General features: G+C 44.0%; 4 protein-coding genes across 14 annotated transcripts; 3 read left to right on the plus strand and 1 right to left on the minus strand.

Annotated features, from left to right (window-relative positions):
• Nucleotides 1-2571: 2571 nt before the first annotated feature.
• On the minus strand, nucleotides 2572-42895 carry relch (RAB11 binding and LisH domain, coiled-coil and HEAT repeat containing). Of its 8 annotated transcripts, none has more exons than XM_036935096.1 (30): nucleotides 41677-42891; nucleotides 35057-35146; nucleotides 31774-31845; nucleotides 31581-31633; nucleotides 31313-31426; nucleotides 31023-31205; nucleotides 30445-30539; nucleotides 29930-30193; nucleotides 29701-29776; nucleotides 29068-29163; nucleotides 28844-28867; nucleotides 23099-23211; nucleotides 22425-22515; nucleotides 21947-22018; nucleotides 18625-18765; nucleotides 18338-18502; nucleotides 17864-18011; nucleotides 17575-17731; nucleotides 17374-17497; nucleotides 17227-17275; nucleotides 16876-16955; nucleotides 16295-16401; nucleotides 14710-14809; nucleotides 11639-11721; nucleotides 10377-10440; nucleotides 10069-10207; nucleotides 9027-9143; nucleotides 6595-6683; nucleotides 6333-6403; nucleotides 2572-3705 (listed from the first exon to the last, which is right to left on the minus strand). In XM_036935096.1, exons 1-30 carry the CDS (start codon nucleotides 42137-42139, stop codon nucleotides 3585-3587), a joined length of 3561 nt encoding a protein of 1186 aa, XP_036790991.1. In that variant the 5' UTR covers nucleotides 42140-42891; the 3' UTR covers nucleotides 2572-3584. The 8 variants fall into 8 exon arrangements, with proteins under 8 accessions (XP_036790991.1, XP_036790998.1, XP_036790992.1 ...); XM_036935097.1 differs by lacking the exon at nucleotides 11639-11721 and adding an exon at nucleotides 10709-10791 and having other exon boundaries at nucleotides 3379-3705; nucleotides 41677-42895; XM_036935099.1 differs by having other exon boundaries at nucleotides 3379-3705; nucleotides 30445-30536; nucleotides 41677-42893.
• On the plus strand, nucleotides 41163-59733 carry pign (phosphatidylinositol glycan anchor biosynthesis, class N). Its single transcript, XM_036935104.1, has 30 exons — nucleotides 41163-41427; nucleotides 42883-42932; nucleotides 43141-43402; nucleotides 43505-43626; nucleotides 44027-44125; nucleotides 44320-44426; nucleotides 44529-44653; nucleotides 44907-45037; nucleotides 45115-45234; nucleotides 45450-45490; nucleotides 45626-45685; nucleotides 45944-46036; nucleotides 46135-46190; nucleotides 46321-46399; nucleotides 46577-46759; nucleotides 48335-48474; nucleotides 48627-48726; nucleotides 48827-48919; nucleotides 49174-49265; nucleotides 49372-49477; nucleotides 49548-49656; nucleotides 49771-49873; nucleotides 49969-50071; nucleotides 50462-50548; nucleotides 50822-50877; nucleotides 51916-51991; nucleotides 53221-53294; nucleotides 53416-53458; nucleotides 53978-54030; nucleotides 57394-59733. The coding sequence occupies exons 3-30, from the start codon at nucleotides 43176-43178 to the stop codon at nucleotides 57515-57517; spliced, it is 2802 nt and encodes a 933-aa protein (XP_036790999.1). The 5' UTR covers nucleotides 41163-41427; nucleotides 42883-42932; nucleotides 43141-43175; the 3' UTR covers nucleotides 57518-59733.
• Nucleotides 59734-63957: 4224 nt separating this feature from the next.
• On the plus strand, nucleotides 63958-74529 carry LOC110535422 (probable G-protein coupled receptor 141). Of its 3 annotated transcripts, none has more exons than XM_036935108.1 (3): nucleotides 63958-64206; nucleotides 69371-69768; nucleotides 73716-74529. In XM_036935108.1, exons 2-3 carry the CDS (start codon nucleotides 69401-69403, stop codon nucleotides 74242-74244), a joined length of 897 nt encoding a protein of 298 aa, XP_036791003.1. In that variant the 5' UTR covers nucleotides 63958-64206; nucleotides 69371-69400; the 3' UTR covers nucleotides 74245-74529. The 3 variants fall into 3 exon arrangements, with proteins under 3 accessions (XP_036791003.1, XP_036791001.1, XP_036791002.1); XM_036935106.1 differs by having other exon boundaries at nucleotides 63963-64206; nucleotides 69366-69768; XM_036935107.1 differs by lacking the exon at nucleotides 63958-64206 and adding an exon at nucleotides 65069-65204 and having other exon boundaries at nucleotides 69366-69768.
• A 185-nt stretch (nucleotides 74530-74714) lies between these two features.
• hnf4g (hepatocyte nuclear factor 4, gamma) lies at nucleotides 74715-96426 on the plus strand. Of its 2 annotated transcripts, none has more exons than XM_036935105.1 (10): nucleotides 74715-74949; nucleotides 79398-79563; nucleotides 80210-80304; nucleotides 80865-80971; nucleotides 81072-81227; nucleotides 81530-81617; nucleotides 82065-82217; nucleotides 88637-88873; nucleotides 94880-94999; nucleotides 95270-96426. In XM_036935105.1, exons 2-10 carry the CDS (start codon nucleotides 79403-79405, stop codon nucleotides 95386-95388), a joined length of 1236 nt encoding a protein of 411 aa, XP_036791000.1. In that variant the 5' UTR covers nucleotides 74715-74949; nucleotides 79398-79402; the 3' UTR covers nucleotides 95389-96426. The 2 variants fall into 2 exon arrangements, with proteins under 2 accessions (XP_036791000.1, XP_021476083.2); XM_021620408.2 differs by lacking the exon at nucleotides 74715-74949 and adding an exon at nucleotides 78155-78404 and having other exon boundaries at nucleotides 95270-96423.
• The last annotated feature ends 47753 nt before the right edge of the window (nucleotides 96427-144179 follow it).

Raw genomic sequence — 144179 nt, forward strand, 5'->3', positions numbered from 1 at the left:
AGCAGAGTAGAGGCACCATGTTCCCGTGGTTGAAACTTGAAGACCATTTCTGCTGCTTGCTTTGGAAACAGACATGATTTTCTGAGTCACCACAGCACACACACACACTCGCCCGAAGTCAGTCGTATGACTAAGAAGTCCCAATTGAGGCCCTTTCCAAACACACACACAGTAGTAAGTTAAGTAAAAACACAGGACCCCAAGAAAGTCAACATTCACCAAAGTTGGGCTTAAAAACCTCTTCTGACACACTGCAAACATAGCTTAACTCTCATTCAAATCACCCACATACTCTCTCTCTTTCTCAAACACACCTACCCTTAAACACACCACCCTACACCAGGTGCGTATCCTAACCCAGATCCCGCCCTTTACCCTAAACTGGGTTCGTATCCAGACCCCAACTCTCTCTTCATTTCTACAATGGTAAAGTGACTTGGGGTTTTTGAAAAGCACAATTTAAGTAACACAATATGCAACAATTTCAAATTTCAAAGATTTTGCTGAGTTACAGTTCATTTCAGGTAATCAGTCAATTGAAATAAATGAATTGGGCTCTAATCTATGGATTTTACATGACTGGACAGGGGCGCAGCCATCGGTGGGCCCACCCATTTCAGGGGCCAGGTCCACCAACTGGGGAGACGGGCACTGCCAATCAGAATGAGTTTTTCCCCACAAAAGGGCTTTACTACACCCCACACATCTGACGATCCCGCAGGTGAAGAAGCCAGATGTGGCGGTCCTGGGCTGGTTACACGCGGTCTGCGGTTGTGAGGCCGGTTGGACATACTGCCAAATTCTCTAAAACGGTGGAGGCGGCTTATGGTAATTAACAAATTCTCTGGCAACAGCTCTGGTGGACATTCCGGCAGTCATCCTGGCAATTGCACACTCCCTCAAAACTTGTGGCATTGTGTTGTATGACTGCACATTTTAGAGCTGCCTTGTATTATCCCCAGCACAAGGTGCACCTGTGTAACGACTATGCTGTTTAATCAGCTTCTTGATATGCCACAACTGTCAGGTAGATGGAATATCTAGACAAAAGGATCAAATGCTCACTAACAGGGATGTTAACAAATTTGTGCACAAAATTTGAGAGAAATAAGCTTTTTGTGTGTATGGAACATTTCTGGGATCTTTTATTTCAGCTCTGAAACAAGGACCAACACTTTACATGTTGTGTTTATGTTTTTGTTCAGTGTATTATTATTATTATTATTATTATTATTATTATTATACGCTGAAAAATACCAACATGCTCCATGTTTCATTTCTACCCATGCAGTACAGTGTCCTAAAATATATACATTATTTGTCCACCTGGTGAGCAATCAGTAACAATGTTAAATATTAAAGTGAATATGCAAATTCTGTTCTTTGTGGAGGGGTGGGGACTGGGTGATATATTGACAGAACAGGGTGTAGCGTCACACATGACTCCCTACAGTACTCTGTATACTGGAGCTAGGACTTGTAATGGCTCTTCTGAAAGAGTCTACGGGCCAGCAACTCTGTCTGTCCCATCTATTGAACTTTGGAATCCTGGACAGACAAAGGGACATAACACTCTTTGAAGTTAGAGTAGTAGATGTGTGTGTGTGTGTGTGTGTGTGTGTGTGTGTGTGGGGGGGGGGGGGGGGGGGGGGGGGGGGGTGACAGATGAGGGGGGATTCTGTCTATTTACCAAGGGCTTAGTTTTACTACTCTGAACACCTGCTGAAACTTTTAGCTGTGTATTGTATGGCAATGGTGGATATTTTTACACACACACTCACAATAACCATCAGAGACAGGTGTACAGTGCATACTTAAAGTAATCAGACCACTTGACCTTTCCACAAGACTGTGTCGAGGCTCAGATCTGGGGAAGGGTACAAAAAAACATTTCTGCAGCATTGAAGGTCCCCAAGATCACAGTGGCCTCCATTTATAAATGGAAGAAGTTTGGAACCACCAATACTCTTCTTAGAGCTGGCCACCCAGCTGAACTGAGCAAATAGGGGAGAAAGGCCTTGGTCAGGGAGGTGACCAAGAACCCAATGGTCACTCTGACACAGCTCCAGAGTTCCTCTGTGGAGATGGGAGAACCTTCCAGAAGGAAGTTTCTGAATGTCCTTGAGTGGCCCAGCCAGAGCCCGGACTTGAACCCGATTGAACATCTCTGGAGAGACCTGAAAATAGCTGGCAGCGACGCTCCCCATCCAACCTGACAGAGCTTGGGAGGATCTGCAAAGAATGGGAGAAACACCCCAAATACAGGTGTGCCAAGCTTGTTAACGCCATACCCGAGAAGACTCAAGGCTGTAATTGCTGCCAAAGGTGCTTCAAAGTATTGAGTAAAGGGTCTGACTACTTATGTAAATGTGATATTTCTGTTTTTAATTGTTTATACATTTGTAAACATTTTGAAAAACCCGTTTTTGCTTTGTCATTATTGGGTATTGTGTGTAGATTGGAGGGGAAAAAAACAATTGAATCCATTTTAGAATAAGGCTGTAACATAACAAAATGTGGAAGAAGTCAAGGGGTCTGAATACTTTCCAAATGAACTGTATGAGTACACAATTGTTTATTTCGTCTTTTATTATTTCATGACACCAATTTCAAATGTACATAATAATATGGGTACAGTCCTTTTCATTTCAGTGTATCATACAGTTATTTACTTGTAGAGCATATCCCAAAGAGAAAATAACAAAACCCAAATCAGAACAGCCACTTTAGATAAGAACCAGCCGAGACACTGCAACACGCAGAGGCAGAACGAGACAGGGAAAGGAGGAAGGCATGGAGCGAGGGAATCAGTGTTCTTCATCTTCACATTTCCAACATAAACAAACTAAGCCAATGAATGGTAGTGATGATGATCATGTACATCATATATAATAAGACGACTCTGAATCAAAATACACACAATAAAGAGAAAAGAATGATAAAGTGATGTGCACATTTCTTTGGAGGAATAAAGTCTTAAGAGATAAATAAGTTATAAAATAGAGACTATCAAAACAACAATGAGAGAGAGAGACGTGACGAAATGAAGGCAGGCGATATTGACTTCAAGTAGGCATTTCCCCAGAGCCATGAACATACAGACACGTCAGTTAGTAAGCTAGTCCTCTCCATGTTGACACCAAAAGGTTCCGGAACAATCACATTCTGACATAGAACGCCACTAACATTCTAACTAGACTGGACTGCAACATTCATAAAGCTTTTGGTGCCGACATGGCGCAAGCTAAAATGCTAAATCAAACCCAATTAGGTGCATCTCAATAGTCTATAATGACTTCCTCTACTCATCTCGTCTTCTCTCCTTGAGACGAGGAAGTCACTTCAGAGTATTGATATACACACTGGCCCTGATCGAATAGTTCAAAGCGCACCCTTCCTTCCTCCCTTCCTAGGGCTCAGCCAGATAGCTCTCCCCTTTCGAGTCACAGAGGAGTGAAGGATGCATCTAGAAGGTATTCGAACAGACCCTGTCCTGGCCTATCACTGGTGGCTGGGCCAGCGCTCCCGGACACTGGAGGCTCATGGGATATGTAGTGCGCTGGGGCCCCAGGCGGAAGGATAGATCATTTCTTCCTCTGGAAGACGTTGGCCAGCATGGCGCCGGACGTGGTCAGCTGACCCATCTTACTCAGGAACTTGGTTTTAGCGTCTTCACCAACCAGACTAGCAGCAATGGACACAGAGCTACAGGAACAGAAACACAATGAACATGTTGGCCAGCATGTCTTCTCCTACTAGCACAGAGTTTGCTAATAACTACTTTGAGGGAAAATATGTGGTTGTCCCACCTAGCGATCCTAAGATGAATGCCCTATGTAAGTCATTCTGGATAAGAGCGTCTGCTAAATCACTAAAATGTCAACGTGTACATTTATTATAGACATTATAGACATTGCATCATCCTCACACAGAGAGCTAAAGTTTATTAGGTACACCCATCTAGTACTGGGTCGGAACCCCCTTTGCCTCCAGAACAGCCTGAATTCTTCAGAGCATGGATTCTATGTTCAGACATGCTGTGGCTTTAAAAGGTTGCTCAATTGGTATCAAGGGACCTGACGTGTGTCAGGAAAACATTCCCTACACCATCACACCACCGCCACCAGCCTGTACTGTTGACACCAGGCAGGATGAGGCCATGGACTCATGCTGCTTACGCCAAATCCTTACTCTGCCAACAGCATGGCGCAACCGGGATTCGTCGTACCGGGTATTGTTTTTCCACTCCTCAATTGTCCAGTGTTGGTGATCGTGTGCCCACTGGAATGGCTCCTTCTTGTTTGTAGCTGATAGTGAAACCTGGTGTGGTCGTCTGCTTCAATAGCCCATCTGTCACAAGGGCCCACAAGTTGTGCTTTCCCGAGATGCTGTTCTGCACACCACTTCTGTTTGTGGCCCGCCTGTTAGCTTGCAAGATTCTTGCCATTCTCCTTCAACCTCTCTCGTCAATAAGCTGTTTTCGCCCACAGGACAGCCTGGATGTTTCTTGTTTGTTGTACCATTCTCTGTAACCCCTAGACACTGTTGTGCGTGAAAAGCCCAGGAAGCCGGCCGTTTCTGAGATACTGGAACTCTCGCGCCTGGCACCGGCGATCACACCACACTCAAAGTCGCTTAGGTCACTTGTTTGGCCCATTCTAACGTTCAATTGAACAGTAACTGAATGTCTCGATGCCGGTCTGCTTGCTTTATAGAACAAGCCACGTGACCATTTTTGTGAACTATATGAATTATATTGGGCCTCCCGAGTGGCGCAGTGGTCTAAGGCACTGCATCGCAGTGCTAGCTGCGCCACTAGGGATTCTGGGTTCGAGTCCAGGCTCTGTCACAGCCAGCCACGAACGGGAGACCCATGGGGCGGCGCACAATTGGCCCAGCGGGGGTTTGGCCGACAGGGATGTCCTTGTCCCATCGCGCTCTAGCGACTCCTGTGGTGGGCCGGGTGCAGTGCACGCTGACACAGTCGCCAGGTGTACGGTGTTTCCTCCGACACATTGGTGCGGCTGGCTTCTGGGTGAAATGGGCATTGTGTCAAGAAGCAGAGCAGCTTGGATTGTTGGATTGTGTTTTGGAGGACGCACAGCTCTCAACGTTTGCCTCTCCCGAGTCAGTACGGGAGTTGCAGCAATGAGACAAGACTATAACTACCAATTGGATACCAAGAAATTGGGGAGAAAAATATATATATATTTTGATGATAATACTGTAGAATGGGATATATTATATAACCTATAGAATGGCCTGGACACAAAGAATCAATATACTATCAATATACTATCATTCATCCAGAATGTTTTCCCTATAATCTCTACAATCGTCTCTCCCTAAACATACAGTGATTGACAGTGTCAACTGTCAAATGCTCATTTGTTTGCTTTGTTCTGCTCTTGTTTCAGTCTCTCCCTCCATATATTTGGACAGGTAAATGGAAAAGCTGTTTCCTAAGCGTTAACAGTAACAGTCTCTTCTGACTGACAGTTAGGAGAGTTCCTCTTTTTCCCCCTCTGCCTAAATCTGGTTGAACAACAGCAGATAAAGAACTGTAGGGGAACAACTTTTCAACTAAATGTGGTCAATAGTCAAATTAACGTTATGGAAAATGCTGGAGTTGAGTGCCGTAGTGTAGTAACATGGTTGTTGATAGATACTTTCGAGTCTAAAACATACACAACTCTTGTCTCTAACACTGTGCATGATGATGCTGAGAGATTCTATAGTTAGAATTAAACATGATGATTAAACCAACAACCTCAAAACAAGACTCAATATGACATTGGGGTGTGTGACTGTGTTGCTAGGCTACAGCCTCAGAGTTCAAGAGTTCAGAGGGTACACGTGTGCGCACATACACACAGACACAGTTCTGTTTTTAATGAGGCAGAAACACATGTTCACAAGACAGCCACACTATGGGCAGTCTATAATAGTTTTAGTAGTTTTAATAGATTTCCACTACTCCCTAACCTCTCCCTCACACTATGGCTGAGTCCCAATGCTCTTTACAGGCTCTCTTCTCTCCTCCCCCTAACCTCCCTTCCTTACCACTGTCCTGAATCTAAAGGCTGCAGTTTCTCTACTGTTAATGCAGCTAGGCTTCCAGAGGGTCATATGACTGTGACCCAACAGTCAACAGCACTCATGGTGTGGGACGAAAACCAGCGGATAAAGATAAGGAGAGTTTGTAGAGTTTTGTGTGTGTGTGATTTTGAATGCTCCGACATAGAACACAGACATAGCACACATGACTGTGATTGTGTACTGATTTACTGGTGTGCTTTAGTAGTGATTTACTGGTGTGCGTTAGTACTCACCCCTCTGCCTGTCCGATCCCTCTGTTTTCTACCTTTATCTCCCCCTCCTTGATCATGGAGCTCAGGATCACCTGCAACAGGAAAGGAGACACACACAGTGGAAAATATACCAGTTAGACTGCTGTGCTGTGGAAAGTATGCCTGGTGAGTGTCCCTCCTGGAGACAACATCACGCTGTGTGGTAAGTGGTCTGGGAATCAGCTGGTCTTTAACTGGCATGGGAAACAGGTCATTTGAGGTCAGTGTGTGTGTGTGTGTGTACCTCGTGTTCAGGAGATAGCTGTTCCATGTCGGTCCTCAGACACCTCAAGCCAGGCAGGAAGTGATTCACCATCAGCTCCTCTGAGATGACTGGAGCAGGAGGTCAAGGACCGGACAACTGAACACAAAGTTAACCTACACTGAACAACCAAACACCAACACAGAGTTAAACACTACTGAACACTGGTCGACCAAACATAAACACAGTTAAACACTACTGAACACTGGTCAACTGAACCGTTGTGAATGAAGTAATATTATGACACTAATACAGTTTAAAAACAAGTAAGATTAGTGAGGTTATATGACTACATTACCCAGAGGGCCACAGTCATTCCACTGCCTCGTCGCACACTGATGGTGTCACAGTACCAGGCTCTGATAGTGGGGAGTTTAGCCACTGTGACCAAAGCTACACGAGACCCCCCCCGTATAGCCTGCGATATTCGCACATTACCAAACCTCAGCCGGCTGGTGTGAGTGAGTGTGTGAGGTGGCATGGAAGTCACTAGAGAGGTTAGGGAGGTATGTCGCTGTGCTGCGAAATACGCCCTTGAGGAGCCTCACTATTTTGGGAACACATTTAGGGAGGAACGTGCACACATGCATGCACATGCTGGGAATTCTGACCAAAGGCTTAGAGGCAGCTCTCCCTCTGTCATTTTCTCTTCTGGCTTCTCCGTCTCTCTGAGGCAGACTGTGGTCTGTAACTGTCCGTCTCTCTCATTTTCGCTCTCCCTCTCTGTGGGCTGTGGTCCGTCTCTCTCTGTCTCCCTCCGTCTCCCTCCCTCTCTCCGCCCACTCAACCCTGTAATCAGCATACGGCCCCAAAATGGAGAGTTAATTTTCCTTTCTCAACTCGCCAGCGCATAAATACACATACAGCTAATGTATTCAACTTATTCAGTGCACTATATATATACACACACCACACTGACTGAGGCAGGGTTGGTCGATTACAGCCCAGAACCACAAATAGTGAACTTTTAACCTAGTCTGACTCCAGTAACCTAGTCTGACTACAGTAACCTAGTCTTGACCGGGGTCTTGTTATTCTAAAGACGTATTCTGAGTCACAGCTATAAAAGTGAAATAAAACACCCTCCCCTGAGCCCCAGCCAAGCCAACACTCTGCTCCGGGTACAGTTCTTGAAATGTCTTAAGTGCATACTGCTAGGTGGACACATTTAAAAACCACTTAATGAACTATTGCCCTCTTTTAGCTTTTCCGTTTAAAGGCCTCGACTCGTTAATATGTAGCGGTTTGTCTCAACCATTAATAAAGGGTGAGGTAAGTTCTGTAAGTTAAGGACACAATAGCAGGGAACACACACAGCTGATCACCATGGAGCTGATTGTGGTGTACAGGGAACAACGGGTGGAGCACTCCCCTATTGTCATCGACAGGGCTGCAGTGGAGAGGGTCAAAAGCTTCCTCTGTCTTTATTATCACATCACAGAGAACCTGACATGGTCCAATCACACCACCACAGTGATGAAGAAGGCGCAGCACAGCCTCTTCAACCTCATGCACCTGAAGAAATTCGGCATGGGCCTTACACCATCGAGAGCATCTTGACCGGCGCATGACCGCCTTGTCGGGCAACTGCACCCCCTCTCAACTGCAAGGCTCTACATAGGGTGATGCGGATGGCCCAATACATGACTGTGGGTGAGCTCCCTGCCCTCTAGGTCTTCTACACCAGGCGGTGTCTGAGGAAGGCCCAAAAGATAGTCAAGGCCTCCAGTCACCCGGGCCACGGACTGTTCACTCTGTTACCATCTGGCAAGCTGTGTTGGAGTATTGGGTCTCGGAACCAGGCCATCAGACTGCTGAAAAGCTAAACCTAATTGTCTCCCTGCACCTTACAGACTATTTGCACCAGAGAAATTATATGCACGTTAGAGATTATTTTCACTGACTACCCCCACAGCCAACACTGACACAAACACACCCAGAACTCATACATGCAGACAAAGCTGCTGTTCTATCATATGATATTGATTCCACTAGCCACTTTAGAATTGTACATACAGGTCCATTATTACTATGTAATAATATACCTATACCTATTATTGATTCATGTACAGCATTGTTGAGGGAGCTAGCTGTTTATTACCTATGCATAGTCACTTTACCCCAACCTACATGTACAAAATAACTTGACTAACCTGTACCCCCACACATTGACTCGGTACTGGTACCCCCTGTATACAGCCTCGGTATTGTTATTTTACTGTTTTTACTTTAGTTTATTTGGTAAATATTTTCTGAACTCTTTCTTGACCTGCGTTGTTGGTTAAGGGCTTGTAAGTAAGTATTTCACAGTAAGGTCTACTACACCTGTTGTTATTTGTCACATTCTCCGAATACATTTGATTTGAATTCACACACACACACACACACACACACACACGTTGGGTGAAGGATACAGCAACAGGAGAGAGCGCTGTAGGCCTCAAACAGCTGAGTAGCGATGTCTATCCTCTTACTCTCTGTAGCCTGGACGTTGTTACCCAACGCTAGTTTGTGGAGGTGAGGCAGCACAACTGGAAGACAAAAAACAGACAATATCACTGTGTGTGTGTGTGTGTGGATTTGAGTCCATATGTGCATGTGAGTGTGTCTGCGCTCTTGTTTTAGTGTGCCTTTGCATTAGTGGGTAGGTGTGTGTGTGTGTGTGTCCATACTGACACTTGTCTGTGAAGTGTTGTTCAGCGTAGTGTGTATTAGCAATAGTACTGACACTTGTCTGTGAAGTGTGGTTCAGCGTAGTGTGTGTGTATTATCAGTAGTACTGACACTCGTCTGTGAAGTGTGGTTCAGCGTAGTGTGTGTGTATTATCAGTAGTACTGACACTCGTCTGTGAAGTGTGGTTCAGCGTAGTGTGTGTGTATTATCAGTAGTACTGACACTCGTCTGTGAAGTGTGGTTCAGCGTAGTGTGTGTGTATTATCAGTAGTACTGACACTCGTCTGTGAAGTGTGGTTCAGCGTAGTGTGTGTGTATTATCAATAGTACTGACACTCGTCTGTGAAGTGTGGTTCAGCGTAGTGTGTGTGTATTATCAGTAGTACTGACACTCGTCTGTGAAGTGTGGTTCAGCGTAGTGTGTGTGTATTATCAGTAGTACTGACACTCGTCTGTGAAGTGTGGTTCAGCGTAGTGTGTGTGTATTATCAATAGTACTGACACTCGTCTGTGAAGTGTGGTTCAGCGTAGTGTGTGTGTATTATCAGTAGTACTGACACTCGTCTGTGAAGTGTGGTTCAGCGTAGTGTGTGTGTATTATCAGTAGTACTGACACTCGTCTGTGAAGTGTGGTTCAGCGTAGTGTGTGTGTATTATCAGTAGTACTGACACTCGTCTGTGAAGTGTGGTTCAGCGTAGTGTGTGTGTATTATCAGTAGTACTGACACTCGTCTGTGAAGTGTGGTTCAGCGTAGTGTGTGTGTATTATCAGTAGTACTGACACTCGTCTCTGAAGCGTGGCTCAGCGTTGGGTCCGACCCGGCCAAAGGTCCTGATGATCTCCATGTGTAGAGAGTGTTGGTCCTGGTACTGTGGGTCCTCCAGGAACGACGCCAGCTGCATCTTCACACGCTCCAACAGCTGGGACACACACACACATTAATGTACACACACACGCATGCCAACATGGATACTCCCCCTAATACACATGGACACAATACAAAACACACCTGTGCTCAAAACATATAACCCAGACTTGCTTAATGCAGGAGTGTAGTTTGTGCATATATGAGAATCAGCATGTCCATACCTCTTTTTGGGTGACCGTCTCCATGATGGTACCAAAGGCAGGGATAGTAGAGATCCTAACTGAACTATAAGCCAGACAGGAGTTAGAACAGAGCCAGGTCTCTGCTTTATTCAAACTACAAAATGCAGCTCAGAAGATAATATAAAACAGACCAACACCAACCAATCATCAGTGTGGATCCTGTATGTTAATGCCAAGGTTAATGGTGATGTTAGATCATTCCAGTGTCCGTATGGATTTAAATAATATAATACACTAAATAGAACCAGGAGGATGCAGAGGAAGGAGGGATAGAGAGGAGGAGAGAAAACGTCTCGTCTTCGTTGACTCACAATTCAGGGCCACTGCACAGTGTAATAAGAGCCGGGGCCACCCGGCGGTCTATTAAAGCTTCTGACATGCCTCGCAGAATCAACTGGAAACGGTTAGGAGGGAGGGAGAGACGAAGAGGTTAGGAGGGAGGGGGGGTGGGGGGGCAATCGTCCAGGACCTGAAGGTTGGGTGGAGGGGGTCTGCTAAAAAGGGGGTGAGGAGGAGGATGGGGGGTAGTGCATTACAGCTGAGCATGCTGGGATGATCTCCACATGCAGCCAATCAGAGCGCGAGTTGTGGTAGTGTAGCAGACTGATGATGCGATGAACATGATTGGGTAGATCATGCCAGAAAGGACAAAATGACCTATATTGTCAGAACTGATGATCAAGTACATTACATATTTTGTCTTAATTGAGGACTAGGTTACAATTAAGGTTAGAGGTAAGGGTTTGGGCTAGTGTTTAGAAAGCATCATAGTGCTGTCCTTTCAAGCATGGTTATATAGTGACTACCGGGGTGTGGGTTAGTGTCGCACACTGATGATGCCTGGTGTTAGTGACAGTAAACACAGAACCGCACACGGTCGACCGCACCTCAACCTCTACAGGAAGAAAGCCCTAAGAAGACTTTTATCCAGAGTCAGAGAGACCTTGAACCATCTAGGAGCACAGACAGGGCAAAAACCCTAAAGATACACAGTTTAGAGAAAGCACCTACTTTGGAATTGATTTATGTTGCAAAGCCTCATTGTCCCTGAGTTTTGAGAAAATAAAATCCTAAGTCAAACCATTGACTCCTTTAACAATGGATGCATGTTTCCATGCCAACTACAGTCCTGAAAGATCTGGTGTTATTCAATATATATCCTCATCAAAGAGGTTAGGGTTCTTCCTGTGAGGTTGGAGGAGGGGTCGAGGTGGCCAGACAAGGCAGCAGGAGACACTTACATCTCAGGGTCGCTGGAGAGCGTGATGAGAGCAGGCACCACCCTCTGAGCCACCAGCGTCTCATTCACCCCCTTCACCAGCAGCTGTTTGGACAACACAGCCGTGATGTCACAGCCCAGGGGCGGGTGATGGACAGAGCCAGCAGTGTCATGGCAACACGCCGAGAGAGGGAGGAGAGGGAAAAAGGAAAACAAAAAGAAAGAAAGAAAGAAAGTGATATACAACAACAAGAAGTAGCAGCAGCGCCAAGGTAGGAACGTATGTCACGCCCAAGCCCGCACGTAAACACACAGGTAAACAAACAAAAAAGAAAAACAAACAATAAGTGAGAAGCCAAGCAAACAGAGCTGCTGAACAGAGTTGGTAGAAGTTCCCCCTAACCAGTGGTCCAGAGTCAGATTTTTGTTAATGCCCTAATAGTCATGGTTAGGACTGGGGGCAGAGGAATCAGATCCTTGATCTGTGGTAAGGGGCAACTTCTGCCGAGCCTGCAGAGAATGGAAGGGAGGGATATACAACTATGAGATGGTGATAGGGGGGTTAAGTGTCTATACCACTATGACAGTGAAGGGGGATGTATATACCACTATGACAGTGAAAGGGGATGTCTATACCACTATGACAGTGAAGGGGGATGTCCATACAACTATGACAGTGAAGGGGGATGTCCATACAACTATGACAGTGAAGGGGGATGTCCATACAACTATGACAGTGAAGGGGGATGTCTATACCACTATGACAGTGAAGGGGGATGTCTATACCACTATGACAGTGAAGGGGGATGTCTATACCACTATGACAGTGAAGGGGGATGTCTATACCACTATGACAGTGAAGGGGGATGTCTATACCACTATGACAGTGAAGGGGGATGTCTATACCACTATGACAGTGAAGGGGGATGTCTATACCATTATGACAGTGAAGGGGGATGTCTATACCACTATGACAGTGAAGGGGGATGTCTATACCACTATGACAGTGAAGGGGGATGTCTATACCACTATGACAGTGAAGGGGGATGTCCACACCACTATGACAGTAATAGGGGATGTCCACACCACTATGGCAGTGAAGGGGGGTGTCCACATCACTATGACAGTGAAGGGGGATGTCCATAACACTATGACAGTGAAGGGGGATGTCCATAACACTATGACAGTGAGGGGAGATGTCCATACAACTATGACAGTGAAGGGGGATGTCCATAACACTATGACAGTGAAGGGGGATGTCCATACAACTATGACAGTGAAGGGGGATGTCTATAACACTATGACAGTGAAGGGGGATGTCCATACCACTATGACAGTGAATGGGGATGTCCATAACACTATGACAGTGAAGGGGGATGTCCATAACACTATGACAGTGAAGGGGGATGTCCATACCACTATGACAGTGAAGGGGGATGTCCACACCACTATGACAGTGAAGGGGGATGTCTATACCACTATGACAGTGAAGGGGGGATGTCTATACCATTATGACAGTGAAGGGGGATGTCTATACCACTATGACAGTGAGGGGAGATGTCCATACCACTATGACAGTGAAGGGGGATGTCTATACCACTATGACAGTGAAGGGGGATGTCTATACCACTATGACAGTAAAGGGGGATGTCCATACAACTATGACAGTGAAGGGGGATGTCTATACCACTATGACAGTGAAGGGGGATGTCTATACCACTATGACAGTGAAGGGGGATGTCCATACAACTATGACAGTGAAGGGGGATGTCTATACCACTATGACAGTGAAGGGGGATGTCTATACCACTATGACAGTGAAGGGGGATGTCTATACCACTATGACAGTGAAGGGGGATGTCCACACCACTATGACAGTGAAGGAGGATGTCCACACCACTATGACAGTGAAGGGGGATGTCCACACCACTATGACAGTGAAGGGGGATGTCCATACCACTATGACAGTGAAGGGGGATGTCCACACCACTATGACAGTGAAGGGGGATGTCCATACCACTATGACAGTGAAGGGGGATGTCCATACAACTATGACAGTGAAGGGGGATGTCCACACCACTATGACAGTGAAGGGGGATGTCTATACAACTATGACAGTGAAGGAAGATGTCCATACAACTATGACAGTGAAGGGGGATGTCTATACCACTATGACAGTGAAGGGGGATGTCTATACCACTATGACAGTGAAGGGGGATGTCTATACCACTATGACAGTGAAGGGGGATGTCCACACCACTATGACAGTGAAGGGGGATGTCTATACCACTATGACAGTGAAGGGGGATGTCCACACCACTATGACAGTGAAGGAGGATGTCCACACCACTATGACAGTGAAGGGGGATGTCCACACCACTATGACAGTGAAGGGGGATGTCCACACCACTATGACAGTGAAGGGGGATGTCCACACCACTATGACAGTGAAGGGGGATGTCCACACCACTATGACAGTGAAGGGGGATGTCCACACCACTATGACAGTGAAGGGGGATGTCCACACCACTATGACAGTGAAGGGGGATGTCCACACCACTATGTCCACACCACTATAACAGTGAAGGGGGTAGTGCTACAACACCTCCTCCTCATCAAAAGTGTATTTTATGTAGGCCTGATTCCATTTCGATCCAATGTTTTTCCCTAGCTCCTACCTCTTTGGTGTTCACAATGAAGGGGTAGGGGCTCTGGGAAGGGGCTAGGGATTAAAATGGAATCAGGCCCTTGAGGGGGAAGGCAATAACAAGCAGAGGCTGCTGCAGGGGGGAAAGACATAGGGAGGCATTTCAAACCAGTATAGTTCTGTTTGCATAATACAACTCAAAAACATTTACAATCCAGTCAATGTTCCAACAATACTTATCTATTAAAACAGCAAGAAGACTACTTCTAGTCCATGACAAAACAGGTTTAAATAAAAACAGGTTTCAATAAAGCATTTTAGATACAGCATACATCAAACAAAATACAGTGTCATTCTTATATGGTCTAAACTATAAAGCATGTTATTACGTGGGCAAATGTGTGTGTGTGAAGGTGTGTGTGGCGCGTTGTGGCAGGGCGTCGTACCTCAAACATGCGTGCGGCGGTACAGCGAACTAGAGCGGAGGTATGGACCACTCCGTACCATAGCACTGTCAGTAACAACTCATGGTACACTGGGTTAGCCCTGAGAGAGAGGAGAGAGCGAAAGGGGGTTGTAGAGAGAGAGAGAGAGATGGGGTTGGAGAGAGAGAGAGAGAGAGAGCGAAAGGGGGTTGTAGAGAGAGAGAGAGAGATGGGGTTGTAGAGAGAGAGAGAGAGAGAGAGAGAGAGAGAGAGAGAGAGAGAGAGAGAGAGAGAGATGGGGTTGTAGAGAGAGAGAGAGAGAGAGAGAGCAGGAAAAAGGGGGTGGAGAGAGAGAGATGAAGGGAGAGAGAGAGAGATGGTGTTGTAGCGAGAGAGAGATGGTGTTGTAGCGAGAGAGAGATGGTGTTGTAGCGAGAGAGAGATGGTGTTGTAGAGAGGGAGAGGGAGAGATGGTGTTGTAGAGAGAGAGAGAGAGAGAGAGAGAGAGAGATGGTGTTGTAGAGAGAGAGAGAGATGGTGTTGTAGAGAGAGAGAGAGATGGTGTTGTAGAGAGAGAGAGAGATGGTGTTGTAGAGAGGGAGAGGGAGAGAAAGGGGGTAGAGAGAGAGGGAGAGATGGTGTTGTAGAGAGCGAGAGGGAGAGAAAGGGGGTAGAGAGAGAGAGGGAGAGATGGTGTTGTAGAGAGCGAGAGGGAGAGAAAGGGGGTAGAGAGAGAGAGGGAGAGATGGTGTTGTAGAGAGGGAGAGGGAGAGAAAGGGGGTAGAGAGAGAGAGGGAGAGATGGTGTTGTAGAGAGGGAGAGGGAGAGAAAGGGGTTAGAGAGAGAGAGGGAGAGATGGTGTTGTAGAGAGGGAGAGGGAGAGAAAGGGGGTAGAGAGAGAGAGGGAGAGATGGTGTTGTAGAGAGGGAGAGGAAGAGAAAGGGGGTAGAGAGAGAGGGAGAGATGGTGTTGTAGAGAGGGAGAGGGAGAGAAAGGGGGTAGAGAGAGAGAGGGAGAGATGGTGTTGTAGAGAGGGAGAGATGGTGTTGTAGAGAGGGAGAGATGGTGTTGTAGAGAGGGAGAGATGGTGTTGTAGAGAGGGAGAGATGGTGTTGTAGAGAGGGAGAGATGGTGTTGTAGAGAGAGAGAGATGGTGTTGTAGAGAGAGATAGATGGTGTTGTAGAGAGGGAGAGATGGTGTTGTAGAGAGGGAGAGATGGTGTTGTAGAGAGGGAGAGGGAGAGATGGTGTTGTAGAGAGGGAGAGGGAGAGATGGTGTTGTAGAGAGGGAGAGGGAGAGATGGTGTTGTAGAGAGGGAGAGGGAGAGATGGTGTTGTAGAGAGGGAGAGGGAGAGATGGTGTTGTAGAGAGGGAGAGGGAGAGATTGTGTTGTAGAGAGGGAGATATGGTGTTGTAGAGAGGGAGAGATGGTGTTGTAGAGAGAGAGATGGTGTTGTAGAGAGGGAGAGGGAGAGGTGGTGTTGTAGAGAGGGAGAGAAAGGGGGTAGAGAGAGAGAGGAGATCCAAGTAACTAAAAGTAAAAAGTTTATTACACGACTGTTGCCTATTCATTCTTACTAATGTGTGTGTGTGTGTGTGTGTTACCCCAGCTCTACAAAGGAGGCTTTGAGGCTGTCCAGGGGGGCATGTGAGAGAGACAGTGTCGTCATGACATCCTCTAGAAAACCAACAAGCAGCTTACGATCCTCATCCTGCAGGAAACACACATATTACACACACACACACACACACACACACACACACACATATTATTTAATATATTAATACATACATTATTAATACATACATGATATAAAATACATACATTATATAAAATACACGCATTATAGAATATATTAATACATACATTATTAATACATACATTATTAATACATACATTATTAATACATACATTATTAATACATACATTATTAATACATACATTATATAAAATACACGCATTATAGAATATATTAATACATACATTATATAAAATACACAGATTATATAATATATGAATACATACATTATTAATACATACATTATTAATACATACATTATTAATACATACATTATTAATACATACATGATATAATATATGAATACATACATTATTAATACATTATATGCTGATTATCAACAGTTATGAGAAAGATGGGTGGCTGGCCAACGACAGACATGTTTACCTGATTGTAGCATGTCAGTACTCCTGTAGCATAAATGGGGACAGTAGCCTTGGTCAGAATACCATTCCCAGTTAAAGCATCTAGGAGAAACAGAATACAAACACTTCAGAAATTAGAGATAGAAAATGAGAAATTGACATATGACCATGTAGCTGATTTCCAGTGCAGTGAGCTTATAAAACAGAGAACAGTTGACAGGAAACACAAGGCCTGACACCAACACTTCACACAATCCACAACAAACTAAAACACTTGGCAGAGATCTGAGCACACGCTTGTTTTAATATTCAGAGGATGAAAGAGACAGAGAAACACCAAATCCCACTGAGTGTGTGTGTGTCTTCCACTTACCCACATTCTCTTCAGAGAGCCGTAGGATCTCTTGGAACTGTGGTTTTACCTGAAAGAGAGAGGAGAGACTGCTATAGTCTGCACCAATGAAATGAATGAAACAGTGCAGATTCCTTCTGGCAAAAGGCCTACAGTAGATACTCTCACCTTAGTGTTAGTGAAGATCTTGCCAAATGTGCGACAGAGCCTCCAGAAGAAACGTGAGAACTCATGGACACACGTAGTGGAGGCTACGTTAATACGACCTACTATGTCTATCAGCTGGGGAAGACTGGAGAGAGAGGAGAGGGGGTCAGGGTTGTGTGTGTGGCTGTGTGTGTGTCAATGTGTACTGCATAGACCACTCACAGTTGGTTTACCACCCATAGCAGGCTGTCCCAGCCTGTGGTGCCCTCATGTTCTAGCTGGTAATCATACAGGATGAGAAGGGCGCTCAGCGTCTCCCGGCTGCCAACGATAGTCGCTATATCCTGCAGAGGAGACGCCGGACGAGGGAACCGCGTCACTGAGGGGTCAAACAGAGGTCAGAGGTTGGGGTTAAAGTTCAGGGAAGGAAAATACTAGAGATTATGGGTGAATAATGTAGTCAGAACATAGCAAGGTTACTGGTCACCAATTGAGTCAGTGTGTTTCCTACCCTCTATGGGGGGAATGTCTCCTTGTAGGTTAACTCTGTGTGTGAAGGGAGCGTTCTGGATCACCACAGAGAACAGAGGAGGGATGAGAGACTGTAGGGCAGACAGGAACATGTGGAGCTTGTGTTCATCAAGACCATGTTCTCCCTGCTGGAGAGAAGGAGAAAAAGGAGGGGACGGGGGTGAGAGAGGGAGGAGATGAAGGAGAGAGAGGGAGGAGATGAAGGAGAGAGAGGGAGGAGATGAAGGAGAGAGAGGGAGGTGATGAAGGAGAGAGAGGGAGGAGATGAAGGAGAGAGAGGGAGGTGATGAAGGAGAGAGAGGGAGGAGATGAAGGAGAGAGAGGGAGGTGAGACAGAGGGAAAGAGAGGGTAGTTAGAGAGTTCACTTCTTTATCTAGATTCTAGAATGTTAGCGTCAACATCAAAACCTTTCTTACATATACCAAATAAACAAAGTCCTGTGGGTCTACCTACTTTCAGTAGTTTCTCTATGCGGGCCAGTAGAGAGGGGATGAGAGTGGTCTGGAGGTTTCCCAGCTCTGTGGTCCAGGCAGCGAATGCTGGGATGAACACCTGGTGGATAGCACTGACCACCCTCTCGGATGGGTCACCAAGGGACAGCAACATCAGCTCGAAACCCTGACCGCAACATGAACACAACACGACCAGTCAGTATAACATAACCACATTCAACACAACCAAACACAAGAGCGGTCAGAAAGCCTTTTCAAACATGCATGCACACACACACACACACACACCTGGGAGTACTTGTCAGGGTCGTCAATGTATCCCATGATGATAGCGAGGCTTTTGACCACAGCCTCTCTGACCATGTCTGCCTTGTCTTCAGCCAGCATCTGCTGCAGCATGGACAACACCAGGGAACTACGGATCTCCTTCTGTTAACACACAGACATATAAACAGATTTGAACGAACGAAGGAGAGCGCACACACACACATGTGGCCAAGTCTCTTACAGGCAGATAAGATGTGATGGCAGGCGTGTGTACAGGTGTTTGTGTACATATGCAAAGGTGTGTGTATATGTGTGTGTGTGTGTATTATTGGTACGTGGGCCAGCTGTTTATTCACCCACACCCGCCCGCAATTGCTAATAACCCATCCGCAACTGTCTGACTATATGCGATAAAGTGTAAATCTGAGTCTCGCATAGGGCTGTGCATCAGCAACAGGTGCTGAGCATATTTGGGAACTCCTTCAAGACTGTTAGAAAAGCATTCCAGGTGAAGCTGGTGGAGAGAATGCCAAGCGTGTGCAAAGCTGTCATCAAGGCATATTTTGATTTGTTTAACACTTTTTTTGGTTACTACATGATTTCATATGTGTTATTTCGTAATGTTGATGTCTTCACTATTATTCTACAAGGTAGAAAATAGTACAAATAAAGAAAAATCCTTGAATGAATAGGTGTCCAAACTTTTGACTGATACTGCATGTAAAGACGAGATTAAATCAAGAATAGCATCTGATGAGTGACAATATTAGCCTATCACTTGTGAACGATGTATTATCACATGTGAATGAAGCCGGCTGGTGTGCAGTAAGGCAACAAACAGGGGATCCCTTTCTTTGCCACTTTTTAAAATCATAGTCCCCACACCTCATGTAACCTAGCCCATAGTCCTCTATGTTTTGATAAGGTTTGTATTACAACTAAAGTGGCCAAATAACTTCTTAAAATTAAACACATGAATCCGCTTTACAACCGGTGTAGAGCCTAACTGGCATACATAGGGGGTGCGTGAGTTTCAAGTTTGGGGAAGATTGTTTTCACCATAAAAATGCTCCTTTATAATAAATCATTAAAAACCTAATCACATGTGTTGTCACTTTTGAGAATGGTGTTTTCCCACTAATTGAGTGCATTTTGCAACATTCGCGCTTATAGCCTACTGCCATGTGCGCATTAGTGAGCTTATAGATGTGAAGAAATAGCCCAATAGTTTAAAAATGTCTTTCACGCAGAGAAGAACTTAGATATCTGAGAGAGCCATGTGAGTGAGAGTTGCTTCAGAACATGCAGCTGGGAGAAGGGAATTATAATTATAATATTCAGCCCAAGAACAGAACGGCCACTGGCCACAAAAGGCATGCATTTCTTTAGGGGGTGGAAATTCGAGGCATTATCAAGTGCTTGTTCAATTGTGAATGAGAGACTGATGAAGTCTACACAGCCTGTGCAAGAAGCAAAGCAGAGGTCATTCCTTTCAAGCAACTGTTTTCAAAAAATCGCATCATGCTGCCTAAGAATGTATTAAAAATCTAAACATATGGCCCAAGTTTGTATCGCAACTAAAGTTGCATAAATAACTCTAAATTAAGCACATAGGAGGACTTCTTTCTTTGTTAACAGCTCAACACAGAATAGTGAGCACTCCCTCAGAAATTGTTTGGAGAAAACCTCCTTTCTAGTTTATTCAGCTATGTTCAATTCTAATCTTCATACTATAAAATAATGCCACGGAATTCTAAGCAAATCTTGTCTGCTAAATGAACTAGTGTAGCCCACAGCCATATGGCATAGCCAAAATGTAGTATTTTCTTCATTTAAAAAAACAACAACCTTTATTTAACTAGGCAAGTCACTTAAGAACAAATTCTTATTTACAATGATGGCCTAATCCGGCCAAACCTATGGGACTCCCAATCACGTCCGGATGTGATACAGCCTGGATTCGAACCAGGTTACTGTAGTGACACCTGTTGCACTGAGATGCAGTGCCTTAGACCGCCGCGCCACTCGGGAGCCCCGAGTGAGATCAGGGCTTATAACATAAGGACAACGAAAATAATGCCACGGAATTCTAAGCAAATCTTGTCTGCCCACAGCCTTATGGGCTGTGGGCTACAATCGTAATCTTGTCTTTACATGCAGTATCAGTCAACAGTTTGGACACCTACTCATTCAAGGATTTTTCTTTATTTGTACTATTTTCTATGCCATTATGTTCTTCTGAAATAGACTACATTTTCTTCCTATCATGTTCCTGTCTAAAATAAATCATGGAGTTATTGTGATAGTGTAGGCTATATTAAATGGATTTATTAGACTGTTTAAAAGGTCTGCATCAGTGGCTTGTAGGCTGTGTGTGGAAGAGAGGAGATGCTAAATGTGTTTGTAAATTGGTCAATTACCGTGAGACCGGCAGTTATATACTTGACAATCACCGGCTGACAAAATGAATGACCGCCACAGCCCTATGCCTGCACACAACCCACTAATATAGAAATGGCTCTGTAGGCTACAGTCAATCAGAGGCGGTGGAACTAGATTTGGACAGGGGGTGCAGGATTTTTACATGCAGCTTCAATTCTATCATTACATGTTGCCCGGGAAGAGTAAGTAAACCCTTGGAAAAACAAATGACATCTGTTTCACCAGCTGTAAGGAAATAAAAAGCTGTGAAAACCACCCAACGTGTTACTGATAAGATCTCAGTTCGGTTTGGATGCATATTTTATGTGGTAGAAATACTATCAGCTTTTATGATGCTGATAAAGATAGCATCTCAACAGACAGCATCTAACTGCAAATTCACAATCTCTCAAGATGCTGAAAGAAAGAAATCATTTCCCCCACTCCCATTCTCGAGTCACAATGTAGCCTACATTTGGTGTATCATTTTACTGCAAGAAATGCTTAATTCCGCAGGAGTTCATATGAAGGCTCTGTGAGAGGTTATAGACCTACAGTCAGTGTCCAGATTTCTGTTTCCATTTAACCCTTCTGAACAGCAGGCTACAGTTCCCTTGACGTGCCATAGGCCTATTTGAAGTCCCCGACATGTGAATGTCGAATTTGTATAGCGCCTCAAAATCATCACACACACAACATGCAGTCCTCTTTTGCCACGTCACCAAATCTTTCCTAAACATGACTTTTCTGGCCCTCCCATCTCTTTATTTTCAACTCTCTTTATTCAAATCTCCCAGCCACCCACCCGCCCTTCATCCAAACAATATTTAAATGACACTAAACCCGCCAGCACCGTGGATATAACTGCGGGGACTGCGGGTTGAGTCAACTTATGCATCACTAGCGTGTGTGTGAGTCTTACAGGCAGGTAAGGTGCTAAGGCTCCACAGGCTTCTGCTACCAACAACCTCCTCTCTGGATACTTATGGTTGATCTGGAGAGAGAGAGATGGAAAGGAGAGAGAGAGAAGAGAGGGAAAGGAGAGAGAGAAGAGAGAGAGAAGGAAAGGAGAGAGAGAAGAGAGAGAGGGAAAGGAGAGAGAGAGGAGGATGGGGTGGGGGAGACAAAGAGACAACATGAGATTCTGGGACAGACATGACCCTGTAGATTAGAAAGTGTTGATCTTAAGCATTCCTCGTGGTTTGTCTTTATTGGAATGTTATTGGACCTGTGGCTCAATATATTGGTCATTACCATAGTAACAGATATTTGTTTATGTATCAACACTTTACACAAGTAAAAAAAGAAGGAGAAAAAAAGGAGGAATATTTTCAGGAAGAAAAAAGAGAGAAAGGACAGAGAGCGAGAGAGAAGGGGAGTAAGGAGAGAGGAGTAGCTACCTGTTCCCAGCATTGTGGTAAGAGTTCAGCCTCAACTCTGGTAGGACCAACATGTCTGGCAAACGCCACACAACCTGTTAGGATCATCTGCCTACAAACACAACCAGGAGTCAATATACACACGGTCAAATCCTCCTTGATCATCAGCCTATAAACACAACCAGGAGTCAATATACACACGGTCAAATCCTCCTTGATCATCAGCCTATAAACACAACCAGGAGTCAATACACACACGGTCAAATCCTCCTTGATCATCAGCCTATAAACACAACCAGGAGTCAATATACACACACTGTCAAGATCCTCCTTGATCATCAGCCTATAAACACAACCAGGAGTCAATACACACACGGTCAAATCCTCCTTGATCATCAGCCTATAAACACAACCAGGAGTCAATATACACACAGCCAAATCCTCCTTGATCATCTGCCTATTAACACAACAAGGAGTCAATATACACACGGTCAAATCCTCCTTGATCATCAGCCTATAAACACAACCAGGAGTCAATATACACACTGTCAAATCCTCCTTGATCATCAGCCTATAAACACAACCAGGAGTCAATATACACACTGTCAAATCCTCCTTGATCATCAGCCTATAAACACACAGAGAGAACAGCTAGGTATAAGAACACACACGCACGCTCGCACGAGCCCACACACCTCTGTTCGTCGTCAGGTCTCTTGATGAGGTTGAAGAGGATGTGGAGGAGCTGGTCTCTCTCTTTAGGCTCCGGGTGGAGACACGCTGTACATAGGATGAGAGGAATCAACTCCTAGAGAGAGATAGAAGGATGAGAGAGAGATATGAAAAGAGAGATATCAGCTTGGGTTTGTGGCTCTGAGTATTCACACAGCAAAGAAACGGTTTGCAGGCAGGGGTGTGTGTGATGTTTGCATGTGTGTGTGTGGGCAATGGGTAGGAGAGAGGGAGTTCAATGACGACAACACCACCAACAGAAACAGAAAGAGGGTCAAATGAAACAATGTGCTGTTATGTACATCTATGTATCATGATGACAATGTCTCGTGGTTTTCTAATCTGAATGACTGGTACCCCTGGTCTGAATCAAGTTCCTTTATGAACAGTAAAGTTCATATGAAGTTCATGCGAGAGTCAGCCTGGAGAGAGAGCAAACTAAAATGTAGTCCCAGGACGAGGTGGGGCAGACAGACAGCCCTTCATTCTGCCTCATGGACAAACTGTGGTTAGCTCAACATTCCTGCCTCAAACAACCAAATTAGAGAGAGGATACACTGTTAAAAAACACAGTTAAAAATATGGATTTTATTTTTAACCAGGAGGGTTTTCCAGGAAAGTTTCATATTTTCCTGCTGAATGTTGGCATACGAAACAAACCCAACGTTGAATGTTGGCAGAACAAGCAAGCCCAATCAAAGAGAGGCTTGGGAGGGGGGAGACCTGAAATGACTCTGGATGTCTGTAGATGGACACCTGTCATTCATTCAAATAAAATATATTACGTGCTTCACATACAACACAACCACCAGAGACATACAGTTGAAGTCGGAAGTTTTACATACACCTCAGCCAAATACATTTAAACGCAGTTATTCACAATTCCTGACATTTAATCCTAGTAAAAAGTCCCCTGTCTTAGGTTAGTTAGGATCACCACTTTATTTTAAGAATGTGAAATGTCAGAATAATAGTAGAGAGAATGATTTATTTCAGCTTTTATTTCATCACATTCCCAGTGGGTCAGAAGTTTACATACACTCAATTAGTATTTGGTAACATTGCCTTTAAATTGTTGAACTTGCGTCAAACATTTCAGATAGCCTTCCACAATAAGTTGGATGAGGTTTGGCCCATTCCTCCTGACAGAACTGGTGTAACTGAGTCAGGTTGGCAGGCCTCCTTGCTCGCACACATTTTTTCAGTTCTGCCCACAAATTTTCTATAGGATTGAGGTCAGGGCTTTGTGATGGCCACTCCAATACCTTGACTGTTGTCTTTAAGGCATTTTGCCACAACTTTGGAAGTTTGCTTGGGGTCATTGTCCATTTGGAAGGCCCATTTGCGACCAACCTTTAACTTCCTGACTTGAAATATTGCTTCAATATATCCACATAAATATCCTACATCATGATGCCAACTATGTTGTGAAGTGCACCAGTCCCTCCTGCAGCAAAGCACCCCCCCCCCAACATGATGCTGAGACCCCCATGCTTCACGGTTGGGATGGTGTTCTTCGGCTTGCAAGCCTCCTCCTTTTTCCTCCAAACATAACGATGGTCATTATGGTCAAACAGTTATATTTTTTGTTTCATCAGACCAGAGGACATTTCTCCAAAAAGTACGATCTTTGTCCCCATGTGCAGTTGCAAACCGTAGTCTGGCTTTTTAATGGCAGTTTTGGAGCAGTGGATTCATCCTTGCTGAGCGGACTTTCATGTCGATATAGGGCTCGTTTTACTGTGGATATACAGTGGGGCAAAAAAGTATTGTCAGCCACCAATTGTGCAAGTTTCCCACTTAAAAATATGAGAGAGGCCTGTAATTTTCATCATAGGCACACTTCAACTATGACAGACAAAATGAGAAAAAAAAATCAAGAAAATATAACTATTGTATGTCTTCCATTTCCTAATAATTGCTCCCACAGTTGATTTCTTCAAACCAAGCTGCTTACCCATTGCAGATTCAGTCTTCTCAGCCTGGTGCAGGTCTACAATTTTGTTTCTGGTGTCCTTTGACAGCTCTTTGGTCTTGGCCATAGTGGAGTTTGGAGTGTGACTGTTTGAGGTTGTGGACAGGTGTCTTTTATACTGATAACAAGTTCAAACAGGTGCCATTAATACAGGTAACGAGTGGAGGACAGAGGAGCCTCTTAAAGAAGAAGTTATAGGTCTGTGAGAGCCAGACATCTTGCTTGTTTGTAGGTGACCAAATACTTATTTTCCACCATAATTTGCAAATAAAGTAATAAAACAATCCTACAATGTGATTTTCTGGATTTGTTTTTCTCATTTTGTCTGTCACAGTTGAAGTGTACCTACGATGAAAATTACAGGCCTCTCTCATCTTTTTAAGTGGGAGAACGTGCACAATTGGTGGCTGACTAAATACTTTTTTGCCCCACTGTAGATACTTTTGTACCGGTTTCCGCCAGCATCTTCACAAGGTCCTTTGCTGTTCTGGGATTGATTTGCTGTTCTGGGAGTCCTGTGCTGTTCTGGAAATGATTTGCACTTTTCAGACTACAGTACGTTCATCTCTAGGAGACAGAACGCGTCTCCTTCCTGAGTGGTATGATGGCAGTGTGGTCCCATGGTATTTATACTTGTGTACTATTGTTTGTACAGATGAACGTGGTACCTTCAGTCATTTGGAAATTGCTTCCAAGGATGAACCAAACTTGTGGAGGTCAATAATTTTTTGGGCTGATTTCTTTTGATTTTCCCATGATGTCAAGCAAAGAGGCACTGGGTTTGAAGGTAGGCCTTGAAATACATCCACAGGAACACCTCCAATTGACTCAATTTATGTCAATTAACCTATCAGAAGCTTCTAAAGTAATGACATCATTTTCTGGAATTTTCCAAGCTCTTTAAAGGCACAGTTAACGTAGTGTATGTAAACTTCTGACCCACTGGAATTGTGATGCAGTGAATTATAAGTGAAATAATCAGTCTGTAAACAATTGTTGGAAAAATTACTTGTGTCATGCACAAAGTAGATGTTCTAACAGACTTGCCAAAACTATAGTTTGTTAACAAGAAATTTGCGGAGTGGTTGAAAAACTAGTTAATGCCTTCAACCTAAGTGTATTTAAACATCCGACTTCAACTGTATCTGGCACTGAGAACAACTATCCTGATTATCCTTTCACCAACTGTTAGAGAAAGTATTTTTAAAAGCTAAAGAACAGCTGCTCGGGCAGTGTTAAGTAAACAATTTCCACAAAATGTATGTTTCTTTTTGAAATGGCACAAGCATTAAAAGAAGGAATGGGACATTAAAAAGTAAAGGTCAACAAGCTGTTAGCATCAAAGTGTGTTATTGTGTTTCAGATATTTACTTCTGAGAAAAGAGAAAGTGTATACTTCTAAGACTTTTTCTTCAGGGAACCCTATCTGACCCCGTTCTATTCCAGAACCAAGTGACACTTCCACCTGTTCCAAGGAAAACATCTGGCCAACGCTGGGTCAACATGTGGGTATGTAGAGCAGCCAGGGAAATGCCATGGTACCACCATGTTTATACCAGAGATGGCCAACTAGGATCTATTGCAGAGTGACAACATGGCACCACCGTGTTTAGACCAGAGATGGCCAACGAGGATCTATTGCAGAGTGACAACATGGTACCACTGTGTTTAGACCAGAGATGGCCAACTAGGATCTATTGCAGGGGTGACAACATGGTACCACCGTGTTTAGACCAGAGATGGCCAACTAGGACCTATTGCAGAGTGACAACATGGTATCACTGTGTTTAGACCAGAGATGGCCAACTAGGACCTATTGCAGGATGATAACATGGCACCACTGTGTTTAGACCAGAGATGGCCAACTAGGATTATTGCAGTGTGACAACATGGCACCACTGTGTTTAGACCAGAGATGGCCAACTAGGATCTATAGCAGTGTGACACCATAGTAACATGTTTAGACCAGAGGTGGCCAACTAGGACCTACAGCAGAGTGACACCATAGTAATACGTTTAGGCTAGGAGTGGCCAACTAGGACCTACAGCAGAGTGACACCATAGTAACATGTTTAGACCAGAGGTGGCCAACTAGGACCTACAGCAGAGTGACACCATAGTAATACGTTTAGGCTAGGAGTGGCCAACTAGGACCTACAGCAGAGTGACACCATAGTAATACGTTTAGGCTAGGAGTGGCCAACTAGGACCTACAGCAGAGTGACACCATGGTAACATGATTAAGCCTGCACAGGCCAACTAGCAACTATGGCAGTGACACCATGGTAACATGTTGTAATTCAGGCTACAAGACTGTAAGCTTAATGACAATTACCACATGTCATTACACTATTTGGTACTTTGTAAAACATGTCTCTTTCCATTCATCAAATGTTTGGATGCCCGGAAACCATTTGGAGTGGACGAACGTACGCAGGTAGCCTACTACCTGAAGTGATGTGTTCGACAATAAGATCATGACTGGTTGTTCATGCCACATTAAAATGACCAGTAAAACATTTATACCGTTAAACAACATGTCTTTACTATTATGCCCATAAAATAGAGACCCCTGAATGTCACGGTATAATTGACTCATTAAACCTCAGAGAGAAAAAAGGGAAGTGGGATTGTTGACTCTCTTTATGGTCCTTGTTCTCAAGAAGCCCATACAGGTACTGGGCCGTATCTTAGAGTAGGCTTGGTCTGTCTGCCATAAGACCATAATGATTTATGATCATTGATAGTGAAGGCGACAGGTGGCAGGCATGTTTTTACCATTCACTTATTCAGTCAGTCATCAAAGTCAAACGTCTATTGTTCCTAGCTGCGTGTCCATAATGTGTAGAGTTAGGCACTTAAGGTGTGTCATTGAGCTGGCAGTAGGTGACCTACAAATAGTAGGAGCACAAAGGTGTGTGTTGATTCTGTCTGTCTAACAGACGCAGAACAAAGTCCATTCCCGCCCTCACTTTGTTTTCCCTAGTTTAGGGCAGGAATCCAAATTCTTCATAACTGTCAGTAGATCATTAAAACCACAGCTGTGATACGCAAATCACATACAGTGTGGGGAGCCCACCTGACCCTCCCTACCACTCCCTCACACAGACCACACACTGTCAAACACAATTCCAAACCTAGCTCACCACACTAGCTCTTTAAACATGCTGTAGACTAACGCATGGAAACAAACCAGCAGCATTTACCATTACGAGTGATGACTTACTTTGCAGCAACGCCAGATAGCTATCTATTAGTTTTTTTGTGAATCGGTTAGTCAGTTACACTGCATGTCTTTGTCACACAATGCACTTAAATTAGCTTAGAAATGTTATGTGAAATTATACAAAATGCACACAGTTGTTCAATCAGCTCTGGTTGGCCACCGTTTCAGCCAGTCAGAGATTAAAGAATCAATCAATGAGAAGACTGCGTGCTATTGGGAACCACTCAGAAAGGAGCAGGGTGAGAACACAGGGTGAGAGAGGTAAAACACAGTCCACTATACAGGCCACAACCACATATGCAATCTTAAGGACTAAAACAAACCATACCCCTAATCTAAGCGTTTTCATAAATGATCCAAATACTACCATGACTTTGTCCTGCTCGAGTACGAATAACTAGCCAATCAGATGAGAGACTGGGTGGTTATAGCCCGTGGCGTGGGCCTGTGTTACACTGTGTGTGAGGTCAGGTGAGGTCATGCAGATGTGGGGGGCATCCAACTCACCTGGCACAGGTGTGCAACCATTCTCTAGGAGCAGAGAGGCATGCACAGAGCGAGAGAGTGAGTGAGAGAGTGAAAGGACAAACAAAGGGAGGAGAGATGAGAGATGAGCATCGGTGAAAAAACTGTGGAGTCAGACGCTGAATACCAAACTGAAGACAGAAAGAAGACCGTGTTGATGGGAGGATGGGGAGAGGTGAGGAGGGGGGAGGAGAGGAGGGAGGTACCTCTCGTTTGGCCAGGAGGACATTGGGGACGATGTGAGGAAGACAGCGACCCAACATCAGCATCACACTCTCCTCATTGTCTGCTATCCTCGACACCTAGAGAGAGAAAGAGGGGGAGAAAGTGTGAGTGAGTGAGAGAGAAAGAGGGGGAGAAAGTGTGAGTGAGTGAGAGAGAAAGGGGGGGAGAAAGTGTGAGTGAGTGAGAGAGAAAGAGGGGGAGAAAGTGTGAGTGAGTGAGAGAGAAAGAGGGGGAGAAAGTGTGAGTGAGTGAGAGAGAAAGAGGGGGAGAAAGTGTGAGTGAGTGAGAGAGAAAGAGGGGGAGAAAGTGTGAGTGAGTGAGAGAGAAAGAGGGGGAGAAAGTGTGAGTGAGTGAGAGAGAAAGAGGGGGAGAAAGAGTGAGTGAGTGAGAGAGAAAGAGGGGGAGAAAGAGTGAGTGAGAGAGAGAGAAAGAGGGGGAGAAAGAGTGAGTGAGAAATATGAAGGCAGAAATTAGAAAAAAAATGCTGATGATATTTTGTTGATATGTCACTGCTCTGAGGATTGCGTATTAAAATGGTTTCAGTAGTAGTATACTATACTCTTAAGATAGCTGACACTATGGTCATGTGACCGTGATTAGGGGTGACCTCTGACCTCTGCACCCAGACGACTGTCAGCTGACATCTTACAGAAGGACAGCAGGGCCTGCTGGAATGCAGGGGACAACTTCCTGTGGACGAGAAAAGACAAAAAGATGAGAGAGTGAACAGGAATCAAGATGCTCATTCCAGTCAAGATGGATGGACAATCAGACTGTTTATTACGGACCACTGGCTCCATCTACAGGTCATTCTGAGTAACTAGACTTTATTTTCAGACTCACCTGTTGGGCTGGTCAAACACCACCGTCCCTCTGCTCTTTAGCTTGGCATGGGATTGTGAAGAGGTGTGTGTAGGGTTACTGATGGTCTGAGTGGGGGGGGTGCTCTCAGTGGGGGGTTTATCAGGTTCTGACGCGCCCCTGATATCCAGGTACTGACCGTTGTCCAGAGGGGGCTGGGGAGGGGTGGAGGAGGAGGGGGGGGTTGGCTGTGAGCCCTGGTCAGGAGGAGGGGGGGAGACTGTCCTTCTCAGGCTTTGGATCTCACTGGAGAAGAGAGGACAGAAACACATAATATCAAATAGCTGTAAAGTTGTGATGGATTGCAGCCAACTGAATAGGCCATGGGTGGACAGAGAGCTGACTGATGAAATGACAGTTCAAAGGGTAAAGGTCACATGGTGTGGCAGTAACATTTTCAATTAGCATCCACCTGTGACCACATAGTGTAGTGTAGAGCCATTACTCCATCCTCTCCCAACGCATGCACACAAGCACACGCGCACACACACACACACCTCTGTAGTTTCTTGATATGGTCGGCCAGACTCTGTTTCTCCTCGTTCAGTAGACTAATCTGATACTCCAACTCCTCAACTACCTCCGTCTGCTGCTGAAAAGAGGAGAGAGAGGAAAGAGACAGAGAGAAGCCACAGAGAGACATAGATAGAGAGAGAGGAGAGGAAAGAGAGAGGAGAGAGAGAAACCACAGAGAGAGAGAGAGAGAGGAGAGGAAAGAGAGGAGAAAGAGAGAAACCACAGAGAGACAGAGATAGAGGAGAGGAAAGAGAGGAGACAGAGAGAAGCCACAGAGAGACCACAGAGAGACAGAGACAGAGAGAGAGGAAAGAGAGAGGAGACAGAGAAGCCACAGAGAGACAGAGATCGAGAGAGAGGAGAGGAAAGAGAGAGGAGACAGAGAGAAGCCAAAGACACAGAGATAGAGGAAAGGATTTTAGTATACATTGCCAAAGGAGAAAAGGTGTCTAGACTAAATCAATAAGCTCTGTACCCAAAATCACACTGGTATGTAAACATTATGAGTGGCTGCAGGACACACATGATCACACCCAGAATTGTTCTCCCTCTCTCTCACCTGCTGTAAGAGATCAGATTTCTGGGTAATGTAGTTCCCAGTGAGCTCGCCTGACTCCACTCCCACGGCTACGTCCACGGTATTCCGCGGCGACGGAAGGGCGGAGCCACAGTTCCTGTAGATCTGTAATAGGTCGGGAGGCTTTGGAATGTTCAGGCCCACGTCGTCCCACAACTCAAAGTCCTGAACAACCGAAAAAGATGGGATCATGATTATGTTCACTATATAGCATTTTGTGCCGCACTAAATGCACCCAGTTCAGGCCAACAACTCAAAGAAACAAGCATTACCTGGTCATCATTTTCATCAGAGAATGTGATGGCCGACAGTTTGTATTCATTCTTTAATAAATATTCATTCACAAGGAAATTTAAGGCTCGCTTCTCTAGTGGGCGGATAGGTTCCTGAGGAAGAGGACAGAGGGAAATAAACCATGAATCAACTTGAAAAGGTGAAGTTTCTCAACAAACAGTGTTTTTTAAAGAAACATTGGGTATTTGCTGCAGTAGTACTCCAAAAGTGAACTGCATACAGTTACTAGCAGAGTGTCTGGCCTACCTGAGTCTCAGGATGTGAACTGTAGTTCTTGTTTCTCTCCTGAGTGTCGCTTTCTAGAAAGACAATAAAGCAACAGAACAGATGAACCCTTCCACCGTTCAGTAAAACAGGGGAGGAGCTAGAGAGAATCTCCTAAGAAAGAGAGAGATGATAGAGGGATGAAATGGAGGAGTAGAAGTGTTAAGTACGCCACCTGCTGCCTGAGTCAAGTTGGTGCGTAGAGCCTGAATGGTCTCCTTGGCTTTCCGTAGCTCAAACTCCAGCACTGGACAGGAAGTGACATCACAACACACAGGAAGGAAGTGCATCCAACCAAGGAGAGGGAACAAACAAACAAACAAAAATATGGCCATGAAAAATGAAACAAAAAGAAACAAAAAGGAGATTGATTTGAAAACAGGAGACATGCAAACTATGGGGTCTAATGAACGCATGCAGCAGAGGATCCTGGGATAGCGGACTAAGGAATAGTGTCTAAGGGTGCATCGAAAGAGTGTCAAGTGGCTACCTCTCCTCATCTCCTTTGCTTCTTCTGCACCGATCTGAAAACCCAGGATAGATAGAAGCAATGTGGAGGATACTTTATGTGAATCTGCTTCCAACTATCCAGTTGTTTAAGATCAGTACAGACAGGAGGGAGAGAGAGCTGAAACCACTAATGGGATGCAGCCTAAATAATATGCTAATAGCTGTCTGACCAGGGATTGTACAAATCAATAGATTAAAAAAAAGTGAGTTCCAGGCTATGTAAAATATTGGACTCTGCTCAAATTTGAAGTGGAGTTTTTTGATTTGTGGTTGGTCAAATGTTAATACGGTATACTATTAGGCCTAAGCATAGGATGGATACTATAGCCGCTACTTACATACAGGAGAAAAACTAACATATGGATTGTAATTACAATATGCTACATTGAGAGGGCTCTAAAACCTCCTGTAAGAAGTCTATCAAGGACTACAGTAGTGAGATTCAATCAAATAAGTTCATGAGCAGGGAAACACTCCACAGGTTGCTCTTCAGACATGTTGAAGAAAACCACACAGGAGGAAGAGAAGCAATGGCGAGCAGAGAGGACATATTGCATGGCTGTGCACTGAAGATCTGCCGCTTCAGTAGTCTGACTCAGCGCCTGTTCAATTCTGTCCTAGTTAACGAGGTCCAGACAATACTTCCCAATGCAGATCAAGAGTACACAGGACGCAACAAAAGACAAGAAAATGGAGAAAGAAACTGAAGAAACCCCCCCAAAAAAGGAGAAAAAAAAAACAGGAAAAAAAAGAAGCTGCAAGCTGCTAGTCTGGATGGAGGGTTGTCCCGTTATGGGCCGGGCTTGGATCAGAACAGCCTGAAAACCCAGAGTCAGACAGCTGGGGGCGACATGTTGGGACGACGGAGGAGAGGCAGGTTTCGGGAGGAGATGCCGAATTGGAGGGATGGAGGGAGGGCGGGATGGAGGGAGGGAGGGCGGGATGGAGGGAGGGCAGGATGGAGGGAGGGCAGGGTGGAAGAGTAGAGGGTCTGTGGTTGTGGAGAAGGGACCACAGGCTTGCTCTGCTGCATGGTTCCTGGAGAATTGTCCAGAACTTTCATCTTACAAAGCTAAAGGGTTGAAATTGACATTTGGCATTTTGGCATTGAGAAAAGAAAAGACAACAGGCCAATTAACAGTCATATAAAGAGACTAGGTTCTATGTGGTGCAGAGTGTCCAGCTTTCAGTATATCAGTTATAGTCATTTGCATCATATTCACAGTACTGGTCTCTAGTCATCACATCCTGTCTGGCTAAATGTGGAGAACAAACACTAGAATAGGCTATATCATAGGCCTACACCGTTACAGAGAGATCTGTGGAGTGTAGCCCCTGGATGGATACCTTGGTCCTCTACTCGTCGTCTTGGTCAGTTCATCCTCTCTGATCTTTAACGTACTTGTTGTCTTGGTCAGTTCATCGTATCTGATCTTTAACGTACTCGTCGTCTTGGTCAGTTCATCCTCTCTGATCTTTAATGTACTCGTCGTCTTGGTCAGTTCATCCTCTCTGATCTTTAACGTACTCGTCGTCTTGGTCAGTTCATCCCCTCTGATCTTTAACGTACTCGTCGTCTTGGTCAGTTCATCCTCTCTGATCTTTAACGTACTCATCGTCTTGGTCAGTTCATCCCCTCTGATTTTTAACGTACTCGTCGTCTTGGTCAGTTCATCCTCTCTGATCTTTAACGTACTCATCGTCTTGGTCAGTTCATCCCCTCTGATCTTTAACGTACTCGTCGTCTTGGTCAGTTCATCCTCTCTTATCTTTAACGTACTCATCGTCTTGGTCAGTTCATCCCCTCTGATCTTTAACGTACTCGTCGTCTTGGTCAGTTCATCCTCTCTTATCTTTAATGTATTCAGTCTATCCTCTCTGATCTTTAATGGATTCAGAGAAGATTAGCTGGTGGGTGTCGTGAGAAAAGCTTTTTAAAAAAGTGTGAATTTTCACAACATCCAGTGACACTGACAGGTCCTTTGAGGGAAAATAACACTGTCTCAATTACATCTGCTGCTTTATTTAAACCAGGATGGCTTAATAAGAGGAACTTGGAATGGTTAGGTAAATCTGGAATGGAACCATAGTGATGTCATCATCAGTGAATCAAACAGGGCTGTAGTTACACCATGACATCATACAGAAAAGGTCCTGTATACTCTGGTTGTCCGTCTCTCCATTCCCCTGCTCTACTCCGTCTGTTGTCTGTCTCTCCCTTCCCCTGCTCTTCTCTGTCTGTTGTCTGTCTCTCCCTTCCCCATCAGTTGTCTGTCTCTCCCTTCCCCTGCTCTTCTCCATCTGTTGTCTGTCTCTCCCTTCCCCTGCTCTTCTCCATCTGTTGTCTGTCTGTTGTCCGTCTCTCCCTTCCCCTGCTCTTCTCCGTCTGTTGTCCGTCTCTCCCTTCCCCTGCTCTTCTCCGTCTGTTGTCCGTCTCTCCCTTCCCCTGCTCTTCTCCGTCTGTTGTCCGTCTCTCCCTTCCCCTGCTCTTCTCCGTCTCTCCCTTCCCCTGCTCTTCTCCGTCTGTTGTCCGTCTCTCCCTTCCCCTGCTCTTCTCCGTCTGTTGTCAGTCTCTCCCTTCCCCTGCTCTTCTCCGTCTGTTGTCCGTCTCTCCCTTCCCCTGCTCTTCTGTCTGTTGTCTGTCTCTCCCTTCCCCTGCTCTTCTCCGTCTGTTGTCTGTCTCTCCCTTCCCCTGCTCTTCTTCGTCTGTTGTCTGTCTCTCCCTTCCCCTGCTCTTCTTCGTCTGTTGTCTGTCTCTCCCTTCCCCTGCTCTTCTCCGTCTGTTGTCTGTCTCTCCCTTCCCCTGCTCTTCTTCGTCTGTTGTCTGTCTCTCCCTTCCCCTGCTCTTCTCCGTCTGTTGTCTGTCTCTCCTTTTCTCCGATTCTCTTCTTCATGTCCGCCACTCAGTCTCTGTCCGGTCAGGACATGACAGGTACGCCTCGTCTTACCTGCCACCCTCTCGTCCGACTCCCGGTTCCCGTCGTCAGAGTAACGAGCGAAGTCTAGAGAGTCCAATGTGCTGATGCTGCCCGCTCGGTCTGATGGGAGAGACATGGAGAGCAATCAATCAATGAATCAATGTATATTTTATTTCACCTATATTTAACCAGGTAGGCCAGTTGAGAACAAGTTCTCAATTCCTACTGCGACCTGGCCAAGATAAAGCAAAGCAGTGCAACACAAACAACAGAGTTACACATGGAATAAACAAAACATACAATCAATAACACAGTAGAAAAATCTGTACACAGTGTGAGCAAATGAAGTAAGGAGGTAAGGCAATAAATAGGCCAATAGTGGCGAAGTAATTACAATTTAGCAATTTACACTGGAGTGATATATGTGCAGATGAGGATGCGCAAGTAGAAATACTGGTGTGCAAAAGAGCAGAAAAACAAAAATAAAATATGGGGATGAGGTAGGTAGTTGGTTGGATGGGCGATTTACAGATGGGCTGTGTACAGCTGCAGTGATCGGTAAGCTGTTCTGACAGCTGACGCTTAAAGTTAGTGAGGGAAATATAAGTCTCCAACTTCAGGGATTTTTACAATTCGTTCCAGTCATTGGCAGCAGAGAACTGGAAGGAAAGGTGGCCGAAGGAGGTGTTGGCTTTGGGGGTGACCAGTGAAATATACCTGCTGGAGCACGTGGGTGTTGCTGTGGTGACGAGTGAGCTGAGATAAGGCGGACCTTTACCTAGCAAAGACTTATAGATGACCTGGAGCCAGTAGGTTTGGCGACAAATATGTAGCGAGGGCCAGCCAACGAGAGCATACAGGTCGCAGTGGTGGGTAGTATATGGGGCTTTGGTGACAAAACGGATGGCACTGTGATAGACTGCATCCAATTTGTTGAGTAGAGTGTTGGAGGCTATTTTGTAAATGACATCGCCAAAGTCAAGGATCGGTAGGATAGTCCGTTTTACGAGGGTATGTTTGGCTGCGTGAGTGAAGGATGCTTTGTTGCCAAATAGGAAGCCAATTCTAGATTTCATTTTGGATTGGAGATGCTTAATGTGGGTCTGGAAGGAGAGTTTACAGTCTAACCAGACACCCAGGTATTTGTAGTTGTCCACATATTCTAAGTCAGAGCCATCCAGAGTAGTGATCCTGGACTGGTGGGCAGGTGCGGGCAGGGAACGGTTGAAGAGCATACATTTGGTTTTACTAGCGTTTAAGAGCAGTTGGAGGCCACAGAAGGAGAGTTGTATGGCATTGAAGCTCATCTGGAGGTTAGTTAACAGTGTCCAAAGAAGGGCCAGATGTATACAGAATGGTGTTGTCTGTGTAGAGGTGGATCAAAGAATCACCCGCAGCAAGAGCGACATCACTGATATATACAGAGAAAAGAGTCCGCCTGAGAATTGATCGGCCTGAGAATCAATGGTAAACAGCCTATTCATTAACAGAGCCTCCAGTGATTATTACAGTATTCACCTCATCACCTTGACTATGAAAAGCTTGGGGGAATCATAACAGAATATAAACCAAACACTATATGTGGAGACAGGAGAGAACATGGGGGTAGATTCAGCATCCAAACAGGTTAGTTTTCTATGCAATAGTCCATCCTGTTTTCAGAAACATACCTAAACAATACAAATGTAGATCTACAGTCGTGGACAAAAGTTTTGAGAATGACACAAATATAAATTTTCACAAGGTTTGCTGCTTCGGTGTCTTTAGATATTTTTGTCAGATGTTACTATGGAATACTGAAGTATAATTACAAGCATACGTGTCAAAGGCTTTTATTGACAATTACATGAAGTTGATGCAAAGAGTCAAACTATTGATGTTTTGTTCCCCGAGCCACTTAGTTACCACTTTTGCCTTATAGCAAGGTGCTCCATCATGCTAGAAAATGCATTGTTTGTCACCAAACTGTTCCTGGATGGTTGGGAGAAGTTGCTCTCGGAGGATGTGTTGGTTCCATTCTTTATTCATGGCTGTGTTCTTAGGCAAAATTGTGAGTGAACCCACTCCCTTGGCTGAGAAGCAACCCCACACATGAATGGTCTCAGGATGCTTTACTGTTGGCATGACACAGGACTGATGGTAGCGCTCACCTTGTCTTCTCCGGACAAGCTTTTTTCCGGAGGCCCCAAACAATCGGAAAGGGGATTCATCAGAGAAAATGACTTTACCCCAGTCCTCAGCAGTCCAATCCCTGTACCTTTTGCAGAATACCAGTCTGTGACTGATGTTTTTCCTGGAGAGAAGTGGCTTCTTTGCTGCCCTTCTTGACACCAGGCCATCCTCCTCGCTTGCTGGACTTTCTTGGGCGCCCTGAAGCCTTCTTCACAACAATTGATCCGCTCTCCTTGAAGTTCTTGATGATCCGATAAAATGGTTGATTTATGTGCAATCTTACTGGCAGCAATATCCTTGCCTGTGAAGCTCTTTTTGCGCAAAGCAATGATGAAGGCACATGTTTGCTTGCAAGTAACCATGGTTGACAGAGGAAGAACAATGATTCCAAGCACCACCCTCCTTTTGAAGCTTCCAGTCTGTTATTCTAACTCAATCAGCATGACAGGGTGATCTCCAGCCTTGTCCTCGTCAACACTCACACCTGTGTTAACGAGAGAATCACTGACATGATGTCAGCTGGTCCTTTTGTGGCAGAGCTGAAATGCAGTGGAAATGTTTTTGGGGGATTCAGTTCATTTGCATGGCAAAAAGGGACTTTGCAATTAAATTGCAATTCATCTGATCACTCTTCATAACATTCTGGAGTATATGCAAATTGCCATCATAAAAACTGAGGCAGCAGACTTTTGGCCACGACTGTAGAATGTGATAACTCTTGTTTCAGTGAGTGACAGGGTGAGCTATCCTTCTAGTAACCTCATATGCCTGTCCAACCATATAGCCTACAAAAGAGAGATGACCATTTATTTTGAGAGTAAGACTGAACTACCCTGCAGTGAGTAGGAGTGTATGGTAATGAAAAGCTGAGCTATTCTTCCCTAAGGCCTACCCCTCCTCCTCTCCTTACCAAACCAGAGGGGATATTCCAAGTCCAGGTGATTACACTGCACCGGTCCTCCATCCCTCCCTCTCTCTCTGCAGTTCACTCATATCAAAGGCAGAGTGTGTGTGTGTGTGTGTGTGTGTGTGTAGGCCTACTCAAGCTCCATGTATGGTTCCAGGCCTGGCTAGCCTAACAGCTGTCTGACTACAGGAGACTCCTCACCTCTATACCCACTGACAGGGATACAAATTGTATTTTGTAAATTGCGTGTATGCAGAGCTCCCTTGCAAAAGAGACCTTGGTCTCAATGGGACTCCCTGTTCAAATAAAGTCTCAAAACAGAAGCAATATAACAATAGATGTATTCTACAGCATGGATTATTAGGTACACAGACAGTGTAGGTCTACAGACTGAGATGTGGTGGTGCACGCACACACACGCACTACACACACACACACAAACAACGTAGATGTGAGCAGGAGCTCAGACAGTCAGGCCAGAACAGAAACAAGTTGAGCAGAGCCAAACATCCCACAGAGTGATTTGTCAGCATCTCAAAACCCTGCAGCAAATCTGTGTATGTGTGTTGTCTTCTTACTGCCTGTATGTTTAAGTGAGGGATTTCTTCTAATGGATTAAGGGTGTGTGTTCTTCTTGATCTTTGTGAGCAAGTGTGTGCTTGACTGCATGTACCCTGCTAGTGCCAAAGAGAGCAGGGTAGTAGGATATCCCTAAGCTAAGTCTTTCAAGGAAGAGAGTGGCTAGCTAAAAATGGAGCATTAATGCTAACACCTTAGTCTCTGATTGAGCTGAGAGTTGAGCAAGCAGACTGTAGCAACATGCTAATCAGCTAGCTACAGAGGAGAAAACAATGAGCTGGGTAGAGAGAAAGAGAGAGTGGGTGAGAGAAGCATTGTGTAAATGGGTGGTGGCATCCAGCTACTCTTGCTTGATGAATAGCCTAACCACCCCCTGAGTCTTCAGAACCTGAAGACTTGTATTAGCTCCTGGAATTAGGTCTAATGCTTAGGCTTCAGCTCAGTGGGCTATGGTGTTGAGTTGTGCAGCGAGAGGCCTGCTGCGGATGACCAGAGCAGCATGCTAGACTTTTAAATTAGCAGAAAGCTAGCCAGATCATAGTATTATGGGAGTGCTAACAGCAACAAGTGACCCTTATGATGCCTAGACCCGTATGAGACAGCGTCTTTACCCAGTGACCATGCAACACCCTTTCCAATAATTTCCCATATGCTCCCGTCATGGTGCATGACACCTGTCAGTTTTAAATTATGTGGCATCAAATTAAGCTTCTAATATACAATGTTAGAACATCAACTGCCTCTTCTTTAGTTTTACTGCTGGATCTTAAACCCTTCATTAACAAATCCATCAAATCAAAGTGATTGTATTTGTGTACAGTCCTGACCAAAACCTGTAAAGAGCAAGCAGAGGGGACAGTGGCAAGGAAACTGTCCCTGGGCTGTAGGCCTGTTGTCTCTAGTAGGGACAGGCCCTCAAGCTGTCCCCGTCTCTCTCGTCTATTTTCCTGTTTATCAGTGAAGTTAACATAATAGAGGACAGGCTGAGTTCCTCATCATCCTGTTCTTAAGATCAGATGTAGGATCAGCTTACCCCTCACCAAATACTAACATTAATACTGTGAGGTGAAACTCTAATGGGGGAAAATTCTATGGGAAACTTCCTCCTACTCGGTTCTAAAGTTTTTTTAAAAATCTTTATTTAACTAGGCAAGTCAGTTAAGAACAAATTCTTATTTTCAATGACAGCCTAGGAACAGTGGGTTAACTGCCTGTTCAGGGGCAGAACGACAGATTTGTACCTCGTCAGCTCAGGGGTTTGAACTTGCAACCTTCCGGTTACTAGTCCAACGCTCTAACCACTAGGCCGCCCCAGGTTGAGATAGATAATAGACGTGTGGTGTTTCCCCTAGGATTTTTTACAGCAGCGATGGCAGAGTTAGTGGGGGAGTATTCCTGTGGGGGAGGGGCGAAGCTACATCTACATGATAAAACATGTAAATGTTTGCCTCTCTGCTAAATGCATATAGGGCAACACTGGGTGTGGCTGCCTGGAGTACCATATGTCACTGCTGTTCTAAGGTCTTTTGCAAAAGCCCCCCGCCCATTCGTAAAGAGAAATGCCCCCTGGGATACCTTAGTCCTCAAGATCCACAACAACCGGCGAGGCACCAGACAGACAGGCAGAGGCAATTAGGCCTAGCCATGCGCTGAACAATGGCAGCTATAGATAGAGGCTATTAGGCTACATGAATGTAAATACTTCTACCATGACAAGCATCCTTCCTCCTTCCTCCCTCCCAAAACAGTCTCATCACTGACCTCACATGACTGGGCTGGTGGAGGCTTTGTAATGGAACCCCTGCTTTCACCTATCCAGTTGTGTTAGATCAGGTAGGAAGGAAGGTGGGAGGCACAGCACACAATGATGGAAATGTAGTTTACACAGCTCGGGCCACTGTTCTTATCATAGCTTTTATCAGTAGAAAAGGATGCAAAATTGCTAATTAGGTCATACCCCTTGATTGTACTTGCAACAGTAGAACACAGAATACACAGATCTGGGCTAGGCATACACATGCAGTCCTGTGTTTAGTGATGGAAATGCCCTAAGATTTGGGGCAGTTGAATGTGTGGTTTAATGTTGCAGTAGCAGTTGTGGTGGTGCACCAATTTGTCAGCAAACTGTTTGTGTTGTGTGTCTCACAGGACACACCTCTATCTACGCATAGGGCAGCGCACAATTGGCCCAGCGTCGTCTGGGTTTGGCTAGTATTGTAAATTAGAATTTGTTCTTAACTGACTTGCCTAGTTAAAAAGGTTAAATAAAAAATGAAAAACTTCTAGGAATAATTATTTACAACCTGTAGGCCAGGGGGATGTATTATGTACTGTAGCCAACTCTTCTACCATTGTCATGCTGAATGAACAGAGAGAGGAGTCATAATACCACGTGCCACTGTGTAATACCAATGTAATGATGGTTCTAACAATGATCAAGATGCCTAAATCCACCATCCAGGCCTACAGACAGCTACAGCCAGTTAGAGAGACAGGCCTAGTTAGTGTTGGAACAGCACCATGTATAGCCATCTTTAGCAGCAGCTTACATGATTTCACGATGCAAATATCTCAATTACTACACTATAAAGAAGGTGCCAGGCATCATTTGCACATGAATGTCTGATAGGCCTTTTCAGGTCGCCATGTTATATACATGGTCACTACTATTCTGGTTGCACCTGTTCCAAGCCAGCTGGCACCTAGGCTAGGGGAGAAACTCACCACACAGCAGGTAACAAAGGTAGGTGCGCTTATTCTCCTTGATTAGTGAATAATCATGATCACGGTGAAGTTTCCACTGTTCGCGAGTTAGAGAGAAAGACGGGTGTCGTTTATTCTGTATAACCAGGCCATAACGTTAGTGTACCAGCATTGTTTCTCCATTGAATAATATACTGTCAGGGAGCTAACTAGCGCACACAGCTAGTTATATTATAATGCATTGGGTTGTTAGCTAGTAAGGTTAGCTAATAGCTAGCTAGCTACTTACTTAGCGGTCCCCCTGGTCCCAGTCCTTGTTCTTTACAAGCGGGCGGAGTGCCGGTTTGCCTCTCGAAGTTGCCCGGGTTGGAGAAATAATCACGCAACCGCGGAAGCTCCCTCCCTGATTCCAACAGTTCGGTATGAAACTCAAGGGCCGTGAGGATGTAATGATCCCGTATTAACTGAGCAGCGATCACATCTACCGAGACCCGGGTCTCTGCCAAGGCAACTGTCATAGCCGCAGCTGCGACCGATACCGAGATGCCTTCCACACTGGGGCTGGTCCGGGTGCTGGACACTAAAAGGGCCGGGGGCTCGGCGTCCGCTTGCGGAGAGAATGGGTTGTTGGACGAGGGGCCTTGCGTTCCAACGTTAGGGCTCTTTTCGATGTGAACACCGTCCTCTGCTCTCTGGTCTGCCTCATCTTCAGAATCACTCAGATTAAACGGGTTGACGTTACCCGCCGCCATTTTCCTACTATAAAGATTTGAGTAGCAAGCTAGCTAGCTAGCTTAGAATTGGACCCGTCTTCCTGGACGGATGGCTAGCTAGAAGGCTAGCTGGCTGAACCCTTCCTTCCTCGATCGACATGAAAAGGGGTGAATTCAGGGTAGCGTTTGGTTGAATGTAATTTCAACACCCGCCTTCTCCATGTAATAGCGGGATTGGATTGGATACGGGAGTTTTTAGGGAGAAACTGGGCAGGCCAGGAGCTTTGACAGCTGACAGCATCGGTTTGACAGCTAGCTAACCTTGCCGGAAAGTGATACTTTCCTCACCGTCACTAAAATAAAGCATGGATGGATGGACGGACCATTGCTATATAGTTATAACCATGTTAATCCCTAATAGCGAATATGATCTATTTCATTTATGTAGCCGACTGTGAAATCAAATGCCAGTAGTAGAACTACAATACCCACGGACCATTGCTGTAGCTCAGTTGGAACGTCATATTTACAACAAGGAAGTGGCGCTGTAACGTCCTAGTGTGGACTGATTTATTTTATAAGCTGCTTAGAAAGACAGACAGCAGGTTTTTAAGCCCGTCGCGCCGGTAGATAAGCTTGACACACTGTACTAAAGGTTGTATAAGTGTGTTTCTTAATTTAGTTCACCTGAAATTAGGGTCTGTTGATGGGTGAAGTTGGGTCGCTAGACAGCAAAAAGTGTCAGGTATGTGTTTGAATGACTTAACTCTCATTCATTCAAGATTCAAAGTAACCAATCTGCCACCGGCTTGAAACAAGAAAGTGTTCAAAGGTAAGATTTTTTATTTTGTTTAGCAGGTCTGATGTTGTTGACATGTGGGACACATTTGTGTTCTAGTGAGTGAATGCGATAGCTAGAGTATGAATGGATGGCAGCACCTTACAGAAACATATGGCCACAACAGATTATCTGATGTCTATATCTAATAGCTATTTTCTGCTCTCTCTGTTCCTCTCCATCCATTCCTCCCTCCCTCCAGAACTTCTGGGGTCTCCCCAGCCCCCAGTCTTCATCATGAGGATGATAATGTTCTTCCTGGTTGGGCTTCTAGTCCATGTCATTTTCTTCATCTCCATATTTGACATCTACTTCACATCGCCCTTGGTCCACGGCATGGCCCCCCAGGTGTCCCCCCTGCCTCCCCCTGCCTCCCGCCTGCTGCTGGTGGTTGCAGATGGACTCAGGGCAGACAGTCTCTATAAGCCTGATGCCAATGGATCCACCAGGGCTCCTTACTTAAGGTAACTGAGCTCTCTCAGATTAACTGGCTGTATGGAAGTGTGTGTGGACTCAGTGTTGTGTGTACGTATGCATTTCTCACAGTGTGTGTGTGTGTTCTGAAGGAGTGTGATGGAAGAAACAGGGAGTTGGGGTGTGTCACACACTCGTGTTCCCACCGAGTCTCGACCTGGACACGTTGCTTTGATCGCTGGCTTCTACGAAGATGTCAGCGCTGTAGCTAAAGGTCAGTGTCTGTGTGTGCCGGCATGTGTGTGTCGTGCGTGTTACTAATGGAAGTGGGCAATTCTACAGTAACAGAGTGACACTGAGACCCAGATTTTTCACTTTAAAATGTATGTATCTGCACTGTTCTTCAAGTAAATATATATATTTTTTCTGTGGAAATTGTTACAAGTAATTGTTTAAATTCGTCCTTGTGAAGAGTTATGTTTTGTTTCACTTTCCAATTATTGTTTATTGTTTTACATACCTTTTTAAAGTAAAAAATCGGAGTCTGTTACTGTGTAATTTCCCTATTGTTATATGCTGCGTTCATAATATTTTCTGTGTGTGTGTGTGTGTGTGTGTGTGTGTGTGTGTGTGTGTGTGTGTGTGTGTGTGTGTGTGTGTGTGTGTGTGTGTAGGCTGGAAGGAGAATCCAGTGGAGTTTGACTCCGTGTTCAATGAGAGCAGACACACCTGGTGTTGGGGCAGCCCTGACATCCTGCCCATGTTTGCCAAAGGTTAACAAACACATGTACAATACACAACATTTCAAATACAGGAGAAACACAGATACACCACCATGCACGTGTGTGGCTTATTAGATCAGAAATAAACAAATCCTCTTTCTTTCTCTCTCTCGACCACCCTCTCACTTTCTTTTTATCATTCTTACCATCATTTCCATCTACACTTCTTCCCCCCTCTCCTGCAGGTGCCAGTGGGGACCATGTGTACACCTACACCTACCCAGCAGAGAGAGAGGACTTTGCCTCCACCGACGCCTCCAGACTGGACACCTGGGTCTTTGATGAAGTCAAGGTACTTATGGTGATGAGAACAGGGTGTGTGTGTGTTTGTCTCAGCATGGGGGTACAGACACTGTATCTTATTTGCCTCTATCCCCCACCTCCTCTCTCTCAGTCGTTCCTCCAGTCTGCCAGGGTGAACTCCAGTCTGATGTCCAGTCTACAGAAGGATCAGAATGTCTTCTTCCTCCACCTACTGGGCATTGACACCAATGGACACGCCCACAGACCCATGTCACAGTGAGATAGAAACCCTGTACAGACCAGAAATATCACGTTCTAGATATACAGGAATATATAGAATATACAGAAACCATGTACAAACAAGAGATACATTATTCTCTGGTACCTTTTAAACAAAGGACTGCAGATTTCTATTAGTGCATATAGTGGGGTCTACACAATGGATGGCAGGAAACAGACTCATTTAGACTACTAATGACCCTGTTTGATTTTGTCTCTTAAAAATCCCCTTTGTGTGCGTTGTGCGAAGGGAATATCTAGAGAACATACGTCTGGTTGACTCTGGGGTGAAAGAGCTGGTCTCCATGGTCGAGGACCTTTTTGACAACGATGGAAGAACAGCCTATGTGTTCACCTCTGACCACGGCATGACCAACTGGGGTAGGACTTCAGCTAGCTCAGAAAGGTGGTCACCATGGTAGTGAAGTAGTAGATAATGTATTGCTGTGTGTCTCCAGGCTCCCATGGTGCAGGCCACCCCTCTGAGACCCTGACCCCATTGTTGGTGTGGGGAGCTGGGGTTCACACTGCTCAGAGAGTCACTGAACCCCAGAAGTACTCCGATGGATACCTACAAGGTACTATAACTCCGTACTATTGGTCTGTGTGTGTTTGTCCTCCTACTCTCCTCTCTTCTTTCAACTTTTCTAGAGGGGGAAAAGGTAGGTCAGAGATTATATTATTCTGTTGTAACACTTTACTCCAACCCTCAGTTGTTCTACCGGTATATAACGGTCATAATGCTGACATAACACAATGTGTGATCTTGTGTCTGTTGGTGTTTCTCTGTCAGAATGGCAGCTGGAGGGCCTCCGCAGGGTTGATGTCAATCAGGTGAGACACCCACGTAGCCTCACCGCATCTGGCGCTGACTGATGATGTCACAACCACGTATTTCTTCTATGTGTTGAAGATAGTCCAAAAACAACAGTAATCTGTTCCCAGTCTAATGCCAGATGTGTGTTACAGGCAGACATAGCGCCACTGATGTCATCTCTTATTGGAGTGCCTATTCCTCTCAACTCTGTGGTGAGTAACACCTCATAACAGCATGTCAGTATCTTTAGAATACCATAATGAAGAGACATGTCAGTGGAAAAGCTGTTATACAGTAACCACAATCTGCACTGTGGTTATAGAGCTGCTCTGAGATGCAAAATAAAATATATGTGCAGACGATAAGGCATCATCTCATATTCTCTATATTGAGTGTGTGTGTGATATAGGGAATTGGGTATATAGTGCGTTTATTATGCTGATAAAGTGTGTGTAATGTGTGTTGTGTAGGGTGTGTTACCACTGCAGTACCTGAACAACAGTGACCAGTTTAAAGCTGAGAGTATGTACTCTAACGCCATCCAGATACTGGAGCAGTTCAAGGTGAAATATAACATGGAGGATAATAATGTTGTTAAGATGATGACGTTATACATGACATAACCAGGTGTATTTGTTCAAATATTCACCTCTGTTTCCAGGTGAAGATGGCTCAGAAAAAGGAAACAACTTTGTCCTTTCTCTTCACTCCATACCAGTTAGTATCAACCGTAGAGATAGAACTATTGACTGTAATGGTAATTCTCTAGTTCAACTCGTCTAAAGAGAGTGACATGACCAGTTGTGTGTAACCAGTGTGTCCTCCAATCTGTCTGTCTGTCCCTCAGGTTGCTGACAGAGTCACGCCAGGCAGAGTTTATCAACAAGGCCAGGGTTTTGATCCAGCTAGAGGAATATGAAGAAGCTGTAAGTACACTGGGTATCAAACCCCAGTTATCTGTACAACTGAAGACCGTGTGGCCCACTGAGCTAAAGGCTAAAGCCTATGTTTTTTCTTGGGTTACGTTGGTCATGATGACTGACAGATACTAGCTGCTAATATACTGAATGTTCTCTCTCCTCCCCCCACACCCTCTCTCTCAGATCTCTCTGTGCAGGTCTCTGATTGGCCATGCGTTGGAGGGTCTGTCCTACTACCACACCTATGACCGGTTCTTTCTGGGCTGTAGTGTTGTGCTGGGCTTCACAGGCTGGACCTCCTATGTGGTTCTTGTTATACTGAAGACACACGCCAGTCTCAGGAGACCACCCACACCCACTGACCAGGTGATCAAACACTCACACACACACACACACAGTACATGGACGCACACATGAAGGCAGGCACACACACCTCACCTCCTGTATAATTCTGCTGATACTGAAGAGATGTGTTCACAACCCTGTGTGTGTGTTGAAGGTGTCTGGTAAAACCCTGTGTGTGTGTTGAAGGTGTCTGGTAAAACCCTGTGTGTGTGTGTGTGTTGAAAGTGTCTGGTAAAACCCTGTGTGTGTGTGTTGAAGGTGTCTGGTAAAACCCTGTGTGTGTGTGTGTGTTGAAGGTGTCTGGTAAAACCCTGTGTGTGTGTGTGTGTTGAAGGTGTCTGGTAAAACCCTGTGTGTGTGTGTGTTGAAGGTGTCTGGTAAAACCCTGTGTGTGTGTTGAAGGTGTCTGGTAAAACCCTGTGTGTGTGTGTGTTGAAGGTGTCTGGTAAAACCCTGTGTGTGTGTGTTGAAGGTGTCTGGTAAAACCCTGTGTGTGTGTGTTGAAGGTGTCTGGTAAAACCCTGTGTGTGTGTGTTGAAGGTGTCTGGTAAAACCCTGTGTGTGTTGAAGGTGTCTGGTAAAACCCTGTGTGTGTGTGTGTTGAAGGTGTCTGGTAAAACCCTGTGTGTGTGTGTGTTGAAGGTGTCTGGTAAAACCCTGTGTGTGTGTGTGTTGAAGGTGTCTGGTAAAACCCTGTGTGTGTGTGTGTTGAATGTGTCTGGTAAAACCCTGTGTGTGTGTGTTGAAGGTGTCTGGTAAAACCCTGTGTGTGTATTGAAGGTGTCTGGTAAAACCCTGTGTGTGTGTTGAAGGTGTCTGGTAAAACCCTGTGTGTGTATTGAAGGTGTCTGGTAAAACCCTGTGTGTGTGTATTGAAGGTGTCTGGTAAAACCCTGTGTGTGTATTGAAGGTGTCTGGTAAAACCCTGTGTGTGTGTATTGAAGGTGTCTGGTAAAACCCTGTGTGTGTGTTGAAGGTTTCTGGTAAAACCCTGTGTGTGTGTTGAAGGTTTCTGGTAAAACCCTGTGTGTGTATTGAAGGTGTCTGGTAAAACCCTGTGTGTGTGTGTGTTGAAGGTGTCTGGTAAAACCCTGTGTGTGTGTGTTGAAGGTGTCTGGTAAAACCCTGTGTGTGTGTGTGTTGAAGGTGTCTGGTAAAACCCTGTGTGTGTGTGTGTTGAAGGTGTCTGGTAAAACCCTGTGTGTGTATTGAAGGTGTCTGGTAAAACCCTGTGTGTGTGTTGAAGGTGTCTGGTAAAACCCTGTGTGTGTGTGTGTGTGTGTGTGTGTGTGTGTGTGTGTGTGTGTGTGTGTGTGTTGAAGATGTCTGGTAAAACCCTGTGTGTGTGTGTGTTGAAGGTGTCTGGTAAAACCCTGTGTGTGTATTGAAGGTGTCTGGTAAAACCCTGTGTGTGTGTGTGTGTTGAAGATGTCTGGTAAAACCCTGTGTGTGTGTGTGTTGAAGGTGTCTGGTAAAACCCTGTGTGTGTGTGTGTTGAAGGTGTCTGGTAAAACCCTGTGTGTGTATTGAAGGTGTCTGGTAAAACCCTGTGTGTGTGTGTGTGTGTGTGTGTGTGTGTGTGTGTGTGTGTTGAAGGTGTCTGGTAAAACCCTGTGGTGGATGGGTGTGGGAGCTACGCTGCTGATTGGAATGTTCCTGATAATCCAGAGAAGTCCAGTAACCTACTACATCTACTGTCTACTGCCTGTCCCTGTCTGGTACTCTGTCCTCAAAGAGTGAGTACACACACACACACAGTTTGAAGTCATTTGATGAGTTGAATGGATAAAAGGGAGGTATTTTACTCATTCTATTCTATGCCACTACATTTTTCATGATCTCAAAGTGTTTATATTGATGATATCAACCATACGTGTGTGTGTTTCAGGTTTGGAACTCTAACAGATCTGGTTCGTTCGTACAGTTCACTACCACTGGGTAAATGCTTTGGCTACTTTGCCCTGGTCACATTTGGGATTGAACTTCTGGTAAGCAGCCATCATATGGTCACTATTTCACTAATGGCTCGATTCAATATAATCTGCATTTCTACTTGGAAAAAGTTGCTACTGTGTCTGTCTCCCCCAGGTGGTAAGTTTCTTCTATCGGGCCATGTTGACTGTAGGCCTGGCTGTTCTCTCTCTCTGGCCCCTCCTCTCTGGCCTCTACAGCAAGGCCAAGGTAAGACAATGAGTGGCTTGTAGTTCTTTACTAGTCTGGTCTCTAGCTCCTTCCCCTTTGAGGTGCACAAATCTGAAAGGACAGGATAGCAAGCAATATGGCAGGAGCACAAAGCACTTGTAAAATATGTTTAATTTATTTTTCTCTCTCACTCTAAATATCTTTCTCTGTCTTTCACTCTAAATATATCTCCCTTTGTCCTCTCTCTCTCTGTCCTCTCTCTCTCTCTTTGTCCTCTCTCTGCCTGTCTGTAGTTTAGGTCACTGAGCTGGGTCCTGTGTTGTTTGTTTCTGGCCACATTTCCCATGATGCCAGTTGTTGGGAGAGAAGCCAACATCCACATGGTGTAAGTATTCTAACCCCTCTACAACATTACAGCAATGCTTCTTAGCCCTCTTTAAAAAGAAAAATAGCATTATATATCTTTCTCTCTTTCTTTTCTCTCTCTGTAGTACCTGTGCAGGTGTACTCTCTCTGTTAATTTCCACCTTTTACCTCTGGTTGGCACGGAAACGGACTACACTACACCTGACTGACCGCTACCTCTTAATCTTCCAGGTAACAAATGTGTGTGTGCGTGGGTGCACGTGCCTGTGTGTGTTAATCAGTATTGTTTCTATGTGTATAGATGCTCCATGTAGCAGTGTGTGCCTATGTGCCCACCAGCACTCACTCCAGTCTGCAGCTGAAACAGGGACTGCCTCTCCTCAACCAGATGATCAGTTGGACTACACTGGGTGGGCACCAACTCTCTCTCTCTCTCTCTTTCTTTATGATAAAAGTCCTTGAAATATCTGTATGATCATCAAAACCAGGCTTATAAAGATAACTGGCATCTCTCTCTCTCCCAGGTTCCTCTCTGTTTGTTCCTTTGTTGAGTTCTACTCGTCTGTTCCATCGTCTGCTCAGTATCTTCCTCTCCCTCACAGCCACCTACCTACTACTGAGTACTGGGTAAGAGATAGTCAGGCAATGCTCAACAAGTGTAAGCTTACACTGCAGTGATTAGCTGGTATCGTACCTGTACTAATTGTGCGTGTGTGTGTCAGGTCTGAGGCTCTGTTCCCGCCAGTCTTGTCCTGGCTGATGTTTGTGTGGATCAACATAGAACAGGAAGCCATGCTCTCTCAAGGTATCTCTGGGAGACAGGAGGTATAAACCATTACGCTGTTACTGTTTTCTATTGATTAATGGTTCTACTTGCAATCTACTTTAGTTGAATGTTCCTAATGCATGTTGATCTGGATAAGAGTGACTGCTGAATGACTGGAGCCATGTAAATGTATACACTTTCTATGCACTGACTCTGTGTCAAGGACCAGTCTCATGTTAATCACCTCCGACTAATACAGCTACTTCCTGGTACACACGGGAACCACTGCTAGTCCCTCCACTTGGCACAATGCCATGGTTAATCCTCTGAGCATAGAAGACAACCTTATTGGTGTAGAATGTCTGGTATAGCATTATACGATGCAGTGTTACACTGTATCAAGTCATTGTGGCTTTATTATGAAATACATTTGTGTCATTGTTTTTCAGCTGTCCACGCTTGACTTCTCTGAAAACATTGACATCACCAAGATCAGACAACTAAAGCTGGATGACATCAGAAGATCCTACTTCTTCGTATCCTTTTCCTTGGTGACACTGCTAACTGTTAATGACCTATAGGCAGCGCTAGTTTAACCCTGGTGAGAGTTGTCCCTATCTGATGTAGTTGCTGCCTGAGCTGGCTAAAGAAGAAGAACAGTGTTATTTCGTCACATTGGTTTTTAAGCACAAACCCTAACATCACTCTTGACCTTATGCAAACTAATAGCATTTTGACCGTCTCTCTCTCTCTAAACTACTGGCTATTCTGTAAAACCACTGTCTGGTTCCTTGACATTAGGCTGTCAGGTTTTCTTCATAATTACAGCCTTCTTTGGTACTGGGAACATAGCATCCATTAACAGGTATTGTATGGTGGAGACCAATATGGGTTTATTCATGAGTGCATTAGGTTGGTTTTCACATTTACATTCTTTCACTATCTGACCTCTGAAACCCTTCTTGTCTTTCTCTGGGTTCTCTTTTTCTCGACTCTACTATGTCTCTTTGTTCTTGCTTCCTCTTTCTTCTTGCACCCCCTTCTCTCGCTCTCTCTACTCTCCTTCTCCCCCCCTCCCTCCTACTCTCTCTCTACTCTCCTTCTCCCCCCTCCCTCCTACTCTCTCTACTCTCCTTCTCCCCCCTCTCTCTCGCTCCCCCCCTCCCTCCTACTCTCCTTCTCCCCCCCTCCCTCCTACTCTCTCTCTACTCTCTCTCCCCTCCCTCCTACTCTCTCTCTACTCTCCTTCTCCCCCCTCCCTCCTACTCTCTCTACTCTCCTTCTCCCCCCTCTCTCTCGCACCCCCCTCCCTCCTACTCTCCTTCCCCCCCCCTCCCTCCCTCCTACTCTCTCTCTACTCTCCTTCTCCCCCCTCCCTCCTACTCTCTCTACTCTCCTTCTCCCCCCTCTCTCTCGCACCCCCCTCCCTCCTACTCTCCTTCTCCCCCCTCCCTCCTACTCTCTCTACTCTCCTTCTCCCCCCTCTCTCTCGCACCCCCCTCCCTCCTACTCTCCTTCTCCCCCCCTCCCTCCCTCCTACTCTCTCTCTACTCTCCTTCTCCCCTCCCTCCCTCCTACTCTCTCTACTCTCCTTCTCCCCCCCTCCCTCCTACTCTCTCTCTACTCTCTCTCCCCTCCCTCCTACTCTCTCTCCTTCTCCCCCCTCCCTCCTACTCTGTCTACTCTCCTTCTCCCCCCTCTCTCTCGCACCCCCCTCCCTCCTACTCTCCTTCTCCCCCCCTCCCTCCCTCCCTCCTACTCTCTCTCTACTCTCCTTCTCCCCTCCCTCCCTCCTACTCTCTCTACTCTCCTTCTCTCCCCCCTCCTACTCTCTCTCTACTCTCCTTCTCCCCCCCCCTCCTAATCTCTCTCTACTCCCCCCCCCCTCCTACTCTCTCTGTAGTTTTGATCCAGCCTCAGTGTACTGCTTCCTCACCGTCTTCAACCCCTTTATCATGGGAGGCCTGATGATGTGGAAGGTACCACACCCCACACACAAACACACCCACACTACAATGTCATACCATATGAAAGTACACTACCTTGTAGACTCCGGGATGCTGGCCTTCTAGGCAGAGTTGCAAAGAAAAAGCCATATCTCAGACTGGCCAATAAAAATAAAAGATTAAGATTGGCAAAAGAACATAGACATTGGACAGAGGAACTCTGCCTAGAAGGCCAGCATCCCGGAGTCACCTCTTCACTGTTGACGTTGAGACTGGTGTTTTGCAGGTACTATTTAATGAAGCTGCCAGTTGAGGACATGTGAGGCATCTGTTTCTCAAACTAGACACTCTAATGTACTTGTTCTCTTGCTCAGTTGTGCACCAGGGCCTCCCACTCCTCTTTCTATTCTGGTTAGAGCCAGTTTGCGCTGTTCTGTGAAGGGAGTAGTACACAGCGTTGTATGAGATCTTCAGTTTCTTGGCAATTTCTCGCATGGAATCACCTTAATTTCTCAGAACAAGAATAGACTGACGCGTTTCAGAAGAAAGTTATTTGTTTCTGGCCATTTTGAGCCTCAACTAGTCTAAAGAAGTCCAGTTTAATTGCTTCTTTAAATCAGCACAACCGTTTTCAGCTGTGCTAACATAATTACAAAAGGGTTTTCTAATGATCAATTAGCCTTTTAAAATTATAAACTTGGATTAGCTAACACAACATGCCATTGGAACACAGGAGTGATGGTTGCTGATAATGGGCCTCTGTACACCTATGTAGATATTCCATAACAAATCTGCTGTTTACAGCTACAATAGTCATTTACAACATTAACAATGTCCACACTGTATTTCTGATCAATGTGATGTTATTTTAATGGACAAAAAAAGTTTCTTTCAAAAACAAGGACCTTTCTAAGTGACCCCAAACTTTGGAACGGTAGTGTATGTTAAAAGGAAACAATACTCTGCTTATAATGGTGGCAACGAGATTGTGGTTAACCATGACTATTCTAACAACAGGTGTGGGTTACATTCGTTTAGGTCTACATATCGGTCTGCATACACAATATGCCTCTATGGATTGTAGTATTGTCTTGTAGTCTCTCACTCAACTCGCTGAGTGACATTGACAGAGCAAATATACATATCGTCTACAAAACGGATCACAACTTTGCAAATAATCCACAATGTGTTGTAACCTCCCCACACTTTTACAATGGAGTCCATTGCCTAAAAGAGTGAAGATGAGACTGTTGTTGTTACAGGTGATAATCCCATTCATCATCGTTATGTGTACGTTTGAAACCATCCAGGTCTCTACACAACTTTCCTCCAGAAGGTAACAGTTAGCTTGGTTCCATCATGTGAAAATCAAGTACACATACAGACATACAGTATTTTGAGAAATTAGCTCATGGGGTCATTTATTGAATTAATAATTTCTCTTCTTTTGTTTCCAGTCTGTTCCTCATTGTCCTGGTGATTTCTGACCTGATGGCTCTGGTAAGGAATGAGACCGCTATTAGCAATATGGAAGCATCTGGTAAGGAATGAGACAGCTATTAGCAATATGGAAGCCTCTGATAAGGAATGAGACCGCTATTAGAGCTATTAGCAATATGGAAGCCTCTGGTAAGGAATGAGACCGCTATTAGCAATATGGTAGCCTCTGGTAAGGAATGAGACCGCTATTAGCAATATGGAAGCCTCTGGTAAGGAATGAGACCGCTATTAGCAATATGGAAGCCTCTGGTAAGGAATGAGACCGCTATTAGCAATATGGAAGCCTCTGGTAAGGAATGAGACCGCTATTAGCAATATGGTAGCCTCTGGTAAGGAATGAGACAGCTATTAGCAATATGGTAGCCTCTGGTAAGGAATGAGACAGCTATTAGCAATATGGTAGCCTCTGGTAAGGAATGAGACAGCTATTAGCAATATGGTAAGCTGTGGAAATGTCACCATATTCTCCATCACTACCTCGTTCTCCTCTCTTCCTCTCTCCATCCCTCTTTCCTCCAGCATTTCTTCTTCCTAGTGCAGGACTATGGGAGCTGGCTGGACATTGGCACCAGGTAGGTAGGACCCAGCAGAGAGAGAGGTTTTGCATGTCTTATGGCTTAATTTATAAACTGGGTGGTTTGAGTCCCGAATGCAGATTGGATGAAAGCCGTGCTATATCAGACCATATACCATGGGTTTGACAAAACATTTATTCTTAGCTGTGGTATATTCACCAAATACAGTGCATTCGGAAACCCATTGAATTTTTCAAAATTTTGTTCCGTTACAGCCTTATTCTAAAATGTATTATTGTCCCCCCCCCCCCCCCCCCTCCCCTCAATCTACACACAATACACCATAATGACAAAGCAAAAACAGGTTTTTATATTTGTTTGCCAATTTATAAAAAATAAACAACTTTAATAAACAACTCACATTTACATAACTTTTCAGACCCTTTACTCAGTCCTTTGTTGAAGCACCTTTGGCAGCGATTACAGCCTCGAGTAATCTTCGGTATGACTCTACATCGGGTTCAAATCTGGGCTCTGGCTGGGCCACTCAAGGATATTCAGAGACTTGTCCCGAAGCCACTCCTGCATTGTCTTGGCTGTGTGCTTAGGGTCGTTGTCATGTTGGAAGGTGAACCTTCAGCCCAGTCCGAGGTCTTGAGCGCTCTAGAGCAGGTTTTCATCAAGGTTCTTTCTGTACTTTGCTCTGTTCATCTTTCCCTTGATCCAGTCTAGTCTCCCAGTCCCTGCCACTGAAAAACATCCCTACAGCATGACGCTGCCACCACAATGCTTCACCGTAGGGATGGTGCCAGGTTTCCTCCAGACGTGACACTTGGCATTCAGGCCAAAGAGGTCAATCTTGGTTTCATCAGACCAGAGAATCTTGTTTCTCATGGTCAGAGTCCTTTAGGTGCCTTTTGGCAAACTCAAAGCAGGCTGTCATGTGCCTTTTACTGAAGAGTAGCTTCCCTCTGGCCACTCTACCATAAAGGCCTGATTGGTGGAGTGCTGCAGAGATGGTTGTCCCATCTCCACAGAGGAACTCTGGAGCAACCATCGGGTTCTTGGTCACCTCCCCGACCAAGGCCCTTCTCCCACGTTTCCTCAGTTTGGCCGGACGGTCAGCTCTAGGAAGTCTTGGTGGTTCCAAACGTCTTGCATTTAAGAATGATGGAGGCCACTGTGTTGTTAGGGACCTTCAATGCTGCAGAAATGCGTTGGTACCCTGTGCCTCGACACAATACTGTCTCAGAGCTCTACGGACAATTCCTTTGTTCTCATGGCTTGGTTTTTGCTCTGAATGCACGGTCAACTGCGGGACCTTATATAGGCAGGTGTGTGCCTTTCCAAATCATGTCCAATCAATTGAATGTAGCACAGGTGGACTACAATCAAGTTGTAGAAACATCTCAAGGATGATCAATGGAAACAGGATGCATCTGAGCTCAATTGTCGAGTCTCATAGCAAAGGGTGTAAATACTTATGTAAATAAGGTATTTCTAAAAAACTGTTTTTGCTTTGTCATTATAGGGTATTGTGTGTAGATTGAGTTTTGTTTTTATTAATTCATTTTAGAAAGGCTGTAACAATGTGGAAAAAGTCAAGGGTTCTGAATACTTTCCAAATGCACTGTACCACACACCCTCGGGCCCATACTGTCAGGAGGCTGGTGGGTGGAGATATAGAAGTACAGGCTCAATGTAATGAATGGAAATGTGTTTTGATACCTCTCCATTTATTCCATTTCAGCCTTTACAACAAGCCTGTTCTCCTATATCTTTGCCCACCAGCATCCACACACACTTACTTACCATATATACACTGCTCAAAAAAATAAAGGGAACACTTAAACAGCACAATGTAACTCCAAGTCAATCACACTTCTGTGAAATCAAACTGTCCACTTAGGAAGTAACACTGATTGACAATAAATTTCACATGCTGTTGTGCAAATGGAATAGACAACAGGTGGAAATTATAGGCAATTAGCAAGACACCCCCAATAAAGGAGTGGTTCTGCAGGTGGTGACCACAGACCACTTCTCAGTTCCTATGCTTCCTGGCTGATGTTTTGGTCACTTTTGAATGCTGGTGGTGCTTTCACTCTAGTGGTAGCATGAGACGGAGTCTACAACCCACACAAGTGGCTCAGGTAGTGCAGCTCATCCAGGATGGCACATCAATGCGAGCTGTGGTAAGAAGGTTTACTGTGTCTGTCAGCGTAGTGTCCAGAGAATGGAGGCGCTACCAGGATACAGGCCAGTACATCAGGAGACGTGGAGGAGGCCGTAGGAGGGCAACAACCCAGCAGCAGGACCGCTACCTCCGCCTTTGTGCAAGGAGGAGCAGGAGGAACACTGCCAGAGCCCTGCAAAATGACCTCCAGCAGGCCACAAATGTGCATGTGTCTGCTCAAACGGTCAGAAACAGACTCCATGAGGGTGGTATGAGGGCCCGACGTCCACAGGTGGGGGTTGTGCTTACAGCCCAACACCGTGCAGGACGTTTGGCATTTGCCAGAGAACACCAAGATTAGCAAATTCGCCACTGGCGCCCTGTGCTCTTCACAGATGAAAGCAGGTTCAGACTGAGCACATGTGACAGTCTGGAGACGCCGTGGGGAACGTTCTGCTGCCTGCAACATCCTCCAGCATGACCGGTTTGGCGGTGGGTCAGTCATGGTGTGGGATGGCATTTCTTTGGGGGGCCGCACAGCCCTACATGTGCTCGCCAAAGGTAGCCTGACTGCCATTAGGTACCGAGATGAGATCCTCAGACCCCTTGTGAGACCATATGCTAGTGCGGTTGGCCCTGGGTTCCTCCTAATGCAAGACAATGCTAGACATCATGTGGCTGGAGTGTGTCAGCAGTTCCTGCAAGAGGAAGGTATTGATGCTATGGACTGGCCCGCCCGTTCCCCAGACCTGAATACAAATGAGCACATCTGGGACATCATGTCTCGCTCCATCCACCAACGCCACGTTGCACCACAGACTGTCCAGGAGTTGACGGATGCTTTAGTCCAGGTCTGGGAGGAGATCCCTCAGGAGACCATCCGCCACCTCATCAGGAGCATGCCCAGGCATTGTAGGGAGGTCATACAGGCACGTGGAGGCCACACACACTACTGAGCCTCATTTTGACTTGTTTTAAGGACATTACATCAAAGTTGGATCAGCCTGTAGTGTGGTTTTCCACTTTAATTTTGAGTGTGACTCTAAATCCAGACCTCCATGGGTTGATACATTTGATTTCCATTGATCATTTTTGTGTGATTTTGTTGTCAGCACATTCAACTATGTAAAGAAAAAAGTATTTAATAAGAATATTTCATTCATTCAGATCTGGGATGTGTTATTATGTTAGTGTTCCTTTTATTTTTTTGAGCAGTGTATATATCTATATCTCTCTGTTTCCAGTATCAGCCACTATGTGATTGTGATGTCCATGACCATCTTCCTGATGCTGCTCAGTCTCATGACCCACATCCTCACGTCCAGGAGAGTCTCTCTGTGGAGGACACGCAAGATGCACTTCCCCTGAACACTATCTCTCTCACTCTGTGTGTGAGTTTTTAATCATGCCTATTTATTAACATTCTCCATTAGATTTACCTGAAGTGCACAATTATGCAAAGCAAGATGCCGTAGGACTAACTTTTGATGTGCACTGGAATTGTTTTATTGTAGATGTCTACATTAAAACTGTGGCTTATCAAAGTCAAGGTAGCAAAAACATAACCACATGTAACTGATGGAGTTATTCCCGTAAAAGTTCAATTAAATGCAGTCTCAAATAGCCGCCTTCCCTTTTGAATAGCCGGGTAACGGCACACATTTCAGCAAATGAACGCTGTACGAGGTTACTATGAATTGCCATTAATTGTTTACAAGGTTTAATGTTTGATTTGTTAAATTTCACAAATTCAGTAAGGACTCAAAAAAAATATATATCAATCATCCATTTTTATCGACAGTAATAAGCTGGTAGCCATTGGCTGCGAAAAGCTGAGAACTGTTAGCTAACTGGCAACCACAAAAAGTCAACAACTTCGGGAGTACAGACCCCCAGAAATTGGCTGTTCGACCCCCTCTAGTGGCAAAAGTAAGAACTGCCGAAAATACACAGTCAAAGAAGAGAATAATTGTACGTATTCTGGCAAGGATCTATGGGGGAGGAAATATAGCCATACTAAGACAAAAGAAACGTGACGTATGTAAACGTGATGTAAATGATAACACATTTGTGCAGGAAATGAAGACATTGATTAAAATGCTGGAAGTGATTGCTAGAATTAAACCAATAACTATGCAAATGAGGAAAATCTGTGAAATAGACACCTGGCTCAAATAGAAGCCTGTCTCTAATAATCCTCTTTCTGTTTTCAGTGATTCAAGCCGATAAACTCCCAGGCTATTTTACTTTTTTATTTATTTATTTTTAAAACTTTTTTAACGGTACATAAACAGATCAGAATTCTGAAGTCTGACAAATGTTTGTTTTTTTGAGGGGCGACATTGTCATAGAGGACCCGGTGTGCATTCATGACTACTCCTTTTCAGCCAACTTACAAGCAAATACTTTACCATCTCATGGTAAGAGTGGCTGAGTTACTAAGCGAGAGTCAGGGTAGAGAGGCACTTCAGAGGGAGAATCTGTGAATCCAATAGCGATATAAGTAGGGGAAATCTAAAGTAGATAGATTTCAGAGGCAACACTCCATAGGCGACAGAGGTCACAGGTGTCGAGGGGAACAGTCAACATGCCGGCGATCAGAGGAAGGCTCCAGGCAGGTGGAAATGATAACATAACAGCACAGTCCAAACTCCGATGTCAGTCAGCTAGCGCGATAGCACTAAACCAAGGATACAAAAGCTACAAAACTCCAGTAGGCCAAAAAGTGGACAAAACAAATGACGAAAGACAGACGAGGTACTAAACAATTAGAGTAGGCAGGGATGATTTGAAGCAAGTCACATTCTGAATGTGCAGAATGCCCCACGTGTAATATGATAGCTGGTTTACATCACACTTCCTCGTGAATGTTGGATTGTAGCTCACCACCGCCAACACTCGGCCTCTTAATGACTGTGGCAATTGTGCATTGTGGGTAGTTTCGACAATATCCGATAATAAGTTAATACATATTTAAAACCCCAAAACAGAACTATTTTGGAAGTTCTAGTTAACCAGATCGTAACTACAACTAAGTTTGACTACACTGTGTTGTCACTTTGTTGAGTAAAAACTGCTGCTTTCTACCCTTTAAGTCTAGGTATAAGTCTATTTCAATGATCTGTATATGATATTGACAACACTATTTTCAACTACTGTTCACCAAAAACATTATGTATAATTTAAATGAAGCCATTAAGTAATGGAACAAGAGTAATAATAATAATATGCCATTTAGCAGACGGTTTTATCCAAAGCGACTCAGTCATGCAAGCATACATTTTACATATGGGTGGTCCCAGGTATCAAACCCACTACCCTGGTGTTAAACGCCATGCTCTACCAACTGAGCTACAAAGGACCATGCTCAAGAGTAGCCTAACTAACTTAATTGAATAGTTGATAAGGGATGTATTTGTGTGTTATTGAATTGTTTCCTACTTCGATGTGTGGTAAATAGTTTTATATTCTACAGGGTTATCTATCATATTAATATTGTATTACATAAAAACAATTCAACTGGTACTATATGATGTATTACCTGGTGGATATGGATGGTGTATTAAAATGTTAATTTACTGCCAGTGCGTTGTCCTGTAGTGTTTCTACTGTACATTCATCCAGAGGCAAGACCTATTTTAACACCATCATCAACAATAGACATCTTTCAGTTAACTTCTGTTTCCTCCAAGAATGGTTGTACATGATCTTATCTTCTTTGGCACTACTACACTCAACCGCCAGTTTATTAGGTACACCCATCTAGTACCGGATCCGACCCCCTTTGCCCCCAGAACAGCCTGAATTCTTTGGGGCATTCTACAAGGTGTCAGAAATGTTCCCACGAGGACGTTGGTCCATGATGACGCAATGGCATCAGGCAGTTGCTGCAGATTGTTACTCCACTCCTCAAATTTTAGGATCCCCAGTAGCCGACGCCAATGACGACAGCTAGTCTTACTGGGGTCCGACGTATAACGGAAAATACATTATGGACAAAAGACTTTACAATTTACATACTTTTAAAAACATTAACATGTATCATGTGCATCTATCAGTTCAACATACATGTCAGTACATACACACAACAAGTAGGTCACAGTGGGGAGAGGTGGTGTGCTTTATTTGTTTTTTGACACCAGGTTTGCTGTTCACTTGCGCTATATAAGATGGAAGGGAGTTCCATGCACTCATGGCTCTTTAATAGTGTACATTGCCTTGAATTTGTTCTGGGGACTGTGAAAAGACCCCTGGTGGCATGTCTGGTGGGGTAAGTGTATGTGTCAGTGCTGTGTGTAAGTTGACTACACAAACAATTAGGAATTTCCAATACATTAATGCTACTTATAAAACAAGAAGAGACACAGTCATTCTTTCCTCAACTCAAAGATTGGCATGCATAGTATTTATATTAGCCCTCTGATTACAATGAACAGGAAGACGTGCTGCTCTGTTCTGGACGAGCTGCAGCTTAACTAGGTCTTTGCAGCACTTGGCCATATGACTGGACAATCATCACGATAAGATAAAACTAGAGCCTACTGAGTTGAATTTGTCTTTCTGCCCATTTCATTTAAAGTACTCAAGTTTTTTTCCATCATTCTTTATATCACTGATCTTGGCTTCATAATACAGTTTATTTTCTTTTTTTGAGTTTAGTCACATAATTTCTCAATTTGCAGTATGTCAGCCAGACCTACAGTGCCTTCGGAAAGTATTCAAACCCCTTGACTTTTTCCACATTTTGTTACGTTACAGCCTTATTCTAAAATTGATTAAATAAATACAAAATCCTCCACAATCTACACACAATACCCAATAAGCAAAAACAGGTTTTTAGAAATGTTAGCAAATATATATAAAAATAAAACCATAAGTATTCAGACCCTTTGTTATGAGACTCGAAATTGATCTCAGGTGCATCCTGTCTCCATTGATCATCCTTTAGATGTTTCTACAACTTGATTGGAGTCCACCGGTGGTAAATTCAATTGATTTTGCATGATTTGCAAAGGCACACACCTGTCTATACAAGGTCACACAGCTGACAGTGCATGTCAGAGCAAAAACCAAGCCATGAGGTCAAAGGAATTGTCAAAGGAGTTCCCTAGACAGGATTGTGTCGAGGCACAGATCTGGGGAAGGGTACCAACACATTTCTGCAGCATTGAAGGTCCCCAAGAACACAGTGGCCTCCATCATTCTTAAATGGAAGAAGTTTGGAACTCTTCCTAGAGCTTGCCACCTGGCAAACTGAGCAATCAGGGGAGAAGGGTCTTGGTCAAGGAGGTGACCAAGAACCCGATGGTCACTCTGACAGAGCTCTAGAGTTCCTCTGTGGAGATGGGAGAACCTTCCAGAAGGACAACCATCTCTGCAGCACTCCACCAATTATGGTAGAGTGACCAGATTGAAGCCACTCCTCAGTCAAAGGCACATGACAGCCCGCTTGTAGTTTGCTAAAAGGCACCTAAAGGACTCTCAGACCTTAAGAAACAAGATTCTCTGGTCTGATAAAACCAAGATCGAACTCTTTGGCCTGAATGCCAAGCGTCATGTCTGGGGGAAACCTGCATCCATCCCTACAGTGAAGCATGGGGGTGGCAGCAGGGACTGGGAGACTAGTAATGATTGAAGAGAAGATGAACAGAGCAAAGTACAGAGAGATCCTTGATGAAAACCTGCTCCAAAGCGTTCAGGACCTCAGACTGGGGCGAAGGTTCACCTTCCAACAGGACCATGACCCTAAGCACACAACTAAGACAACACAGGAGTGCCTTCGGGACAAGTCTCTGAATGTCCTTGAGTGGCCCCGCCAGAGCCTGGACTTGAACCTGACCGAACATCTCTGAGACCTGAAAATAGCTGTGCAGCAATGCTCCCCATCCAACCTGACAGAGCTTGGGAGGATCTGCAGAGAAGAATGGGAGAAACTCTCCAAATACAGGTGTGCCAAGCTTGTAGCATCATACCCAAGAACACTTGAGGCTGTAATCGCTGCCATAGGTGCTTCAACAAAGTACTGCGTAAAGGGTCTGAATACTTATGTAAATGTTATATTTCAGTTGTTGTTTTTTTGCTTTGTCATTATGGAGTAATTGTGTAGATGAGGGAAAAAACGATTTAATTCATTTCAGAATAAAAGCTGTAACCTAACATACTTTCCAAAGGCCCTGTATTAGCCACTCCTTTTGCCCCTTCTCTTTCAGCCATACAGTTTTTCAATTCCTCATCAAGCCATGGAGCCTTAACAGTTCTAACAGTCCGTTTCTTAACAGGTGCATGTTTATCAATAATTGGAAGAAGCAATTTCATAAATTCATGAAGTGCAGCATCTGCATGCTCCTTATGAATCATATCAGACCAACAAATAGTTTTAACATCATCCACATAAGAGACACAGCAAAATCTTTTGTATGATCTTAAACACTATTTTAGGCCCAGCTTTTGGAATTTTGTCTTTCCTGGATATAGTCACTATATTGTGATCACTGCATCCAATGGGTAAGGATACAGCTTTAGAACAAATGTCTACAGTATTAATAAAAATGTGATCAATACATGTGGAGTATCTTGGTTGATTAATATCCCAAACCAGATTACAGGCACTGGTTACAGTGAGAAGCTTCCCCTTGAACCGATGAAAACCAGTAAATATTCAGGTCCCCAAGAAAGTAGACCTCTCTGTTTACATCACACACACTATCAAGCATTTCAAACATACTATCTAGATACGGACTGTTAGCACTTGGTGGCCTATAGCAAAACTATCTAGATACGGACTGTTAGCACTTGGTGGCCTATAGCAAAACCCCAAAATAAAAAGCTTTAGATGTGCCATGTGAACCTGCAACCACAACACTTCAATAACACTTGACATAAGAGTGTTGGCGACCGTGTGCCCACTGGAGACGCTTCTTCTTATTTTTAGCTGATAGGAGTGGAACCTGGTGTGGTCGTCTGCTGCAATTGCCCATCTAAGACAAGGATCAACAATTTGTGCGTTCCTAGAAGCCGTTCTGCACACCACTGTTGTACTGCGCCATTATTTGTCTGTTTGTGGCCCGCCTGTTAGCTTGCACGATTCTTGCCATTCTCCTTCAACCTCTTTTGTCAACGAGCTGTTTTCGCCCACAGGACAGCCGCTGACTGGATATTTCTTGTTTGTTGTACCATTCTCTGTAAACCCTCGACACTGTCGTTTGTGAAAAGCCCAGGAGGGTGGCCATTTCTGAGATACTTGATCTGGCACTTGGCACCGATGATCACATTACGCTCAGTCGCTTAGGTCACTAATTTCGCCCATTCTAACGTTCAATCAAACCGCAACTGAATGCCTCAATGCCTGCTTCATATAGCAAGCCATGTGACTCACTGTCTGTAGGACTGATCCAATTTTGTGTACGGGATAGTGTACCTAATAAGATGGCCGGTGAGTGTATATCAGCTCTTTCTGAGAACAATGATGGAGTGATGATTTTGTTTACTGGAAGAAAACTCTTGGCTAATTTGGCACGTCTGAGAATATCTCTCAATTTTCACCACATCCTGTTTCAGTTCTGTTGAACAGCCTTGTCTCTCACCAGATGGATTACACACTCACACTTCATACACATTCTATTTTATGAGGCTGAATAATGATGTATGGAGCTGCTCACAGCCTTTGTAAACCCTTTAAAAGGCCTATAGAAAGACTTTAATATAGAGTCCTCCCAGAGAAAGACAGGAAGTGTTCTCTCTGTCAGTGTGGGTGCATAGAGCCGGTCAGAGGAAGTTGACAGTTCTGTGGCTGAGCTGCCATATGTGTAATCCCTTCTCGTGAATGTGGTGTTGTGTGCTTCTGACTCTGCAGACAGTATGTAAAAAGGACCTGTCAAACGCACTGTGCTTTTTTACAAATAAAAGTGGGTGGTAAAGCAGCTCTGGTAAGGGTGGTGCATAGGTCACACTCTCTCTCACACGCATACTGTGTGCCCTGACACTCACAAAAACTTCCTGACACTCACACCACCCTGATTTCCTTCTCTGTGGAAAGTTTTTACCTGATCCATCAGAAGGTAGGTCTACAGAATGATTTGATGTTGCTATATATATTCTATTGTCATTTTTCAGAACTTAAGACTTCTGTAACGACACGAGACTTACGTGATAGATTTTAAGGTTGTGAGGAGGATTGTGTTGCACATTGATTGTTTCCTAATAGTTGAATTTTCATTCTTTTGTCACTCCCAGTAGATATGGACAGGTACAATCACTCACTGTATTACAATATGTGTCCACTGTGACTGACAGTATGTATATAATGCAGGGCTGTAGTACCCGAGACCACATTGAGTGTCTCAGTGTTGGATACATTTGTACTCAGTCTTGGACAGTGAGGACTGGTAATTTCTTCCCGAGACCAGCCAAAACCAGCAGAGTAAAAACTCAGAATTATCAGCTTCCTTTCAGTCAGTGCATAAAACTGCTTCGCCAGGCCAAATATATACACTCCTTTCTTGAAACATTAGTATCTTAACAGCCTTTATATCTATTATAGACATGTTTGCGCAGTGCTGAACCTATAGACCTTCAGTGTGTGACTGGTTAGTACAGTGGAGAACCTATTGGACCTTCAGTGTGTGACGGGTTAGTACAGTGGTGAACCTATAGACCTTCAGTGTGTGACAGGTTTGTGATTCTGAAAGGACAGCAACCATAATACCAGCGCACTCATGTAAGAGAGGTCACTTTTTGTAAAACACAAAGGGCCAGTGGTGTAGTGGAGGGTATACACAGGTATACCCACTTTTTTTTCAGCGGGCATTGCTTATACTCACTTCTTAATCCCTACTGTTGAGTATCAAAGTAGTGTAGTGGAGGTATATGACTTATCATGTATGTAGTACAATAGAGAAATCATGCACAAAGTAGCCAACACAATCGCAAAGCCCGTGAAATATATTCACATGCGCGCCTAGTTACAGCTGAATATCATCTGCAGGCAGCAAGAATGTGCAGCTCTCAACTGGTTTTGGCATGGAGCAGCTCACAGAATAACGACATCGGTAGCCCGGTGGGTAGGAAAGATGTTTCAACGTATGATATCTACCAGTAAATGTTCATGTTAACTAAGGCAACAATGGGTGTGTAAACCAGGTATTGAAAAGTTTAGTCCGAAGTGTTGGTTAGTAGGCTACTTGTGATGTGCAATTGTCATCATGCCTGTTTGTATCACGGGGCATGGGTGGACACACCCTGACAGGCCAACCCAACCAGATTGATGTGGTTTAAGCATTGTTGTGGACTTAGACCATCAAATTTGTGTTTTTTCCTATAACAAAGTGTCATTTTGAGAGTGAAAATCTGAAAAACGTATAGGAAAACTCACAAAGAAATATACAAAACATGGGATTTTTCCACACAGGGCACCTTTCCTTCGCTGGGTGGGCAGTTTGGGAACTTTTTGACAAAATTAGACTTTACCACCTTCTCCAGGCATCAATACATAGGGCCGATGGAAAGACAGCAGTCACACACAGCATGATGTTAAAGGATAAGCAGTGCATAAACTCAACATAATAAGCCAGTAGGTTTCAATCATAAAAAGACAAAAAAAACAACCATTGAGCATTTCCTAATCGAAATGTACAACTATCACTTCCCATTGCAAAAACATTTCACATTTAGTACAAAGTAACCAGTGACGTAAAGTTTAAAGTGGAACTGACAGCGGACATGAAACAGACAATCATAATATCAGTCAAAAATATTAAATTCCCAGTTTATCCTACAAAACCAACTTTATAAAAGGTTTTAAAAATAGGTTATATTTGAGTCAACATTCCATGACATACACTAAGGCATTGTTGGCAGAATAGATGGATGCAGTTCAATGCATGATTAATATAATTCACCAATACATTTCTTGGTAGTCCAACAAATATTGCTATCAGGTTGTTAATCACAGCTGGCCTGGTACATTGTTTGCTGCCTCCATTCGGGATGCACTGTTTCAGTTTCAATGATTCAATACTCTGGACAAAAACAGACGAATGTAACTAAGGATGGGAATGTCAATACAATCAAACTAGCAAGGGCAATGATCACAAGTCAGTCATAACGTAGCTAATAGGCTAGCACATCTATTTATGTAGCAAGCTAAAAACACAGAGCCTAACCTTAGCTAGATCTAGCTAGCTGCTAGGAGGATGTCATGTCATGTCATTGGAGGAATGGGTGATTGACTGATGTTTTCCCCTCATATAGTTTTTCAGTGGCTATACACAGCTTTAGATGCAGGTGTCATTTGGTTAGCTAGCAAGAACATGAACGATTGTTGTCCAGTTAGCATATCTCTTGCGTTCGCAAATTCACTCTGTCTATCTACTCCGATTTCAGAGCACTCTCGTCTGAGTGTGCCAGAGAACAGAATAACTGATGAATTTACGAATGTGCAACACCCGCTGAATATGACCGGTGTCAGTAAACGTAGGCAAAAAAATGTAATAGTTAGTCACGAACACTAGATAACATGCTCTGCTACGGCGAGTAAAATGGTCAGAGTGAGGTGTCCTCTCATTTGTGTCTGGAAGTAGCTAGCTAGCAAGCTAGACAACTTTAGCCAGTTAGCTTGGGTGCTTGGTTGGGACAAGAATGCATTGTCAGACAAGCTGCAGAAGGACGAGGAGGCTACAATTCCCCATCTTTTATCAGTGCAATTTTGACGGCCAACTAGCTGAAAAAGTTTGAGAGGGTTTATCTAATGTTCCTTTGTTAGATTTGAGCTCATCTTGCTCTGGTTAGCGTTAGTTGTTAATCTTGTTGTTGATGTGCATAACTGAGGGAGAGAGAGCACACCTTTTCATGGTTGTTTGATCAATAGAACTGTAATGTTCCCAAATGTCAAATAAAATCAAATGTTATTGGTCACATGGTTAGCAGATGTTAATGCGAGTGTAGCGAAATGCTTGTGCTTCTAGTTTCGACAATGCAGTAATAACCAACGAGTAATCTAACCTAACAGTTCCAAAACTACTACCTTATACACAGTGTAAAGGGATAAAGAATATGTACATAAAGATATATGAATGAGTGATGGTACAGAACGGCATAGGCAAGATGCAGTAGATGGTATCGAGTACAGTATATACATATGAGACGAATAATGTAGGGTATGTAAACAAAGTGGCATAGTTTAAAGTGGCTAGTGATACATGTATTACATAAAGATGCAGTAGATGATATAGAGTACAGTATATACATATGAGATGAGTAATGTAGGGTATGTAAACATTATATTAAGTAGCATTGTTTAAAGTGGCTAGTGATATATTTTTCCATCAATTTCCATCAATTTCATTTATTAAAGTCGCTGGAGTTGAGTCAGTGTGTTGGCAGCAGCCACTCAATGTTAGTGGTGTCTGTTTAACAGTCTGATGGCCTTGAGATAGAAGCTGTTTTTCAGTCTCTCTGTCCTTGCTCTGATGCACCTGTACTGACCTCGCCTTCTGGATGATAGCGGGGTGAACAGGCAGTGGCTCGGGTGGTTGATGTCCTTGATGATCTTTATGGCCTTCCTGTGACATCGGGTGGTGTAGGTGTCCTGGAGGGCAGGTAGTTTGCCCCCGGTGATGCGTTGTGCGGACCTAACTACCCTCTGGAGAGCCTTATGGTTGTGGGCGGAGCAGTTGCCGTACCAGGCGGTGATACAGCCCGACAGGATGCTCTCGATTGTGCATCTGTAGAAGTTTGTGAGTGCTTTTGGTGACAAGCCGCATTTCTTCAGCCTCCTGAGGTTGAAGAGGCGCTGCCGCGCCTTCTTCACGATGCTGTCTGTGTGGGTGGACCAATTCAGTTTGTCTGTGATGTGTACGCTGAGGAACTTAAAACTTACTACCCTCTCCACTGCTGTTTCATCGATGTGGATAGGGGGGTGTTCCCTCTGCTGTTTCCTGAAGTCCACAATCATCTCCTTAGTTTTGTTGACGTTGAGTGTGAGGTTATTTTCCTGACACCACACTCCGAGGGCCCTCACCTCCTCCCTGTAGGCCGTCTCATCGTTGTTGGTAATCAAGCCTACCACTGTTGTGTCGTCCGCAAACTTGATGATTGAGTTGGAGGCGTGCGTGGCCACGCAGTCGTGGGTGAACAGGGAGTACAGGAGAGGGCTCGGAACATACCCTTGTGGGGCCCCAGTGTTGAGGATCAGCGGGGTGGAGATGTTTTACCTACCCTCACCACCTGGGGGCGGCCCGTCTGGAAGTCCAGTACCCAGTTGCACAGGGCGGGGTCGAGACCCTCGAGCTTGATGACGAGTTTGGAGGGTACTAGGGTGTTAAATGCTGAGCTGTAGTCGATGAACAGCATTCTCACATAGGTATTCCTCTTGTCCAGATGGGTTAGGGCAGTGTGGTTGTGATTGCGTCGTCTGTGGACCTATTTGGGCGGTAAGCAAATTGGAGTGGGTCTAGGGTGTCAGGTAGGGTGGAGGTGATATGGTCCTTGACTAGTCTCTCAAAGCACTTCATGATGACGGAAGTGAGTGCTACGGGGCGGTAGTCGTTTAACTCAGTTACCTTCGCTTTCTTGGGAACAGGGACAATGGTGGCCCTCTTGAAGCATGTGGGAACAGCAGACTGGGATAAGGATTGATTGAATATGTCTGTAAACACACCAGTCAGCTGGTCTGCGCATGCTCTGAGGATGCGGCTGTAAAGTAACATATTTGCAGAAATCCATTCAGGTGTATTTTGCGGCTTTTGACTAATGCGTTCTAATGATCTAAAGTCACGCTGTTGTAACCAACTGTAAACACACAGTCCAGTTCAAAGTGAATGATGGTGGGCCTGTGTTGCAAATGGCTTGTTTGTATAAAGGTCTACTGTAGCTCTGATAATACTTATTTTTATTTTTATAATACTTATTTTTTCCACCATAATTTGCAAATAAATTCATAAAAAATCCTACAATGTGATTTTCTGGATTTTTTTTCTCATTTTGTCTGTCATAGTTGAAGTGTACCTATGATGAAAATTACAGGCCTCTCTCATCTTTTTAAGTGGGAGAACTTGCACAATTGGTGGCTGACTAAATACTTTTTTGCCCCACTGTATCTTGTCAATACCTACAATAATGATATTGTGTGGTTGGTTGTTTACCCTCCTAATTTGAATTGATAAGAGTGTCTGCTTTACTGCATTCTGTTCTCTCTCTCTCGCTTCTCCCCATCCCCCAGCGAAGTTGGCGTCTCTGGTTCCCTCTAACTCTACCATGTCCGACAAGCCGGAAACCATGTCCATCCTCAAACGTCTTACCCTGTTGTCCATCTATAGCCTGGTCCTGGTCATTGGGGTCATCGGGTTGGCCCTGATGATCCACATCCTCCAATCCAACATGCGATCAGTTATCACCATCGCTATGCTCAACCTCACCCTGGCCCACTTCCTGTTCCTACTCACCGTACCCTTCAGGATCTACTACTATGCTGCTGGTTACTGGATGTTGGGGGAGATGCTGTGTAAGGGGGTCAGTGCCATGATCCACGTGCACATGTACATGGCTTTTGTTTTCTACGTGGTCATCCTCGTCATACGACTGCTGGGGTTCCATAGCAAGAAGGATCGCTACGAGTTCTACAGGTAGTGAAGTTAACTACGTTCTTCAAATACTTAACTGTGTCCTACAGGTAGTTCATTTAACTGTGTTCTACAGGTAGTCAACCTCATTGTAAAGGTAGTTAACCGTGTTCTACAGGTAGTTAACCCTCTGTGTTCTACAGGTAGTTAACCCTCTGTGTTCTACAGGTAGTTAACCCTCTGTGTTCTACAGGTAGTTAACCCTCTGTGTTCTATAGGTAGTTAACCCTCTGTGTTCTACAGGTAGTTAACCCTCTGTGTTCTACAGGTAGTTAATTTAACTGTGTTCTACAGGTAGTTAACCCTCTGTGTTCTATAGGTAGTTAATTTAACTGTGTTCTACAGGTAGTTAATTTAACTGTGTTCTACAGGTAGTTAATTTAACTGTGTTCTACAGGTAGTTAACCATGTTCTACAGGTAGTCAACCTCGTTGTAAAGGTAGTTAACCGTGTTCTACAGGTAGTTAACCGTCTGTGTTCTACAGGTAGTTAACCCTCTGTGTTCTACAGGTAGTCAACCTCGTTGTAAAGGTAGTTAACCGTGTTCTACAGGTAGTTAACCGTCTGTGTTCTACAGGTAGTTAACCCTCTGTGTTCTACAGGTAGTTAACCCTCTGTGTTCTACAGGTAGTTAACCATGTTCTACAGGTAGTCAACCTCATTGTAAAGGTAGTTAACCGTGTTCTACAGGTAGTTAACCCTCTGTGTTCTACAGGTAGTTAATTTAACTGTGTTCTACAGGTAGTTAACCCTCTGTGTTCTACAGGTAGTCAACCTCATTGTAAAGGTAGTTAACCGTGTTCTACAGGTAGTTAACCCTCTGTGTTCTACAGGTAGTTAATTTAACTGTGTTCTACAGGTAGTTAACCCTCTGTGTTCTACAGGTAGTTAATTTAACTGTGTTCTACAGGTAGTTAACCATGTTCTACAGGTAGTCAACCTCATTGTAAAGGTAGTTAACCGTGTTCTACAGGTAGTTAACCCTCTGTGTTCTATAGGTAGTTAACTCTCCGTGTTCTACAGGTAGTTAACCCTCTGTGTTCTACAGGTAGTTAACCCTCTGTGTTCTACAGGTAGTTAACCCTCTGTGTTCTATAGGTAGTTAACTACCTGTAATTAACCGTGTTCTACAGGTAATTAACTTAACCGTGGTCTACAGGTAGTTAACCCTCTGTGTTCTACAGGTAGTTAACCCTCTGTGTTCTACAGGTAGTTAACCCTCTGTGTTCTATAGGTAGTTAACTACCTGTAATTAACCGTGTTCTACAGGTAATTAACTTAACCGTGGTCTACAGGTAGTTAACTTAACCGTGGTCTACAGGTAATTAACCGTGTTCTACAGGTAATTAACTTAACCGTGGTCTACAGGTAATTAACTTAACCGTGGTCTACAGGTAGTTAACTTAACCGTGTTCTACAGGTAGTTAACTTAACCGTGGTCTACAGGTAATTAACCGTGTTCTACAGGTAATTAACTTAACCGTGTTCTACAGGTAGTTAACTTAACCGTGGTCTACAGGTAATTAACCGTGTTCTACAGGTAATTAACCGTGTTCTACAGGTAGTTAACTTAACCGTGGTCTACAGGTAATTAACCGTGTTCTACAGGTAATTAACTTAACCGTGGTCTACAGGTAGTTAACTTAACCGTGGTCTACAGGTAATTAACCGTGTTCTACAGGTAATTAACCGTGTTCTACAGGTAGTTAACTTAACCGTGGTCTACAGGTAATTAACCGTGTTCTACAGGTAATTAACTTAACCGTGTTCTACAGGTAGTTAACTTAACCGTGGTCTACAGGTAGTTAACTTAACCGTGTTCTACAGGTAGTTAACTTAACCGTGGTCTACAGGTAATTAACCGTGTTCTACAGGTAATTAACTTAACCGTGGTCTACAGGTAGTTAACTTAACCGTGTTCTACAGGTAATTAACTTAACCGTGGTCTACAGGTAGTTAACTTAACCGTGTTCTACAGGTAGTTAACTTAACCGTGGTCTACAGGTAATTAACCGTGTTCTACAGGTAATTAACTTAACCGTGTTCTACAGGTAGTTAACTTAACCGTGGTCTACAGGTAATTAACCGTGTTCTACAGGTAATTAACTTAACCGTGGTCTACAGGTAGTTAACTTAACCGTGGTCTACAGGTAATTAACCGTGTTCTACAGGTAATTAACTTAACCGTGGTCTACAGGTAGTTAACTTAACCGTGGTCTACAGGTAATTAACCGTGTTCTACAGGTAATTAACTTAACCGTGTTCTACAGGTAATTAACTTAACCGTGGTCTACAGGTAATTAACCGTGTTCTACAGGTAATTAACTTAACCGTGTTCTACAGGTAGTTAACTTAACCGTGGTCTACAGGTAATTAACCGTGTTCTACAGGTAATTAACCGTGTTCTACAGGTAATTAACTTAACTGTGGTCTACAGGTAGTTAACTACGTTAAGTTAACTTAACCTTGGTCTACAGGTAGTTAACTTAACCGTGGTCTACAGGTAATTAACTTAACCGTGGTCTACAGGTAATTAACTTAACCGTGGTCTACAGGTAATTAACTTAACCGTGGTCTACAGGTAATTAACTTAACCGTGGTCTACAGGTAGTTAACTTAACCGTGGTCTACAGGTAATTAACTTAACCGTGGTCTAACTTAACCGTGGTCTACAGGTAATTAACTTAACCGTGGTCTACAGGTAGTGTTAGTGTTCAAATACTGGAGAGTTGAGACCAAATCACGGACGCTGGACAGAGTGGATTTCAGTTGTAACAAAAGACAGTTTTAATGAGTCAGAGATATCTTGTCCCGCAGTTTTACGTGCACGGACCTAGTTCACATAACTCGGCAAGGAGCCAGGTGAAAAAGAGAGCCTATACAACGGTTACATTCATTTTTATACATAGAATAAAGTAGGTGGAGTCTTGTCGTTTCGGTCTTCTTGACTGGTCGGAGGGTTGGAGGCGGGCCTTGCTCTAGCCAGAGCAGAAGCCCCATTGGTGCACAGCAGAGCCTTATCCTGAGCATCCGACCAATAGAGGGGGTCAGTCTTGTGGCTGGGTGTATGTGTTCTTACGACGGAATGTCTTTGTTTATATGAGCTATGTGTATGAATACTTATATAACAGTAGTTAACTTAACCGTGGTCTACAGGTAATTAACTTAACCGTGGTCTACAGGTAATTAACTTAACCGTGGTCTACAGGTAATTAACTTAACCGTGGTCTACAGGTAGTTAACAGCCTGTGGTCTACAGGTAGTTAACTTAACCGTGGTCTACAGGTAGTTAACTTAACCATGGTCTACAGGTAATTAACTTAACCGTGGTCTACAGGTAGTTAACTTAACCATGGTCTACAGGTAGTTAACAGCCTGTGGTCTACAGGTAGTTAACTTAACCATGGTCTACAGGTAGTTAACTTAACCATGGTCTACAGGTAATTAACTTAACCGTGGTCTACAGGTAGTTAACTTAACCGTGGTCTACAGGTAATTAACTTAACCGTGGTCTACAGGTAGTTAACAGCCTGTGGTCTACAGGTAGTTAACTTAACCGTGGTCTACAGGTAGTTAACTTAACCATGGTCTACAGGTAATTAACCGTGTTCTACAGGTAGTTAACAGTGTGTTCCACAGGCCATATAGCACAAATATTATATTGTATATTGGCCATATACCACAAACCCCTGAGATGCCTTATTGCTATTATAAACTGTTTACCAATGTAATTAGAGCAGTAAAAATAAATGTTTCGTCATACCCGTGGTATATGGTTGGATATACCACAGCTGTCAGCCAATCAGAATTCAGGGCTTGAACCACCCAGTTTATAATGGTAGTTAACTAGAGGTAGAGAGGTGTCTCTCAATGTGTGTCATGGCATGGGGGATGGGAAAGGCAAATATCTGTTTCTCACAAAATCACTAAGGGTCTCCTCTCTTCTCCAGGAAGTTGCATGCTTTTGGCGCCAGTGTGGCAGTGTGGACAGTGATGTTTATGGTCATCCCCCCCATCCTTTATTACAACTACGGCAAGGACGTCCACGATAACACCACCAACAACAAGACAAACACAATGTCCAACAATTATTCCCACTGTTTCCAGTTCGGCAACCACCTGAAAAAACACATTGTTGCCAAGGTGCTGAACTACATCATGAGCTCTGTGATCATCATTGTGGCCTGTGTGCTGACGGCACTGCAGTGTCATGTCATGGTCCTTCTGACCAGGAAGTATGGGCGAGACTGCATGTCTCACCAGGAGTTCTGGGCTCAGCTGAAGAGCCTGTGTTTTGCTTTGGTGCTGCTTGTGTGTTTTGTCCCCTATCACGTGTTCAGGATGTACTACCTGGGACACCTTGAGCTGGAGAACATTAACGAGGTATTCCTCAGTCTCACGGCCTTCAGCTGTTTCGACATGCTTACCTTCCTAGGGAGGGGACACTGCTATATGTGTAACAGAGCACGGACTGTGTGACCTCTTCTCACACAAACTCAGAGCCGAAACCTTGCTGTAAGAGCGTTTCCTTTTTAAACAGTACTTTAGCGCCATCTGCTGCTTATTCATATAGCTACGCAAGAGAGTACGTCTACTATAGACTTCACTATAATTTATTTATAATCTTATTGGAATTTAAAATAACTTGTGCCAATGATGTTTCTCTCTATATGCCGATTTCACTGTTTGCTAAAACTATTTGTAAGGGCGAGATCTGGCTACATATGGTCCAAATATTGTAATAAATAAATACATCGCTAAAATGTTACTGTTCTACTATTATTTTGTGAAACATTACCTCACTCTGTCCCCCGTCTCGACAGAATTGGCAATGCTGACACCACACACACACACACACACACACACACACACCAATATTCCTGTCCCTCTGAGTTTTATGGAGGCTAGTTACTGTTTAACGTCCCCACCCAACTTTCAGTTTGTTTAGTAAATCGATGTAATGAGAGCCTATGCCGGCGCCATCAAATGTGTCGCTCAATGAATTATAGGCCCATAGCTTTCCCTTCCAACCTTCCGCGTGTTGTTGCAACTCCTCGCCCACGACTCTCCCATTTCGTGCGGTGACACCGTGGGACAAGTGTCGCTTCAAAGCTGGTGGCTAGTTTACAGGTGGACTCACGTTCTGTTGAATTAATGTACATAGCTGACGGACAACACAAAAAGGTAAGCGGTCTCATTTGAAAATATAAAGAATGAACACATGATGTTTGTAGCCTACATCGTATACAGTGACATTATCACAGCGATGATAATTAACTTTGTTGAGTGTTCAAAAGTGAGACATCAGCTGCGTTCGTACCTTACCTTGTCGGTTCAGCTGTATTTGGGTCGTAGCGCTCCAACGGGAGACATTGACTTGTCACGTGGTCCTGTGTTTGTCTAGTGGGGTGTTACCCCACCTGCACAGGACAGGATAGGACAGGACAGGTAGGCTAGATTATGGGAGTTACAGAATGAGTGAGCTAGCTCTCAGGTAGCCTAGCCTATGTCCCACAGACATAAAACAGAACCTTTCCATGAATTGCCTACTAAAATAAATATAATTCATGTAGTTCATTCTGAGGAGAATAAACCATTCCCCAAATAGAACAACTGAAGAGGGTGGTAGTTGGGCTACGCCATAGCTTACTTTACTTGTGTGAATTGTAAAACTGTGTGAAGCGGGAACTTCCTGATACAGTTCCATAAAACATTTGTTTGCATATGGCTGTAGTCAACCTCGTTCTCAATGCATGTAGACCTACCTACCCATCAACTGTAGAGCTAGACCATGACTTCCTTATACTTGACCAATGTTTTTAAAGGATCATTTAATCAATTCAATGCCTTTGATATGAGATCATTGGCCCTCAGTGAGAAGATGAAAGGATGACACCAGCTTGAGATGGTGAAAGTGTAATATTCACGATATTCTGTTCAAAGTAATCTAAAAGTTGGAATGATGCAACCTTTGCTAATATCTAAATTGGATAATTAAGTAACAAGGCACGGGGGGGGGGGGGGGGGGGTGGTATATGGCCAATATACCACGGCTAAGGGCTGTTCTTATGCATGACGCAACACGGGGTGCCTGGATACAGCCCTTAGCTGTGGTATATTGTCCATATACCACACCCCTCATGCCTTATTGATATTATAAACTGGTTACCAATGTAATTGGAGCAGTATGGATAAATGTTTTGTCATACCCGTGGTATATGGTCTGATATACTACGGCTGTCAGCCAATCAGCATTCAGGACTTGAACCACCCAGTTTATAACGTAGAATAATCTCCCCTGGTTGGAAGAGAGAGACGGTATGTACACAATACAGGTGTTTTCTTGTGGTAAAACAGATAAGATATCTTTGTTGCACACAGGATGGTAAAGATCACATGATAACCAATTTCACGTTCTCTACTTAAACTAAAAGGTACTTTTTAATTGGTTTCATCAGACTCACTTCTAATGACAATCTCTAAAGGAAGACCAAGATAGCTCCATATTTTTTGCATTGTGTGTGGTTGTATACCTGTGTTTAAAAGGTTTGAAATGTCAAACAGACAGATAGGGTTTTGAGTGTTTCACACAGTGCTAGCCTGTTAGCTCTGGGCTTAATGGCCCTGCTGTAGTGTTTTAGTTGCTAACACACCAACCAGACACGTGACTACAGTGCGTGTGCTCTGGGAGAAACAGGCATTGATGTTAGGCAGCAGAGACAGAGACTGTAATATGGTTCGGCTGCTGTGTTTGAAAAGAAAGCTCTGTTTGTTGCTAATGTCATGAAGCAAACACAAGCAACACGTCTTCATCAGGTAGCCTTATGGGTGATGTTATCGACGTTTCTCTCTCTCTCTCTCTCTCTCTCTCTCTCTCTCTCTCTCTCTCTCATACACACACACACACACACACACACACACACACACACACACACACACACACACACACACACACACACACACACACATACACACACACAAAAAACTCATTTCTTTCTCTCTCTATCTCTCTCTCTCTGTATGTATGTATGTATGCACTTGGTAGTGGATTAATGAAATAGATGTAGGATCTTAATTTGAGCCAGTTTGCAACAGCAGAAAAATTATCCTGCAGCAACAGGACATTTGAATTAATGGACATTTCTTTGTAGGGGTTGATATTTTTTTTGTCAGGGCAAATCAATTCTGAAATGTCAAAGTGGAATTACTAACTTTTAGAAGCATTTTTTTTAAAAATGTGCTAGTTTGCATTTTCTGCTGTGCAGGAAAATTCTCAGTAATTAAATGTTGATCAAATTAAGATCCTACATTTGTATGTGCCATTAGGATACATTTACCACAGTTAGATTAACTGCTCTAGGTATACTGTATATCCCCACACCCTCCTTCCTACCATCATGATTATTGCCCTAATCATAAACGGAATGATGCAGGCCATTCAATTATGTTAGATTCATTATATTACCTCAATCAGATTGCATTCAATCTCTAACGGAGGTATTTAGTGCAGTGAAACTATGTGAATAGTGGGAGTAGAGGGTCAACTATGTCTTGTTTATGATCAGCAATACAAAAGGATAGAAGGAAGTGAATGGGAGTCAGTGGCTGGTATCAGTGGTGTTTTTCTCTGTGCTCTGCCTCCCTGTAGATTAGATGCTGTTGTATTGCTCTGCAATTGATTAGATTAGGCAGGCTATGGAGGCCACAGAATCCTGTCCACAAACACACACACCTAATGACATCGTCACCACCTTGTCAAACTTGCCAATATGTCTCACAAACAGAGAATATCTATCTCTCCCCTATCTCTCCAACTCTGTGATAAGTGAGGGAAATAAGGACAGATAAAAGAAAGAGATAAGTAATGTGCAACTAGGTGAGATGCCTTCGTCAAGGCCCACCCACTTTCGTTGTAGGTGACCAATCAAATGGCAGGTACCTTAGGTTACCTTCTGTACTCCGAAAGGTGGAAGAACTGTGTGACAGAAGAAGAAGAAGGTGAAGAAGAAGGTTAAGAAGAAGGTGAAGAAGAAGAAGGTGAAGAAGAAGAAGGTTAAGAAGGTGAAGAAGAAGAAGGTGAAGAAGAAGAAGGTTAAGAAGGTGAAGAAGAAGAAGGTGAAGAAGGTTAAGAAGAAGAAGGTTAAGAAGTAGAAGGTGAAGAAGGTTAAGAAGAAGAAGAAGAACTAGAAGGTGAAGAAGGTTAAGAAGAAGACGAAGGTGGTGAAGAAGAAGGTGAAGAAGAAGAAGGTGAAGAAGGTTAAGAAGAAGAAGAAGAACTAGAAGGTGAAGAAGAAGAAAGAAAGACAGAAAGTGATAGCGAAAGAAATTGGAACAAAAAAACATAGACAGAGAGAAAGACAGGCAGAGAAAAAGAGAGAGGGAGAAGAGCCAGTAAAAGGATAGAGAGAGTGAGAGAGAGACTGACAGAGGGAAAGAGAGAGAGGGAGAAGAGCCAGTAAAAGGATAGAGAGAGTGAGAGAGAGACTGACAGAGGGAAAGAGAGAGAGGGATGAAGTATCCGTCTGTGTCAGTGAGTAACTCTCTGTTGGACATGGATGTAGCCAACTACAGTGAGGGACTGGACCCAACGTACAGCACCCTGGGCTTCGATCATGCTGACGTCCTCTATGGTGGGGGAGGTGAGTGGACCCACACGCACACAAAAACACACACACAAACACACGCATAGTTTACATACGTGGACATGTAGTTTGTCATTCTACTTATACACTCACACTCATTACTGCACATAAAAAAACAGTTGAATATTGCATTTATCCATGAATGAATAATCCATGAGTTGTAAGAGGTCTGTTAGGATGTGAATCTCAGTGTGTCGTAAAGACAGGTTTATTGTGGGCCGACAGTTAGAGGACAGTAAGAGAACAAGTTGTCATCTCAACACGTTGATGGATGAAAGGAAAGTTGGTCAAACATGGACTTTCTTCTCTCTGGCATTGTCAAGATGTATTCCTCCTCCTTGGACGTGGTTGGCGTATGCAATCATCTTTCTGGTGTGTTTTTGTTGCTATATTTATAAGTCTTGATCTCATGGTTTTGGTCTTGACATCACATGGGGTTTGGGTCTGGGTCCCAATACGCTGGTTCTTGTTCTAAGTCTGGGTCTGTGGAGGTTGGAACTTGGTCTGGTTCTGAGTTTTGAAGGCTCTTCTCATCTCTGGAGCCATGTAGATATAGAAAAACTAGATCAACCCTAACTCTGCATTGTTTTGGAGTGAGGTTTAATATTATTGCTGTCCTTCACATGTATTCCAGATAAAAGCACCAAAGGCTTTCCTAATCAAGCCAATTCCCTATCTGTCACCATACAGATACCAGTCAGCCAGTACAGATCTGAATCCTTCTCTTCCTTTGTCAAGATGCCTTGATTTCACATGCACAAAGGAATGATTGATTCTCTATTTCAATTGAGGAGGTTTTCTGATGCCAGGAGGATGCGTGTGTGTGTTCATGTTTGTGTGTGTGTGTGTTTGTGTGTGTGTGTGTGTGTGTACATGCATGATGAGTAACCTTTTCTGAGGCCATAAAACTTGTATTAGCTCCCTGCACTAATACCTATAGACTTCAGCTCAGTGGTCTAACCCAGTCTTTGGATAATGTGTGTGTTCCAGACAGTATGCCAGCGGAGCCGGGCCTGTCCCAGGCAGATGTTGGGAACTCTAACTGTGCCATATGTGGAGACAAGGCTACAGGGAAACACTATGGAGCTTCCAGCTGTGATGGATGTAAAGGGTTCTTCAGGCGCTCCATACGCAAGAACCACATCTACTCCTGCAGGTAGGGGAGTGTGTGTTTGTGTTTCCAGCCTATAGCTGCAGCTACCAGAGCCTATGTCTACACTAACAGACACAATATTAACATTACACTCCTGCAGGTAGGGGAGTGTGTGTTTGTGTTTCCAGCCTATAGCTGCATCTACCAGAGCCTATGTCTACACTAACAGACACAATATTAAAATTACACTCCTGCAGGTAGGGGAGTGTGTGTTTGTGTTTCCAGCCTATAGCTGCAGCTACCAGAGCCTATGTCTACACTAACAGACACAATATTAACATTATACTCCTGCAGGTAGGGGAGTGTGTGTTTGTGTTTCCAGCCTATAGCTGCAGCTACCAGAGCCTATGTCTACACTAACAGACACAATATTAACATTACACTCCTGCAGGTACAGTACACTCTTAGAAAAAAGGTGCTATCTAGAACCAACAAGGGTTCTTCGGAACCCTTTTTGGTGCCAGGCAGAACCTTTTGGGGTTCCATGACTTTCCACAGAGGGTTCTACCTGGAACCCAAAAGGGTACTCCTATGGGGACAGCTGAAACCCCCTTTTTTTCTACGAGTGTAGTCATACTGCAACGAACAGAACTACAAGGTAGGCCCATAGAGTTAAGATATTGACAGTAACCTGTCTTTGCGTCTCCAGGTTTAACCGTCAGTGTGTGGTGGACAAGGACAAGAGGAACCAGTGTCGGTTCTGCAGGCTCCACAAGTGTTTCAGAGCTGGCATGAAGAAAGAAGGTTGGCCACATCAAACCCTCAGTATTACTGAATACCAATAGAATATGGCGCTCATCTCCATCAATGTGCAGGCTTTTGTTCCAGCACTAGCTCTGTACTCACAATTTAAACAAATCAAGCAGTCAGTGTGAGGAGGGCATCAGGGCTGGGAGGCTGAAACCAGGGTTGCCATAAACTAAACATGATTATTCAGAGAACACTGTGTTTATGACGGATATCAGAAAAGGATTGTGTGTGTGTTTGTGTGTGTGTGTGTTTATGGGCCCTGTAACCTTGGCAGAGAGCTTTATGACACCCAATCATGTGCCTTTCAGACATGTTGTTCAGTGCTGCTATTGGTTAACTTTTGACTTCACCTCTACACAGCCTGTTCTCCTGCATGGTTTGGTCAGAACTAAAAGTCAGCTATTCAAATGATTATTATGATATTGTAGCAAATTCCGGGGATAGGCAAACTATATTTGTTTCTCAGTCCTATCTATACCTTAGATTCTGGAAATGGTAACATGGTAATATCATACTAATAGCTCTGATCTGATGTGTGTTTGTGTGTATTTCAGCGGTTCAGAATGAGAGAGATCGAATCAGCTCCAGAAGAAACATTCAGGACAATCAGGATCTCCCACCTATCACTGTTCTGGCCCAGGCAGAGTCACTGTCTCAACAGGTAAAACGCACCCGCACCTGCACACACAAACACGTACACACACACATCATCAGTGTTTCCAATCATCTGCATGACTACTCATTCTCTCTCCCCACTCTAGATCAGTGCATCCAGTCCCAGGGGTGCAGTAGATGTGTCAGAACAGAAGTCAGCTGGTGTGGGTGATGTCTGTGACTCCATGAGACAACAGCTGCTAGTGCTGGTGGAATGGGCCAAATACATCCCTGCCTTTGGTGAGCTGCCCTTGGATGACCAGGTAAGCAACCTGACTAGTCTGGGCGTAGCTACATGACCAACTAATAGTGACTGGAACTAAAACTAAACAGTGGTTACCAAAGTTATGCCACGACTCTTCTAAAGCCTTTTGAATGTGCTTGTGACCTTCCAGAAACACAAAGTAATGGATCTAGCTTCAGTTCGTAGCTAATGGTTTAGATTCAAATGAGTCTTGAACTGAGATATGTTTGTAGCCTGTGATTGGTTATTCATGTCATTGTTTCTCACCCTGTGTGTGTTTCCTGTGTCTGTGTCTCTGTGTGTGTGTGTGTGTTTGTCCAGGTGAGTCTGCTCAGGGCTCATGCAGGGGAACACCTTCTACTAGGGGTCGCCAAGAGGTCAATGCCTTACAAGGACTTCCTGCTTCTTGGTAAGAACTGACCAATCACCTCTCACCTTTATGCCTCAGTAACACCCAATCAGAACCTGCTATACTGCCGTGCTAAGCTTGATTTAAAGCTGACATATCAAGGCCAACAGGTTGGTTGCCCTGTAAGACTGTTATACAACCAGATAATCATTGACTCAAGTCTTTGGAGGCCTCTGACTTAAACATGTTTTATCAGACAGAAAGACATGGAAGACACTTTTTGTGGATCGCCACCTACAGATGATTTGTAGATGGTAAAATTATCAAAATAATTGATAAGTAATGTAAATGGGGATTAGAAGTGACATGCTTCAAGTACATTCACTTACACACACATACACACACACATATACATCCCCCGCAACATGTGGAGAAACACACACTCAACCCCTCTACCCCACTCCCAAAACACACATTTCCCTCCCCCTCCCCTCTCTCCCTCTCCAGGTAATGGGTGTGTGATCCATGGTAGCAGTGCGGAGCCGGACATCGGTCGTGTAGCTAACCGTGTTCTAGATGAGCTGGTCCTGCCCTTCCAGGACATCCAGATAGATGACCATGAGTATGCTGCTCTCAAGGCCATTGTCTTCTTTGACCCCGGTAAGCACTTTAACAACCCCGACTCAGGCAGCCTTCCACTTTTACACACCCATATACCACACAATAGCTTCCGTATTCAACCAAACAAAGTTGATTTGAATGGTTTTGTTAATCATTGAGACGTGACTGTTCTCTGTTGTCTCTGTTTCAGCAGACGCCAAAAAGCCTGCACGCATATCATTTCATATCAAATCAAAAATGGCGCCGGAGGGGATGGCTGCCGTTTTATTTGTATTTATTTTTATTTCACCTTTATTTAACCAGGTAGGCAAGTTGAGAACAAGTTCCCTTTATTTAACCAGGTAGGCAAGTTGAGAACAAGTTCCCTTTATTTAACCAGGTAGGCAAGTTGAGAACAAGTTCTCATTTACAATTGCGACCTGGCCAAGATAAAGCAAAGCAGTTCGACACATACAACAAAACAGAGTTACACATGGAGTAAAACAAACATACAGTCAATAATACAGTAGAAAAATAAGTCTATATACAATGTGAGCAAATGAGGTGAGATAAGGGAGCTAAAGGCAAAAAAAATGCCATGGTGGCGAAGTGAATACAATATAGCAAGTAAAACACTGGAATGGTAGATTTGCAGTGGAAGAATGTGCAAGGTAGAGATAGAAATAATGGGCTGCAAAGGAGCAAAATAAATAAATAAATACAGTAGGGGGAGAGGTAGTTGGGCTAAATTATTTTGGGGCTAAATTATAGATGGGCTGTGTACAGGTGCAGTGATCTGTGAGCTGCTCTGGCAGCTGGTGCTTAAAGCTAGTGAGGGAGATGTGTTTCCAGTTTCAGAGATTTTTGTAGTTCGTTCCAGTCATTGGCAGCAGAGAACTGGAAGGAGAGGCGGCCAAAGGAAGAATTGGTTTTGGGGGTGACCAGAGAGATATACCTGCTGGAGTGTGTGCTACAGGTGGGTGCTGCTATGGTGACCAGCGAGCTGAGATAAGGGGGGACTTTACCTAGCAGGGTCTTGTAGATGACATGGAGCCAGTGGGTTTGGCGAAGAGTATGAAGCGAGGGCCAGCCAACGAGAGCGTACAGGTCGCAGTGGTGGGTAGTATATGGGGCTTTGGTGACAAAACGGATGGCACTATGATAGACTGCATCCAATTTATTGAGTAGGGTATTGGAGGCTATTTTGTAAATGACATCGCGGAAGTCGAGGATCGATAGGATAATCAGTTTTACGAGGGTATGTTTGGCAGCATGAGTGAAGGATGCTTTGTTGTGAAATAGGAAGCCAGTTCTAGATTTAACTTTGGATTGGAGATGTTTGATGTGAGTCTGGAAGGAGAGTTTACAGTCTAACCAGACATCTAGGTATTTGTAGTTGTCCATCACGTCAAGAGTAGTGATGTTGGACAGGCGGGCAGGTGCAGGCATCGATTGGTTGAAGAGCATGCATTTAGTTTTACTTGTATTTAAGAGCAATTGGAGGCCACAGAAGGATAGTTGTATGGCATTGAAGCTTGCCTGGAGGGTTGTTAACACAGTGTCCAAAGAAGGGCCAGAAGTATACAGAATGGTGTCATCTGCGTGCGTAGAGGTGGATCAGAGACTCACCAGCAGCAAGAGTGACATTATTGATGTATACAGAGAAGAGAGTCGGTCCAAGAATTGAACCCGTGGCACCCCCATAGAGACTGCCAGAGGCCCGGACAACAGGCCCTCCGATTTGACACACTGAACTCTATCAGAGAAGTAGTTGGTGAACCAGGCGAGGCAATCATTTGAGAAACCAAGGCTTTCGAGTCTGCCGATGAGGATGTGGTGATTGACAGAGTCGAAAGCCTTGGCCAGGTCAATGAGTACAGCTGGCCAGGTCAATGAATACGGCTGCACAGTATTTGTTTCTTGTTGATGGCGGTTAAGATATCGTTTAGGACCTTGAGCGTGGCTGAGGTGCACCAATGACCAGCTCTGAAACCAGATTGCATAGCGGAGAAGGTATGGTGGGATTCTAAATGGTCAGTAATCTGAAGACCTTTGAAAGGCAGGGTAGGGTATGGGCTCCTAACCAACTATCCTATTTTGTTATTTTTTTTGTAACTTTTTTTTAAAACTTATTTTGTACATAATGTTGCTGCTACCGTCTCTTATGACCGAAAATAACTTCTGGACATTAGAACAGCAATTACTCACCTCGAACTGAATAAATATTTTTTCTTTAACGAGTCCAACTATAAGGATATTTGCGTGAAGAAAAGATGGAGAAAAAGGGGGCGGATGGCGGGGTGCCTTCTGAGAATTCGTAGGCGAGTGAGTAAACCTCCACTACCATCCGTTCTATTGGCCAACGTGCAATCACTGGAAAACAAAATGGATGTTATACGATCAAAACTATCCTACCAACGGAACATTGAAAACTGTAATATCTTATGTTTCACTGAGTCGTTGCTGAACGACGACACGGATAATATAGAGATGGCGGGATTTTCCATGCATCGGCAGGACAGAGAAGCTACGTCTGGTAAGACAAGGGATGGGGGTGTGTGTCTATTTCTCAATAACAGCTGATGCGCGATGTCTAATATTAAAGAAGTTTTGAGGTATTGCTCGTCTGAGGTAGAGTACCTCGTGATAAGCTGTCGACCACACAATCTACCAAGAGAGTTCTCATCTATTATTATTCATAGCCGTCTATATACCACCACAAACCGATGCTGGCACTAAGACCGCACTCAACCGGCCATAAGCAAACAAGAAAATGCTCATCCAGAAACGGCGCTCCTAGTGGCCGGGGACTTTAATGCAGGCAAACTTAAATACGTTTTACCTAATTTTTACCAGCATGTCACATGTGCAACCAGAGGGGAAAAAAACTCTACACCACCTTTACTACACACAGAGAGACGCATAGAAAGCTCTCTCTCACCCTCCATTTGGCAAATCTGACCATAATTCTATCATCCTGATTCCTGCTTACAAGCAAAAACTAAAGCTGGAAGTAACAGTGACTCGCTCAATACGGAAATGGTCAGATGACGCGGATGGTACGCTACAGAAATGTTTTGCTAGCACAGACTGGAATATTTTCCGGGATTCATCCAATGGCATTGAGGAGTATACCACCACAGTCATCGGCTTGGTCAATAACTGCATCAATGACGTCGTCCCCACAGTGACCGTACGTACATATCCCAACCAGAAGCCATGGATTACAGGCAACATCCGCATTGAGCTAAAGGCAACCACTTTCAAGAAGTGGGACACTAATCCGGACGCTTATAAGAAATCCCGCCATGCCCTCAGACAAACCATCAAACAGGCGAAGTGTCAATACAGAACTAAGATAGAATACTACAACACCGGCTCTGACGCTCGTCAGATGTGGCAGGGCATGAAAACTATTACGGACTACAAAGGGAATCTCATTAACAGCATCATCCTGGATACCTTAGACACACTCCAATTCACATTCCGCCCCAACAGATCCACAGATGACGCAATCTCAATTGCACTCCACACTGCCCTTTCCCACCTGGACAAAAGGAATACCTATGTGAGAATGCTATTCATTGCTTAAGCTCAGCATTAGTGCCCACAAAGCTCATCACTAAGCTAAGGACCCTGGGATTAAACACCTCCCTCTGCAACTGGATCCTGGACTTCCTGACAGGCTCTCCCCCAGGTGGTAAGGGTAGGCAACAACATGTCTGCCACGCTGATCCTCATCACTGGGTCCCAACAGGGGTGTGTGCTTAGTCCCCTCCTGTACACCCACGACTGCATGGCTAAACACTTCTCCAACACTATCATTAAGTTTGCTGACGACACAACAGTGGTAGGCCTGATTACTGACAACGATGAGACAGTCTATAGGGAGGAGGTCAGTGACTGCCAGGACAACAACCTCTCCCTCAATATGAACAAGATAAAGGAGCTGATTGTGGACTAAAGGAAAATGCGGGCCCCCATTAACATCAACGGGGCTGTAGTGGAGCGGGTCAAGAGTTTCATGTTCCTTGGTGTCCACATCACTAACGACCAATCATGGTCCAAACACACCAAGACAGTCGTAAAGAGGGCACGACAACACCTTGTCCCCCTCAGGAGACTAAAAAGATTTGGCATGGGTCCCCAGATTCTCAAAAAGTTATACAACTGGACAATTGAGAGCATCCTGACCAGTTGCATCACCGCCTGGTAATGGCAACTGCTTGGCATTTGACCGTAAGTTGCTACACAGAGTAGTGTGTACGGCCCAGTACATCACTGGGGCCAGGCTTCCTGCCATCCAGGACCGACAGTTGAAGTCGGAAATTTACATACACCTTAGCCAAATACATTTAAACTCCGTTTTTCACAATTCCTGACATTTAATCCTAGTAAAAATTCCCTGTCCTAGGTCAGTTAGGATCACCACTTTATTTTAAGAATTTGAAATGTCAGAATAATAGTAGAGAGAATTATTTATTTCAGATTTTATTTCTTTCATTCCCAGTGGGTCAGAAGTTTACATACACTCAATTAGTATTTGGTAGCATTGCCTTTAGATTGTTTAACTTGGGTCAAACATTTCAGATAACCTTCCACAAGTTTCCCATAATAAGTTGGGTGAATTTTGGCCCATACCTCCTGACAGAGCTGGTGTAACTCAGTCAGGTTTGTAGGCCTCCTTTCTCGCACAAGATTTTTCAGTTCTGCCCACACATTTTCTATAGTATTGAGGTCAGGGCTTTGTGATGGCCTCTTCAATACCTTGACTTTGTTGTCCTTAAGCCATTTTGACACAACTTTGGAAGTATGCTTGGTGTCATTGTCTATTTGGAAGACCCATTTGCGACCAAGCTTTAACTTCCTGACTGAGGTCTTGAGATGTTGCTTCAATATATCCATATAATTTTCCTACCTCATGATGCCATCTATTTTGTGAAGTGCACCAGTCCCTCCGGCAGCAAAGCACCCCCACAACATGATGCTGCCACCCCTGTGCTTCACGGTTGGGATGGTGTTATTTGGTTTGCAAGCCTCCCCCTTTTCCTCCAAACATAATGATGGTCATTATGGTCAAAGAGTTCTATTTTTGTTTCATCAGGCCAGAGGACATTTATCCAAAAAGTACGATCTTTGTCCCCATGTGCAGTTGCAAACCGTAGTCTGGCTTTTTTATGGCGGTTTTGGAGCAGTGGCTTCTTCCTTGCTGAGCGGCCTTTCAGGTTACGTCGATATAGGACTCGTTTTTACTGTGGATATAGATACTTTTGTACCGGTTTCCTCCAGCATCTTCACAATGTCCTTTACTGTTGTTCTGGGATTGATTTGCACTTTACGTACCAAAGTACATTCATCTCTAGGAGACAGAACGTGTCTCCTTCCTGAGCGGTATGATGGCTGCGTGGTGTTTATACTTGCATACTATTGTTTGTACAGATAAACGTGGTACCTTCAGGCGTTTGGAAATTGCTCCCAATGATGAACCAAACTTGTGGAGGTCTACAATGTTTTTTTGAGGTCTTGGGGGATTTATTTTTATTTTCCCATTATGTCAAGCAAAGAGGCACTGAGTTTGAAGGTAGGCCTTGAAATTCATCCACGGGTACACCTCCAATTGACTCAAATTATGTCAATTAGCCTACCAGAAGCTTCGAAAGCTATGACATAATTTTCTGGAATTTTCCAAGCTGTTTAAAGGCACAGTCAACTTAGTGTATGTAAACTTCTGACCCACTGGAATTGTGATACAGTTAAATAATCTGTCTGCAAACAATTGTTGGAAAAATGACTTGTGTCATGCACAAAGTAGATGTCCTAACCGACTTGCCAAAACTATAGTTTGAGTGGTTGAAAAACAGGTTTTAATGACTCCGACCTAAGTGTATGTAAACTTCCGACTTCAACTATATACTAGGCGGTGTCAGAGGAAAGCCCCCAAAATTGTCAAGGACTCCAGTCACCCAAGTCATAGACTGTTCTCTCTGCTACCGCATGGCAGGCGGTACCGGAGCACCAAGTCTAGGACCAAAAGGCTCCTTAACAGCTTCTACCCCCAATCCATAAGACTGCTGAACAATTAATCAAATGGCCACCAGGACTATTTACATTGACACCCCCTCATTTGTTTTTAAACTGCTGCTACTCGCTGTTTATTTTCTATGCATAGTCACTTTATGTACATGTACAAATTCCCTCGACTAACCTGTACCCCTGGACATTGACTCATCACCGGTACCGCCTGTATAGCCTCGTTGTTATTTTATTGTGTTACTTTTTTATTTTTTACTTTAGTTTATTTGGTAAATATTTTCTTAACTCTTTCTTTAACTGCATTGTTGGTTAAGGGCTTGTAAGTAAGCATTTAAAGGTAAGGCCTACACTTGTATTCGGTGCATGTGACAAATAAAGTTAGATTTGATTTGATTCACGTATCCTTTCTCTCCCGCCATCATCGTTCCATCCCTCCTTCTCTCCAGATGCCAAGTCTCTGCGTGACCCGTCTAAGATCAAGGCGATGCGTCTGCAGGTCCAGATGAGTCTAGAGGACTATATTAACGACCGTCAGTATGACTCCAGAGGGAGGTTTGGAGAGCTGCTGCTACTGCTGCCTACTCTACAGTCCATCACCTGGCAGATGATAGAACAACTGCAGTTTGTTAAACTCTGTGGCCTGGCCAAGATAGACAACCTTCTGCACGAGATGCTGCTGGGAGGTGAGTCTATGTATGATAACATACAGGGTTGGGTAGGTTACTTTCTAAATGTAATCCATTACAGTAATTGTAATCAGTAGCGTAACTTTTGGATTACCCAAACTCAGTAACGTAATCTGATTACATTCTGTTACTTTTAGATTACTTTCCCCTTAAGAGGCATTAGAAGAAGACAAAAATGTATGTTACAAATTGAACGACATCTATTGCAGGATAAATCAATGTTAAAGTTTACATAGCTGGCCATATATGGATGTTACATTTTACTTTATTTATTTAATGTTTATTTAACTAGACAAGTCAGTGAAGAAAATTTCTTATTTACAATGACGGCCTACCAAAAGGCAAAAGACCTGCTGGTGGGACGGGGACTGGGATTAGATAAAAAAATAACATAGAAATATAGGACAACACACATCACGACAAGAGAGACAACACAACACTACATAAAGAGAGACCTAAAGACAACAACATAGCAAGGCAGCAACACATGACAACACAGCACGGTAGCAACACAACATGACAACAACATGGTAGCAACACATCATGTTAGCAACACAAAACATGGGACAAACATTATTGGGCACAGTCAACAGCACAAAGGGAAAAAAGGTAGAGACAACAATACATCACGCAAAGCAGCCACAACTATTAGTAAGAGTGTCCATGATTGAGTCTTTGAATGAAGAGATTGAGATAAAACTGTCCAGTTTGAGTATTTGTTGCAGCTCGTTCCAGTCGCTAGCTACAGAGAACGGAAAAGACGAGCAACCCAGGGATGTGTGTGCTTTGGGGACCTTAAACAGAATGTGTGTTGTAGGTGTTGTATGTGGTGTGGCGTACATCAGGTCAGCCACCAGGGGGAGACTCGTTGAGGCCTGGTGACAGACAGAGTATACATCGAGGTGATGGCTCTATCTGCTGGACGTGCCAGGTCTTGACGGGCTCTCCGCCCAGGACTAATTGGGGCTGATTGGGGAGTTGGTGAGTAATCAAGGGCTGATTGCTCACCAGCTGTACAAGCCCCATAAAGCTGCCAGAGGGGCAGCACACAGGAGAGGACTGGGTAAGGTAAGGTGACTTCCGTGTAGTTGGAGACGGAGCCTGAGCTAAAGCGAGCAAGTTTGAGTGCCCGACAGGATACAGCAAGATCCGGAGCCCAGAAGACGGTATCCTGGAAAGGGTCTCATGGGGGAGACCTATCCTTATCTTTTGATTTATTATTTAAATAAACACCCTTGAAACCGAGCTAATCATACTCTGTCCTTGTCTGATCTGTGTAAACGTCTTGACCCAACCCCCTGGTCTGCCACAGTGGATAGGGGGGAGTGAGGCCTAAGAGGGTTTTATAAATTAGCATCAACCAGTGTGTCTTGCGACAGGTATACAGAGATGACCAGTTTACAAAGGAGTATAGAGTGCAGTGATGTGTCCTATAAGGAGCATTGGTGGCAAATCTGATGGCCGAATGGTAAAGAACATCGAGCTGCTCGAGAGCACCCTTACCTGCTGATCTATAAATTGTGTCTCTGTAATCTAGCATGGGTAGGATGGTCATCTGAATCCGGGTTAGTTTGGCAGCTGGGGTGAAAGAGGAGCAATTACGATACAGGAAACCCAGTTTAGATTTAACTTTATCCTGCAGCTTTGATATGTGCTGAGAGAAGGACAGTGCACCGTCTAGCCATACTCCCAAGTACTTGTATGAGCTGACTACCTCAAGCTCTAAACCCTCAGAGGTAGTAATCACACCTGTGGGGAGACGGGCATTCTTCTTACCAAACCACATTACCTTTGTTTTGGAGGTGTTCAGAACCAGGTTAATGTTGGAGAAAGCTTGTTGGACACTAAGAAAGCTTTGTTGTAGAGCATTTAACACAACATCTGGGGAGGGGCCAGCTGAGTATAAGACTATATCATCTGCATATAAATGGATGAGAGAGCTTCCTACTGCCTGAGCTATGTTGTTGATGTAAATTGAGAAGAGCGGGGGGTCTAGGATTGAGCCTTGGAGTACTCCCTTGGTGACAGGCAGTGGATTTTCTGACTTTATACATTGCACTCTTTGAGAGAGGTAGTTGGGGAGGGGAGGGGGAACCTGTACCAGACAGGGGGAGACAGGCCAGGGCAGAAGGTGAACAGATCGCCAGGTGGAATCCAAGCAGCAGTGCAGCAGGAAATGGGAGTAGATGTCACCGACTTGGGAGAAGCTTATATTTCTGGAGGCAGATTTCTTGTAGAAAATGCCAGTGGATGGTCTTTGAACAGCAGGAGGGGGCTTCGAGGCCTCTGGATCTGGGTGGGGTAGTCTGCCATTTGTTGAGCTTAAAGGCTTCGACACCTCTCTCTTCACACATCAGGGCTAATTGAAGTTGTATCCCTTTGTCCTAGAAAAGCTTGGTAGCCTGAGCATTCAGTCCTTATTAAGTCAAATATATAATTGTAATGTATTTTTCTTCTTGGCTTTTGAAAGTAAAACAACTGCTTCAGACTAAGCATTACTCACTCAGCTCCAGGTTGGATGGGGTTTTCAGGTCTCTGCTTGTTTGCCAGAGCATTTTATGTATAGTACGCAGACGACACCATTCTGTATACTTCTGGCCCCTCCTTCGACACTGTGTTAACTAACCTCCAGACGAGCTTCAATGCCATACAACTCTCCTTCCGTGGCCTCCAACTGCTCTTAAACGCAGGGAAAACTAAATGCCTGCTTTTCAATCGATCGCTGCCCGCACCTGCTCGCCCGTCCAGCATCACTACTCTGGACGACTCTGACTTAGAATACGTGGACAATTACAAATACCTGGGTGTCTGGTTAGACTGTAAACGCTCCTTCCAGACTCACATTAAACATCTCCAATCCAAAATTAAATCTAGAATCGGCTTCCTATATCGCAACAAAGCATCCTTCACTCATGCTGCCAAACATACCCTCATAAAACTGACCATCTTACCGATCCTCGACTTCGGTGATGTCATCTATAAAATAGCCTCCAACACTCAACTCAACAAACTGGATGCAGTCTATCACAGTGCCATCCTTTTTGTCACCAAAGCCCCATACACTGCCCACCATTGCGACCTGTACGCTCTCGTTGGTTGGCCCTCGCTTCATACTCGTCGCCAAACCCACTGGCTACAGGTTATCTACAAGTCTCTGCTAGGTAAAGCCCCGCCTTATCTTCAACTCACTGGTCACCATAGCAGCACCCACTTGTAGCACGTGCTCCAGCAGGTATATCTCACTGGTCACCCCCAAAGCCAATTCCTCCTTTGGTCGTCTTTCCTTCCAGTTCTCTGCTGCCAATGACTGGAACGAACTGCAAAAATCACTGAAGCTGGAGACTCACATCTCCCTCACTAGCTTTAAGAACCAGCTGTCAGAGCAGCTCACAGATCACTGCACATGTACATAGCCTATCAATAAACAGCCCATCTATCTACCTACCTCATCCCCATACAGTATTTATTTATTTATCTTGCTCTTTTGCACCCCAGTATCTCTACCTGCACATTAATCTTCTGCCGATCTACAATTCCAGTGTTTAATTGCTATATTGTAATTACTTTGCCACCATGGCCTATTTATTTCCTTAACTTACCTCATTTGCACTCACTGTATATAGTATTTTTGTTTTCTTCTATTCCACTGTATTATTGACTGTATGTTTTGTTTATTCCATGTGTAACTCTGTGTTGTTGTATGTGTCGAATTGCTACACTTTATCTTGGCCAGGTCACAGTTGCAAATGAGAACTTGTTCTCAACTAGCCTACCTGGTTAAATAAAGGGAACTTGTTCTCAACTAGCCTACCTGGTTAAATAAAGGGAACTTGTTCTCAACTAGCCTACCTGGTTAAATAAAGGGAACTTGTTCTCAACTAGCCTACCTGGTTAAATAAAGGTGAAAAAAGAAACCTTCCATTTAATTCCATCCAAAATCAGGTCGTAGGTTTGGAGTTTTAATTTAGAGTGAAGGTTATGTTGTTTAGGGTAGTATCCTGTATATGTCCTGGTGACATAGTGAAGGTTATGTTGTTTAGGGTAGTATCCTGTATATGTCCTGGTGACATAGTGAAGGTTATGTTGTGGAGGGTAGTATCCTGTATATGTCCTGGTGACATAGTGAAGGTTATGTTGTTTAGGGTAGTATCCTGTATATGTCCTGGTGACATAGTGAAGGTTATGTTGTGGAGGGTAGCATCCTGTAAATGTCCTGGTGACATAGTGAAGGTTATGTTGTTTAGGGTAGTATCCTGTATATGTCCTGGTGACATAGTGAAGGTTATGTTGTGGAGGGTAGTATCCTGTATATGTCCTGGTGACATAGTGAAGGTCATGTTGTGGAGGGTAGCATCCTGTACATGTCCTGGTGACATAGTGAAGGTTATGTTGTAGAGGGTAGTATCCTGTATATGTCCTGGTGACATAGTGAAGGTTATGTTGTTTAGGGTAGTATCCTGTATATGTCCTGGTGACATAGTGAAGGTTATGTTGTTTAGGGTAGTATCCTGTATATGTCCTGGTGACATAGTGAAGGTTATGTTGTGGAGGGTAGCATCCTGTAAATGTCCTGGTGACATAGTGAAGGTTATATTGAGGAGGGTAGTATCCTGTATATGTCCTGGTGACATAGTGAAGGTCATGTTGTGGAGGGTAGCATCCTGTAAATGTCCTGGTGACATAGTGAAGGTTATGTTGTAGAGGGTAGTATCCTGTACATGTCCTGGTGACATAGTGAAAGTTATGTTGTTTAGGGTAGCATCCTGTATATGTCCTGGTGACATAGTGAAGGTTATGTTGTTTAGGGTAGCATCCTGTATATGTCCTTGCCAAAAAATCTAAATTTGTCTAACTCTAAATCTATCTATTTTTAAGTGTTTCCTACTACATTTATTTATCGCTTTCTACTACATTTATTTATTATAATTTTATTTTAATTTTACTAGGCAATTAAGTTAAGAACAAATTCTTATTTACAATGACGGCCTAGGAACAGGGGAAAAATGACAGATTTTTACCTTGTCATCTCGGGGATTTGATCCAGCAACCTTCCGATGACAGGCCCAACACTGTAACCACTAGGCTACCTGTCGCCCTACACATAATAATAATCCGATCAGAATTACAGTCATTCCAATAAATGTTATACACCTTGATCTTCAAGAACAGGACTTGGAGATATGGAAGTACAGATTAGCCCAAAATATTTGATTTATTTATTGGCATGAATTAGATTGAACAAAAAACTTGAATTCCATAGGCTGTGATCTGCACTGTGCAGCTGGTGAATGAGCACATTTTTTACTGGCTGTCCACTGGTTTCAAAAACAATGATTGATAGGCAGTTTAAATTTCTTGAATTCAACCATTATTGGGTTCAAATACACATTTAAATTTGTGAACAGCCATCCACAACAACCACAATCCATAAGGCGCAAATAGCTAAATGAGAGAGCAGCAGTGTGATTCACATCAATGCGCTTTGTAGATATCAATAATAAGTCATATCCGTATCGCCGTAGACTACACCACTGCTGTCATCCTTACCTCCAAGCGTTTATTCAAGTTGGATAATCTTTGGATGTCGACAGCAGTCGCACCATTGGAAGACATAGCTTGGACTGTAGCCTACAAAAGCCTATTCCTGCTCTTTTCCCACAATCCATCACATTTGGTGTGTCATCATAGTGGTCTCTGACTTATTGTCAGACTCGCTTAGGTGGAACAAACTTAAAGTAATCATCTCGTTTTTCAAATGTATCTGTAATCTGATTACAATATTTTTGCTGGTAATGTAACAGATTACAGTTACTGTTTTTTGTAATCCCTTACATGTAACAGATTACATGTAATTCGTAACTCCCCAACCCTGATAACATAACATAAGCAATATAGATGTTATTACGCTACTTGGAGGTGGGTAGTAGAGTGTACATTAACGGTGGACACAAGCAAATATATTTTCCTGTGTGCTGATTGGCTGGTTTGTCTGTTTATCTCCAGGTCTGGCGGCAGAGCCCGCCCACCTCCACCACCCAGGCCACACCCAGTTAGCCCAGGACCCTCTGACAGGACACACACTGGTCATCAGCACTATGCCTGCTACACACACTACTCAGATAGGTAAAATACACACCTACACACACTGGTCATCAGCACTATGCCTGCTACACACACTACTCAGATAGGTAAAATACACACCTACACACACAAGCATGCACGCAGTTGTTTCTCCAGTAGGTAAGATTCATGAGCATTCACAGGCAAGCATTCATTATAGTCCACAATGACTGCTCCATATTACTCTTTCTGCTCCTCTGGTGTGTGGCTCATATCTCTCTCTCCCCCCTCCCCCCCCCCCCTCTCTCTCTCTCTCTATCCCTCTCTCTGCAGTGTCTCCAGACACTCCTAACCCGTCTCCGCCTCAGGTTGCAGAGAAGTCCTCTCCTAGCCCCTCCCTTCTCCTGGCTCCACCCCTCCCACACAGACATACCGCCGAATCCCCACTCTGAGTGTACAGCACCCGCCCCCACCACCGAATAACCAAACAAACAAAACATACTGTTTGTCCACCATGAATGCAGCCAAAGAAATAGCAGAAAGACTTTTCTATGGTCCAAATCCGAATTTGAGATTTACACCTGTAACTTGTAAATGAAAAAAGTTGAATTTGGATCTCAAGTTTGCATTCTGCCCTATGTTTGTAGATGTGTAAACTGTTCAGTGTTCCCTCCCCTATTCAGTGCCATAGGTTTTCACTCCAATTCGGTAGTCTTTATAGTTCGGTAGCATCTTTATAAATCATTAGATAATTCCTAAAGTCGGAGCCTCTCTTATCGTGGTGTAATTGTGAGTGTATTTGAGCTTTCTGTAGGCTCATTGTTGAATATGGAGCAGGAGATTTGCTAATCAGCATGTACTTTATATACAGTATGCGTTACTTAAAGTGCACTTATTAGTTGTGGACTGTGTCTGGAACACATGATTGTCTGTTAATATTAATGTTCACGTGTTGCCATGTAGCTTGTGGTGTGGTGCTTTACAAATACACAAACTGGAGTATACTGTATTTGTCAATAATATAATTAACCGTACATTTAGTTCCTAATCAACTTTTCAGTGTCTTTCAGTCTTTTCAGATTACTGTTCTAATATGAAATGATATGAAAATGTTCAAATTTTGTGTAAATTCAATTGTTTGTATGTCAGAACTATTATATTGACCTTCTAAACTGTCAAATAGTGTATACAAATGAGACAATGTAAGCTATATTTTGTAACTGTATATTCTGATGAAAACAGAACACTATTTTCAATGAATTGTAACCTAAGCTATACGCTGCATTTTTTACGCTCTTGCATGAACATGGACAAAGTTCTGATAAAATGCACACACGGCATAATCCATTGCACCACAACGGGGAAAATAAGGGGAAAGGGGCACCTCCATATGGTTTAAATAGAAATAACAAATTCACCAAGAGCATTTATACCACAAGAGGCTGATGAGGGGAGGACGTATTGTTTATGTGTTTATGGCTGTATTGGTCTGGGTTATGAGGTGTGTGTTTATGGCTGTATTGGTCTGGGTTATGAGGTGTGTGTTTATGGCTGTATTGGTCTGGGTTATGAGGTGTGTGTTTATGGCTGTCTGGGATATGAGGTGTGTGTTTATGGCTCTATTGGTCTGGGTTATGAGGTGTGTGTTTATGGCTGTATTGGTCTGGGTTATGAGGTGTGTGTTTATGGCTGTATTGGTCTGGGTTATGAGGTGTGTGTTTATGGCTGTATTGGTCTGGGTTATGAGGTGTGTGTTTATGGCTGTCTGGGATATGAGGTGTGTGTTTATGGCTCTATTGGTCTGGGTTATGAGGTGTGTGTTTATGGCTGTATTGGTCTGGGTTATGAGGTGTGTGTTTATGGCTGTATTGGTCTGGGTTATGAGGTGCGTGTTTATGGCTGTCTGGGATATGAGGTGTGTGTTTATGGCTCTATTGGTCTGGGTTATGAGGTGTGTGTTTATGGCTGTATTGGTCTGGGTTATGAGGTGTGTGTTTATGGCTGTATTGGTCTGGGTTATGAGGTGTGTGTTTATGGCTGTATTGGTCTGGGTTATGAGGTGTGTGTTTATGACTGTATTGGTCTGGGTAATGAGGTGTGTGTTTATGGCTGTATTGGTCTGGGTTATGAGGTGTGTGTTTATGGCTGTTTTGGTCTGGGTAATGAGGTGTGTGTTTATGGCTGTATTGGTCTGGGTTATGAGGTGTGTGTTTATGACTGTATTGGTCTGGGTAATGAGGTGTGTGTTTATGGCTGTATTGGTCTGGGTTATGAGGTGTGTGTTTATGGCTGTATTGGTATGGGTTATGAGGTGTGTGTTTATGGCTGTATTGGTCTGGGATATGAGGTGTGTGTTTATGGCTGTATTGGTCTGGGATATGAGGTGTGTGTTTATGGCTGTATTGGTCTGGGTTATGAGGTGTGTGTTTATGGCTGTATTGGTCTGGGATATGAGGTGTGTGTTTATGGCTGTATTGGTCTGGGATATGAGGTGTGTGTTTATGGCTGTATTGGTCTGGGTTATGAGGTGTGTGTTTATGGCTGTATTGGTCTGGGTTATGAGGTGTGTGTTTATGGCTGTATTGGTCTGGGTTATGAGGTGTGTGTTTATGGCTGTATTGGTCTGGGTTATGAGGTGTGTGTTTATGGCTGTATTGGTCTGGGTTATGAGGTGTGTGTTTATGGCTGTATTGGTCTGGGTTATGAGGTGTGTGTTTATGGCTGTATTGGTCTGGGTAATGAGGTGTGTGTTTATGGCTGTATTGGTCTGGGTTATGAGGTGTGTGTTTATGGCTGTATTGGTCTGGGATATGAGGTGTGTGTTTATGGCTGTATTGGTCTGGGTTATGAGGTGTGTGTTTATGGCTGTATTGGTCTGTGATATGAGGTGTGTGTTTATGGCTGTATTGGTCTGGGTTATGAGGTGTGTGTTTATGGCTGTCTGGGATATGAGGTGTGTGTTTATGGCTCTATTGGTCTGGGTTATGAGGTGTGTGTTTATGGCTGTATTGGTCTGGGTTATGAGGTGTGTGTTTATGGCTGTCTGGGTTATGAGGTGTGTGTTTATGGCTGTATTGGTCTGGGTTATGAGGTGTGTGTTTATGGCTGTATTGGTCTGGGTTATGAGGTGTGTGTTTATGGCTGTATTGGTCTGGGTAATGAGGTGTGTGTTTATGGCTGTATTGGTCTGGGTTATGAGGTGTGTGTTTATGGCTGTATTGGTCTGGGTTATGAGGTGTGTGTTTATGGCTGTCTGGGATATGAGGTGTGTGTTTATGGCTGTATTGGTCTGGGATATGAGGTGTGTGTTTATGGCTGTATTGGTCTGGGTTATGAGGTGTGTGTTTATGGCTGTATTGGTCTGTGATATGAGGTGTGTGTTTATGGCTGTATTGGTCTGGGTAATGAGGTGTGTGTTTATGGCTGTATTGGTCTGGGCTATGAGGTGTGTGTTTATGGCTGTATTGGTCTGGGCTATGAGGTGTGTGTTTATGGCTGTCTGGGATATGAGGTGTGTGTTTATGGCTGTCTGGGATATGAGGTGTGTGTTTATGGCTGTATTGGTCTGGGTAATGAGGTGTGTGTTTATGGCTGTATTGGTCTGGGTTATGAGGTGTGTGTTTATGGCTGTCTGGGATATGAGGTGTGTGTTTATGGCTGTATTGGTCTGGGTTATGAGGTGTGTGTTTATGGCTGTATTGGTCTGGGTTATGAGGTGTGTGTTTATGGCTGTATTGGTCTGGGTAATGAGGTGTGTGTTTATGGCTGTATTGGTATGGGTTATGAGGTGTGCGTTTATGGCTGTATTGGTCTGGGTTATGAGGTGTGTGTTTATGGCTGTCTGGGATATGAGGTGTGTGTTTATGGCTCTATTGGTCTGGGTTATGAGGTGTGTGTTTATGGCTGTATTGGTCTGGGTTATGAGGTGTGTGTTTATGGCTGTCTGGGTTATGAGGTGTGTGTTTATGGCTGTATTGGTCTGGGTTATGAGGTGTGTGTTTATGGCTGTATTGGTCTGGGTTATGAGGTGTGTGTTTATGGCTGTCTGGGATATGAGGTGTGTGTTTATGGCTGTATTGGTCTGGGCTATGAGGTGTGTGTTTATGGCTGTCTGGGATATGAGGTGTGTGTTTATGGCTGTCTGGGATATGAGGTGTGTGTTTATGGCTGTATTGGTCTGGGTAATGAGGTGTGTGTTTATGGCTGTATTGGTCTGGGTTATGAGGTGTGTGTTTATGGCTGTCTGGGATATGAGGTGTGTGTTTATGGCTGTATTGGTCTGGGGTATGAGGTGTGTGTTTATGGCTGTCTGGGATATGAGGTGTGTGTTTATGGCTGTCTGGGATATGAGGTGTGTGTTTATGGCTGTATTGGTCTGGGTTATGAGGTGTGTGTTTATGGCTGTATTGGTCTGGGTTATGAGGTGTGTGTTTATGGCTGTATTGGTCTGGGTTATGAGGTGTGTGTTTATGACTGTTTTGGTCTGGGTAATGAGGTGTGTGTTTATGGCTGTATTGGTCTGGGTAATGAGGTGTGTGTTTATGGCTGTATTGGTCTGGGCTATGAGGTGTGTGTTTATGGCTGTATTGGTCTGGGTAATGAGGTGTGTGTTTATGGCTGTATTGGTCTGGGTTATGAGGTGTGTGTTTATGGCTGTATTGGTCTGGGTTATGAGGTGTGTGTTTATGGCTGTATTGGTCTGGGTAATGAGGTGTGTGTTTATGGCTGTATTGGTCTGGGTTATGAGGTGTGTGTTTATGGCTGTATTGGTCTGGGTAATGAGGTGTGTGTTTATGGCTGTATTGGTCTGGGTAATGAGGTGTGTGTTTATGGCTGTCTGGGATATGAGGTGTGTGTTTATGGCTCTATTGGTCTGGGTTATGAGGTGTGTGTTTATGGCTGTATTGGTCTGGGTTATGAGGTGTGTGTTTATGGCTGTCTGGGATATGAGGTGTGTGTTTATGGCTCTATTGGTCTGGGTTATGAGGTGTGTGTTTATGGCTGTATTGGTCTGGGTTATGAGGTGTGTGTTTATGGCTGTCTGGGTTATGAGGTGTGTGTTTATGGCTGTATTGGTCTGGGTTATGAGGTGTGTGTTTATGGCTGTATTGGTCTGGGTTATGAGGTGTGTGTTTATGGCTGTCTGGGATATGAGGTGTGTGTTTATGGCTGTATTGGTCTGGGATATGAGGTGTGTGTTTATGGCTGTATTGGTCTGGGTTATGAGGTGTGTGTTTATGGCTGTATTGGTCTGTGATATGAGGTGTGTGTTTATGGCTGTATTGGTCTGGGTAATGAGGTGTGTGTTTATGGCTGTATTGGTCTGGGCTATGAGGTGTGTGTTTATGGCTGTATTGGTCTGGGCTATGAGGTGTGTGTTTATGGCTGTCTGGGATATGAGGTGTGTGTTTATGGCTGTCTGGGATATGAGGTGTGTGTTTATGGCTGTATTGGTCTGGGTAATGAGGTGTGTGTTTATGGCTGTATTGGTCTGGGTTATGAGGTGTGTGTTTATGGCTGTCTGGGATATGAGGTGTGTGTTTATGGCTGTATTGGTCTGGGTTATGAGGTGTGTGTTTATGGCTGTATTGGTCTGGGTTATGAGGTGTGTGTTTATGGCTGTATTGGTCTGGGTAATGAGGTGTGTGTTTATGTCTGTATTGGTATGGGTTATGAGGTGTGTGTTTATGGCTGTATTGGTCTGGGTTATGAGGTGTGTGTTTATGGCTGTCTGGGATATGAGGTGTGTGTTTATGGCTCTATTGGTCTGGGTTATGAGGTGTGTGTTTATGGCTGTATTGGTCTGGGTTATGAGGTGTGTGTTTATGGCTGTCTGGGTTATGAGGTGTGTGTTTATGGCTGTATTGGTCTGGGTTATGAGGTGTGTGTTTATGGCTGTATTGGTCAGGGTTATGAGGTGTGTGTTTATGGCTGTCTGGGATATGAGGTGTGTGTTTATGGCTGTATTGGTCTGGGCTATGAGGTGTGTGTTTATGGCTGTCTGGGATATGAGGTGTGTGTTTATGGCTGTCTGGGATATGAGGTGTGTGTTTATGGCTGTATTGGTCTGGGTAATGAGGTGTGTGTTTATGGCTGTATTGGTCTGGGTTATGAGGTGTGTGTTTATGGCTGTCTGGGATATGAGGTGTGTGTTTATGGCTGTATTGGTCTGGGTTATGAGGTGTGTGTTTATGGCTGTCTGGGATATGAGGTGTGTGTTTATGGCTGTCTGGGATATGAGGTGTGTGTTTATGGCTGTATTGGTCTGGGTTATGAGGTGTGTGTTTATGGCTGTATTGGTCTGGGTTATGAGGTGTGTGTTTATGGCTGTCTGGGATATGAGGTGTGTGTTTATGGCTGTATTGGTCTGGGCTATGAGGTGTGTGTTTATGGCTGTCTGGGATATGAGGTGTGTGTTTATGGCTGTCTGGGATATGAGGTGTGTGTTTATGGCTGTATTGGTCTGGGTAATGAGGTGTGTGTTTATGGCTGTATTGGTCTGGGTTATGAGGTGTGTGTTTATGGCTGTCTGGGATATGAGGTGTGTGTTTATGGCTGTATTGGTCTGGGTTATGAGGTGTGTGTTTATGGCTGTATTGGTCTGGGTTATGAGGTGTGTGTTTATGGCTGTATTGGTCTGGGTAATGAGGTGTGTGTTTATGTCTGTATTGGTATGGGTTATGAGGTGTGTGTTTATGGCTGTATTGGTCTGGGATATGAGGTGTGTGTTTATGGCTGTCTGGGATATGAGGTGTGTGTTTATGGCTCTATTGGTCTGGGTTATGAGGTGTGTGTTTATGGCTGTATTGGTCTGGGTTATGAGGTGTGTGTTTATGGCTGTCTGGGTTATGAGGTGTGTGTTTATGGCTGTATTGGTCTGGGTTATGAGGTGTGTGTTTATGGCTGTATTGGTCTGGGTTATGAGGTGTGTGTTTATGGCTGTCTGGGATATGAGGTGTGTGTTTATGGCTGTATTGGTCTGGGCTATGAGGTGTGTGTTTATGGCTGTCTGGGATATGAGGTGTGTGTTTATGGCTGTCTGGGATATGAGGTGTGTGTTTATGGCTGTATTGGTCTGGGTAATGAGGTGTGTGTTTATGGCTGTATTGGTCTGGGTTATGAGGTGTGTGTTTATGGCTGTCTGGGATATGAGGTGTGTGTTTATGGCTGTATTGGTCTGGGTTATGAGGTGTGTGTTTATGGCTGTCTGGGATATGAGGTGTGTGTTTATGGCTGTCTGGGATATGAGGTGTGTGTTTATGGCTGTATTTGTCTGGGCTATGAGGTGTGTGTTTATGGCTGTATTGGTCTGGGTAATGAGGTGTGTGTTTATGGCTGTATTGGTCTGGGTTATGAGGTGTGTGTTTATGGCTGTATTGGTCTGGGTTATGAGGTGTGTGTTTATGGCTGTATTGGTCTGGGTAATGAGGTGTGTGTTTATGGCTGTATTGGTCTGGGTTATGAGGTGTGTGTTTATGGCTGTATTGGTCTGGGTAATGAGGTGTGTGTTTATGGCTGTATTGGTCTGGGTAATGAGGTGTGTGTTTATGGCTGTATTGGTCTGGGTTATGAGGTGTGTGTTTATGGCTGTATTGGTCTGGGTTATGAGGTGTGTGTTTATGGCTGTATTGGTCTGGGTTATGAGGTGTGTGTTTATGGCTGTATTGGTCTGGGTTATGAGGTGTGTGTTTATGGCTGTATTGGTCTGGGTAATGAGGTGTGTGTTTATGGCTGTATTGGTCTGGGTTATGAGGTGTGTGTTTATGACTGTTTTGGTCTGGGTAATGAGGTGTGTGTTTATGGCTGTATTGGTCTGGGTAATGAGGTGTGTGTTTATGGCTGTATTGGTCTGGGTTATGAGGTGTGTGTTTATGGCTGTATTGGTCTGGGTTATGAGGTGTGTGTTTATGGCTGTATTGGTCTGGGTTATGAGGTGTGTGTTTATGGCTGTATTGGTCTGGGTAATGAGGTGTGTGTTTATGGCTGTATTGGTCTGGGTAATGAGGTGTGTGTTTATGGCTGTATTGGTCTGGGTTATGAGGTGTGTGTTTATGGCTGTATTGGTCTGGGTAATGAGGTGTGTGTTTATGGCTGTATTGGTCTGGGTTATGAGGTGTGTGTTTATGACTGTTTTGGTCTGGGTAATGAGGTGTGTGTTTATGGCTGTATTGGTCTGGGTAATGAGGTGTGTGTTTATGGCTGTATTGGTCTGGGTTATGAGGTGTGTGTTTATGGCTGTATTGGTCTGGGTAATGAGGTGTGTGTTTATGGCTGTATTGGTCTGGGTTATGAGGTGTGTGTTTATGGCTGTATTGGTCTGGGTAATGAGGTGTGTGTTTATGGCTGTATTGGTCTGGGTTATGAGGTGTGTGTTTATGGCTGTATTGGTCTGGGTTATGAGGTGTGTGTTTATGGCTGTATTGGTCTGGGTAATGAGGTGTGTGTTTATGGCTGTATTGGTCTGGGTTATGAGGTGTGTGTTTATGGCTGTATTGGTCTGGGTAATGAGGTGTGTGTTTATGGCTGTATTGGTCTGGGTTATGAGGTGTGTGTTTATGGCTGTATTGGTCTGGGTAATGAGGTGTGTGTTTATGGCTGTATTGGTCTGGGTTATGAGGTGTGTGTTTATGGCTGTATTGGTCTGGGTTATGAGGTGTGTGTTTATGGCTGTATTGGTCTGGGTTATGAGGTGTGTGTTTATGGCTGTATTGGTCTGGGCTATGAGGTGTGTGTTTATGGCTGTATTGGTCTGGGTTATGAGGTGTGTGTTTATGGCTGTCTGGGATATGAGGTGTGTGTTTATGGCTGTATTGGTCTGGGTTATGAGGTGTGTGTTTATGGCTGTATTGGTCTGGGTTATGAGGTGTGTGTTTATGGCTGTATTGGTCTGGGTAATGAGGTGTGTGTTTATGGCTGTATTGGTCTGGGTAATGAGGTGTGTGTTTATGGCTGTATTGGTCTGGGTTATGAGGTCTGTGTTTATGGCTGTATTGGTCTGGGTTATGAGGTGTGTGTTTATGGCTGTATTGGTCTGGGTTATGAGGTGTGTGTTTATGGATGTATTGGTCTGGGCTATGAGGTGTGTGTTTATGGCTGTATTGGTCTGTGTTATGAGGTGTGTGTTTATGGCTGTATTGGTCTGTGATATGAGGTGTGTGTTTATGGCTGTATTGGTCTGGGTTATGAGGTGTGTGTTTATGGCTGTATTGGTCTGGGTTATGAGGTGTGTGTTTATGGCTGTATTGGTCTGGGTAATGAGGTGTGTGTTTATGGCTGTATTGGTCTGGGTTATGAGGTGTGTGTTTATTGCTGTCTGGGCAATGAGGTGTGTGTTTATGGCTGTATTGGTCTGGGATATGCTCATATATTTGTTGACATGAGTTGAGTGAAAGTTGATTCCAGCTGATGCTCAATTTGGCCCCTCATCTAAAAGAAAATGAGAAAACACAACCATAGTGTATACATAGATGTACCTCCATATATACTCATACTGAATGTTTCAGTGTGAAATGTGGTATGTTTACATAGATGTACATCCACATATACTCATACTGAATGTTTTAGCATGAAATTTGGTATGTATACATAGATGCCTGTCCTATTCCACTCTGTGCGTGTGTCTGTTTGTGAGCCTGCGAGGGAGATGACGGTGTATGTGTGTATTTGGGTATATGTCTGTGTGCCGGGACGTCATGCACCCATTATTTTAGCGGAGGCAGTAAGTACGTGAGGAAGGGGGGCTGGTCCGGAGAGGGGGTTGGTCCGGAGAGGGGGTTGGTCCGGAGAGGGGGTTGGTCCGGAGATGGGGTTGGTCCGGAGAGGGGGTTGGTCCGGAGAGGGGGTTGGTCCGGAGAGGGGGTTGGTCCGGAGATGGGGTTGGTCCGGAGAGGGGGTTGGTCCGGAGAGGGGGTTGGTCCGGAGATGGGGTTGGTCCGGATAGGGGGTTGGTCCGGAGATGGGGTTGGTCCGGAGATGGGGTTGGTCCGGATAGGGGGTTGGTCCGGAGATGGGGTTGGTCCGGAGAGGGGGTTGGTCCGGAGAGGGGGTTGGTCCGGATAGGGGGTTGGTCCGGAGAGGGGGTTGGTCCGGAGAGGGGGTTGGTCCGGAGGGATGGCTGTTCCAGAGAGGGGGTTGGTCCGGAGGGATGGCTGTTCCAGAGAAGGGGTTGGTCCGGAGATGGGGTTGGTCCGGAGATGGGGTTGGTCCGGAGATGGGGTTGGTCCGGAGGGATGGCTGTTCCGGAGAGGGGGTTGATCCGAAGGGATGGCTGTTCCGGAGAGGGGGTTGGTCCGGAGATGGGGTTGGTCCGGAGGGATGGCTGTTCCGGAGAGGGGGTTGGTCCGGAGGGATGGCTGTTCCGGAGATGGGGTTGGTCCGGAGGGATGGCTGTTCCGGAGAGGGGGTTGGTCCGGAGATGGGGTTGGTCCGGAGGGATGGCTGTTCCGGAGAGGGGGTTGGTCCGGAGGGATGGCTGTTCCGGAGAGGGGGTTGATCCGAAGGGATGGCTGTTCCGGAGAGGGGGTTGGTCCGAAGGGATGGCTGTTCCGGAGAGGGGGTTGATCCGAAGGGATGGCTGTTCCGGAGAGGGGGTTGGTCCGAAGGGATGGCTGTTCCGGAGAGGGGGTTGATCCGAAGGGATGGCTGTTCCGGAGAGGGGGTTGATCCGAAGGGATGGCTGTTCCGGAGAGGGGGTTGGTCCGGAGGGATGGCTGTTCCGGAGAGGGGGTTGGTCCGGAGGGATGGCTGTTCCGGAGAGGGGGTTGATCCGAAGGGATGGCTGTTCCGGAGAGGGGGTTGATCCGAAGGGATGGCTGTTCCGGAGAGGGGGTTGGTCCGGAGGGATGGCTGTTCCGGAGAGGGGGTTGGTCCGGAGGGATGGCTGTTCCGGAGATGGGGTTGGTCCGAAGGGATGGCTTTTCCGGAGATGGGGTTGGTCCGGAGGGATGGCTTTCTGGAATCTGGAAGTTGGATAATTTTGCCTGAAACACCCTAAACAGCTTCTAGAGCCATAATCATTATGCCTAATTCTATCTAAAAAATATGTATGTATATTTTTCTGCATAGGTTATATTTAAGCAATAAGGCCTGAGGGAGTGTGGTATATGGCCAATATACCACGGCTAAGGGCTGTTCTTACGCAAGACGCAACGCCAGGTGCCTTATTGCTATTATAAACTGGTTACTAATGTAATTAGAGCAGTAAAAATATTTTTGGGTCATACCCATGGTGGCTTTCAGCCAATCAGCATTCAGGGCTCGAACCACCCAGTTTATAATAGCTAAGATAGTTGGACAAGCTACTCTAACTTGATTGATAGCCTAAAATGACTTGTTAGCTGCTTATGAGGTTAGAAGATTGGGAACCTTTCTAGCTGGTTAGCTAAAGACAACTTTATAAAATTGCTTAGTGGCTAGTATTACAGAGAAACAACAAAACATTGTAGTTTTATTTATTCATCAAGAAGTAATCAAATGGCTACAGAGCTTGATCACATTCATGAGCCCATTACCAGAAGCTAAAATCAAATGCTGTGTGTGTCACTCTACTCTCTCTCTCTCCAGTCAGGGTGCCCCCTCTTAATTATGATAAAAGGTGGGTTATTAATTTAACATCTGAAAAAAAACAACAAAAAAACAGGACAAATCTGACAGGGCACGTGCCATTGTGCCTCTATGGGCATGACGCTCCCTCCCTGTGTGTGTGTGTATGTGATCCTGGCTCCTGGCCCTAGTAGACAAACCTGCGTGTTAGCATGCTGGTCACATATCTCATCTCAGACACCCCCACCCACGCACGCACGCACACACACCGCTCGTCTCACACTGACAGCTCTGTATTACGACCCAGCAGGCACATCTACCTGCACAGGAAGGAGGGAGGAAAGGAGGGTGAAAGGATGAAAGGAGAGAAGGAAAGATGGAGTGAAATAATCATCTTACATTTTTTTCCATACCTATCTTGGTGTGGATTTGGTGAGGCAATGGCAGAAAATTACATTCAATTAAAAAGTGCCCAATCTTCAATCGAGCCCTCCCCAATATCCCCTGTGGATATTTTATATTGTACATATTCAACCCTTTTCTATACTTTATATATGCTGCTCTTTCCATGACATAGACCGACCAGGTGATCCAGATGAAAGCTATGATACCTGATTGATATCACTTGTTAAATCCACGTTAATCAGTGTAGATGAAGGGGAGGAAACAGGTTAAATCATTATTTTCAAGCCTTCAGACAACTGAGACATGGATTGTGTATGTGTGCCATTCAGAGGATGAATAGGCAAGACAAAATATTGAAGTGCGTTTGAACAGGGTATGGTATTGGGTGCCAGGCACACCAGTTTGTGTCAAGAACTGCAATGCTGCTGGGTTTTTCACACTCAACAGTATCCTGTGTATCAAGAATGGTCCACCACCCAAAGGACATCCAGCCAACTTGACACAACTATGGGAAGCATTGGAGTCAACATGGGCCAGCATCCCTGTGGAAAGTTTTTGACACTTTGTAGAGTCCATGCCCTGACGAATCTAGCCATTTCTGAGGGTAAAGGGGGGTGGGGGGTGCAATTAAATACTAGTAAGGTTCTTCTTAATGTTTAGTATACTCAGTGTATAACCAACCAATCCTTCCAGATCAAGACAGTTCCTCTGCCCAGAATGGGAAGTTTGCCATACAGAACTGTGCCACCTGATGGCAGTAGTACTCTAGTATTCCACATTGACAGTGAAGCCTGTCCTCATAATGGTAATTATGAATAAGCTAGAAACCCTCAGTCAACACTATCTGACCATGCTAGAAAGAATCAACGTTTTTAGTTTGCCTTCCTTAGTAACCCTTTAACTTTTAACTCATATTTGGTTGTTATTTATGATAATGTTACACACACACTTTGGATTCATGGTTCAGGGAATGGAGAGGAGGGAGAAAGAAAAAGCATGCACCCCCCTCCCCTCTCCCCCTCCCCTCTCTTTCTCTCCCCCTCCCCTCTCCCCCTCCCCTCTCTTTCTCTCCCCCTCCCCTCTCTTTCTCTCCCCCTCCCCTCTCTTTCTCTCCCCCTCCCCCCCTCTCTTTCTCTCCCCCTCCCCTCTCTTTCTCTCCCCCTCCCCTCTCTTTCTCTCCCCCTCCCCCCCTCTCTTTCTCTCCCCCTCCCCTCTCTTTCTCTCCCCCTCCCCTCTCTTTCTCTCCCTCTCCCCCTCCCTCTCCTTCTCTCCCCCACCCCTCTCTTTCTCTCCTCCTCCATCTCCCCCTCTCTTTCTCTCCCCCACCCCTCTTTTTGGAAGTAATATAGGTACAGTCTAAACTGAATGGTGTGTGTAGCCAACTCTAGATTAGGGAAGAGATTTCCTCTCTCTCTGTCTTTCTCTTCTAACCCAGCAGAAGGTGGAATAATCTTTTTGTCATTCCAGAATGCATTTAGAACCACTACTGTTTATGAAAAGAAAAAAGCAACAAAAGATTGATGTCTGTCTGTGTTTTCCTCTCCCTCTGGCACCTTAACACCCTTGGTGGTATTACCTATATGAAGAAGGAATCATACAAACAGGCTGGAGACTCGATGACACACTGTCCCTCTTTCCCACTCCCTCTCTCTCTCTCCCTTCTCTCTTTCTCTCCCTCTCCTTTTTCTCTTTCTCTCCCTCTCCTTTCTCTCCCTCTCTCTTTCTCTCCCTCTCCTTTCTCTCCCTCTCCTTTCTCTCCCTCTCCATTCTCTCTTTCTCTCCCTCTCCTTTCTCTCCCTCTCCTTTCTCTCCCTCTCCACACTCACAAAGACAAAAACATCCAGACAGCTCTTCCATCCAAGAACACCGTTCGACCTGTGGTGGAAAATGTATTCAATTCAATTCAAATTGATGTAGCGAGGAGTAATCTTTCTCTATTAAACCTGTCACTTTTACCAATTGTTCCTTAATATATTTTACTGCCTAGCTATGAGGGTAGCACATAGCACATAACATAGACACACACACACGTTAGAGCACGCACATACACACACACGCAAGCTTTTGTGCACACATACACACACAGTGTGAGTAAGCTGCCGAAGGAGTCAGTCAGACTTAACCTTCAGATAGGAGCTCAGAAAGACCTTGGTTAAGATAGGAAGTCATGTGTGTAAAATCACTATACTTTAAATCGCACCGCTCACTGCTATTGAGATGCAGAAGTTGTTACGTGGGGTATAATGATACGCAGGTTTGTGTGTGTGTGTGTGTGTGTGTGTGTGTGTGTGTGTGTGTGTGTGTGTGTGTGTGTGTGTGTGTGTGTGTGTGTGTGTGTGTGTGTGTGTGTGTGTGTGTGTGTGTGTGTGTGTGTGTGTGTGTGTGTGTGTGTGTGTGTGTGTGTGTGTGTGTGTGTGTGTGTGTGTGTGTGTGTGTCTATAGAAATCTGAATGATAATGAACCAAGTTCTACTTAAATAATCGTATGAAATAAATGACATGCTTAGTCCATTTGTACTTATGAAGACAGTTGCATTCTAATTTATATGTCAAATAATTAGATCTGGAGGTATTTGGAGAACAAGTCGTGCTTCGCTATGCCACTGAAAGGTCAATTATTTGCACTTGGTTTGTTTTTAATGACTAACCTGGAAACAGTGATGTAACAGTCCAGTGAACACATGATAAACCAGACTGTGGTTCACACTTGAGGATGTGATGATGAATTTGCCCCTATACAGTACATGACCACTGATAGTTCATCTTCTATCTTTCTGAAGCACGCTCATGAGAATCTACTATCAAAGTGCTTTTTAGTCCAGGAGTCGGTTCATTCTGGATCCAGGAAACCGGCCCTTTAGTTTAAGTATCTAATGGAACATACACAGATCTACATTTACATAACAACAATGTCCCTTTAGGCTTTCTATTCACTTTCTATGAACCAGTATCTGTTTGAGTTGATGTTAAATAGAGGTGAGGCATTTTTATCTTTCTCTCATGCACATATTGGTTGCTGAAAGGTTGCTGGTTCGAATGCCAGAGCCGTCAAGGTGTAAAATCTGTTGATGTGCCATTGAGCAAGGCACTTAACCCTAATTTCCTCCAGGGGCACCGTGCTACTATGGCTGACCCTGTAAAACAATACATTTCACTGCACCTATCTGGTGTATGTGACAATAAAACATATTTATTTTACATTGACCTCAGGATACTAAAGCAGTAAAGGCTGTACTGTACATTATATTTATGTTAGTTTATCATGTCTATTAATGAGGCTATTTATGTTGATGTCAAACGGAGGTGAGGCCTCTGATCTGTCACACACAAACACATACATGCACACACACTCAACACGAGGCCTCATCCCTCTCGCATCTTTTCATCAAAGTAATCCTCTCTCTCTCTATAACTCTATCCATCCACCCATCTCTTCCTGATTGATCTAATTTGATTAAAGGACCTTAAAGAGGGGAATTCACCAGATGAGACACAATTTAAAGCCAGGTAACTCAAGACTCCAGTCCTTCTTATGCATATTGAATGCACCAATTTACCCAATGTGACTGAATCACCAGTAGACGGCACACCAAGCTTCACCCTCTCTGCTTTGCTGGCAGAGGACCAATAAACAAAAGCTAGGTTTCGGCAGTGAACAATTACCCCTCCATTTGGAGAGCGAAGGAGCAAGTTCCTAATGATTGGGGCTGGCTAGAGAGAGGGATGGAGAGATGGAGAGAGAGAGTTGGAGGGTGTAGAGTGCATTTCTACAAATGCCAGGTAAACCCACAATTAGCAGGAAGCCATCTCCTCAAGTGCTCTCTTGTACCTTCCAACCTCTCTCAATCACTCTCCTTTCTTCTCGCCCTCCTTCTGAGAACCGTAAGATGGTCTATATCACATCCAAGTCAGGGCCCATCTTCCCAAAAATTTGAGCTGTGTTCTCAAATGAATCATGCCTTTAATCTCATTCATACAAAGCCCCCTACTTCAGAACTCAGTACTTTTAATGGATTTTTAAATGGAAGAAGAAGATGTAATTCCGCTGGTAGTGGGTGATGTGTTTGTATCGCTGAGTGTTTTGTTGTGATGTTGTAGTTGAATAGTTGAGTGTAGCGAGCTATATGATGACCATTTTGTAGGTTTGAAAAGAAGAGCCTGATCCTTTACCGAAACTCTTCAATATTGCCTGTTACCTAAAAGGCCACTGATGTTTTTAGTCTCATGGATGTCATTATATGCTCAAACTTTCAAGACAATATTAACTGCAACTCTGTTGATATGCAACGACTTGGTAAAGCTATTGTGCTAGGGCTAGGGTTATGGTTAGGGGTACTGAAGTAGGGTTATGGTTAGGGGTACTGAAGTAGGGTTATGGTTAGGGGTACTGAAGTAGGGTTATGGTTAGGGGTACTGAAGTAGGGTTAGGGGTACTGAAGTAGGGTTATGGTTAGGGGTACTGAAGTAGGGTTATGGTTAGGGGTACTGAAGTAGGGTTATGGTTAGGGGTACTGAAGTAGGGTTATGGTTAGGGGTACTGAAGTAGGGTTATGGTTAGGGGTACTGAAGTAGGGTTATGGTTAGGGGTACTGAAGTAGGGTTATGGTTAGGGGTACTGAAGTAGGGTTATGGTTAGGGGTACTGAAGTAGGGTTAGGGGTACTGAAGTAGGGTTATGGTTAGGAGTACTGAAGTAGGGTTATGGTTAGGGATACTGAAGTAGGGTTATGGTTAGGGGTACTGAAGTAGGGTTATGGTTAGGGGGACTGAAGTAGGGCTATGGTTAGGGGTACTGAAGTAAGGTTATGGTTAGGGGTACTGAAGTAGGGTTATGGTTAGGGGTACTGAAGCAGGGTTATGGTTAGGGGTACTGAAGTAGGGTTAGGGGTACTGAAGTAGGGTTATGGTTAGGGGTACTGAAGTAGGGTTATGGTTAGGGGTACTGAAGTAGGGTTATGGTTAGGAGTACTGAAGTAGGGTTAGGGGTACTGAAGTAGGGTTATGGTTAGGGGTACTGAAGTAGGGTTATGGTTAGGGGTACTGAAGTAGGGTTATGGTTAGGGGTACTGAAGTAGGGTTATGGTTAGGGGTACTGAAGTAGGGTTATGGGTACTAAAGTAGGGTTAGGGGTACTGAAGTAGGGTTATGGTTAGGGGTACTGAAGTAGGGTTATGGTTAGGGGTACTGAAGTAGGGTTAGGGGTACTGAAGTAGGGTTATGGTTAGGAGTACTGAAGTAGGGTTATGGTTAGGGGTACTGAAGTAGGGTTAGGGGTACTGAAGTAGGGTTAGGGGTACTGAAGTAGGGTTATGGTTAGGGGTACTGAAGTAGGGTTAGGGGTACTGAAGTAGGGTTATGGTTAGGGGTACTGAAGTAGGGTTATGGTTAGGGGTACTGAAGTAGGGTTATGGTTAGGGGTACAGAAGTAGGGTTATGGTTAGGGGTACTGAAGTAGGGTTAGGGGTACTGAAGTAGGGTTATGGTTAGGGGTACTGAAGTAGGGTTATGGTTAGGGGTACTGAAGTAGGGTTATGGTTAGGGGTGCTGAAGTAGGGTTATGGTTAGGGGTACTGAAGTAGGGTTAGGGGTACTGAAGTAGGGTTATGGTTAGGGGTATTGAAGTAGGGTTATGGTTAGGGGTACTGAAGTAGGGTTATGGTTATGGGTACTGAAGTAGGGTTATGGTTAGGGGTACTGAAGTAGGGTTAGGGGTACTGAAGTAGGGTTATGGTTAGGGGTACTGAAGTAGGGTTAGGGGTACTGAAGTAGGGTTAGGGGTACTGAAGTAGGGTTAGGGGTACTGAAGTAGGGTTATGGTTAGGGGTACTGAAGTAGGGTTATGGTTATGGGTACTGAAGTAGGGTTATGGTTAGGGGTACTGAAGTAGGGTTAGGGGTACTGAAGTAGGGTTATGGTTAGGGGTACTGAAGTAGGGTTAGGGGTACTGAAGTAGGGTTAGGGGTACTGAAGTAGGGTTATGGTTAGGGGTACTGAAGTAGGGTTATGGTTAGGGGTACTGAAGTAGGGTTAGGGGTACTGAAGTAGGGTTAGGGGTACTGAAGTAGGGTTATGGTTAGGGGTACTGAAGTAGGGTTATGGTTAGGGGTACTGAAGTAGGGTTAGGGGTACTGAAGTAGGGTTATGGTTAGGGGTACTGAAGTAGAGGGGGTTAGGGTTATGGTTAGGGGTACTGAAGTAGAGGGGGTTAGGGTTAGGGGTACTGAAGTAGAGAGGGTTATGGTTATGGTTAGGGGTACTGAAGTAGAGGGGGTTAGGGGTACTGAAGTAGAGGGGGTTAGGGTTATGGTTAGGGGTACTGAAGTAGAGGGGGTTAGGGGTACTGAAGTAGAGGGGGTTAGGGTTATGGTTATGGTTAGGGGTATTGAAGTAGAGAGGGTTAGGGTTATGGTTAGGGGTACTGAAGTAGAGAGGGTTAGGGTTATGGTTAGGGGTACTGAAGTAGAGAGGGTTAGGGTTATGGTTAGGGGTACTGAAGTAGATAGGGTTAGGGGTATTGAAGTAGAGAGGGTTAGGGTTATGGTTAGGGGTACTGAAGTAGAGGGGGTTAGGGTTATGGTTAGGGGTACTGAAGTAGAGGGGGTTAGGGGTACTGAAGTAGAGAGGGTTAGGGGTACTGAAGTAAAGACGGTTATGGTTAAGGGTACTGAAGTAGAGAGGGTTAAGGGTACTGAAGTAGAGAGGGTTAAGGGTACTGAAGTAGAGAGGGTTAGGGGTACTGAAGTAGAGAGGGTTAGGGGTACTGAAGTAAAGACGATTATGGTTAAGGGTACTGAAGTAGAGAGGGTTAGGGGTACTGAAGTAGAGAGGGTTAGGGGTACTGAAGTAAAGACGGTTATGGTTAAGGGTACTGAAGTAGAGAGGGTTAAGAGTACTGAAGTAGAGAGGGTTAAGGGTACTGAAGTAGAGAGGGTTAAGGGTACTGAAGTAGAGAGGGTTAAGAGTACTGAAGTAAAGAGGGTTAAGGGTACTGAAGTAGAGAGGGTTAGGGGTACTGAAGTAAAGACGGTTATGGTTAAGGGTACTGAAGTAGAGAGGGTTAAGAGTACTGAAGTAGAGAGGGTTAAGGGTACTGAAGTAAAGACGGTTATGGTTAAGGGTACTGAAGTAGAGAGGGTTAAGAGTACTGAAGTAGAGAGGGTTAAGGGTACTGAAGTAGAGAGGGTTAGGGGTACTGAAGTAGAGAGGGTTAGGGGTACTGAAGTAGAGAGGGTTAGGGGTACTGAAGTAGAGAGGGTTAGGGGTACTGAAGTAGAGAGGGTTAAGGGTACTGAAGTAGAGAGGGTTAAGGGTACTGAAGTAGAGAGGGTTAAGGGTACTGAAGTAGAGAGGGTTAGGGGTACTGAAGTAGAGAGGGTTAGGGGTACTGAAGTAGAGAGGGTTAGGGGTACTGAAGTAGAGAGGGTTAGGGTTATGGTTAGGGTACTGAAGTAGAGAGGAGATTCAGCAACAATGGGAGGACAACAGAATGAAATAAAAAGCATCTTTCTTGCTAAAATTAGAACCAACGTGTTTGGACTTTTGGATTTCATCAGAGTTTTTACAGAAGTAAAACAGAATGACATTTATACATGTCAAAGGACCAATCACAATGAGTAAGGAAAGCAAAACTGGATGGAATTGTTAAAACAGATCAACCAACCAATAGATTGTGAATACAAATAGGGTTAGGGATACACCAGACTGTCGTGTGATTGTATTCATGGTGTCTTATATATAAAATAGAGTAACTGGCAGTACGACATTGACAACCTCATATAATTATCCAGCTGTAATTGACTGATATTCACACATTCTTCCCCAAAGAGTAATGTCATCTAATTAAAGAGAGAGTTGACAGCCTGATGTCACCTTCACTAGGTCCCCACTGGAAGTGTGATGTCCTCAGACATCCTGTCAGACACGTACTCTGCACGCAGTATGACGTGATGTCTCTGTCCATGTTGCTCTTTGGGCAGTATTTCTGTTACATGTGTTCAAAATACACATTTCAAATACAAATAAATGGTATAGAAAAGTGATCGAATATATTTTGTAAATTGTCTTTCACCCGCCTGAGCTACAATCCAGTGGGATTTGTAACAAGACACTTTCCAGACCTGTAATTTATCATCTCAAAATACTTTTCTATAAACATTTTTTTGTGCGGTTCACCATTTGGAGGCCCCCTTTCCCTCAGTATCAGAAGTCTGATGGCATTTTCACATTTAGATGAACATTTTGGTCATTTAGCAGACACAACTAAGGTAGATTTCCCTCTAAGTTTTCTCCCCCTCAACTTTCTATCTCTCTACATATCCCAGGCATATTTTTTATTTTATTTTACCTTCATTTAACTAGGCAAGTCAGTTAAGGACAAATTCTTATTTTCAATGACGGCCTAGGAACAGAACGACAGATTTGTACCTTGTCAGCTTGTCAGCTTTCAACCTTTCGGTTAATACGCTCTAACCACTAGGCTACCCTGCCGCCCCATATCAAGTTCAAAAGTTTTTTGTTACCATTACAATGTTGTTGTAGTGAAGGCATGTACTGAAATGACAAAATACCTCCATTTGATCTAAATACAATTCTTTGCAAAAGTATTTTCTATTTTAGTTTGATCCAATGGTTTTAAGAGTATCCTGTATTGTAGTGTGCACGTAGCATGTTAAAGAGAGAGAGACTTAATTTGTCTTTGCAGCGTCGACACAAACGAGTGCTCGCCGTTGTCTCTGTCAGCTAACGTTCATTATCTTGCCTGACTGTAGCGCTGTGTATTACAGTGTGTGTGTGCGTGTGTGTGTGTGTCAACTCATCTAGTCACTAGCTCACCAGAGTGTTTGGTGTTAACTCTCCCTCGTTGACCTTTAGGGGTGGCGATCGATAGGAGGATATTTGGCGTGTGTTGTACCATCTTCACGGACTGAAGAGGCTCACCCCACTTCACAGAGTCATTTAGGAGGGCCTGGGGGGGAGGAGAGGGTGTGTGTGTGTGAGGAGAGAGAGACAGAGAGAGAGAGAGAGAGAGAGAGAGAGAGAGAGTGTGAAAGTGGATGATTGTGTGCGTGCGTGCTCATGGTAGAAACAGGGATAGAAGAGAGGAATGATGTTGCAGTGAGTAGTTGAATTGGTCCTACATGCCTTTTAGGTGAAATCAATAATGATCCATTCATTGAGGGTCTATCTCCTGGCCAAGCTGCCTCGTCCAATAACAGCTGGGGAGAGAGGCAGGTGGTGTGGAAACGCACACAAGCCCACACACATTTACACACCAAGCCCACACCTCGGGGTGCAGAAGCAGTCTACAGGGAGTCTGTGACAGGGAGCTGTCTGTCTGTGGCTTACTGAACACTGAAGGAGCTTTCCCTCTAAGCTCTCTCCCCCTCTTCCTTCTCTCCACATCCCCTCATCTTTCTATCTCTCCATTCTGACAGACCTAAATCCCTATTTTCCATCTTTAACAGATGGATAATCCTTGGCGGGTTCTGGGTATCTTGCTGTTTCGGGCTAATCATCTCACATGACGTTTTAATATGATAATGGCTGTTAACACCTGTCCAATTAGCTGGCTTGTTATGCACCTCAACCTGCGAGAGGACGCCATGCCGTGTTGCTAGCTGCTCACACATTGATAGATGTAAACACTCTGGCTATGGTATTTTGCTATACATTGAATGCTAATATTCTATTGAAATCCTAGTTTAAAAGGATGTGTAATTGATGGGGCTTATGAGAGACAGGGAGGAAGGTAGGCACAAAGGATTTTAAACTATGGTTGATTTGGGTAAGTGTTGTCATGTTATTTAATTTATTATTGACCTTTTTACGTGATGTTTTTGAGTCTCGTCTTAGTTTCTCTATGTGTCTCGCTGGATGTCATTGATGACTTTTTAAAGACGTAGTGACAGAAAATTCCAGACATGTCCCAATGTGTCTTCAACTTTCTGTTGAAAACTGAGAACAAAGCTGATATTTGGTTCTTTTTGCATACCAGATTAGTGGAGCAGCAACCTAAAGAACAGTTTTGAAACCACATTGAACTAATCTTGTGGAGACTTTGGCTACATCCCAATAGCCTACAGTCCTAGAAGTAAGCATTGTATATGCACACATCAGTAGCATTTTCATCACTCACCGCGTGTTATCTCGACCTGTGTACAGCATTTACCCAGCTGTCAATCAATCAAATGTATTTTATAAAGCCCCTGTTTGTGTGTATGTACGTATCGCTGTAGCCTATATGTGTATACAGACCTCATGTAAAGGACTATATGTACTGTAGGCCTGTGTGTATATTTGATTTGTAATATGGGTGTGTTGTTAGAGATAGATGGTGCTAGACGGTGGACCGTTGCCACACTTTAAAGGCTGGGTGTGATTGAGAAGCACAGCTTGACAACACCAATCTAAAAATCACAGTAGGACCTCAGACTGGTCAATCCCACTCACAGCTTCTGACATTCACAGAATAAAAAAAACCTGAAGATAGTTTGGATTGAAGTTCACCACTACGGTAGAGTGCCGGCACCACTACACGCACAAGCTCACACTCAAGCACACACGAGGGCAAACACACACACACACACACACACACACACACACACACACACACACACACACACACACACACACACACACACACACACACTGATCATACTGTAGTTAATGAGTATGTATTGTCCCAGCCAAACCCTCAAACCCACAGACCGTGTTTCTCTGTTTGGAGAGGAGGCGACTGGGTGGGCTGAGGTTAACACACGGGGGAAAGTCTAAGTGCTCACTGTGTGTGCATTTGTGTTTTTTCATGTGTGTTTGTGTGTGTCTGTGTGCGTGTGCACGTGTGTGTGAACTATAATAGCTTTCTAATGGTTTTACAGGAATACAGTAATGCTATTCACCCCAACAGGGCAGCTACTGGGTGGTCCAAAGTTAGACAATACACCTATCCACTTACTAAAATATAATTTCACTGTCTAATACTTCACTATTAAATACTAAACTATTACCTGTGTACGAGTCTATACTATAAGAGCTGATTCCATAAATCTATCACCCCCATAAATGTCCATTTTTTTCTTCATTGGAGGACGAAGGGAAGAAAGAGGGAGGTAGGATGAAATCTAGGTGGCGGGAAAGGACAGAAAGGGAACGGGTTACAGGATCTATCGGTGCTCTGACATCTCTAGGTCCTGTCTTACAACAGAAGTCACTAGGAGGGAACATAATAACAGGGAAACAAGCATCAATAGCATCTTCAGCTGTTATACTATGGCACATAGATGGTTGTTTACATCCATAGCAGTGTTCTTCTCCTCCCCTATGCCAATGGAGACAAGGAAACACTGTCAACCAATGTTATTGTAGAGAGACACTGTGTGTGCTTATTAACGCAACATCTTCACCAGTCAACATCCCTGGTTCAGAATTTCTCTCTCACTTCTCTCTCACTTATGGTGTAAATGAACATTTACAGACTCCTGCCATTTCATGGTTTGCCCTGCCTTATTAGTTCATATATATATATATATATATATATATATATAAGTGTGTGTGTGTGTGTGTGTGTGTGTGTGTGTGTGTGTGTGTGTGTAACCAGCGTAATTATGAGTGCTAGGGGAGATCAAAGGAGCCACATTACAGCACTAGTCTCCATGTTTCAGCTGGGGTGTGTGTGTGTCTCCAGTGGGCCTTGATGCTGTAAGCTCTCCTGGTTAATATTACAGGATAGAAACACTACAGTGTGTAATCTGGCAGTTATCCCAGCAGAGCTGCACAGCACACTGTCATACATGTCAAGAGGAGGGGAGGTGGAGGGGGATGGGAGGGTGGAGGGAGAGAGAGAGAGGGGGCGGGATAGAGCGGTATGGGGTATCAAGGGAAGACAGAGAGAGAAAGCTGTGAGAAAGATAATCAGTGAACGTAAGTGAGATAAAGAATAGAGAAATTAATTGATGATTCAGGGGTAACATCCACTTTTTCCACAAATGACATTTTCTCCCTCTGTTTGTAGTCATTGTATCATAACTGTAATGCTAAAAACCTTATCAAGTGTATTTTGTCTAGTATGGCACCATATAGTGTGTGTGTGTGGGGGGGTGTGACAAACTGCCCGAGGGCCAATAGAAAGAACGTCCGTCTCATGTCACCTTGGCAACGGGAGTGAAGGAAGATGTGAGGAGAGAGGAGAGGGCCCTGTTGTCTTATCCCTTCCTGCCACTACCAGGATTTCCTCAGGCTTCTGTCCGTCCTCTGGTTGCTAGGCGCCCACCTTGCAGTGTGTGTGTGTGTGTGTGTGTGTGTGTGTGAGACATCTTTATGATAAACATCGTATGCAGAAAAACTGTATTAAAGAACACAAATGATTATTACATCCTCAGGGCAATGGTACTACCGCTTCCCAGTCTGATGGATGAGAGGGCTGTAGGCGAGAGAGAGAGAGAGAGAGAGAGAGGCAGATTAATGTATAGAGTAGGGGTGAAAATCAGATTTCTGTTATGAGAATAATTCAATAATTCAGGGATGCAATATATGATCACAATGATAAAGATACAGGGATATAATTGTATGTAATTGTTTGTGTATGTGTGCACGCGCTAGTGTGCGTGGTTGTGTTTGTGTGTGTCATTTGGCTTAATAACAAATGTCAGGGCCCCCTGATTGGACAATTAAAACCAGCAGGGTTCCAGTGTTTGACGGGAGAGAGTGTGACATCCATCATAGGAAACAATCACCCTCTGCCCTGCAGGAAACCTGTGTGTGTGTGTGTGTGTGTGTGTGTGTTTCACCCTAGCTAAAGCTCCTATCCCACAGTAATAATTGTCTCTCCATTCTGCAGCTGCCTAGAATGTCATAGTGTCTGACCATTCAGAAAGAAGTGAGGGAGGAAGGAGGAGCTAGGGGAGGGATGGAGGGAGTGAAGGAGGAGCTAGGGGAGGGGTGGAGGGAGCGAAGGAGGGGAAGATGTGAGGGAGGGAGTGAAGGAGGGGAGGAGAGATAGAAAATAGGTATAGATGTGTTTAATAAAAATGTATAAACATTTCAGACATGGAATTAAGCATTTCATATTTTTGGGAGGTTCATAATTGAGGACCCTATCGTTTTCTACAACGGAGTATTTCAGATGTATCCACCGTACTAGCTCAGAATACTACCAGGATTATCCTTTCCTTACTTCATCAGCAGACAGAGACAGGTGACACGATTAGTGGATGAGAACAATAGGGGGCAGTATCAGACCAGAGAACACTGCTCTGAAACCTCACTGTGGCAGTCACACAGACACACAAGCACGTACAAACACGCACACACACAACAACTAATCTGCAGTCTAACAGAGCGCTGTAAAGAGCTGTAAAGCATGTCATTAGAAAATAATAAAATGCATTTCAGTTTTCATTAATACATTTCATTGATTGGCTTTGGGTCTTTGTTATTTGTTTTGATTAAGATAACTTTGAGTTGGGTGTGTTCCAGTGGAGGCTGGTGGGAGGAGCTATAGGAGGACAGGCTCATTGTAATGGCTGGAATGGAATGGAGTCAAACATGTGATTTCCATACATATGATGTGTTTGATGCCGTTCCATTTATTCCATTCCAGCCATTACAATGAGCCTGTCCTCCTATAGCTCCTCCCACCAGGCGCCACTGGTGTGTACATGTGTGTAGGTGTGGATGTGTGTGTGTAAACACCATGAAGAGTGTATTGTGTCTCTGGGTGGTCTATGATGGTTCAGCTCTTACATTTACCCAATAATGGAACAGAAAACCAGGCCCAACCACAAAAAGTACTGTACAACACACTCTGTTAGTTAGAGAGGAGGGGAATGCCGCAGGGGGAAATTAACAGGGGTTTTCTGGGTGGGGTGAACCAAAATAGAGAAAATGGTAGCAGTGTAAGAGAAGATGAAGAAAGGGAGTGCTGCGAAAGACCGGGTAGAAAACGACAAGAAAATAAACTGAAAGGCAAACATGAAAAAGGAATGGCTTTAGAGAAAGAGAAGATTGAAAAAGGGAAGGGGTGTAGAGAGAGAGACGTAATCGTGGTGGCGTTTAGGGAAATATCAGGCTGAAGCAAAATAAACTCAGAATGAATGTCTTACACAAACACAGAGGATTCCAAACTGTAACCCTAGCATAATAAGTACCACTGGAGTGTGTGTGTGTTACCACTGGACACTACTGTGTGTGTGTGTTTGTATGTGTGATAGAAGAGGCAGCAAGCCCAGCAGAGCCCAGACAGGAAGTGGTGTGTGTATGTTCTGTATGTACTGAACTAGAGTCTGCCAGCAGCAGTAGACATCTTCTCTGAAGCTATGTAATTACAGTCTAGAATTTTGCCATTCATTCATCCAATCTTAGGTTTAAACTTAGAGTACGCACATGCACGTGTACCACAGGAGGTTGGTGGCACCTGCATTGAGGAGGAAGGGCTCGTGGGAATGGCTTGAGCAGAATGAGTGGAATTGTATCAAACACATGGTTTCTATGTGTTTGATGCCATTTGTTCCAGACATTATTATGAGCCGTCCTCCCCTCAGCAGCCTCCACGGTCGTACACACACACGTAGTGAACTTCAATTTGCAGTCGTTTGGTGGTAGTTCAAATCTAGGTAGTGTTTTCAGTAGTTAATGACTTTTTAGCCATGTAGCGATGTAGCTAACTACTGGAACTACACACTACTTTTTTTTTGCAAAAATAAAATAAAATGGGTGTGAAGTAGGAACTCATTTCTGACAATACAGATTTACGTACATATGATCATTTTTCACCAAGGGGTTTAGATGTAGTGAACTTCTTTTTCAAAGTAACTTTAGTTAAATAAACTATATGTTTTCTTTAGTGTAGCTTTAACTTGTTCCAGTGGGAAGTAATTGTTAGTTTACCAAGCTATTTTTTTAGAGTAGCTTCCCCAACACTGCTCTTCTAACACACACACACACACACACACACACACACACACACACACACACACACACACACACACACACACACACACACACACACACACACACACACACACACACACACACACACAGGGCCAAGGTAAACTACAGGAAATAATTAGACAGAAATGTTTCCATCTCTGTTACTAATGTAGAAAATATGTCAGAAAAGAAAGAAAGAAGAGAGAGGAGGAGAGAGACAGACAGAGAAAGAGAGAGGAGGAGAGAGAGAAAGACAGCGAGAGACAGATTGAGGAGGAGAGAGAGAACGGGAGAGAGAAAGAGAGAGGAGGAGAGAGGAGAGAGAAAGAGAAAGCGGAAGAGAGAGACAGAGAAAGAGAGAGACAGAGAGGAGAGAGAAAGAGAGAGAAAGGGAGGGTTGAAAAAGGAGAGTAGTTAGACTGGATCAGTTAAATAAAGGTGTTGATCATCTCCTGCCATCTCTTATCTCTTGACCTGCTGACTGCTGCAGAAGAAGAACATGGTTGAAGCACTAGATCATGAAATGCACTTGTGAAACAGTACATATACACTGAGTGTACAAAACATGAACACCTTCCTAATAATGAGTTGCACCCCTTTTGGCCTCAGAACAGTCTCAATTTGTCGGGAAATTTGTCGGGACTCTACATAGTGTTGAAAGCGTTCCACAGGGATGCTGGCCCATGTTGACTCCAATGCTTCCCACAGTTCTTAACATTTGGCTGGATGTCCTTTGGGTGGTGGACCATTCTTGATACACACGGGAAACTGTTGAATGTGAAAAACCCAGCAGCTTTGCAGTTCTTGACAGGTGTGCACTCGGCCTGGCACCTACTATCATACCCAGTTCAAAGGCACTGATATATTTTGTCTTGCCCATTCACCCTCTGAATGGCACACATACAGTATACAATCCATGTCTCAATTGTCTCAAGTCTTAAATATCATCCTTTACCCTGTCTCCTCCCTTTCATCTATACTGATTGAAGTTGATTAAACAAGTGACATCAATAAGGGATCATATCTTTCACCTGGATTCACCTGGTCAGTCTATGTCATGGAAAGTTCCGGTGTTCTACATGTTTTGTACACAGTGTAGATATCCTACAGTATACAGACTTAACTTTTAACAGATAGGTTAGATTGTTTTTAAATGCAGAATAGGGTATATGGAATAAGCTTGGCAGCTCAGCATGAAAGTCTCTAGTTAATAAAGACAAACCTGACGTTACCCTGACGTTGGAATGCGACCAGGACAAAAGCATTTGGGAGTCTCTTTATTTAGCAATCTAATTCCAGTCTGGTTGAGATGTGCACATTTCTGCCATGCTTTGATAGGACCTTAGGGACAAACACGTTTTAGTTAAATCTGAAGAGTCCAGTTGAACAGTTAATAATAAAGTTTCAGTGTTCGGAGAGGGAACGTCTCGGCTTATGACAGCCGTAGGTAATTAGTAGCATATGGCCATTTGCATACGCGAACCCAGTGACAGGTTGCATGTATCTGATTAGAATAAGCAGAAATGTCTCAATGTGATATATTCCCCAACCTGAATACATGAATATGTCCTGCTAATTATCTAAAATCTTGCAAATGATCTACTTAAATATTAATTTCCTTTCACTTTGCATTGTTTTCTGCCCGCAAGCTATTTTGTCAGTGAGAGCAGTGTGTGTGTATGCGCGCCTGCATGCGCGCGTGTGTATTTTGTATAACCTGTGGTGTGTACTGTGATCCCAGATGGCCTGGTGCTGTGTGAGTTTTGATTACACTAACAGGATTAAAGTTCATATTTAACACAGTGATGTCTGACAAGCAGTGACATCTGAAAACACAAGCAGGACGCCAGGTGGAAAAGAACCCCATAACCCTTCTACTACTCAATGGATTTCAACATAACATGAATAAAGCCCAGTTAAAAATAGCCATGCCTTCAGAAACCCTCATGACCAACCCACAAGGCCTAGAATATAGATCATTCAAATACACATGCCATGCAAAAGGATTACGCCACATTTGGCAAAGCAGCAGATGGAGGAACATTTTGTATCAGCCTTTATGCAGTAAGACTTTGTCTTTAAAGGATTCCTGAAGCATTTATGTCGTGCTTATGTAGACTTCACAAATCCCAAAATAAATGCCTTGACAAACCTTTTCTAAAGCATAGTTACATGCTAATTGTTACCCAAAGATGCGACTTCTTTCTGTGTGTTTGATGGTTAGGTACATATGGATACCATTTGTCAATGATACATGTCAACTGCAGCTGTACATATGTAATGGAGAATGCCTTTAGAGTGCTTTGGACCATCCACAATTGAGGTTAATTGAGTGCTTTGATTGATTTGTGATTGAAGCTTGTAGCTTTCATGTTTGCCGGCCAGCGCATTGAGAAATTAAAAGCTTCTGCATCAAACCAGGCAACAAACATAGGCCTGATGATGATGACTTGTCTGCCTTAATTGCCTGCTAGGTTTGATGTAAGGCAATCATAATGTTCTCAGTGAAGTGGATGGATTTGTTTGATGGATCAGAAAGCGATTGGTATGTGTGTGTGTACGTGTGTGTGTGTGTGTACGTGTGTGTGTGTGTGTGTACATGTGCGTGGGTGTGTGTGCGTGCACATGCACATGGTACAGCTGAGGGTTAATGGGGGTCTGAGTGTAACTATCCAAAGCTGTGTTACACCTGAAAGCATAAATCAATCATCAACAAAAATGACAGGACATCGCTGCTTCTGTCCAGACTCAATGAGCCTAACACTACACAGACATACTTCCATCCAGACTCAATGAGCCTAACACTACACAGACATACTTCTGTCCAGACTCAATGAGCCTAACACTACACAGACATACTTCCATCCAGACTCAATGAGCCTAACACTACACAGACATACTTCCATCCAGACTCAATGAGCCTAACACTACACAGACATACTTCCATCCAGACTCAATGAGCCTAACACTACACAGACATACTTCCATCCAGACTCAATGAGCCTAACACTACACAGACATACTTCTGTCCAGACGCAATGAGTCTAACACTACACAGACATACTTCCATCCAGACTCAATGAGCCTAACACTACACAGACATACTTCTGTCCAGACTCAATGAGCCTAACACTACACAGACATACTTCCATCCAGACTCAATGAGCCTAACACTACACAGACATACTTCCATCCAGACTCAATGAGCCTAACACTACACAGACATACTTCTGTCCAGACGCAATGAGTCTAACACTACACAGACATACTTCCATCCAGACTCAATGAGCCTAACACTACACAGACATACTTCTGTCCAGACTCAATGAGCCTAACACTACACAGACATACTTCCATCCAGACTCAATGAGCCTAACACTACACAGACATACTTCTGTCCAGACTCAATGAGCCTAACGCTACACAGACATACTTCCATCCAGACTCAATGAGCCTAACACTACACAGACCTACTTCTGTCCAGACTCAATGAGCCTAACACTACACAGACATACTTCCGTCCAGACTCAATGAGCCTAACACTACACAGACATACTTCCATCCAGACTCAATGAGCCTAACACTACACAGACATACTTCCATCCAGACTCAATGAGCCTAACACTACACAGACATACTTCTGTCCAGACTCAATGAGCCTAACACTACACAGACATACTTCCATCCAGACTCAATGAGCCTAACACTACACAGACATACTTCTGTCCAGACTCAATGAGCCTAACACTACACAGACATACTTCTGTCCAGACTCAATGAGCCTAACACTACACAGACATACTTCCATCCAGACTCAATGAGCCTAACACTACACAGACATACTTCCATCCAGACTCAATGAGCCTAACACTACACAGACATACTTCTGTCCAGACTCAATGAGCCTAACACTACACAGACATACTTCTGTCCAGACTCAATGAGCCTAACACTACACAGACATACTTCCATCCAGACTCAATGAGCCTAACACTACACAGACATACTTCTGTCCAGACTCAATGAGCCTAACACTACACAGACATACTTCTGTCCAGACTCAATGAGCCTAACACTACACAGACATACTTCTGTCCAGACTCAATGAGCCTAACACTACACAGACATACTTCTGTCCAGACTCAATGAGCCTAACACTACACAGACATACTTCTGTCCAGACTCAATGAGCCTAACACTACACAGACATACTTCTGTCCAGACTCAATGAGTCTAACACTACACAGACATACTTCTGTCCAGACTCAATGAGCCTAACACTACACAGACATACTTCTGTCCAGACTCAATGAGCCTAACACTACACAGACATACTTCCATCCAGACGCAATGAGTCTAACACTACACAGACATACTTCTGTCCAGACTCAATGAGCCTAACACTACACAGACATACTTCCATCCAGACGCAATGAGCCTAACACTACACAGACATACTTCCATCCAGACGCAATGAGTCTAACACTACACAGACATACTTCCATCCAGACGCAATGAGTCTAACACTACACAGACATACTTCCATCCAGACTCAATGAGCCTAACACTACACAGACATACTTCCATCCAGACTCAATGAGCCTAACACTACACAGACATACTTCCATCCAGACTCAATGAGCCTAACGCTACACAGACATACTTCTGTCCAGGCTCAATGAGCCTAACACTACACAGACATACTTCCATCCAGACTCAATGAGCCTAACACTACACAGACATACTTCCATCCAGACTCAATGAGCCTAACACTACACAGACATACTTCTGTCCAGACTCAATGAGCCTAACACTACACAGACATACTTCTGTCCAGACTCAATGAGCCTAACACTACACAGACATACTTCTGTCCAGACTCAATGAGCCTAACACTACACAGACATACTTCCATCCAGACGCAATGAGTCTAACACTACACAGACATACTTCTGTCCAGACTCAATGAGCCTAACACTACACAGACATACTTCCATCCAGACGCAATGAGCCTAACACTACACAGACATACTTCCATCCAGACGCAATGAGTCTAACACTACACAGACATACTTCCATCCAGACGCAATGAGTCTAACACTACACAGACATACTTCTGTCCAGACGCAATGAGTCTAACACTACACAGACATACTTCTGTCCAGACTCAATGAGCCTAACACTACACAGACATACTTCTACCGTGTATTACATTGTGTACCATAATTGTTTTCTTGTTGGTTGTTCCAACCTGCATTCCAAGGCATTTGTTGTTTGATATGTCTGCATTGCAAGGCATTTGTTGTTTGATATGTCTGCAGTGCCACAGGTATTTGTTGTTTGATATGTCTGCAGTGCCACAGGTATTTGTTGTTTGATATGTCTGCAGTGCCACAGGTATTTGTTGTTTGATATGTCTGCAGTGCCACAGGTATTTGTTGTTTGATATGTCTGCAGTGCCACAGGCATTTGTTGTTTGATATGTCTGCAGTGTCACAGGTATTTGTTGTTTGATATGTCTGCAGTGTCACAGGTATTTGTTGTTTGATATGTCTGCAGTGCCACAGGTATTTGTTGTTTGATATGTCTGCAGTGCCACAGGTATTTGTTGTTTGATATGTCTGCAGTGCCACAGGTATTTGTTGTTTGATATGTCTGCAGTGCCACAGGTATTTGTTGTTTGATATGTCTGCAGTGCCACAGGTATTTGTTGTTTGATATGTCTGCAGTGTCACAGGTATTTGTTGTTTGATATGTCTGCAGTGCCACAGGTATTTGTTGTTTGATATGTCTGCAGTGCCACAGGTATTTGTTGTTTGATATGTCTGCAGTGTCACAGGTATTTGTTGTTTGATATGTCTGCAGTGCCACAGGTATTTGTTGTTTGATATGTCTGCAGTGTCACAGGTATTTGTTGTTTGATATGTCTGCAGTGTCACAGGTATTTGTTGTTTGATATGTCTGCAGTGCCACAGGTATTTGTTGTTTGATATGTCTGCAGTGCCACAGGTATTTGTTGTTTGATATGTCTGCAGTGTCACAGGTATTTGTTGTTTGATATGTCTGCAGTGCCACAGGCATTTGTTGTTTGATATGTCTGCAGTGTCACAGGTATTTGTTGTTTGATATGTCTGCAGTGCCACAGGTATTTGTTGTTTGATATGTCTGCAGTGCCACAGGTATTTGTTGTTTGATATGTCTGCAGTGCCACAGGTATTTGTTGTTTGATATGTCTGCAGTGTCACAGGTATTTGTTGTTTGATATGTCTGCAGTGTCACAGGTATTTGTTGTTTGATATGTCTGCAGTGTCACAGGTATTTGTTGTTTGATATGTCTGCAGTGTCACAGGCATTTGTTGTTTGATATGTCTGCAGTGCCACAGGTATTTGTTGTTTGATATGTCTGCAGTGTCACAGGTATTTGTTGTTTGATATGTCTGCAGTGCCACAGGTATTTGTTGTTTGATATGTCTGCAGTGCCACAGGTATTTGTTTTATGATCATTATAATTTCAATGAGATGGCTTTTTTTTATGTCTTAAATCAGTGAGTGTAAATCCAGAGCTCTGGCATTTACAAATGACTCTCCACATAAACGAAGCTTTCAGCTTTCTGTTTACTCCAATGAGCTCTGGTTACATGAGTAGCATTAGCTATGAAACCCCAGTCAACTATTTACTAGTGGATTCACATTGTTAAAGGAAAACTCCACCTTAAAATTATATTTTTTTGTTTGTTTCATTAGTCCACTGTTGATACAGTCCCAAAATGTTTTGCATGTCAGCAATCAAGTTTTCAAGATATATAACTTTCAGAATACAAAAAGCTATATATCTTGAACACTTGATTGCTGACCTCAAAACATTTTGGGACTGTATCAACAGTGGACTAATGAAACAAATACAAAAATAAATAGTTTTCCTGTAACTCTTGAAACATGTATGAAAATAACATTTGGTAACATCTTTACACCATGGTCGATTAAATCACAAGATGTTTGGCTACTGTAAAATCCTACTACTATTTTTACCAATATGACTCCCCCAGGGTTTCAAATCAAATCTCATTGTATTTGTCACATGCTTCGTAAACAACAGGTGTGGACTAACAGTGAAATGTTTACTTACGGGCTCTTCCCAACAATGTAGAGAGAAAAAAAGAGAAATAATATAAAAATAATAACCTGAGGAATAAATACACAATAAGTAACAATAACATGAAAATATATATGGGGTACCAGTACTGAGTCGATGAGCAGCGGTATGAGGTAATTGAGGTAGATATGTACATATAGGCAGGGGTAAAGTGACTAGACAACAGGATAGATAATAAACAGTAACAGCAACGTATGTGATGAGTCTTACGAGATAGTGCAAAAAGAGTCAATGCAGAGAGGGTTAACTATTTTAACTAACTATTTTGTAGTTTGGGGTTTGAGGTAGAAGCTGTTCTGGATTCTGTTAGTTCCAGACTTGTTGCATTGGTACTGCTTGCCGTGCGGTAGCAGAGAGAATGGTCTATGACTTGGGTGGCTGGGGTCTTTGAAAATGTTGAGGGCCTATAGGTCTTAAGACTAGGGTTATGTCTTAAGGCTAGGGTTATGTTTTAAGGCTAGGGTTATGTTTTAAGGCTAGGGTTATGTCTTAAGACTAGGGTTAGGGCTAGGGCTAGGTCTTAAGGCTAGGGCTAGGTCTTAAGGCTAGGGTTAGGTCTTAAGGCTAGGGTTTGGTCTTAAGGCTAGGGCTAGGGTTAGGTCTTAAGTTTAGGGTTAGGACTAGCTCTTAAGGCTAGGGTTAGGACTAGGGTTAGGTCTTACGGCTAGGTTTAGGTCTTAAGGCTAGGGTTAGGTGTTAAGGCAGGGTTAGTACTAAGGTTAGGTATTGAGGCTAGGGTTAGGACTAGGGTTAGGTCTTGAGGCTAGGGTTAGGGTTAGGTCTTAAGGATAGGGTTAGGGCTAGGGTTAGGTCTTAAGGATACAGTTAGGTCTTAAGGCCAAGGCTAGGGTTAGGTCTTAAGGCTAGGGTTAGGTCTTAAGGCTACAGTTAGGTCTTAAGGCCAAGGCTAGGGTTAGGTCTTAAGGCTGGAGTTAAGACCTAGCCCTAACCCAAAGACCTAAGGCTAGGGTTAGGTCTTAAGGCTAGGGTTAGGGTTAGGTCTTACGGCCAAGGCTAGAGTTAGGTCTTAAGGCTAGGGTTAGGTCTTAAGGCTAGGGTTAGGTCTCAAGGCTAGGGTTAGGTCTCAAGGCTAGGGTTAGGGTTAAGACTAGGGTTAGAGTTAAGGCTAGGGCTAGGGTTAAGGCTAGGGTTAGGTTTTAAGGCTAGGGTTAGGTCTCATGGCTAGGGTTAGGTCTGAAGGCTAGGGTTAGGTCTTAAGGCTAGAGTTAGGTCTGAAGGCTAGGGTTAAGGCCAGGGTTAGGGTTTAAGGCTAGGGTTATGGTTAAGGCTAGGGTTAGGTCTTAAGGCTAGGGTTAGGGTTAAGGGTTAGGGTTAAGGCTAGGGTTAAGGCTAGGGTTAGGTTTTAAGGCTAGAGTTATGGTTAAGGGTTAGGGTTAAGGCTAGGGTTAAGGCTAGGGTTAGGGTTAAGGCTAGGGTTGGGTCTTAAGGCTAGGGTTGGGGTTAAGGCTGGGGTTAGGTCTTAATCTTAAGGCTGGGGTTAGGTTTTAAGGCTGGGGTTAGGGTTAAGGCTAGGATTATGGTTAAGGCTAGGGTTAAGGCTAGGGTTTGGGTTAAGGCTAGGGTTAAGGCTAGGGTTAAGGCTAGGGTTAGGGTTAAGGCTAGGGTTAGGGTTAAGGCTAGGGTTAAGGCTAGGGTTAGGGTTAAGGCTAGGGTTAGGGTTAAGGCTAGGGTTAAGACTAGGGTTTGGGTTAAGGCTTGCAAAGCACCGCCAAATACAGCACTAGAGCTGTGATGTACTTTATTAAAACACCCAATCTCCATAACTGACTCTGAGTAGTCACAACTGGGGAGACTTCAAACTGAACTAAACTAAGTCCCATCAAAAGGAAGTATACTTGCACTGAGAGGGAAGGTAACTGACCAATTCATTTCCATTGAGTGAGTCATTGGTGGGGTAGCCTATATTTAGTCTATACTGAGTGTATATTTAGGTTTTCACAGTTAGCAATACTCTACTCTTTATCACTTCCACGGTCATTTCAGGTTCCTTCCTCTAAACTGGTGTATGGCTGGTACTCCTACATTGCCAAGCGCTCCACACACACACACACACACACACACACACACACACACACACACACACACACACACACACACACACAACACAGGTCCCCTATGCCCCAACACACATCTCATCCGGGATAGATCCTGATTGGTTTTCCTCTCTGTGAGTATTGTCTGTAATTGAGTTTGACAGTGGAAGCCTGCATGTCCTGTAGCTATGTTAAACGCCCAATTTACATCTTCATTTACAATTCTACATGGATAAAAACCAATTAATTACACCAGACCGGAAAAGACATTCCAGTCATGGAATTTTCCCCGTTTTGTATTTTAATTTTGTCTTCCGGGTAAATGACAAGGAATTGTTTTACTAGAGCTTAGTAGTTTAAGTACAGAGAAGAGTCCAGACATCACAAGTAATGGAATGCATCCTTTGTTAAACCTACAGCTACTGTACTGACTATGCTATTGCATAAAATAAGGCTATTAAGTACTCATGTAAACTAAATACATACCGACAATATTATAGTGAATTGCCTTTGGCCAAGGTAAGTAGAAAATCATGTTAGGTGGTTTTTGAGTGTACTAGCCTTTAACTGCCAGCCAATTTCATTAGCCTATATGTAAATAACTCAAATCAATGTCTGGAAGCAAAACAAATGAGAGGATTACTAAAGTTTTTCTGTGTCATGCAAATAACCTGACACTACAACAGAAGAAAGCAAACCCTGCCAACAACATGGTAGTTTGTCTCCAAAGTGAAATCAAAAAGGCAAAACCCTAAAAAGATATAAAGAAATCAAGGCTAAATGTATCTGTATACTATACATTTGTGTTGCCTTTTATGCTTTGGGTTCAAGCAGGTTGTTGTCAGGTGCATCAAGGCAGCTTCAAAGCGACTGTAAGTGGATGGGAAGTGGTTTCTCTGAGCATTGGGGAGAACAAAAACATTTCAGTCAACATCCCCTCACCATTAAAACGCACCGACGCGCGCACACACACACGCACACACACCGACGCACGCATGGACACACACACACACACGCACACACACCGACGCACGCATGGACACACACACACACGCACACACCGACGCACGCATGGACACACACACACGCACACACCGACGAACGCATGGTCACACACACACACACCGACGCACGCATGGACACACACACACACGCACACACCGACGCACGCATGGACACACACACACGCACACACTGACGAACGCATGGTCACACACACACCACCGCGTTTGCTTTTCAGATGAACCGATCAACGACAACACTGACCATATAATGCACGTTATGAAGTTAGCACGGAGAGAACTAGAGAAAGAGGGAAAGTAATGGAAGAAAAAAATCACATCACAAACGCAACTATCTTTAGAGAGGAAGACGGGGGGAGAAAAAGAGAGGAAGAAAGAATATATGATATGTCGGTGGTGAAGAATTTGCGAACCATCTCCGTCTGTGTGGGGCTGTGCTGGGATGTGTGAATGAGAAAGCTAAAAGGTAATTTCACGGATAAAGAGGAGTCCTAATGCAGAAGGGTAATGTAGCAGGGGATGGAACAAAGGCAAACTCACATCTCTTTAAGCTTGGCTGGAGAGAGAACCTTTGATGCTTTGAAAATGATAATACAAATCTCAAAGTCAGCCTACGAACACAATACTATACCCCCATATCCCCTCTGCCCTCCTCTACAGCCCCCCCCCACCCAACTCATCTTAATGCAGCCGCATACAGACCATCTACAGGGAAGAAAGACCCCAAATTGTGACACTTAGGGTCCTTAAATTACCCGGTGAACAAACACAAAAGTAGAAGGAATAAAGAAACTCATTATAGACGAGATTAGATGACTCCTGTGGACGCAAAGAGATCAATTTATGTTAAGAATGGTATCTTATATATCATATAATGCTTTATTAAAAATAGAAATTGCAATAAAAGATTCATAGATCGCTCTCATGACAGAGAGAGATTATAGAATAGGTCTGATGACATCGTTGGGAGCCATTTTGTAGTCTGTGCTTTTCTGTTTCCTGCGGAGCTAGAGGAAGGTAAACCTTCAGTCATATTCTACTCTTTGTCCTGCGGACAGACAGACGATGAGAAACCTCCTTCCTCTTCCTCTTCCTCCTTAAGTGCCAGAGCTCCTGATCCCCTGACCTCCTCTTGCAGTGAAATTACCCATTAACCAACCTAATGTGTTTAGCTAAGCCAGTGTGTGTGTCCGTGTGTGTGTGTCTGTCCAACGCCTCTTCTCCTCCCCGTTTCTCTTTCTTATTCTCAGAAACATAATTTAACTCCGGGTTTTCAATGATTCAACCCATTTACTCTAAACTACCCTCCATCCCTCCATCCCCCAGTTCTGGGTGTTGGATGCACATCACCCAGGGAGCGTTCCCTTGCCAAATCACCTCTGCCTGTTCTGTGGAGATTTAGGTCTGGGTTGCTGTCAAGCACTTTGTAACAAATGTATTAGTAAAAAAAACCTATAGAAATATAGGGTTTTGATTGATTGATTGATTGACCTATCTGTGAACTCAGCTCACAGGGTAGCTCCAACTGGAGTCAGACAAAGTGACATTTAAAGTGGAACTGACAGCATTTTAGCAACATGAAATCTTATTCAAATCTGTTCCAGGAAGAATATGATGCCCTTTTTTTACATTTTCTGACAAGCGACTACTTAGATATTGTCATGTCTACTCCCGTCTCCCAGCATCATTGTTACAGATATGGTCATTTTCATAGTTTATTAGAATGTTTGGGAATGACGTAGAGTAAGGCGTATATAGAGTGGGAAGCGGCCGTGCGTTTGGACAATAAATAGACACTGCAGTAAATAAAACCGAATAAAAACATCTGTCTTGTCCAGGACTGGAGTCTACACAGACCGGTGCGCTGTAGCCAATCAGAACTACAGTAAACATTTGTACAAATAAGCCATTTGCCACACAGGCCCACCATCATTCACTTTGAACTGGACTGTGTGTTTACAGTTGGTTACAACAGCGCAACTTTAGATCCTTAGAAGGCATTCGCCAAAAGCCACAAAATACACCTGAATGGATTTCTGGAAATATGTAAACACCACGGGAGTTCTCATACATTTGGGAACTTCACAGTCCTATTGATCAAACAACTATGAAAAGGTAGGCTCTCTCTCCCTCAGGTATGCACATCAACAACAACAAGATCAACAATTCATTTTAGCCAGAGCAAGATGAGCTAAAATCTAACTAGGGAACAGTAGATAAACCTTCTCAAACGTTTTCAGCTTGTACTTGGCTGTCAAACTAATAAAGGATGGGGAATAGTAGCCTGCTCACGTTTCTGCAGCTTGCCTGCCAATGCATGCTGTCCCAACCCACATTTTGACAGCTGAATGGGAACTTGCCAGCCAGGGTAACCTAGTGGTTAGAGCGTTGGACTAGTAACCGAAAGGTTTTAAGTTCAAACCCCCGAGCTGACAAGGTACAAGTCTGTCGTTCTGCCCCTGAACAGGCAGTTAACCCACTGTTCCTAGGCCGTCATTGAAAATTTGTTCTTAACTGACTAGTTACAGTCATGCATTTTTGTCCCAAATATATATATATATTTATTTTACCAGGTAAGTTGACTGAGAACACATTCTCATTTACGGCAATGACCTGGGGAATAGTTGCGGGGTGAGAGTTGATGAGTGAGCCAATTGGATGCTGGGGATGATTAGGTGGCCATGATGGTATGAGGGCCAGATTGGACATTTTAGCCAGGACACTGGGGTTAACACCCCTACTCTTTCGATAAGTACCATGGGATCTTTAGTGACCACAGAGAGACAGGACATCCATTTAACATCCCATCTGAAAGACTACACCCTACACAGGGCAATGTCCCTAATCACTGCCCTGGGATCTCCTTAGACCAGAGAGAACAGTTCCCCCTACAGGCCCTCCAACAGTATCAGGTCTCCCATCCAGGGACCAACCCTGCTTAGCTTCAGAGGCAAGTCAGCGGTAGGATTCTGGATGGTATTGAAACTGAAATGGTGCATCCCAAATGGCTGGAGGCAGCAAACACTGTAACAGCAGCGATTTACAACCTGATGGCAATATTTGTTGGACTATCAATAAATGTATTGGTGAATTATATTAATCATGCATTGAACTGCATCCATCTATTCTGCCAACAATGCCTTAGTGTACATCATGGAATTTTGAGTCAAACTGAACCTATTTTTAAAACCTCTTATGAAGTTGGTTTTGTAGTATAAACTTTGATACAGTATTACTGACTGATATTATGATTGTCTGTTTGTTTCATATCTGCAAAGTAGTTAAAAAGCTGTCAGTTCCACTTTAAGGGTTCACAGTAATTGGAATGGTTCCACACTGAACTGACAATTTGTTTGTTATTTACGGTAAGATGTTAATGTTCAAAACATATTTAATTATATAATCATGAAAAGACATCCTGGTGTATCCGCTCCTTAGCTCCATCAGTTCAACGTCTGTATATTTTCCACAGCATGAGGTTCCTCTATCATCCTAACCCTGGCTGTCGTAAGATGCATGTTTTAGACTTCCCATCATAGATTGAATTTCAGCATGAAATGTCCTTGCACGGTTTCTCATTGCTTATTCTGTCTTGGTTTTAACGGCAATTGCACATAGAGAAAGGCTTTCTCTCTCAGTCCTTTCTCTCCCCTGACCCCTCAGAGTATCACTAGACCTCAAAATTGCATTGAATATATAAATGCTAATGCTAATAACCACTAGCAGGAGAAGATAATGTCCTTGACTGGAACAAGAAAAGATTCCTTTCTCTTACATGACTCGTTGGCTCTGAATAACATTATAAAGGTTCACATTCAAAGCTCTCATTTCTGTCTTTCTTTTTTTCTTAATTTATTTGACTCTCCAGTTCTCCAAGAATCTCCTCCTGGAGCAGAATTCAGCTGAAGTGTAAAATATTAATTCATTTATCTTTGGGTGAGAAGCACTTGCTGTCTCCGTAAAAAATAAAGAAATCCAATGACATCCGTTTGCCATTAGTGGAAGCAACAGAGAGGCAATGGATTCCTTGGAGCCTGACTTCATTCCTCCACACATATCTAACAGCAGCGTTCTTAGCTCTTTGGAAGCTTTTCATTGCAGGAATTAAACTATAATGCTTGTTTCAATGGCATGGATGGTAATATCTGGGGCGCAGTTTTGTCATTTAGAGAGAACATAAAGAAACACCATTTACAAAAAATGGCCTCTCGTGGAATGTCTAGGCCCTCTTTGGAATCATCAGATAGAACACATTGAGAGAATCTCATACTCATACTCCACGTCCTCTCTCCTTCTCAAAAACCCATTGGAGTAGAAGGTCAGAGGGGAGGGACCTCTGGTTTTCTCATCCAATGGGTTTTGAGAAGGAGACGAGGACAGAGGACATGAGGTGTATGCAATTGAGATTCTCCCCAAGAGTTCTAGAACGGAACCTCATCTCATCGCAGATGCTGATTGGTCTAATGTTAAAACTGTCCAGAGGGGTCCTGTAAGCTTCCTATGTCTACACAGTCGTCAACAATGGAGGAATTAGATGAGTCTCCCATTGCAGGCAAAAGCCCAAACCAGCCATTACTGGGAATCAACATATATTGTTTCACATTAGATCTCAGCACCTTTTGAAGAAAGAAGACTGCGGTTCGGCAGACTTTTCAGAATCTTTCTTTAGAAATAAATTATTACCCCGGCTTTTAGATCAGAGAAGAAACCTCTCTGGAGAGGGTGAAGGCAACCAGGTACCAGTCTCCCACCTCTCCAAGTAATTGCACCGTTTGAAGGCAAAGACATCAGAGACCGAACTGTTAACATTGTGCTAACTTTATATTTTTTCTCCCAAACTTTTCCTTTAATTTGGCTTCCTCTTCGCTTATGGGGGGAAACAGAGGAGAGATTCATTATATATCATTCAATCCCTGGGTTATCCATCAACCTTCAATCACTCATATCCTTAATTCTCTTGATGCCCAATTTTACAGCCATCATCAAAACATCACTCCCAGATACAATATGCATTGCAGTTACAGTAGTTTGTTGGAGAAGTTGTCTTCGGGGTTTAAGAAAAGATCATCATGTGAGATAATTTATGAAATAAAACGGTCAAAAAAACCAAACTGTGAAATGAATATCTAAAAGTGTACTTACAGTATCAGTCAAAAGTTTGACACACCTACTCATTGAAGGGTTTTTCTTTATTTTTTACTATTTTCTACATTGTCGAATAATAGTGAAGACATCAAAACTATAAAATAACACATATGGAATCATGTAGTAACCAAAAAAAGTTAAACAAATCAAAGTATGTTTTATATTTGAGATTCTTCAAAGTAGCCACCCCTTGCCGTGAAGACAGCTTTGCACACTTTTGGCTTTCTCTCAACCAGCTTCATGAGGTAGTCACCTGGAATGCATTTCAAATAACAGGTGTGCCTTGTTCAAAGTTAATTTGTGGAATTATTTTCCTTCTTAATGTGTTTGAGACAATCAGTTGTGTTGTGACAAGGTAGAGGTGGTATTCAGAAGAAAGCCCTATTTGGTAAAATACCAAGTCCATGTTATGGCAAGAACAGCTCAAATAAGCAAAGAGAAAGGACAGTCCATCATTAATTTAAGACATGAAGGTCAGTCAATATGGAACATTTCAAGAACTTTGAAAGTTTCTTCAAGTGCAGTCGCAAAAACCATCAAGCGTTATGATGAAACTGGCTCTCATGAGGACCACCACAGGAAAGGAAGACCCAGAGTTACCTCTGCTGCAGAGGATAAGTTCATTGGAGTTACCAGCATCAGAAATTGCAGCCCAAATAAATGCTCCACAGAGTTCAAGTAACAGACACATCTCAACATCAACTGTTCAGAGGAGACTGTGTGAATCAGGCCTTCATGGTCGAATTGCTGCAAAGAAGCCACTACTAAAGGACACCAATAAATATATTTTGATTTGTTTAACACTTTTTTGGTTACTTTATGATTCCATATGTGTTTTTTCATAGTTTTGATGTTTTCACGATTATTCTACAATGTAGAAAATAGTACAAATAAAGAAAAACCCTGGAATGAGTAGGTGTCCAAACTGTTGACTGGCACTGTATATATAAATCCATCAGTTTGATTGGAGCTGTTGCTAGGGACAACATATGTTGTCAGATTTCTAAGTGCTGGGCTGAAACAGATTTCTTTCCACCCTGTGGGTCTCTATTCTCCAGGACCATGGTTGGACCACTACTTTAGTCTGGTACAGCGACAGAGAGAAATCTCAGTGGAGGAGAGGAAACAAGGGAAACAGTCCGTAGGCCAAGCTTGAGAGGCAGCACACGTTTCCTTCCTTCATTAATAAGGTCAGAGTTCAGTTCAGCTCAGCGCTAGTAGCCAAACACATACAGTCTTCTAGGATAATGTTCACCACTAGCAGCCCAACACACCCAGTTCAGTCCAGATTAATGTACTAATGAGGTCATATCAGCAGGCTGGAACAGAGCAGAGCAGCCCTGACTGTTGATAGAAATGCAACTAGCCCCTCCTTGATTATTAACCACATTCACCCTAAAACATGCCCAGGTACTTTTAAGCCCTAAAGTCAAGTAATGGGCCTCTACTAAGTTCATAATGGGCTCTCCCCTTACACACTGCATTAAAAACAATCAAATAAAACCTTGTAATTTTTGGTTGAAAAGTAAGAAACACTCACCAAAATGCATCATGAGGCCCCCAAATGCCCACAGTTTAAGACATTATGATCATTTAACATCGTCAGCTGGTCAGGGTAATGGGTTAGATGGGGCTTCATCTCTCTGACTGTCTGCTCAGTGGTGGCTAATATTTTTATCCCTCTTTCCCCATGTACTTTAGCCATTAAAGAGTTGAAATGTATGAAAATTGTGTGTCAATTTGTCAGTTATTTCTCGCTAAATGTTGTAGCACTTTACTGTCATTTGCAGTGATCAATGCTTAATGAATTAGCGATATTTCACCTCGGCTTTAAGGCAGACGTGCTTAGCACCTTCCCAACCCCTCAGAGACTGTCGCTGATGGAGGCTTCCACCCCTAATTTATGAAAAGTGAGGAGCTAAGCAGGACCAGCCAGTCTAGAAGTGCTAGCTTTTTGCTAAATTGCTTTTCGTAAATTCACTTGAGTTGAAACGGAACTCAACCTCAACTTTCATTAAACAAAAGATGAAAGTATGTCTTGAGAAGTGGGGGAAAAAACAGGGAAAGAGAGAGAGGGAGAGAGAGGGGGGGGGGGGGTAGAAAGAGAGGAAAGAGAAATGACTGTGGCTCAAAGCAGTGTTTACATAGTGGCTTGGGCGTCCTAATACCCTGATGATTGCAGAGTGTCTAGAGCGATTCCATTTACCATATTGAATTAGCCAGGGCCCAGTGTCGATGCACTAGCCATCTCCCTCCCACCAGGACACGGCGTCTAAGCATCACAATCCAATTAAAGACATTTGTTAAATAATGTAATGATTGCCTAACCATTCTCTCCCTCTGAGTCAATTCATTTTCCAGAAGTAAAAATGCCATAATCTTAGAGCTCAGGGAAAGGTTATGTAGATTGATATAATTAATTGTCAGGCTGGGGAAAAATGGCATTAGAACACTTAGTGTTGGTTCGTCATGATGGGCCATTCATTCCTCTAGTCAGTTAGCATCAAGACATTTTAATTTGTAACTCGTGATCATGTCTGAGTCGCTCTCTCTGGCAAAAGGGAAGCAAATATCCCTCAAATTGATTCAATGGGACCATTTGATCTCCAGATAGCTGGACACTCACACGACTTTTAATACAAGCAACTTTGGTACTCTACTTTAACGTGTTGTTACCACAGTGTAATTATCACTGAATGTACAGTTAAACAGCTATTCCTCATTGTTAGAGTTACAAAGCAATGAGGAGAAGGAAAAACATGAAAGACGAAGCAATAGGGGCAGTCTGTTGAATTCATTGTTGAGTTTATGTTTAAATGATGCTAAGAAACCCATGAGAAAAGGTCTGGATGGCCAAACGAGTGAAGACGCAAGCATGTTTCCACGGTAACATATTCACGGTACAGTGACGATGGGATCAATAAATCTGACTAGAGATCTCTAGGGCTTCACACTTGCAAACATTAGAAAAAGTTCAGGTTTCAACTTTTCCCTCAGTCTCAAAATACTAACACAATAAATGTAATTCTACATTTCAAAGGGGAAAAAACTATCATCTCACCTGGGATTCAAACTTGCCACATATTGCAAAATTTACTAGGAGCCAGGCTTGCTACTCTATGAGCTATTCAACCAGTTGAAAAGTTGTGCGTGTTTTATTAACTTTAATTAGCAGATTTGACCATTTGACTTCTGTTCAGGACACTCGTGAAAAAGTGTTCAATCATGTCCAACTACGTCAACATTTGTATTTGGCTGATGCAGAATTTGTAACAAGAAATAATCACTGCCAGCTGGTCAGGTTAGTATAGAGATAAATGTGTCATGTTATCTAATGGGAACATCTAAGATGTAGCGTTTGATCACGTGCAACTATGTCAACGATTTGAATCGGCTGATGCAATATTTTGAGACAGAGAAAAATGATAAAAACGTAAACTTTTTCTAATAGTCGCAAATGATGCACCCCAGAGGTTTGTAGTTGAGGACTGCTATGGCCCTATGGGAGAGAGCGCGCGCACACACACACAAACACACACACACAAACACAATGCTAAGTCTACCAGATCTCTCTACTTCACACACGGTTCTTTGTTAAGCTGAGACTAAATACAGTACATCATACTTTCCCCTGTCCATCGATGTTGTTTTCCCAGAATGCTTGAATTGACTGTAGCTTGCGTCTGTGCCATTCCATGTTCTCTAGCATGCTTAACCAGCTGTCGCCCACTCTTTACCTGACAGAAAACAAAACCCAGCTGACAGAAGTAGGCTGCTACAAATTGTGTTCACCTACAGAATGTGGTGTCTTTGAAAGGGACAAAACAGAGTCAGCCGCTTTGAACGAGAACACTCAAAAATACATGAATGCTTTTTAAAAGCCAAACAACAATATGTATAGTGTTTGTCGAACATCTCTCTCTTCTCCCTCTTCTCTTCTCCCTTCCCAATGTCATGATTGCTCAGCTCGCTCTGTGACATGTTTCTTATTCTTTCTTTGAAAATGAAAAACCAAGATGATCAAACCGTTTCGTATCAAAGCGAGAGGCTGTGGGGTTTTGTCAGTGTGCTGTGTAACTATGGGCTCATACACAAATAGTCTACATGAAAAAGAAAGGACGGTTGAAAATCTGGTACACTCACACATACTGCAGCCGTCATGGCTACCAGTTCAGCATGAGATGTTTTTTTTTTCACATTACAAAATAAAGAGGGAGGAAGAAATAACTGCAATTTACACTAATTTTCACCTTTCTGTTGAGAGTGTTACTCTGTTCTGGGGTTGGTGTGGCGGGGGCCATGCGTGTGCACGTGTGTGTGTGTGTGTGCATTTTTACAATGAGAATGAATACCATACCTCGTTCTGTACCATAGTCTGTCTGTCGGTGTCATTTCACACATGCCCCAGTTTCTCTGTTTTTACTAAAACAACGACAGGACGAAGGATGGAGAGTTCAGCACACAGCAGTATGTCATATGTTATCCATACTGACCCACTGTTACCTCCCTGGGTCTTCCTTCCGTATCATGTGACATCGCCGTCATTTAAGATATTTTTATTAAATGACATGTGTGTTTGTGGATGAATTGACTTCTGCCAGATGCCTTTAATAAACGTTTTGAACTGAAGACCATCACGCTACATTTTTGCCCTTTGAATACCATTCAAAAAACAAAACAAAAGTTGAAAAACTACAAGGCTACTTGTTGGAAAACAATGCTCCACTTCCACTGGACAATTAGCTGCAAAATGTGAGCAGTGTGTGTCTGAGATGGAGGTTTATATGTAGGTGGAGAGAGAAGCTCCCCAAGGTCCTGTGGGCCAATGATTACAAGTTAGATAACAGCTCATCTGTTCATACTGGAATCTAAACCCACTGCACTGTGTGTGTGTGTGTGTGTGTGTGTGTGTGTGTGTGTGTGTGTGAGAGAGAGACAGTCAATTAAAATGTGAAGTGGGCTAAAGAGAGTGATTATGAGCTGACCTTTCCATCGCATTAAGACAACCCACACACACACACACACACACACACACACACACACACACACACACACACACACACACACACAGGGAGAGAAGAGAGAGATACTTACCACATGCAACATGAATTCAAATGAGTTAAAGCCACTTTTGCGCAAGAGGGATCAGTAGCTTTGATCTGTCTGTTTACCTGCCTCCCAGTAAGAAACAACAGACCTGTATCTAATCGTACAGGAGGGGAGGTTAACACAAACATTCCATTTCACACACACTGTGTAATGAAGGTAGAGGGAGTACACAATTACGTATCTACAATATGACTGACTTCAATTTCATGGAAACACTACAAAACAAATGTCGTGTGTGGATGTGTTTGAAGGTTGCAGTTTAGGAGTGTGAAGGTTAGAGAGTGACCGTAGACCACATACTATAGACCATATATACTCAGGTAAAAGGTTGAATGGTAGAGACAGAGAAGGAGCCAGCCAGAGAGAGTTAAAGGCAATCAGAAAGCTCAGGTCTACATGAGGTCTTTCTGACTGGCACAGCTCACAACACAGCTGGCTAAGCGTTTATATTAACACTCCATATCAGGGCCGCCATCACATCGGTGCAGTCAATGATACAGAGAAAGCAGGCCTAATTATCCCTGCTCCAAATGAACTGTCATCAGCACCTTCATATAGAGAGCGAGAGAAATCTAATTTCCCTTCTCAAATCACATTCATAGTCTGGGACTGGCAGGTAGCGCAGGAGGGAGGGAGGGAGGGGGGAGAGAGGGAGATAAAGAGAGAGAGTGTGTGTCAGTGTGTGAGTGTGTGTGGGGGAGGTATGTGCGAGTGTGTGTCTGTGTCTTCCGCAGAAGGGACCGAGGGCCATCGGGGCCAGGGGACCAGGGCTTAGCACAGATTGCCAAATATTATGGTAATACAGACGTCCATCTATAGAACTGCAGCTAATCAGCCGGAGCCACTATTAAAGAGACAGATAATTAATTCTAGAGTACGGGGTTATCCTGCACGCCTATTGTCTCGCTCAGAAAAAGGAGAGACAAGGGAGAGAAAGGGAGAGAGAGAAGAGACAAGGGGATAGAGGGAAGAGACAGAGAGAGAGGAGACTGTGTTTAACACGGGAGAGATAAGAGATGGACTCTGACTTGCCCCTCAGAGGGAGGAGAGAGGGGAAAGAAAGAGGGAAAGGTGGAAGGAGGGGAATGCGGGCGAAGAAAGTGTCAAAGAAACTTGAAAGAATGTCATTAAGGCAAGCAGAAAAAGGGCCACTGTGTGTAAATGATGTCCTTACAATGTCCTCTCTCTCATTCTTTATTTCTCTCCCTCTCTTTCTTTCTCTGTGTAAAAAGGGAATGTGTGGTGTGGACTGGCTTGTTTGGGCAGGAGGAATGGGCAGGAGGAATGGGCTATCTGGGCTGGAGGTGTGATATTGGCTCATGGCTGGTGCACATCTCATACGCCCATTGACCTTTCTTTACAAAAGTGTTTTTCTGAGATTTACTGTTGTCTGTGAGTTCACATAACATCCTTCTGCAAATCATTTTTCCCCCATGTAAGATTGTGTGAGAAAGGACGCCTATGTTAAATTGTGCTTCTAGCGTGCATGTGTGTGTGTGTGTAATATGGCCTCTGTGGCAATAGAAGAGGGACTGAAATGTAATGAGACTTGTTCATGTTTTATTCATGAGGAGGAGGTCTGGCAGAGACAGAGAGAAACGGAGACAGGCCTGCAATCCCCCCAAACACACACACACTTACACACGCAAGCGCGCACATGCACACACACACCTAAACATAGTAGAGATTAGGCCCTGTTTACATCGGCTAATGTCTCTTAGCAGGTGTTTACTTTGAAGTATCGGCTCTGCATAAGAAAGCTGATGTTGAGGCTGTCACCAGTGGCAGACACACACACACACACTGTATGTACACACAGACCCACACACGCACGCATACAGACACACACACACACAGGCAGAAACATGCACAGACACACACTCGTAAAGGT

This window comes from Oncorhynchus mykiss, chromosome 11 (genome assembly GCF_013265735.2).
Source record: "Oncorhynchus mykiss isolate Arlee chromosome 11, USDA_OmykA_1.1, whole genome shotgun sequence".
NCBI classification, from domain to species: Eukaryota; Metazoa; Chordata; class Actinopteri; order Salmoniformes; family Salmonidae; genus Oncorhynchus; species Oncorhynchus mykiss.

Bases quoted from the DNA above. Each gene is read 5' to 3' on its own strand.
- pign (XM_036935104.1), top strand. From the start codon at position 43,176: ATGAGGATGATAATGTTCTTCCTGGTTGGGCTTCTAGTCCATGTCATT. The intron at 45,235-45,449 runs GTACTATAACTC...TTTCTCTGTCAG, and splicing joins CTCCGATGGATACCTACAAG to AATGGCAGCTGGAGGGCCTC. The intron at 45,686-45,943 runs GTGAGTAACACC...TGTGTTGTGTAG, and splicing joins CTATTCCTCTCAACTCTGTG to GGTGTGTTACCACTGCAGTA.
- hnf4g (XM_021620408.2), top strand. From the start codon at position 78,275: ATGAAGTATCCGTCTGTGTCAGTGAGTAACTCTCTGTTGGACATGGAT. The intron at 81,618-82,064 runs GTAAGAACTGAC...CTCCCTCTCCAG, and splicing joins CAAGGACTTCCTGCTTCTTG to GTAATGGGTGTGTGATCCAT. The intron at 88,874-94,879 runs GTGAGTCTATGT...GTTTATCTCCAG, and splicing joins GCACGAGATGCTGCTGGGAG to GTCTGGCGGCAGAGCCCGCC.
- LOC110535422 (XM_036935108.1), top strand. From the start codon at position 69,401: ATGTCCGACAAGCCGGAAACCATGTCCATCCTCAAACGTCTTACCCTG. The intron at 69,769-73,715 runs GTAGTGAAGTTA...TCTCTTCTCCAG, and splicing joins GATCGCTACGAGTTCTACAG to GAAGTTGCATGCTTTTGGCG.
- relch (XM_036935096.1), bottom strand. From the start codon at position 42,139: ATGGCGGCGGGTAACGTCAACCCGTTTAATCTGAGTGATTCTGAAGAT. The intron at 28,868-29,067 runs GTACCTCCCTCC...CTCTGCTCCTAG, and splicing joins TCCTCCTGGCCAAACGAGAG to AGAATGGTTGCACACCTGTG. The intron at 17,498-17,574 runs GTGAGTGGTCTA...CTCTCTCTCCAG, and splicing joins CTATGGGTGGTAAACCAACT to TCTTCCCCAGCTGATAGACA.